Below are 144,179 nucleotides of genomic sequence, written 5' to 3' on the forward strand. Positions count from 1 at the left end.
GAGGAGGCCACATTGGATACAGTAGATTACCCCGACAGACTCGCGGGATTTCTTTGATACTAAGGAGTTTTGGAGCACCCCATCCAGACTGATAAAATAGGATCTCACACTGAATTAAACTTTTCCTTCCCTCACTCTACCTGTAGTCGTTAGCAAGTCCTTTGAAAGAGTTTTAAGATGTTGCATAGTCACAACAGAATTATACTTGGCAGACGAGATTCCAATGCAATGATATTTCAGCTGGGAAAATATAAGTTCCAAGACTTCCCGCCTCCCTTTGAATTATGGACTTCTTTTGCGATGGCTTGGGTTAGCAACACTATTGTTACTAATGTAACACCATTCCATAAACAACCTGTCTTTGAGGTGTTTCAATCAAGGGGCTAGGTCTGTCTGAATTTGGAACTAGTTTTATCGTTTTGTTTAGTTCAACTGCCTTTTACCATTTACAAATCCCTTGGGGATTAATCCAGACTCTGTGAACACTGGCTGTGAATTGCATATGGTTTTTACAGAGATCAAAAATTACCAGGAGTGATTCTAGAGGAAGGACAGTGTAGATCTTAGCAAATAAATATCAATTCTCTCTCTGTGTCTCTTCTCACAGTTAATACACACACACAACCCTTGTTTCCTGAGATATTACATTTTGTGTACCTACAATACAGTCACCTGGCTCCATGAATATTGGCACAACAACCTGCTGGAAGAACACACGAGTTACTGGAAGATCTCAACGGCAAACTGGAGAAAATCAGCAGATGCGAGTTTCAGGCCGAAACGTCGACTATGCTCTTTTCTATAGATGCTACCTGGCCTGCTGAGTTCCTCCAGCATGTTGTGTGCGTTGGAGGATCTCAACAGATCGGGCAGCATCTATGGAGGACAATGGACAACATTTTGGGTCAAGGCCCTTCGACTGACCCAGTACAGGAGATGAAGGATGCCAACTCGAAATGTAGACTCCCCATTTCCCTCCATAGATGTTGCCTGATGCGCAGAGCTCCTCCAGCTTCTTGAGTGTTGCTCCAGATTCCAGCATCTGCAGCCTCCTACGTATGACTCCAATCAGCTGGAAGAGCTCAGTGGGTTGAGCATCATCCGCGGGAGAAAAGGATACCGTCAATGTTTCGGGTCTAAACTCAGCAGGTGTTGGCACACTTGGCCAAAATTTTCTCTTAGATTGTTCAAGTTAAGATTTACTTATCACATATAAATGGAAACATAAAGTGAAATGCATAGTTTGTGTCAACAACCAACACAACTAGTTGGGATGTGCTGGGGGCACCCCATAATTGTTGCCACACATTCCGGCGGCAACATAGCATACCCATAATGCTCGGTTAACAACAACAGCCAAACAAGCCCCTTCCCTCCCTCCCTCCCACCCACCCTATGTCTCACTCGCCCACCCACACAGAGAGTCCTCCAACCCCAGCGCAGGCCTCCAGCGTCCAACCTCCAGGTTTCGGCCATCAGGGTTTGACTAATGGCCTTCCAATTGACCTTTGATCCCCGATATTTAGTATTGACCCCCAGTCTACCAATAGACCGGGCCCCAAATTTCAAACAAAGTTCAGGCACCCGACTGACTGGACCTCGTGCTTCCTGCTCACACGGGGTTTGAATACCAAAGTAACCCAATGCTACCTGGCTGTGAAATGCTTTGAGATAGCATCATGGGCACGAAAGCCACTATAGAATTACAAGTTAATTCCTAATGTTAACTTCACCACTTGTGTTGTAACGCACACATTTATTCTCTGTCCTTTGGACTGTTCTTCCCGACCAGCCCTCATCAATAAGCACAATGGAATAGTGGAGCCATTTTGAAGGATTAAATTTATGATCCTTTGTTCTAAGATGAAATGGAAAGGGCTGGGAATGTTCGGTGTCATGCTCAGAATCTGCCTTGTGACAAGAGAAACAAGGTGAAAAGTTAATAATATAGATTGAGTCATGAATCCACTCAGAATAAGTTATACGGGCAGTAAATAAGGCAGGCAACTCAGTAAGAGGCCATGGCTGGTTTACATAGAAACATAGAAATCCTACAGCACAATACAGGCCCTTCGGCCCACAAAGTTGTGCTGAACATGTGCCTACCTAGAAATTAGTAGGCTTACCTATAGCCATAAATGGCTAAAGGACCTCAGGTGTATGTGAACACAACCATCTGCAGGTGACTGGGTAGAAATTCTGGATCATACTACCCAGAGAGATCATGAACGACCTTCACCAGAAAGATTGCAAAGTTTCATTAAACTGACTCTCTACCACCTTCACAAAGGCAGTTAGGAATGCACAATAAATGCTGGTCTTGTTATAATGCCCGAATTCCAGAAATTAGGAATAAATAACAAGATTATATTAGAGACGAAGAGGTGGACAGAAGTATATGGATTACTTTCAGCTTGGTATGTCATAAATTATGGATATCAGACTCAATGTTGGGTCCTCAGCTTTTGAAATGTACTAATGACAAATATATTGTTACGCAGGTTTGCATGGTAATACAGGTAATCCCTACATTACAACAATTTGGGTAATGGTAATTCCCCTTTATGAAATTCACAAGTCACTATCAGAAGTCAGCTGCAGAATAAGAATTTGCTTTCATGTAATTTAAGTGAAAACAAATGGTTTTCCGGACACATGCAGATGATGTAACTATACATTACAAAAAGTCATGATGCTGATGTTCTCACAGGAATCGAGTCCCTTGTATTGCAAGGTTCTCCTCTACATAGTTTGGTGGCAAGAAATATCTGCATGGGAATAAAGGTAGGTTAAGAGCATAGGTAAAAAAAAATTGAAACCTAATTAAAGAAATGTGTGACTTTCTACTTTGGTTGAAAGAACAGAAATATACAATATCATTTAAATTTAAAACATGAGGGGTGAAGATTTGCCTCGAGCAAAGTCTGCAAGTTGATGAATACACTGGACAACAAAGATTTTGCTTCCTGAATACTTTTGGGTGTATCATAATGGATTTTGGGCCGATGATCATGAAAATTGCCATGAAATTTCCCTATCACTCACTATTTTTAAAAAAGTTGCCTCTATTTGTTAACAACAGGAATTTTGCAGATGCTGGAAATTCAAGCAACACACATCAAAGTTGCTGGTGAACGCAGCAGGCCAGGCAGCATCTCTAGGAAGAGGTACAGTCGACGTTTCAGGCCGAGACCCTTCGTCAGGACTAACTGAAGGAAGAGTGAGTAAGGGATTTGAAAGTTGGAGGGGGAGGGGGAGATCCAAAATGATAGGAGAAGACAGGAGGTGGAGGGATGGAGCCGAGAGCTGGACAGGTGATTGGCAAAAGGGGATACGAGAGGATCATGGGACAGGAGGTCCGGGGAGAAAGACAAGGGGTGGGGGGGACCCAGAGGATGGGCAAGAGGTATATTCAGAGGGACAGAGGGAGAAAAAGGAGAGTGAGAGAAAGAATGTGTGCATAAAAATAAGTAACAGATGGGGTACGAGGGGGAGGTGGGGCCTAGCGGAAGTTAGAGAAGTCGATGTTCATGCCATCAGGCTGGAGGCTACCCAGACGGAATATAAGGTGTTGTTCCTCCAATCTGAGTGTGGCTTCATCTTTACAGTAGAGGAGGCCGTGGATGAAGCCACACTCAGGTTGGAGGAACAACACCTTATATTCCGTCTGGGTAGCCTCCAACCTGATGGCATGAACATCGACTTCTCTAACTTCCGCTAGGCCCCACCTCCCCCTCGTACCCCATCTGTTACTTATTTTTATGCACACATTCTTTCTCTCACTCTCCTTTTTCTCCCTCTGTCCCTCTGAATATACCTCTTGTCCATCCTCTGGGTCCCCCCCCCCCTGTCTTTTTTCCCGGACCTCCTGTCCCATGATCCTCTCGTATCCCCTTTTGCCAATCACCTGTCCAGCTCTCGGCTCCATCCCTCCCCCTCCTGTCTTCTCCTTTCATTTTGGATCTCCCCCTCCCCCTCCAACTTTCAAATCCCTTACTCACTCTACCTTCAGTTAGTCCTGACGAAGGGTCTCGGCGTGAAACGTCGACTGTACCTCTTCCTAGAGATGCTACCTGGCCTGCTGCGTTCACCAGAAACTTTGATGTGTGTTGCCTCTATTTGTTATTTCAGTTTATAATTCAAGTCAATTAAAATGTTGCCCATAGCATAAGCTGAAACCATGAAGTTCTACATGTCACTAAAGATTCGCTTTCCACATTCTCATTTAGATTTCTTGCCTGTAGATCTTGGCACTGTCAGTAATGAGCATGGTGAAAGGTTTCACCAGGACATTTGTGGCAATGGAGAAACTGTAGCAGGGCAACTGGAACCTATCAATACTGGCTAGTTATTTTTGAATACTTAAGCACGAAGCCTCAAGCACTAAGTACAAATGAAAATCATCAACAAAACATTTTGGCTTAATTAAACCATTGCAAATTATCAGCACTGTTATGCAATTAAACGCATTATATTCAATAAAAGTTCATTTCTTTTTTTCTCCAAATTGCTACGTGATATATGTAGTCTAAAATTGTATTTATGTTCAGCTTCAAGCAGTCTATTACAACTAAAAAAAATTTTAAGGAAGCAAAACTTTCGAGAAAGATTTGTTGTCCAGTATATTGAGGTGGATTGTAAAGAATTAGGAAATTAAGAGTTTGGCCTGCAGCAAGGTAGGGTGATCAAATGAAGCGAAAGTAATTACGGAGAGTAGTCTACATCAAGTTTTGATTGGGCTAGCCCAAATATAGTGTGTATGGGTACCCAGAGGGGGGTAGAAACTCTGGTGAAGGGGCTTGTCATGTCCATTCTGGGACAGCTCACTCACCTTTGGTCCCCAGCAGACACTCAGCTCTCTCCTGTGACTCCCAATTAGCTGTTTGTATGTGACAGCAGCCAGACCCCAGTAGGCCGCTTCAAAGGTAGGCTAAGTAGGTGAGAGTAGGTGGCGGGCCTCGTATCCTGGTGAGATAGGGACACACCTGTCCTAGCATGTGACGGTCAGAGCGGACGAGATCAAGTGAGATCCGGTGGCCAGGAAGACATTTCATGGAGAGCGAAGGGCAAGACAAAGCACAAAAGGAGTCTTGGTCATCCACTGCAACAAAGGCAGACCCCACTTGTGACGACTACTCATACCACTGGACCCGGACTTCTGAGGCTGAGAGACTGGTACTGCCCAACTGCAGCAGCTTTTCCACTCTCAGAACTCCCCTGCACAGTTTTCAAAACTCTCATCACTGGATGTGACAGACAACTAATCAATCACTCCAGCAGCCTTGTTCTGGGTTGGACAGGACGGATGAAGAAATGCATAGCCAGCTGTGGTTGCACCAGTAATTAGGAAGGTGAGGGAATGCCCTGCGATATGGGAGGCCAGTTTATGTCAGGGTGCTGTCTGGTTCATTACCACAACTATCAATGATAGCAAAAGCCATGCTCAGCTGTTAACTAACCACCAGCAAACACCACTCTATTAACAGCTGGGAGGATGAGTGGAGTGGATTGGGTTGACTATGTACTCTGGGCCAGGAGACTGGAGGTGGGACACATATGGTTCACCTGCGAGGAGAATATGATAAGTGTCTTGGCTGGACCATTGCTTGGACCAAAGAAAGGCGTGGAGAGAACGACAGAGGTTCGGGAGAATATAATTGGATGTGTGGGGGTAAAAATGAAGAAACATGAGAGAGATGAGAAAATCCATGATGGTATAGTACAGGCAAATTAAAACAACAGCACAGAGTAACAGATCTTCGATCTGGAGCAGAGGACAGAATGCGTCTGAAAGTGCGCAGGAAAGTTTCAGGTTAATTTGGCATAGGACAGATTAGCATGAGAAGATCTTTGTTGTAATGCCAGAAAAAGATTAATCCAAAATTGAAATCTTAAATAAATACCTCTCAAGTAAATGAATATTTCTACATACCTCATTTTTATTTGTCATTAAACTTTCATTCAGTTTGCTGAAGTATATTGCCATCAAGTGGTGAAATCAGGCAACATTTTATCTGCCAGTTGAGCCAACTCCATTCATTCTAAGGAAATATTAAAATTTAAGTGACCTGCTCTATAACTTAATCAGATATGTCATCAGCAGTGCGTTCTTTGCATGCAGGATGGTTTATAACTATGTAAGGGCTAAACATTCAGCAGAAGCAAGATGAATTATGTGCTGTTTACAGTTTAAGTAAAACTCAACATTGAATATTGAACACACACAAAAGTTGCCGGTGAACGCAGCAGGCCAGGCAGCATCTCTAGGAAGAGGTACAGTCGACGATTCGGGCCGAGACCCTTCGTCAGGACTAACTGAAAGAAGAGCTAGTAAGAGATTTGAAAGTGGGAGGGGGAGGGGGAGATCTGAAATGATAGGAGAAGACAGGAGGGGGAGGGATGGAGCCGAGAGCTGGACAGTTGATTGGCAAAAGGGATATGAGAGGATCATGGGACAGGAGGCCTAGGGAGAAAGAAAAGGGGGGGCGGAATCCAGAAGATGGGCAAGGGGTATAGTGAGAGGGACAGAGGGAGAAAAAGGAGAGAGAGAAAAAGAATGTGTGTATATAAATAAATAACAGAATATTGAAAGCTGTTCTTTATTCAGCAAGTTTTGTTGGCAATATAACAAAGGACTTTCCATCATTCTCTTAAGGGTACAGATCTCACAATGAGAAGAAGGCAGTTTTAAGGTCAGTCAAAATAATTTGGAAATAAATCAAATCTGGTGGAAATGTCCGTATAGGTGTGTGATTTTCATTAAACGAGTAAACTGCCACAATTGCCCAGAGCATCCTCTTTGCTTCCAGTTCAAATCACACCTACCGAGTTATACCTTCATTATAGGTTAGACAGGGGAAGAAACGGGGGAATATGTGAAAGACAGCATGATTCCCAGATGGTATTTTGCCTCCCGGTTGCCAGGATCAGGGACATTTTGGATCAAGCTCACGGCCTTCTTAAGAGGAAGGATGAGCAACCAGGGATTATAAGACCATAAGACCACAAGACACAGGACCAGCATTAGGCCATTCGGCCCATCACATCTGCAGTTCCATTTCATCATGGCTGATCCATTTCCTTCTTCACCCCATACTCCTGCCTTCTCATAAACTTTCATGCCCTGACTAATCAAAGACCTATTTATCAATCTCTGCCTTAAATATAGCCAGTGACGCGGCCTTCACAATTGCCTGTAGTAACAAATTCCACAGATTTACCACCTTCTGCTCTTCATTCCCAGAATTATTCTTGAGAAGTACCTCTGAACCCTCTCCAATGTCAGCACACCTTTTCTTAAATAAGGGGCCCAAAACTTTTCACAATACTCCAAGTGAAACCTCACTACTGCCTTATATAACCTCTGCCTTACATCATTGCTTATATATTCTAGTCCACTTGAAACGAATGTTAACATTGCATTCACTTTCCTCACCACAGATTCAACCTGCAAATTACCCTCTGGGAATCCTGCACCAGGATTCCCAAATTCGTTTTTACCTCGGATTTTTGAATTTTTTTCCCATTTAGAAAATAGCCTATGGTTTTATTCCTTCTACCAAAATGCATGACCAGACATTTCCTAATACCGTATTCCATCCTCCTCAGATTATTCTCCTCATCCTACTCAGTCCTTCTGCAGCCTCTCTACTTTCTCAAAACTACCTGCCCCTCCACCTGTCTTCAGATCGTTGACATACAACTTAAAAAGAAATAGTCCCAACACAGACCATTGTGGAACACCACCTGTCACCTGCAGCCAATCCAGAAAGTTCCGTTTATTTCCACTCTTTGTCTCCTACCAGTCAGCAAACACTCTATCCGTGCTAGAATCTTTCCTGTAATTCCCTGGGCTCTTATCTGGTTTAGCTGCTTCATGTGCAGCATCTTGTCAAAGGCCTTCTGAAAATCCAGCTACACAACATCTACCGAGTCTCCCTTGTCTATCCTGCTTCTTGTTTCTTCAAAGCATTCCAACAGACTTGTCAGGCAGGATTTTCCTTTTCCTTGCTGACTTTGGTCTGTTTTGTCGCGTGCCTCAGAGTACCCTGAAACCAGGCCCTTAACAATTGACTCCAACATCTTCCCAACCACTAAGGTCAGGCTAACAGGCCTAGAATTTCCTTTCCTCTGCTTCCCTCACTTCTTAAAGAGTGGAGAGAGATTTTCAGTTTTCCAGTCCTCCGGAACCATGTTGGTACCAACGACATAGACAGAAAAGGAGACAAGGTCCTGCAAAGTGAGTTCAGGAAGACATTGACGTGCCAGGCGGCACCTAATTAATTAGCTTGTTATTTCAGCTTCTTTCTTAAAGAAGTGCTGGGTGCGTTCTGGCTACCGCTACTCCGCTGCTTTCTTCACGGCAATGTATCTGTCCGCAGCCCAGAGGTTGGGGACCACTGACATAAACCTCCCAACATTAATAGATTAAATACTTGATATGCTAAATGATATTATCCATTGGATCTGCAAGCTTCCTTGAACTAAGCAACTTCGAGTCAGCTTGTCTGTTTTGAAACAAGCCAATTTAAACAACCCATTGTCTTGTACACAACACCCTGACAAGAAATAAACCAGGTGCAGTGAACTGCATCTGTTGCTATAGAGAGTGTCTGCCAAATTGCTCTATGGACAATACCTTGTTTCATGATTACCAGTCTTGTTTTCTGAACACAGATACTGCCACTTGCAAGATCAAACAGATGTATGTAAACTTCCAACTAATATTTCTTTGTTTAGCTTCTGGTTGTAAATGGAAGTCATTCTTCTATTCTTAAAAATACATGACAAATAGTAATAGTTTGGAGTAAGAGGCCCAAGAAGTGAATATCCATCACACCCCCTCTTGCTAAGTGAAGATTTCTACACTGGCTTCTTCCTACACACATCAGCTTTGAGATCAGGACTCCTGCCAACTCCTCTATCAGGACTCCTCTATCTGTTCCAATGGGTTACCAGTGCTAGAAAGTCTCTGTTTGATCAGAAGCTCAAAGAACTCATTTACTCCCCAATGTAATGGTTTCTGTGTGATTTTCTCATTAAGAGCATGCACTTCCTCAATCTCAGCTGTACACATTGCCCAAACCTCAAAGGAAAGTCACCATTATCATTTTCCATAAACACACAACTATGCATCAATGTCCATATTTTATGTCCATCTTTAAAATCTTCTTTCCCTCAAACTGTTCTTGCCACTTCCTTAATGCAAATTCAAATCACTGTCTCTGTCCCCATTAGCTCATCAGGTCACATCTGGCAAATATCTTTCAAAAAGCTGAAAATTGTTCATCACCTTCACAGGGATGTCCACGTTGTCTCCAAAGGGATGCGTGACTTTGCTCAGGCTTCCTGAAAATGCATCTTGTAAGTAAGCTACTGATTGTGTATTGCTGTCTTTTTCTGCCTAGGGATTAGTAACCACACATTTTAGTTATAGAAAATTATATACATTAATTACATGAGTTCACAATATAATACTATACATAAAATGAAATATTTATGAAAGTAAGGAAGACTACAGTTCTCCTGCTGAGAATTCTGTCCATACTTTTAATTTTATGCTCCCAGAATAAAGGTGTCAAAACATAGGGAATGGTTATGTCTCTCCTGTGGGAGTGAACACCCATTGGTATGGTGTAACTTAACATTCTGCTACTAACCATACAATCTGCATATGTTTCTTTCTACTTCAGTGATTCTGGACACTGGGTGTAATTGTTCAGGGTTTCCCCCTTTACTTTGTTAAGGATTGGGCCTAACTGAAAAGAATTGACACATCTTCTCAACTTTTGAGTTTTCCTAGAAAACCTCAACTGAGTAAGGGCTGTACAGTCTGTTCTGTCAACCAAACATACAAACTATTCTAGTAACATTAAATATAACATGAATAGCAATATGAATAGGTCCTACTTATTGCTTTGTAGGGGTACCACAAACACAATATATGCTTATACAAATAGTAAGTAAAACACATTCAACGCCTTCTACCTTACGACAATTTAACACCTTGTATACCACAGAGGCCCTAAGATTACATCCCGGAGGGTGGTGGGAGTTTCTAAGGTGTGATAACAATAAAGGGGGCAGTGGCCGGTGCTCAGTGGGAAGGGAGGCAACTGAGGGCTTACAGGTTTAATTTAAGAAATGAGTCACTTATTATAATCATTTGATCCTCAGTGCCTCATAACTGATTGCAATGGTGACATAATCACCTCATTTCTTGCTAACCCACCGTTCTCTTACACTTTGCTCAGAAATGTGCCCTAGTTGTTGAAAAATGATGCGGCATTTCTGTATTTGGCATATCTTGAAAAATCTGGACAGTGTATAAGATAATGAGAGGCATTGATCGTGTGGATAGTCAGAGGATTTTTCCCAGGGCTGAAATGGCTAACACGAGAGGACACAGTTCTAAGGTGCTTGGAAGCAGGTACAGAGGAGATATCAGGGGCAAGTTTTTTACGCAGAGGGTGGTGAGGGCGTGGAATGGGCTGTCGGCGACGGTGGTGGAGGTAGATATGATAGGGTCTTTTAAGAGACTCCTGGATAAGTACATGGAACTTAGAAAAACAGAGGACCAGAACATGTACTCTAAAATAAGTACATGTTCAGCACAGCATCGTGGGCCAAAGGGCCTGTATTGTGCTGTAGGTTTTCTATGTTTCTATGAAGAAATCGTGTTATTTCCGGACCTGTCCCATGCATTATTGCTTTTTACTACTGTTGTACAGTGTTAGCTTGTATGATTCCCCTACTCTAACCATGAAGTGATGCAGTTCCTCTGAATTATGATATGGCATCCAGTAGGGTAAAGTTCAGAATCTGCCTTCTTGAATGGCCTTGACAGCATTTTTCTAACTCACAGCTCAACCAAGAAATCGCTGCCTCAGTTTGTGTACCTTCAGGCAGAAAGTCAGATTTTGCCTGAACTATTATAACATCATAATTTTCTCTTTTATCCTTCATTCAGTAATCAACTCAAGAATATTAGGCATGACATTGCTTATTTTTCAGAATTATTCACAAAGTTTAATTAACTCAACCTTCAATTGCAAGGAAATGATGTGAATCTTATCAAAGTCAAATCAGTCATCTCCTCATTTCCATCCAAGCTATCGAATTTTAAGTGCAACATTAGCTGTTGCAATCTTTTCCAATTTCTAAGCCTCTCTGAGTTGGAAGAGAAATAAAGAGTACTAAATGACGATCTTCAAGTATACTGTGCCCACTTGGGCGAACTGCATAGACGTATCAGAAAGATTTCATGATCTTCTCTCGATCCAAATTCCAGATTGGGCAACAAATCCATTCCAGAACGCTTGTAATGAGGAATTAACAGGAAGGGTGGAAGAAGAACTGATCTCACTACAAAATGACTTTGATCTGAGGCCGAGTTTCAAAACATCATACCAAGAGTTTTGGTTGCAGAAAGAAATTTCTGAACACTATCCTACACAGTGGCAAAAGGTCAAGATGTTCTTTATTGCTTTTCCAACATAATTTTAAGTGGAATGTACTTTAGTGCAGTTTCCCAACTTCTTTCAAAGCAATGAAACAGGCTCCAAGTTACTGAACATGGGGATCTGAGATTCCTTCTGAGTAACATTCAGCCTGATACCGAGAAGCTGATATCATTGCACTAAGCCCATTCGTCTGATTGAAAGGTGAAAAAGCAATGAAGCAGTGAATAGTTGGATTTCTAATGTATGTTCCAAGATTACTGATGAAAATTGTTTTTACTACAATTAAGTACAAAACGATTTGATTTGAATAATGTTTGCAATTATTTGTTACTGCTTTGAGTTTGCAGTTCCTATTTTCTTTCACTGTGAATCGAAAAGCAAAATTCTTCACATCTTCTTTGTAATGGCAGGAAAAGGAGAGGATTTGGTGGTCTGCTGGGGATTCAGTGCAAGAGCCAAGTGTACGGAAACCCAAAATCATTTGGGAACCAATGATTTAGAACATAATCCAGAAATGCAGAAAATTGTCATGGACATTTAACAATAGATCAGAATAGTGGCCATAATTGGAAAAAAGGAAACATCTAAAATCTTTGTGGTAAGCATGTTCATATACTTACTGGCTATAAAGGGAAAATGCAATATCTATCTAATGTAGAAGTCTTCATTTGAAAAATAGGGGTTTTCACAATGTTCTAGTCTCACGGTTTCAAAATCATGATTCCATGAATGGGACAATTCAATGACATTACAGTGTTTTCTTGAAGTGTAGAAGGATCCAAGTCAAGGGATTCCTCTATTAACTCACCTTCAATAGCGGTGCTGAAATCTGTCAGTTTTGATCAGGTGTTTTTCATCATTTCTGCAGGTGATTCTTTCTCTTCCCATACCTCTATGTTCATTTCACCTGCAATGCCGTCAGAGTGAATGTTTGAGTGGACAGGAACAATCACTTTGCCAGAGGCAAGCATTAAGGGTTCCGATGTTCTTGTCACATCTGAGCAAAAGGTAAGGGCCATTTAGTGATAATTAAAGTAGAACCAACAATGCTCACAGATTTGGCCCTTGTGGCTACAGGGGTCAGGGGGTATGGAGGGAAGGCTGGGGTGGAGTTCTGAGTTGGATGATCAGCCATGATCATAATAAATGGCGGTGCAGGCTCGAAGGGCCGAATGGCCTACTCCTGCACCTATTTTCTATGTTTCTACGTTTCTATCTCCTTAATCCGATATTCCCTGAGTCATTAAGTTTAAGGGCTGTCTGAGCCAGATGAGACAACTTCAGCAGTAAGTGCGAACTCGCCTGAGAAAAAAAGCAAATGGTAGGTAAGGAGCAGCACAGAATAATATCAAAAGTAAAATTCAGCAGCAAGAGACATTTCTGTTTAGAGTTTGAGTCTGGCTGACTCTGAAAACAGCAACACATTCGAGATGTATTAACTCTGGACAATGAGTCTATGAGATCTTCCTCAAGTGAACAGGAATGTTTTTGTTGTTCTTTCGATCTGAACATGTGTTTTATCATTTCATTACATCTTACTCCCCTTCCTGTCAGGGTGTATGGGTTGTAAGGTGGGCCCATGTCCTGGTTACAATCATTCTGGGGCAATAAAACCTGGTGGGGTAGGTTTGATGTTCTCTGTGAAGACAGTTTACTTATAGCCATGTATCCCCAAGGAGACTCAGTCCCCTTTTTGTGGTCCCCAAACTGTCTTGAAGGGTTCTTTTGCTTTCTCTTGAATTCCCATAAGCTCTCTCAGTTCTTTGAGAAAAGTTGTATTGGGTGAAGGCGATGCTTGGCTTGAGGTAGCAATCAGGCGTATATTTAAGTGAACATTGTACATGAAGAAATACGGTACAACATTCACATATGGTCCTATTTTCGCAATTGGCACCTTGTCTACAGGTAGTTGCACTTCAGGGACAAGGGGCACCAACTCTGCCTCCAGAGTAGACTAGTTTTGCCAGGCTTCCTTAATCTCAATAATTTCAATATCAGAGAATGTATACAGTATACAACCTGAAATTCTTGCTCTTCGCAGGTGTCCACAAAGACAGAAGAGTGCCCTAAAGAATGAGTGACAGTAAAAATGTTGGAACCTCAAAGCCCCCCTACTCGCTCCCTCCCATGCACAAACAGCAGCTAAGAAATGGCCGTCCCCACACCCACTTACTTCACCGAAAGAAAGCATCAGCAACCTCCACCCACCAAGCAAGCAACAGCAAAGCCCCCAAGAAAGACATGATCGGCAGTACAACAAAAACTAATCATTTACCTGACAACCTAACATACCACAGGCTCTCTTTCTCTCTCTCCCTAATAAAGGGACAGAGAGGTGTCACCCTTTCACAGCGAGAGGAGAGACATAAACAAAACAACTCACTGGTTTACTGTGTTAAAGTCTGATGTGTTACTTCTTTTCTGAGTTCTCCTACTTGAGAATCAGAAACAAACTCTCCCCAACCAAGAGAAAGAGAGAGAACAATCCGAGTACAGCGACCCTGTACCTGATTCGATGTTCTGTTTTCTCTCATGACACTTCAGTCAGTGGCACCAGCATAGATTTGGCTCATCCCCAGGGCCGTAAAGTCTTGGAACCTCGAAGTCGCGATTGTCTTTTATGCTACGTCCTTAGGATATCGAAAAATGGTCGCAAAGAACTGAAGTTTGAGTGTAGCTGTAGGTCATCGTCTTCAACAGAACCTCATCCACGTTGAAAATGAAAAAGAGAGACTTTAAAGGTTGAAGTTAAGCTGTTTCTGTAGATGAGCTCAAAGAGGTAGCTGTCGGGTGCCACCGTAGCTCCGCCCGCCATCTCAATTCCTTCACGCCACCATTTCACTCAATGGCGGCTGGAATGGAGAGATGTACTCCACTTATAGGTCTGTTTGTTCACTCATGGCTCGAAAGCATTTATCACTAAAGGACGGCACTCAGTCGCCATGCATGCAGGCAGAGGTACCGACATATGGAGTTTTGGAATGCTGTGGTGGTGTGCTCTTACTACAAGAATGCATGTATATCCCACACAAAGATCAATTATCACAAGAATAGTCTTATTAGGTTTCTGATAAGGTAGATTGCCTTGGGATGCCACAAATAGATCTATATAACCAATTTCCACACCTGCATCGGTGTAGTTGGTTTTGTTTGTCTAATATGAGGTGAGCTTGTGGCAGCTCCTTTACTATAGGTCAGATGTTCTTTACAATTTGCATTGAATCACTTACAGTCACTCAGCATGTAAGGTCGCCAGTATAACATAGTTAATTTCAAAAGAGAGGCTTGCCGCCCCCATAATTGGCCCGAACCCTTGGTGGGTTTCTTGAATCAGTGATGCTCACTGGTGGGCAGGAGGTATTTGCTTCTCCTCCTTTTTAGGGTGGCATACCCAAACCTCACCTTCACCAACAGCTTCATAGTTGTACCACGTTGGAAATTGTTTTAAATTGGCTTGGTAGTATCCAGGAGAATTCTTAAAACATTATCCTGGTTTTGTTTTTATTGGTTACATAGTTACTACCAAAGCCTTGGCCTCCCTTACTGTAGTAAGGTCCATTCTGACAGCTTGTTTTGCTAGTTCATTAATTAGTTTACTACCATAGCAGAGTGAAAGACCTGCGCTATATTCTGCATATGTGTGTAACACCTGTAATAATGGCCTAGTCAATACAAATTCATAAATATTCTCCACATGGACAAATAGGGAAACAGGTACTTCACCAGATGGGAAAAACCCTTTCTACCACATTCTTAACATAATTACAGTCAATAGGTCAATATGTTTCAATAGGTACGTTTAATGTCAGGGAAACGTATATAATATACATCCTGAAATTCTTTTTCTTCGTAAACACCCACAAAAATATAGGAGTGCCCCAAAGGATGAATGAACATTAGAACTTCAAAGGCCCCCCCCAACTCTCCCCTCCCATGCACAAGCAGCAGCAGGGCAAAGCAATGATCACCCCCACCCCAAGTATCAGCACCCTCAACCAAACACTCAAGCATGCAGCAAAGCATCAGTAAAGACACAGACTTGCAGTACCCCAAAATCTACTCGTTCACCCAGTAATTTCACATACCACAGGCTCTCTCTCTCTCTCTGCCTAATAAGGGAAAGAGAGCTGCCCCCATTTCACAGCGAGAGGGGAGACATGACAAACAACTTGTTGATTTACGATATTAAAAGTCTGTTGTGTCGCCTTTTCCGAGCTCTGCGCCCAAAGCATCAGCACCAATAAGGTACAGCTTTCTGGACACACAACCCCCGGCAGCTAACCTGCTCCTCTCAATATCTGTGTTCTCCCGCAACACTTCAGTCAGGGGCACTGGCCTAGAATCAACACATCTCCAGAGTCACAAAACCCTGAAGGCATGCTCGTCTTCCAGACTGCGTCCTTGAGCTATCAAAAGAGAGCAGGTCTCATTCCCGCAAAGCACCTATGTCAGAGTGTAACTCCAGGTCAGGATCTTCAAAAGAAACCCCAACACCCTGGAAAGGGAAAAAAAGAGATATCAAAGATAGAAATAGAGCTGTTTACGAAGATGCAAACAAAGGAGTTGCCGTTTAGCGCCATCTTGACTTTGCCCGCCTCAGTACACATCAAGACTTGTTCTGTTGTACTTACTTCTTTTAGACATAATTCCAGGATTTTACGCTATGCAAATTGAGCTGTGTGATTTCTTAAAGGATGTGCTTGCAAATCATGTGGTTCAAATTCAGTTTCCGATAAAAAAAAATTGCTTTTATAACCAATAGCAGGGATTATAATGGAGTGGGTCTATCTATCTGGATTTTCATTACTGATCCATCACAATACCATATTTGAGAAAAGTGCTCAAAAGGATGTTTTGCTATATTGTATTACGGGGAAGATGGTTCTGCATTTTGCATGATATGCAAGAATTGTAAATCACAGCTCTCAGGAATGTCCTTCCAAGTGAGGTGACACTTCACCTGTGAGTTGGCTGGGGTGACATACTGTGTCCGGTGCTCCTGATGTGGCCTTCTGTATATTGACGAGACCCGACGCAGACTGGGAGACCGCTTTGCTGAACACCTATGCTCTGTCTGCCAGAGAAAGCAGGATCTCCCAGTGGCCACACATTTTAATTCCACATCCCATTCCCATTCTGACATGTCTATCCACAGCCTTCTCTACTGTAAAGATGAAGCCATACTCAGGTTGGAAGAACAACACCTTATATTCCGTCTGGGTAGCCTCCAACCTGATGGCATGAACATTGACTTCTCTAACTTCCGTTAATGCCCCTCCTCCCATTCTTACCCCATCCGTTATTTATTTTTATACACACATTCTTTCTCTCACTCTCCTTTTTCTCCCTCTGTCCCTCTGACTATACCCCTTGCCCATCCTCTGGGATCCCCCCCCCACTTATCTTTCTCCCTGGGCCTCCTGTCCCATGATCCTCTCGTATCCCTTTTGCCAATCACCTGTCCAGCTCTTGGCTCCATCCCTCCCCCTCCTGTCTTCTCCTATCATTTCAGATCTCCCCCTCCCCCTCCCTCTTTCAAATCTCTTACTAGCTCTTCCTTCAGTTAGTCCTGATGAAGGGTCTCGGCCCGAAACGTCAACTGTACCTCATCCTCGAGATGCTGCCTGGCCTGCTGTGTTCACCAGCAACTTTGATGTGTGTTGCTTGAATTTCCAGCATCTGCAGAATTCTTGTTGTTTGTCTCAGGAATGTATCCCACTTTAAGGTGTTGTCTTGTAAAAATATTTCCCAATCCCTTTATCTAGTTATGGCAGCTCTCCATTCATTTGTTGGGAATTTGCAGTTATTTTTCAAAGCCACAAACTCTGATTATATAACTGCTTAGTCCCCTTGTAGTGGTTTTACCGCAAAAGGTGTTGGAATACCAAAGTAAGACATTGGTCTAAGGTCGTAAGTTTCTGTTCCATTGCAGTGAAATTATATGCGGCATAGTGTATGAGGACTTGAGATTCTTCTCCCTCATTATAGCAGATGGCTACAGTGATTTTTGGAGAAACACTAATTTTCAGAAAAAGAGATTTTGTTGAGTCTCTTGTCTAGAGGTCCACTGCTTACCGAACTGCATTCATCAATTTCTCTAGTGCCTAATAATCTTCTGGGATAAAAAGACAAGTCTCTGCAATTTTGCAGTTTATATCTATTGTATAATGGTTTTAACAGTTGATCATAGTCAAATATGAAAGCTTTAGCACAATTTTATGGCCAAAGGTTGATAGTGTGGAAATGTACTTTAATGGCATTTTTGTCTGCAACAAAATGGAACCCGAATTGTACCAGAATGCTTTGCTAATAGTGTTCATGGAACATTATGCCGATGAACCTCGAGCACATGAAAAACTGCACAAAGACAAGTGGATTTGGTTCCTGGAAGAATGCCAAGTACAGTAAATTAAGCAGGCTAACTAAATGCACCCTGTCCTTGAACTGGTGCGGGTAGATAAACCTTGTGTATAAAGGAGTGACTATGCTGACCTTTTTTTAAAACTATCAGCGGCTCTTGTGCAGTGATGGCCTTCCCTTGCAGCAAGAAAAATAAATGTGCCTATTATTGATCCACTCTGAGTTTATTGTTGTTTGTTATAAGGTGTAACAAAAAGGTGCTGGACGGAACTTGGAGGTTCTTACAAGATCGCTAGTTTAGGTGTGGGAGGGGACCAAGGGGGAAGGACTGACTTGAGAGAAGATCCTGGAGATGACTGGATAGAGTCAGTGCCGATTGGAGAGAGGTAAGGGCTTTCTTTTATCAGTCCCTAGTACACAAGGAGCAGAGGCGACCTTTGAACAGGAAGTTGTAGGAGGGTTGTTGTTCAGTGGAACCTTTACTTTCCGAGGCCTTACCGCAACTTTGGGCCCTCCGGCTAAATGACAGAGGCAAGATGCTCACAGTTGTCCATCAACCCAAACACTCCACTGTCCCGCAGGGCACAGTGTCCCCTTTCCCTGGAGGCTAAAGAGGAGATTTAAGGGATCATTGAATCCTTTCTGCAACAGGAGATTATTATACCCACCACCAGCCCTTGCAGCACCCATCTTCTACCAGTTAAGAAAGTGGGAAGGAACGCTTGGAGGTTTGTGCAAGACCTGAGAGCTGTCAACAGCACAGCTGTACCCATTTATCCTATTGCCCCGAATCCCGCTACCGTCTTGATAGCAAACCCTAGTGACTAAATTTTACACAGTAGTGGGCTTGAGTTTAGCCCTCTTTCTATCCTCATCCATCCTGACTCAGCACTTTCCGCCCCTACTTATTAAAGATGACGGTACACTTGGGCAAGGCTGCCTCAGGGCTACATCTTCTCCCAGTAACTGAACAGAGTCCTTGCTTAAAATTCCCAAAGGGTTCGAGCCTGATTCAGTAAGTTGATGACCTTTTGCTGGCTTCCCAGGAACAAGGTGACATGTGAACAGGACTCCCTTTATCTCCTCTGTGAGCCAGCCATAAAGGGACATCAGGTCTCCAACGGGAAACTGCAAGTGGTTCAGTCAGTCATTACATACCTTACCCTAGGACACTAGGCATCTTTTGTAAACTTGGGCAGAGCACCATGGCCCAAAACACACCTTGAAATGAAGCAATTTTTGGGTATGACGGGATATTGGAGACAGTGGATTTTAGATTATGCGTCCATTGTCCGGCTACTCCAGAACATTTCCCTGACAAAGCAGCCAGACCTATTGGTTTAACCTCTGAGGCTGAAAACACATTCAAACATATCAGGATTGCCGTGTTGTCTGCCCCTGAATTGGGGCCACAAGACTGTAACAAAGAATTCCACCTCTTCTTGCACCAGAGGGAGGGGTTTGCACAGGTAATCTTGACTCAGGATCATGGCAATAAGAAAAAGCCTGTCGTTTATTTTTGCACCCAGCTAGATCTGCCTGCCGTGGCAGCCACCTGTTATATTATACAACAGGCCCAGTCTATAACCCTAAAACATTTTTACACTTGTCCATTCACCCGGAGCAGTTGAAATATTGCTAACTCCCTGCGCTGCCCAACACCTCACTCCAGTAGACATACTCAATATGAGGTTGAACTACTGGCAAATCCTAACGTTGGGCTGTGACCAACATATTGACCTTTTGTATCATCCAGATGGAAACCCAGTTACCCCTGTGGAATTGTTACAATGGATTTTTGCTGTGCCCACAAGTTCACACGAGGGGATTAATAGACCGCATAAATCAAACATGGTATGCCCCGGCTTAATGCAAGCTGTAAATCTATTTTGTGAACAATGTATGATATGTATTTTACAAATTCCAGGGAAACTAGTGAAGTTAGGAAGATTTTATATACCACCCTGACTCCATCAAAGTGATTACCAACAGTCTTGGTAACCTGCCTACCCTTGTAAAACCCCAAGTCAAAAACCTTGGTGTGATATTTGATTCCGCCTTTAAGTTTGACAAGCAAGTTAATGCAGTAATAAAAGTCGTTTTTTTCCAGCTTTATACTATTGCCAAAATCAAGTCGTTTCTCTCTTTCAAATATCTCAAGAAAGTCATCCACGCCCTTATATCCTCCCACCTGGACTACTCCAACTCCCTGTATACTGGGACGCAACTGGTCCAGAACGCCGCAGCCAGGCTCCTGACAGGTGCACGGAAGAGGGACCATATTACTTCTACCCTGGCCTCTCTCCACTGACTACCAGTACGGTTTAGAATTGATTTGAAGGTTCTCCTGTTTGTTTATAAAGCCCTAAATAGTCTGGTCCCCTCCTATATCGCAGACCTTCTAACCCCTTATTCTACTTCTAGGTCCCTGAGGTCGGCTGACTTGGGGCCCCTGACTGTCCCATGATCTAAATTTAAGTTCCGGGATGACTGCGCCTTTGCTGTTGCAGCCCCTAGACTGTGGAACAGCATTCCCCTCCCTATCAGATCTGCCCCCTCCATTGACTCATTTAAGTCCAGGCTCAAAACTTACCTTTATTCACCTGCGTTTGAATCGTCCTGATGTGGTTGATTTTTTGGCTTGTGCCTAGACTCGTGTTGTTTATTTTGTGTCTATAAGCTGCGTGCCTTGTTTATATCTGTGTTTCTTGTATTTGTAATTTTAGCTATCTGTGATGGATTGTACAGCACCTTGGTTAGCATGGGTTGTTCTTAAAATGTGCTTTATAAATAAATTTGACTTGACTCCCTCTGATGGACAGTTCATGCATTTACAGATAAATTTTACAGAATTACCTCTGTGTGAAGGATATAAGCATGTATTGGTCATTATTTGTGTTTCTTTTTCCACAATGGGTTGAAGTACTTCTTTGTAGAAAGAATGATGCAGTTACAGTAACAAAAGGTTTATTGAAGGAAATCATCCTGAGGTTCTGGATCCCTTGGAAATTGTCTAGCAACAACGGTACCAGCTTTGCTGGGAAGGTAATGAAAGAAATACGTGAGGTATTACAGATTGACCAACATTTCCATTGTAGCCACCACCCTCAATTAGCAAGCTTCATGGAAAGGATGAATGGAATGATTAAAAAAGTTTAGCAAAATACATGAGCATTGAAAGTTAACAAGGTGAAATAAATCTTTTGCTAATTGAAATGCCAAACATCCCTGATGCAGCTGAACAATTTACCCATCACCATCCAAACTCAGACTTACAGGATTCCTGGAACTGCGACACCATCTGAACTCCCAGGAATTACAGAATAAACATGACAGACTCTACAGTGGCCCCTAGTGACTCATGTGGGAATGACAGTGATGAAACAAAAAGATCAACAGCTATGTCAAATGAAATTATTGCTAATTAATGTATTGACAAGCTAGTGGCAGATCAATTTTTGTCTGTAACAAAATGGAACCTGTACTGCACCAGAGTGCTTTGCTAATAGTGTTCAGGCAACATTACGCTATCAGACCCTGAGTATATGACAAACTGCAGAAAGTAAAGCAGATCTGGTTACTGGAAGAATCTGGTACACTAGTTAAGCAGACTAATATAATACACCCTGTACTTGAACTAGCACAGATAGATAACATTTGTGTATAAAGGAACAACTATACCATCTGTTTCTCGAAGCTATCACTGGTTCTTGTGCAGTGATAGCCTTCCCTTTCAGTAAGTAAAATAAATGTGCTTATAATTGATCCACCCTGAGTCAATTGTTTTAAAATTATAAGACATAGCAAAAGGTTTCTGCAACTTATTTTGATCTTGTGCAGTAGTCCGCCACCACCCACCCCCCACACCAAACGGTGATGCAGCCAGTCAGAATGTTCTCCATGCTACATTTATAGAAGTTTGAGTGTTTTAGTTGACAAACCAAATTTCCTCAAACTCCAAATGAAATGTAGCCACTGTCTTCCTCCTTTATAGCTGCATCACTATGTTGCGTCCAGGTTAGGTCCTCAGAGATATTGACACCCAGGAACTTAAAATTGCCCACTCTCTCCAGTGAGCTACGTCTGCTTTTACAGACATAGCATCTACAAAGATACTGATTGCTGTTTGCCATTTACACTTGAAGATCTGAAGGCTGACTCCCATTTACGACCAGAAGCTAAACAAAGAAATGTTAGTTGAAAGTTTATTACAGCTGATTGTGATCTTACAAGTGGCATCTGCTGTGTTTAGAAAGGGAAGTAAGCAAACATGAGCAAGAGGCCCAAGAAGTGAATAACCATCACATGCAACTTCGGATGTGCAACACACACAAAAAATGCTGGTGAATGCAGCAGGCCAGGCAGCATCATAGGAAGAGGTACAGTTGATGTTTTGGGCCGAGACCTTTCGTCAGGACTAACTGAAAGAAGAGATAGTAAGAGATTTGAAAGTGGGAAGGGGAGGGATGGAGCTAAAAGCTGGAAAGTTGATTGGCAAAAGGTGATACAAGGCTGGAGAAGGGAGAGGATCATGGGACAGGAAGCCTCGGGAGAAAGAAAGGGGGAGGGGAGCCCAGAAGATGGAGAGCAGGCAAGGAGTTTATAGTGAGAGGGACAGACGGAGAATAAAAGGGGGAAGGAATAAATAAATATGGGATGGGGTACGAAGGGGAGGAGGGGCATTACTGGAAGTTAGAAAAGTCAATGTTCATTCCATCAGGTTGGAGGCTACCCAGAGGGAATATAAGGTGTTGTTCCTCCAACCCAAGTGTGGCTTCATCTTGACAGTAGAGGAGGCCATGGATAGACATATCAGAATGGGAATGGGATGTGGAATTAAAACACTGGCAGGGTTTGCAAGACATTACTTCCTACAAAGCGAAACCCAATAGCATGAATGGCAGTGATGTTTCACTACCAGATGAACTCAATGCCTTTTTGCCCACTTTGAAAGGGAGATTATAACTACAGCTGTACAGATCCCTGCTGCACCTGATGACCTTGTGATCTGTCTTAGAGGCCGATGTTAGACTGTCTTTAAAGAGAGTGCACACTCGCAAGGCGGAAGGTCCTGATGGAGTACCTGGTAAGGCTGAAATCCTGTGCCAACCAACTAGCAGGAGTATTTAAGGATATTTTCGACCTCTCACTGCTACAGGCGCAAGTTCCCACTTGCTTCAAAAAAAAAGCAACAATTATCCAGTGCCTAAGAAGGGTAATGTGAGCTGCCTTGATGATCATCTCCCAGTAGCACTCACCTCTACAGTGATGAAATGCTTTGAGAGGTTGGTCATGACTAGACTGAACTCCTGCCTCAGCAAGGACCTGGACCTATTGCAATTTACCTATCGCCACAATAGGTCAACAGCAGATACAATCTTAATGGCTCTTCACATGGCTTTAGACTACCTCGACAACACAAACTCCTACGTCAGGATGCTGTTCATCAACTATAGCTCAGCATTTAATACCATCATTCCCACAATTCTGAATGAGAAGTTACAGAACCTGGGCCTCTGTACCTCTCTCTGCAATAGGATCCTTGACTTCCTAACCAGAAAACCACAATGTGTGGATTAGTGATAATATCTCCTTCTCGCTGATGATCAACACTTATGCACCTCAGGGGTGTGTGCTTATCCCACTGCTCTACTCTCTCCTTACTCATGATTGTGTGGCTAGGCATAGCTCAGATACCATCTATAAGTTTGCTGATGATAGAACCATTGTTGGTAGAATCTCAGATGGTGAGGAAAGGGTGTACAGGAGTGAGATATGCTAACTAATAGAGTGGTGTCACAGCAACAACCAGGCACTCAATGTCCGTAAGACAAAAGAGCTGATTGTGGACTTCAGGAAGGGTAAAACAAAGGAACACATACCAATGCTCAGAGGGATCAGAGAAGTGAAGACAGTGAGCAGTTTCAAGTTCCTGGGTATCAGGATCTCTGAGGATCTAATCTGGTCCCAACATATCAGTGCAGTCATAAAGAAGGCAAGACAGAGACGATACGTCATCAGGAGTTTGAAGAGATTTGGCATGTCAACAAATACACTCAAAAACTTCTATAGATGTACCATGGAGAGCATTCTGACAGGCTGCATCACTGTCTGGTATTGCGGGGGGGGGGGGGGGGAGGCTACTGCACAGGACCGAAAGCTGCAAAGGGTTGTAAATTTAGTCAGCTCCATCTTGGGCACTAGCCTAAGTACCCAGGACATCTTCAAGGAGCAGTGTCTCAGAAAGGCAGTGTCCATTAAGGACCTCCAGCACCCAGGGCATGCCCTTTTCTCACTGTTACCATCAGGTAGGAGGTACAGAAGCCTGAAGGCACAGACTCAGCGATTCAGAACAGCTTCTTCCCTTCTGCCATCCAATTCCTCAATGGACATTGAACCCTTGAACAGTACCTTATTTTAATATATATTATTTGTTTTTTGCACAATTTTTAATCTATTCAATATATATTATAATTTACTTATTTTTTTCTTCTATATTATGTATTGCATTGATCTGCTACTAAGTTAACGAATTTCACTGGCAGGGTGTTGCAGGGATGGCTTCAAAATTTTGGACTCTTTCTTCCAGGGAAGATGGGAACTGTACAAATGGGAAGGTTTGTACCGGAACTGGATGGGGACCTGTGTACTTGCAGGGAGAACAGAACCAACGTGCCAGGGAGCTAGTGGATTGGTTGTGGGTAAAGCAGATGTTAAACCTACAAAGACAGAAATCAAAAGGTTGAGAATGGTGAGCCTGTCTCCGTTCCTCCTGTAGCCCACAACCAGCTCCTTTGTTTTTGTGACATTGAGGGAGAGGTTGTTTCCTTGACACCACTGTGTCAGGGTGAGGACTTCTGTGTAGGTTGCCTCGTAATTATTTGAGATAAGGCCAATCAATACAGTATCATCTGCAAATTTAATTAGCAGTTTGAAGCTGTGGGTAGTGATACAGTCATGAGTGTACAGAGAATAAAGGAGGGGGCTTAGGACACAGCCCTGGGGGGATCCTGTGTTGAGGGTTAAAGGGGCAGAGGTGAGGGAGCATACTCTTAACACCTGCTGGCAATCTGACAGGAAGTCCAGGATCCAGCTGCACAAGGCAGGGTGAAGGATGAGGTCTCTGAGCTTCTTGTCAAGCCTGGAGGGAATTATGGTGTTGAATGAATTGAATTGAATTTGTAGACAACTCCAAGATTGGGAGCATAATGGAAAGCAAAAAAGAGAGCTTTTGCCACATTGGTCTTCGTAAATCAAAGTATCAGCCCAGGAGTTGGGATGTTATGTTGAAGTGGCATTAGATGTTGAGGACGACAAATTAGGAGTATTATGTCCATTTCTGGTCAATTATCCACAGGAAAAATATTCGTAAGATGAAATGTACAAAAAATTTACAAGGATTTTGCCAAGACTTAAGGACCTGAGTTACAGGGAAAGGTTGAATAGGTTAGAATTTATTCCCTGACACATTGCAGAATGAAAGGAAATTTGACAGAGGTATAGAAAGTTATGAGTAGAGATAGGGGAACCTGAGGAGACCATCCCATTGGGGATTTGGTCCAGGTCAATGTGACTAAGCAGAACAACAGTTTTGTGTGGACTAGATGGGCTGAAGACTGGCTTCTGTACTGTATGACTACAAGGACTGTGCAACACAATAACAACTTCATTTTGAAGGCAAGAAAGGATGCAAGAAAAACAAGAAAATTTGATGCAAGATTAAGGCAGAATTAAGCACTGCATGAAATTCAGTGACAAGAACAGCTTGCTTGTGCAGTTGTTAATTTGAATCAGCAATGAGCTATTCCCTCCAAGGGTAAAATCCATAATGTTTATTAATAAATGTTTATTCACTACAAACCATATGTCAAATTTCAAACAAGTCACATGAATATTTTGTCATCTTTGTTTTCACTTTCTCATCTTCATCACTTCATTGAGTTGATGCTACAAAGAAAAGAAAATAAATCAGAACGCTGTACTTTGTAACATTTATTGCTCAATTCTCACTGATTTTTCAACTCAACACAGTTGATTCTGGTTAATTATGCCCTTGGAAAGTACAGAAATTGCCAGGGCCTTAGCAGGGATTACTTAAATCATCCCTGGTGACAGGTGAGGCACCAGAGGATTGGAGGACAGCCAAGGTTGTTCTGCTGTTTAAGAAAAGGTCTAAAAATAAACTAGGAAATTATAGGCTGGTGAGCCTGACATTAGTAGTGGGAAAGTTACTGGAAGGTATTCTAAGGGACTGGATACCTAAGTATTTGAATAGACATGGACTGGTTAAAGATGGTCAGTCTGGCTTTGTGCATGGTAGGTCATGTCCAACCAATCTTAGTGTTTTGAGGAACTTAACAGGAAAGCTGATGAAGGCAAGGCAGTGGATATTGTCATTGTCGACTTTGGCAAAGGCGTTTTACAAGGTCCCACATGGGAGGTTGGTCAAGAAGATTCAGCCATTTGCTATCCAGGATGAGGTAGTAAATTTGATTAGACATTGACTTTATAGAAAAAAACTAGAGTAGTAGTAGATGGCTGCCTCTCTGGCTGGAGGCCCCTGATTAGTGGTATGCTGCAAGGATCAGTGCTGGGTCTATTGTTATTTGTCATCTACATAAACAATGTGGACGTTAGCGTGGGTAACTGAATCAGCAAATTTGCAGATTACATCAAGACTGGAGTGTAGTGGACAGCAAAGGCAGCTATCGTGGCTTGCAACTAGACCAGCGCTGGAAATGGGCTGAAAAAATGGCAGATGAAATTTAATGCAGACAAGTGTGAGGTCTTGCACTTCAGGACCAGCTGGGAATACAGGTCCATAATTCATTGAAAATGGTGTCACAGGTAGACAGCGTCATAAAGAAAGCTTTTGGCACATTGGCCTTCAAAAATCAAAGTACTGAGTACAGGAGACGGGATGCTATGTCGAAGTTATACAAGACATCGAAGAAGCCTAATTTGGAGTATTGTGTGCAGTTTTGGTCACCTACCTGCAGGAAAAATGTAAACAAGGTTGAAAGTGACTTTTGGATGTTTTTTTTTAATTATATTCATGGAGATCATAACTTAGACCAAATGAGAAAATGGGTTAGAGTCATTTAATTAATGACTTAATGGCTAAATGACAAAGTCAAAATGTAATATTTTATTGCTGATCATCTAAATTTGCATCTCAAAAAGTGGCTCACAATGATGCATTATTCTACACAACTAAACTGGAGACGAACAATTCACAATATGCTTTTCATAGCCAAGAAGAGATAAATATTTTCTAGTGCTAGGAAATTAACATTTTATTTCCAGCTTTTCTCAAGAAACAAGCATTTTTCCTTCAGTTTTTACACAATGTTTAAGCAAGATTACCATATTCTTTTCCTTTACCCATCTCTCACATTCTGCTATAAAAATTGATAACCAAGTTAATATTTGAATAAGATAACTAAAGGCACTTTCAATGTCACTAATATGGAAAATTACACTAGACATGCATAAAGGCTCAAGAACTTGGACAGCTAGCTTGACAGAGGATCACATTAGTAATTAATTGTAACTATATTATTGTTAATCAAGGCATTTGCAAATGCAATCAGTCAATACATTTAAAGATGAGATACTTACTGATAGTTGTTCAAAAGATTTAAGCGTGTGGTCATCCAGTTGACTTAAGTCTGTGCTGGTAATTTTACTGGCTATAAATTGCTTGCTCTGCGGTACAGCATACAAAATGAAACTTGTTAGAATCAAGTCAACTTTCTAACTGCCCAAAGAACAAGTAGAAGCTAGTAGGCACTTTAAAACAATGGAGACCAATTGCAGAATTTTATAATGAACCCTTGCCAGTTCAACTCACCTGTCCATCCCCAGTTGGCACACTGATGATCATTTCTGCGGAATCAGCAAGTGGGCTTCCTGTGAAACTAAATACACGCTCCCCTAATTTCCGCACACGAGTTGCTGTCTTTGGCAGTCTAGGTGAATCATAAAGGTGACATCAGCTACTAAATACAAAAATCCTTTAAAAACATAAATCCATATCGCCTCTGAAACCAAGTTTTTTTTTCCATCCCCATATAATCAGAAATGATCAAGATTCCTGTGTGGATTGGTTTACCAGCACCCCAGTTTTATTTTTCATACCAAGAAATGACAATCTCATGGAATAGAGAACAAAACCTCCAGTTTAGTTGCTTCACTCAATATTTGCTAAACTAACCGTGGATTAAACTTGGGTGTTATCAGTGGCGTGGGTCCCCAAATATCAGCAGTATTTGTAGAGCTGAGTCCTTTGGTCCGACTTGTCCTGTTTAATGAAAAGATTATTAGAAGTTAAGTTAACTGCAAAAGCTACTGCAGAAAAACAGCAAAGTGTTCCCCAACCATCTCAAATGCCTAATCAATTTTAGCACTTAGGATCTACGAGCAACAAAGGAATTTTGCTACTTTCATATTCTAAGCTAATCTTCAGAGAACAAGCTTTTCAGTTACCTCTTCTGTTTAGAGAAGAAAAAAAAAATCTGTGGAATAGAGCAGTTAACGTATAAAAAAATTCTAGTTCAGATGTCAATCTCATCGTTTCTTATCCTTGTACATCAGAACACAAGATAAAGAAAATATTGTACAGGTAACCATATCAAGCCAAGTACAAATCAGGTTGTGTTGGAGAGAACACTCACACTTGTGAATTGGATCAATGTTAGCCCATCATTGTCAAAAGGTTTTGATGTTAAACATACTCTTGCAAAGCTTTCAGTGTTGTACCAGCATATTATAGAATCACTAATAATTATTCTGTTTCAGTATCAATTACAAAGCAGGATATTAAAATTTAAACTCCTTATGCATCACACAAATAACGAAGCAATATTCATTGAGATTACTGTGCTTCAGGTTTTAGAAATGATAATCTGAAAAAGGATACAGTAGGAGGTCACAATGGTGAATCTCGAAGGAAAATGTTTAAATTTCAGTCAAGATGTATTTGATTATAAATTCAAGGGAATTATTCGAGATTAAAATCCTTATCCTAAAAAAAAATCAGACAATCTAGCCATCATTAAAAAATGATAAATGGCAACCAATCACAATTGGATTGATTGCCTTAAGGGCCTTTACTTAAAATTCTTGCTGAACAATTAGCAAATACAATTGTGATTAATGCCCAGAAGCATTTTATAACTGCCACCCCTGGTGTAACCAGAACATCACCATTTATTGATCGGTGCCAAGAGAAAGTAAACACCAAAAAAAAATGAAGCTGTCCTGATAAATGAAATACTCAACTTGATGAGGCAGCTTTGGTGATATCTTTAAATCAATTAGATAACTAGTCAGTTTTTGAAAACCACACGTTGAGAGAATAGTACAAAAAAAAAGTACACAAGTATAGTGGATTTCCGTTAATTGGGATTCATCCCGACCAGCACATTTTGGCCCAATTATGCAGCACCCCAGTTAGCCAATGTATCATCAAAATAGTTAAAAGGTATTTAAAAAAAAGACAAGCATCATGTATTGTTCAGATTAGAACACTACAAATACACAGTCCCATTAAACAGTATTAGTTCTTAATAGTAACCGACAGAGGAGTTTTTCCTATTCACGCTGTCATATTCTTTTGATTGACTAAATGAACAAAATTAGCAGACACCTAACGCAGATAGACGGTTGCCTTCACCGCCTCCCTGCATGAAACAGTGTCAAAGTAATAAAAAGAAATTAAAATTTACTGCTTTTTGAATAAGCATCCAGCAGCCTGGATAATAAAACACAAGCACACACGACTAACACCATTTAAAAACTTAGTTCTAAGCGCGGTGCAGTGTCTAACAGCCAAACAAGTGCATGCGACCAACACTAGTTAGATGCAGTTTGGGAACAGTTTCCTGTCCCGATTAAGCAGAACAGTATCCCAAATAAACAAAGGGAACCCTAACTATTTTCTCAATTTGTTTTTGTTCTTTAAAAATTGTCCCAAGTAAGTAGCTGCCACAATTAACCGGAATCCACTGAACTTAGTAAAATACTAAAGTGAGCTTTATAATCAACCTCTTTGGAAGATACACTTCAATAAAATGCAATAGAGGGAGTTATGGCTATATAAAAAATCTAATTTATTATGACCATGCCACAAACACGTCAATCCTGGACAATACATTAAAGGAATACAATGCAGATTTGGGAAAATGCAATGTAGAACTAGCACTGGAACGTCAAAGCTCAATTAAAAAAGATTATGCAATTAGTATTGAAATCAAGGATGGGGGGGGTGGATGGTTAATTGTCCTTAATATTAAGGGGCAAATGATTGGGTGGGCAGGGAATCCATGGAAAGCAACAGGCAGCAGTCCAAAAAATAACACTAGGGAAGATTTCTTTTATACACAAAAGATGTTACAAGTGTTGAATACTCATTTGTGTTCATTAGGTCTATTAGCTGACAGAATGGAATATTCTGCTGTATATTATTGCTTGAAATAAAAGAATATGAAGTAAATACTGGTACTGGCATTAGATCACAGAATAGTGGGTGGGCTCCATGATTAATTGGCTTATTTCTATTTTGAAGTTATTTACTATGGGAAATGCAAAGGGTGCATCAGTTGTAGAACATGCTCAGAGTAGACAAGAACTATATAGGCTGAAAACAATTGAAGACCCACATCCAGAAGTTATTTGAAACATTACTCAAAGTGGCAAAAATATTCCATCAATCAAAGCTACTGCTTGGTTGTAAATGTGAAAAGTTGAAGTAATTGTCAATTTGCAATCTCAAACTGGTAAGCTCATCAGGAGAGTGGAAGTGTGGTACCTTCTAGTCCGACCATTTGCCGTACACGGAGGTCTACTTTTAGCTGAGAAGGTAACGCCGTGCTTAGCCTACAGGAGAATAATTTTAAAATAACAGTTCAGCACATTAGACTTGGGAGAACTTGTATAATCAAAATATTACATACAAGAAAAACAATGAGATCAAACATCCTAAATTTCAGCAGAACCCTAATCCTGAGGACTACCATTGATCAAGTTCCATCAGTGTCCTTGACTATGGAATTTTGAACCCAAGTTGCTTAAGAACAGATTTTAATTTGTTAGACTGCACATCTGACCAATTTGTTAAACTACACTGGAATTGCTTGGGTAGAGAACAACCCTCCTATAGCCTTCTAATTTCATGTTACAATCACAGTAAATGCAATTTATGCAGATTTAAATTGTTAGTCAATTTGCAATAGGCAGATTTATTTACCTACTGATTATGCATATACAACTTAGTTACAGAAGGTGGCTACTCAGTCCCTTTAATCTGCTTTGTCATTTGATAAAAGAATGAATAACCTGAATGTACAATCAACTCTGCATTGCAATTTACCTCTTCACCCTCTTATCAAGTTTCAATCTACGTCCACCTTCATTCCAAAAGGCTCCATCTCTGTCACCCACTGAGGATGTGTGCTTCAAAAACTTTCAAGTATTCTTGTTACAATTCCTGTGTATTACAACAGCTCCATTACAAAGATACTCACTTTTCGTAACATTTTGGCTGCTGGAGAAACATTTTCACTCTCGTTTACAACTGTGTCATTGGCATGCTTTGCTTTTTGTTTACCTAGAGGGTAATGGTAAATAAATTAAAACATTTATAGACATGTATTATAGTCAGAAAAGGTAGAGAAAATGGTTAGACCTAATCAAATCACTAACCAACATAGTACTAAGAATAATCCTTAATAGATTTTGGCATTTAAAATCCAAGGTTCATTTAGAAGTCAGGAGCAAAGAACAAAATTTGCTGCTTCATGATAGTTTTATTTAGAAGTGATACCCAGAAGCAGGTAGCAGATTTACAGAAAAGAGACCAAGATTAAGACCAATATGGCACTGCTTTGTGTTCAGCTATTTTATACCCATTGAGATAATATTCCATTCTAATCTATAGATAAAAATTAACCAGTTAGAAAGTACTTAATTCAATACTGCAGTACCAAGTTAAACAATGAGAAAATACTTATTCACTTAATGCAGAACAAAGCTTTCAGAGCTTTCCAGAATTATATTTTGTATGGCCACTACAGGCACATTAAACTTATGCATATAAAGGTTACTTGAACATCAAAGAAAATAACAATTAAACAGTTGGATTCAATATCTATCCTAATTCGAATAAGACCGTAAGACATAGGAGCAGAATTAGGCCATCTGGCCCAGTCTGCTCCACCATCCCTCTCAACCCTGTTCTTCTGCTTTCCCCCAATACCTTTGACTCCTTTACCAAGCAAGAACCCATCAACCTCCGCTTTAAATATAGGCGATAACTTGGCCTCAATCTATGGCAATGAATTCCACATATGTACCACCCTCTGGATGAATAAATTCCTCCTCATCTGTTCTAAAGGGACATTCTTTTATTCTGAGGCTGTGCCCTGTTCCTAGAGTCTCCCACTATTGGAAACATCCTGCACGTCCACTCTATCTCAGCCTTTTAAACTTGGATAGGTTGCAATGAAATCTGCTTCATTCTTTTAAACTGCAGCTAGTACATTCCCAGAGCCATCAAATGCTCCTCATACATTAACCCCATTCATCCCCAGAATTACTTTCATAAGAGTCTCTGAACCCTTTCCAATGCAGACACATCCTTTGAGATATGGAGCTCAAAATTGCTCATAACACCTCCAAATGTAGTCTAACAATTCCTTTGCATTATACCCTTGCTTTCATATTCTAGTTCTCTTAAAATGAATGCTAACATTGCACTTGCCTTACTACTGACTCAACCTGCAAGTTAACCTTTAGCCAATTCTGCACTAGGACTCCCAAGTCTCTGTACCTCTGATTTCTGAATTTGCTCCCCATTCAGAAAATAGTCTACACCTTTATTCTTTCTACCAAAGTGCACGATCTTACACTTCCCTACATTGTATTCCATATGCTACTTACTTGCTCATTTGCTGAATCTGTCCAAATTCTTCTGCATACTCACTGCTTTCTCAACACCATCTGCCCCTCCACCTATCATCTGCAAATCGGCTACAAAGCCATCAATTCTGCCATCCAGTTTATTTATATATTAGCGGACCCAAATGCTGACTTCTGGACAGATGCACAAAAGTAAACACTGCAATAAGCCTTGGTTTATGCATCAACCAATTTGAATAGCTTTAGATTTCATTTTCTTTATTTGCCCTTGAATTTTCTCTGTATTTGATTACATGAACCAAGAGATGTATTCCTTGAGAATACAAAGTGAAATCTGAAATGGGAATAGGTTGTTAAAATTTCCACAATGTATACCTGCATGTGCAATGACAACAAGGTAGGGCACCATTCGTTCAGTGATACTGGGTTTGTACTTACCCGATTCCATGCTCCAAAAGGGCAGTTTTATTTTGCTGCCAATGAACCAAATCCCTTCTACACTACGCAAACACGAGAAAATCTGCACCCGAAACGTCGACTGTACTTCTTCCTGTAGATGCAGCCTGGCCTTCCGCATTCCACTAGCATTTTGTGTGTGTTGCCCTTCTACACTATTCCAATTTGATGCTCAACTAACTCAAAGCAAGTCGTCAAACTGCAGGACAGGAATAGGTTGTGAAGTAATGCTCCAGAGATTACAGAAATATGGCTAAAGGGTAGGAACTGCAGCTTAATATTCTTAGTTCAGCATGTCCAGATGAGGTAGAGAAGGAAAAGTAGGAAAATTGTTTCAATATGTTGTAGTAGAAGAAATAATATGCCAAGAGCAACAGAATAGCTACTACAGGTTGAACTAATAAAAAGGAGATCTTGTGCTTCTGAGAGTGTATTGTAAATCTCCTGTCAAAGGGAAACAAGTGTAAATATGGAAACACTGCAACAATCACTGTGAAGATTTCAACCAGCCTAATAGCAACTAGCATAAAACAACAGAAAATCAGAATCAGCTGTACTATCACTAATGCATGTCAGAAAATTTGCTTTATGGCAGCAGTACAGTGCTATACATAAAATATACTATAAATTCTAAGAAATATACACACATAAATATATAGTCACACACATACATATATAAAGATAAATAAGTAGAGCAAAAAGTGAGGTAGTGTTCAAATGTTCATTTGTTATTAAAGTACACAACTCTGAAATTCCTCTCCAAATAGCCATAAAAACAAGAATGACAACATGATCATCACCTCCAAATCCCCCCTCCCCACACAAAAACAGAACAGGCACCTTGACCTCCAAATCCCCCCTCCCCACACAAAAACTGAACAGGCACATTGACCCCCAAATCCACCTCCCCCGCACACAGAAAAAAGAAACTTTGGACAATAAACTATACAAAATAACTGTAAGACAGAAAAAAAAAAGCCTATAGTCCAAGTCTACATCCAAATCGCAGAAAACCCAGCTAACATTCTCCAGGCACAGTGGCAAGCCTTTCCCTCTCCAGCAGCGAAAGTTCCCAACAGCAATCAAAACACAGTCTCCCCTCTCCAGCAGCACAGCAATCCCATAGCAATAAAAAGGCAGGTAGCCAGTGCTCATCTTCTGCATTCGCCTTGATGCTTCAATCTCTCTCACTGCTTTATTTAGCAAAACAGTCAAATATCATCTCACACCCTGTGCCTCAGCCTGCTCACCACAAGGTTTCCGCACGCTGCCTCTGCCTCCCGGAATCCACTTGGAGGATGCAGAACACTGAAACACCCAAGCATATTACAGGCTCCAAGAGTTCCAGAATCATATTCAAGATGAAAAACAAACAGAAGAGACATAAAAGTGAAATGTATGATTTCATGACCTATCCAGAAGATGTCGAAGTTGTACTCTTTAGTGGAATATTCATGGGTTCATTGTCCATTCAGAAATCTGATGACGGAGCTTAAGAAATGTTTCTAAAATGTTATGCATCTTCAAGTTGGTGGTGATGGTCATAATGACAAGAAGTCCTGTCCTAGGTGAGTGAGAGTTTAATGATAGATGCCAACTTTTTGAGGTATCGCTTTTGTTTTTAAGATGTCTTTGATGTTCTTTACTCCTTGCAGAGCAGTGGCCCCTCCATACCAGACAGTGATTCAACCAATTAAAATGCACTCCATGGTACAGCTGTAGAAATTTGCTAGTCTTTGACGACTTACCAAATCTTTTCAAACTCCTGCTGTTGGCATGTCCTCTTCGTAATTGCAACAATATGGTGGGCCAGGATAGAACACAGATGTTGACACCCAGAAACTTGAAACTACTCACCGTTTCCACTGCTGACTTCTCAATAAGGACTGGTGTGTGTGCCCTCGACTTCCCTTTCCTGAAGCCCACATCAATTCCTTGGTCTTACTGACATTGAGTGGCAAAGTTGTTGTTGTTGCGACACCACTCAACTTGTCGATCTATCTCACTCCTGTATGCCCCCTTGTCACCAGCTGAGATTCAGCCAACAACAGACATGTCATTGGCGAATTTATAGATGGTGTTTGGGCTGTGCCCAGCCACACAGGCCATGAGTGTGAAGAGAGTACAGCAACAGCCTAATCACCCATTCTCAAGGAAAGCAGATTGATTGTCAGCAGGGAGGAGATATTATTTCTGCTCTGCCAGTGAGGAAGTCAATGATTCAGTTGCAGAGGAAAGTTCAGAAGCTCAGGTTTTGGAGCTTGTTGATTAGTATTGCGGGTTTGATGGTGAATACTGAGGTGTAACCAATAAACAGCAGCCTTTCGCAGGTGTCGGTATTATCCAGGTGGACCACCAGTGAGACTGCATCCACAGTAGGTCTATTATGGCAGTAAGCAAATTGTGTGTCCATGCTTAGACAGGAGTTAATTCTGGCCATGATCAACATCTCAAAGCACTTCATCACAGTAAATGTGAATGCAACTGGCGACAATTGTTGAAGCAGTTCCCACGACTTTTCTTGGCCACCAGCGTGATTGATGCCCTTTTAAAGCATATGGGAACCTCTAACTGCAGCAGTGAGATTTGAGTACTGTTTATCCTTAAATTCTCTAGCCAGTTGTTTGGCACAGATTTTCAGTGCCCTACCAGGTATACCATTGCAACCTGAAGCCTTGCAAGGGTTCACCCTCTTGAAAGATGTTCTAAGATGGGATCACAGAGTAACCAGGTTCTACAAGGATTTGCACAGGTGTAGTCTTATGTTCCCCATCAAAGCGTGCAGAAAAGCTGTTGAGCTCGTCTGGGAGTGAAGTATCACAGCCATTTATGATGTTAGGTTTCGCCTCGCAGGAAATGATACCCTACAAACCTTGCCAGAGCTGACATGTACCCAATTTCATCTTGAACGTCACTCAGAATCGTTTTTTTTCCACTCTTAAAATAGCCTTCTGTAAGTTGTACCTGGACTTCGAGAAGAGTTCTGGATCACTGATTGTGAATGCCACAGATCTAGCCATCAGTAGATTGCAAATCTCACGGTTCATTCATGGTTTCTGGTTTGGGTATGTCCAGTATGTCCTTGAAGTCACATACTCACCCACATAGGTCTTGATGAAATGGATGACAACTGGGGCATATTCATTAAGATCTGAAGATGAATCCTTGAATATTGTCAAATCCACTTATAAGCAGTCCTACAAGTGTTCCTCCACTTCCCTTGACCATACCTTTATGGTCCTCACCACTAGTACTACAGTCCTCAGTCAATGCCTGTAAGCCAGGAATAAGTACAGTACTGTGCAAAAGTCTTAAGCATATGTAAAAAACTGTTTACACAGTGAAGATGCTTTCAAAAATAATGAAAAGTTTATAAAAGGTCAAAAAAATTATAATAAAGAGCAAAAACAGTAAAAAGAAACTAAATCACATCAATATTTGATATGACCACACTTTGCCTTTAAAACTGCATCTTAGGTACCTACTGTCCTTAAGTTTTACAAGAAAATCAGCTGATAGGATCTTCCATCTTGGAGAACTTGGCTGTGACTCCAGGTAATCTCAGACAGCCTCAATGATGCTGAGATCAGGGCTCTGTGGATACTATATCATCTGAAACAAAAAATCTTAAGTGCCTAAATCTTTTGCATTGTATTGTATACCCAGGTGATTAGATTTGCTAAATCGCAGGCATGGGATGGCACGGTAGGGTTCTTGATAGTGGTGCAACAGTAGTCAAGTATGTTAGCTCCTCTGATTCTGCAGGCGACATGTTGGTGGTAATTGGCCAGAGACTTCCTCAAGCTGGCCTGTTTGAAGTCTCCTACAATGATAGGGATGTACTGCCTTGTGAATGGAAACGGTACAACAGGATGCCATTCAGCCAGCAGGTCCACTCAGCTCTATGCCCTGCAAAAGTCCTTCATTTGAAAGAAGGCTGGACAATTATCTGAAAGGAACTCCCTTCAACACTACAAGTCAGTGCTTTATAATGATTCATCATAATTTCCTTGCACTTGTACTCCCTGCATCTACTTATAAAGCCCAGGATTCCAAATGTTTTTCTTAAGGAACTTTTTCATGAACTATGCGCGCATATCGTCAAAAGTTTGTCATCAATTTTATCTTATCTCTTCTCATTCTCCATATCAATGTTCAACACTTTGCATTGCGCAGTACGAATTGTCAGCTACCTAACCAGTCATTCTACCCAAATAGTTCTATCTTTAAGCGTATTACTACCCTCCTAAGTCACTCAACCTCTAATTTTAATGTCATATCTAATTCTGCATTGTACAGCCAAGTCCCAATCATTGAAATATCCTAAGAGAAACAAGAGGTGATTTCCATCATTTCACTATTTGCTATTAACTAACCAGCTTTTTATCAACATTACGGGATGGCCAGATGCACAATCTGAAAATCTATTTTAAGTGATAACAAGGAGGGTAATGTACTACTATGACTTTTGTAGTGTACATTGTCCTTAACTAAGATTAGTCCTGCACTACAGCCTGATCAGGAAAGTAAAAGCTCATAGGAATTAAGGTAAGTGGCGACTGCAAGCAAAGGTTAATGAAGGCATGCATAGAATGGTGCATGAAGCAAGGAGCCACAAGGTTTGATTATATGAAAAAGTGGTTGTATATCTGATAGTGAGAAATTTAATGCAAGTTGCAGGAAGATAGTCAACAGGTGAGAAAAGAGATAAATGGCATTCAATCCAGAAATGTGAGGTAATACATGAGGAAATAAAACAAAGCAAAGGAAGTATTTCAACAAACAGCACTGAGGGACTGAGGTACCTTGGGGTGCACATCCAGACCCCCAAAATTACAAGGGGTATCTAGATACTTTGTCCAAGGCAGTATATGGGATTCTTTCTTTCATTGACCAAAATATCATATAAGAGCTGAGATGACATGACATGCTCAAAGATATACAATGGATCTTGGAAAACAGTGATAAGAGTCCTGGTCACTAAAGTGCAGGAAAGGTATAATAGCATTAGTGAACACAGAATTAATAGAATGTTGCCAGGGCTGTGATGTTTAATTATTAGCAAAGCTGGGGAGAGTTCCTTTGAAATGTGAGATTTAATTAAGATGTCTAAAATTCCAAATTCATTGATGGAAACGATCGATTCCTCTTGGGAGAGAACTCAATAACCAGGAGTCAAATCAAATATAGCTGGTGGAAAACAGAGGGGAATGGAAGGTTATTTTATCCCCATCAAGAGGGCATTGAAGCACTGAAAATGCAGTAGAAGCAAAAAACTTCAATACACTTAATGCACTGTAACCTGCAAGTCATTTACCAAGAGCTGGAAACAACAATTAAATTCAATAGTACACTAGTGCAAGTAATCTTCTGTCCTATAATTTTCTACAGTTGCACAATGACTTTTACGCAAATAAATTGGCACTGCCTGAGGCAAACCGGTTCCTAATTTGGTCGACAAGAGTCATTTGTAAGCAGTCAGCTTTTCACTTAAGCAGAAAACTAAATAACTGTCAAAACTATAACTATATTTGTAGCTTATTTCATTTAAACATTTAGTTTCCTGCTTCATCTAGAAAAGATTGACTCAGGATATTTTTGAAATTACTGTTAATAGCCTACGTTTTCTTGTAGTCTTCATTTGTGCAGCATCTTTCAAGATCTCCGATTCAATGGCTTCAACTTCTAAATAGGCAGCATTAATACGTTTCTGCGGTAAACAAAGGTAAAAATAAAATACATTTTCCAACCGTATAGCCCTTATTGCCCAGATAGCTAGAGATTCCATCTAAGGTTCCAAAAGCAGGTAAAATCATTGAACAATGAAATATTGTGTTTGCTAGTTTCAAATAGGGCAATAGCCAAGTAAATGGTTGAATAAAATGTTTTCTTTCATTGTTTTAAAATTACAGCTTGTGATTTTCTAGTAATAGTAGAATTTAACAAAAAACTACCAATAGTTTATCTACAAAAGGAAGTGAAAATTAAAATAGCTGAAGCACATTACACTGTGATTAGTGCATCCATGACTCACAGCCTTGTCCACATGCAGTCGATGAACCATAGTAGCCTATTCGGGCCCAAGTCAGTTCAGTCATAGGTAATCTGCACTGAGTCCTTTCACTAAGTTTTATTACAGTTTTAATAAAAATCAATCATGAACATTTCAATTATTCTAGGGTCAGCAATTATCTGAAGAGAAATTCTTGTTGCTGGTGTCTTATGAAAGAAATGCATTAAATTACAAGGCAGTGTTGCAACTCTTTAGTTTTATAGTTGTGCCTGTCATTCTGAATTTCTCCTTGGGAAAAATTTCCTCCATCTCAGTATTTTAAATACTTCAATTTAATAACAAAAATAAATACAAAGTTTCAACATAGAAAGTCACAACACAGGAAATCACTCAGCCAGTGTGCATGTATCAATTTAAACCTAATCCCACTCTCCAGCTCTTAGTTTATAGCCCTACAAATCATAGCACAAATGCTCATCCGGGTTCCCTTTAAATACAGTAAGCATATTTTTGCCATCACCACTCTTACAAGCAGTGACCTCTAGACACCTGACACTTGTGGAATGAAATAACATTTTTCAAAGCCCCTTCAGTCAACCTGACAATTAACCTAAGCCCTTTCTCCCTAGTTACTGACCTCCTTGCTTAGGAAATAGGCCCTTTACCATATGCTGTTTTTTCTTAATTTTACACTCTACATTTAAATTTGCACCTCACTTTCCTTTGATACAAAAAAAAGTATTAAATGCGCTTTATGCCACTAGCTTTAGGGCAGCATTGAAGGTTCGCCGGCTGTTTATCTGTCATGCGTCAACATTCTGACTCGTACAAGAGTGTGGACAGAACACACCTCTGGTACAGCTTCACCTTGGTGTGAATACCGTTGCACACAGATGTAGGATTCTTCATTGCTGTTTCTGTAACAATTATTTTTCTGATTAGTCAGGGTTGTTAGCCCTGATCTGAGCTCCTGAAGCATTTTAAATCACTTATATTTATACACTGTAGCACAAAAATGCCTATTCTCATGATTCAACCTCCTTAGACTTTGTGTACCTTTCCTTAAACTGATATTTAACCTTGTTATCCTGATGGGATCTGACAAAGCTCTGTATAACAATATTACAGTCTCCCTTTGAATTCACACGCATTGCAAGTTACCATTCAAAACCCAAAACAATGAGGAATTAACTGCATTAAAAAGCAATGAAATTCTTCACCCAGCTATCTGACAGGTGCAAGTGCATACAATTTGTTATTGCACTGGGTGCCATAAAGGAATTTGTACCGCAGAATCTCTGCTGTGACTGGATACTCCAAAGTGTTTTCAATAGGCCATTAGACAAGATCTTCTCTTGATTACATTTTCATAACCAACTCCAATTTTATTGTTGACTAGACAGTTCACATCCTAATGCTGCTATAAATCTGCAACAATGATCGGTTACACAAGTTAGCATCAAGTAATAAAGTCTTATTTTCTTAATAAGGGAAGCCTTGGCAATCTTACCTCTCCAGAGAGACATTCAAATCTTAATGCAGCAATACAATTTGCACTAGGCACACAAAAGTTACATGCAACATCAGGAAAAGTCTTACTTGTTCAGCTGCAGCCACTGCCTCTGCACTTCCACCCATAGCTTTAAGAAACAAAATCAGAATAGGCATTTAGTAATACACATACAAGTGGAGATTTTAAAAAATTACCAAAGTCACAAACTGCTTCACGAAACCACACTTACAATTACCAACATAGTGAAAATGATGCACTGTCCGTTAGCAACCCAAACACACAAGGAGAAAGTTTCAAATGAATACATTTATTTTAAACCTTTCTTTATAGCAATTATATAGCAGTATTCAAATGGCTGCATTCCTTAATCTGAGGACATTCATTCTTTGAGAGGCTGGATCTTAGGTCATTAACTAAACTGACAAGACTATTTTACAAACCTGATGAACAGGGGCAGGTGGAAGGAAATCAGAGCGCCTGGAGAAAGCCCACACATTCCACGGGGAGGGGAGGATGTACAGACAACGCCGGAATTGAACTCCGACGCCCCAAACTGTAATAGCGTCGTGCTAACTGCTACGCTACTGTGTCGCCCTTATTACAACACCCTTTAATGAGGTTGCATGAGAATGTGATAGTTGAGCAATTCACCGATCATGAAAGGTAGGGATTCTTATATGGTCTTATGACATCAGAACTGCTTAAAGAAGATACTGAAGGAATCATGTTAATTTCCAAGCCTAGAATGGATCTGTAAAGTGCAAACAAATTTTGATTGCACACACTTTAGTAAATCATTTAACATTTTGAAAACTGCAGTTGAAAATGTACTGGCAACCAGCTGGACTCCTGACAATGCAATTAGCAACCTGCTGGATCCTGTATCAGAAGGGACATTATGGTAACAAGACTCTTCACAGAACAATTAAATTATCAAGGGAACAGTGGGTGGTACGAGAAATATTATGCTAGAAAAGACCAAAAAGCTGCAAAGCTGATATCTGGGTGAGCTAAATTCCCTAGTTGTTTGTCAGACAATGCCATTGGTGCTCAAAAACTTGTGTCAATTTAGGAACTTAAACACACAACTTATCTAATACAAATCAGTCTTTCATGATCCTATCCGCCACTGAAGTGGACGTGCAGGTACTCCTTATACACATCTTCAGTCTGGTATGTACTTCCTACTTTGTGGCTGGAGATTTATCATAGTAGGACTTCCACTTTGAAAGAAACCAGCAAAGAGCTGCCCGACAAAACAATGGTGAATTGTTGGCTCTCTCGGTACTTGTGAAATCCCAAATTTGTCAGTTAAATGGGGAAATTCCAATATTTCCACCACCAGAGCAAATTGGGGATCCTGCTACACATTTCTAAACTCCAGAGGGGAGAGTCTAAAATGCATTTTGTTTCTTTTAAAAAAAAAAGAGATACTATAAACTTAAAATAATAAAGGCTCATGTTATTAATGGAACTATTCTAGAAAATGCATCACTGACATTTGTGGAGATATTCCCAAGCTCATTCAAGGTACACAGCAATTACCCGAGATGTAATAACTTACCGAGGTATTCCAAATAGTTCATTTGTCTCACAGACTGTGGAAGTTTCATAATTGCACGACTGTAATGTGCTTCTACTGTAATGAGCATATTGTTCAAAGCTTTCTCCATCTCTCTTTTCCGCCGTTCAACTGCAAATGAAACAAAATCTGAGGTGAGGCCAGCAGATATTAAGTACAATTACTGACTAATAAATTTATAACTGTTCGGCATCTTCGGAATTCAGTGCCATTATGAGCCTTTTCCCTAGTCACTGCAACATATTTACTAGAAACGTTCCCGCAATTTCACTGCACAAATTTCTTCTAAAAACATACAATGTGATTTCCCCCAAGAAATAATAGCCATATCCAAATTGATCTGTGGTCTTAACATATGGTATTAATTTCCTGTCCTAGTGTTTAATCAAGTTTTTTTTTAAAAACTGCAACTGTTGAAGGTTAGCACAGAGGTTAAGTGCAACATACTTTTGCCTCAAAACTCAGCAAAAACTGCAACTATACAGGTCCTCCCCACATTACAATTGCTTGACACGTCATGCCTGCAAATAGGTCAGGAGAATGGAGAGATTGAGCTACCATCTGTTGTCGGGCTGCAGACATCTTTTACCATGTGAAACTCTGTCTGAAGCAATATCATAGCCTGGTGCAAAGAAATCTGAATGCTTGAGTTAATTGATTAGAGGGTGGAAAACGTTACACCATTCAAGAAAGGGAGAAGGGGCAACCCTGGGAATTATAGTCTTACTTCAGTGGTAGGCAAATTATTGGAGAAGATTATTAGAGACAGGACTAACAAACATTTGAGAAGCATAGTCTGATTAGGGATAGTCAGCATATGTGTATGTTAAATAGCATTTGCAAGAATGCTGCTGGAGAATTGCAACTATGCCACAAGTTTCTTTAGATCAGGATTATTTTCTTTGTCCTCCTAAAGGACAACTTTGTCTTAGGGTTTGGAGACTTGTGTGCTTCAATGACTCAGAGAGCTATGTTGGCTGGAGTCAGAGCCTGTGCTTTCACTCTTGGTACAGTCACCCATGCTAAACAGGTCAAATGGTAGAGGCCAGGCTAAGAGTGGTCTACTAGTCCTCCAGCTTCGGGGCAGGTGATGCTTCTGAGACTGACTGAATTGCTTGAGGATATGACAAAACACAACGATGAAGGTAGAGAAATGGCTGAGGTGTATATGGATTTTAGGAAGGCATCCCCCTTGGTAGGCTCATTCAGAAAGTCAGTAGGCATGAGATTCATGAAAACTTGCCTGTGTGGACTCAGATTTTGTTTACCCATAGAAGGGCGGAGGGTGGTTATAAATGAAGCACATTCTGCCTGGTGGTCAGTGACTAGTGATGTTCTACAGGAATCTGTTCTGGGACCCCCTTCTCTTTGTGATTCTTATACCTGACTTGGATGAGGAAGTGGAAGGGGGAGTTATTAAGTTTGCAGATGACACAAAAGTTGGTGGTGTTGTGGATAGTATAGAAGGCTTTCAGAGGTTTCAACAGGACATTGACAGGATGCAGGGCTAGGTGGAGTTCAACCTGGAACACTGTGAAAGTAATTCATTTTGGAAGGTCAAATTTGAAGGCAGAGTATAAGGTTACTGGCAGGATTCTTAGTGTGGAGGAACAGAGCAATCTTGGGGTCCATGCCCATAGATTCCTCAAAGTTGTTGAGCAAGTTGTGAGGCTGTTAAAGAGTATGGAGTCTTGGTCTTCATTGGTTTGGGAATTGAGCTCAAGAACCGTGAGGTAATGTTACAACTCTATAAATGCCTGGATCGACCACATTTGGATATTGTGCTCAGTTCTGGTAGCCTCATAGGAAGCATGTAGAAGCTTTAGAAAGAGAGCACAGGAGATTTACCAGGATGCTGCCTGGATTGAGAGCATATCTTATGAAGATAGGCTGAGAGAGCTAGGGCTTTTCTGTTTGGAATGAAGGAGGACAAGAGGCGACTTGACAAGAGGGATATACGAGAGGCACAGATAGAGATGTACAAGATAACTGGCATAGATTGAGTAGACAGCTAGAGATTTTTCCCAGGGTGGAAATGGCTAATACAAGAGGGCGTGATTTTAAGGTGACTGGAGGAAAGTGTGGGGTGGGGAGTGTCAGAAGTATTAGATAGAGTGTGGTGGGTGTGTGGAATGCCCTTTCAGGGGTGGTGGTGGAGGCAGAAACATTAGTGATATTTAAAGAACTTAGATAAGCACATGGATGATTTAAAAATCAAGGGATATGTGGGGGGGGGGTGATAGGAGGGCAAGATTATTCTCAGAGTAGGTTAAAAGGTCAGGACAACACGTGTATCGAAGGGTCTATACAGTGTTGTAATGTTCTACATTTTGGAAACGCCCTGACTGGCCCATGTGTTCAGTTAGGTACTTTGCCGGGTGGCCACATTTCCACCTTGCAAGCAGTTCTCAGGAACAGAACACCAGCACAACCTGGAGAGAACATTACCAATAACTTCCCCCGGAAGGAAAAAGGTGGAATGGCAAAGAACAGAAAAAGACAGATTTTTTAAAAAATTGACATAAGTTTGACCTGAAATTATATAATATAGCTCAAGAATTATGTAATTAATGGAAAGAGTACAGATAAAGCCAAGGTATTGTGTAGTAGTTCAAATTCATGTAGGACCAGCAATAACAGAAAACACTAAATATGAACAGATCAGGATCATGTGTAGAAAAACATTACCAGTAGATAGATGATCTTGCATCAGAAGTTGATTGTTTGCTGAAAGTTATAATCTGTTTAATAAACCAGTAGAAAAAGTATTGACTGTAAAGTCAAACACAAACAGAAGGTATGAGTGACTGATGAACACAGAATTACATGGAGGTCACAGGATTAACTCGTTTAAACAAGAGAGCAGAGAACCAGGGTGAATTGAAATGTACTCCCTGTACAGATTTTAGAGATAGGACCAGTTAACTAGAATACCTTCAATGTCAAAATCCTTTAGAAAAGCCTGAAGTTTTTCATGCTTCTTTAAGTCCAGTGAATTATTTTTGCGACCAGTTGCTTTTCGTTTTGATGGCATTCTTTCCTGAAAGAGGAATTGAAAATAACCTCATACAGTAGTCGTGATAACCAATGTCATGATTTTATTCAAGGATTACAGCTTCCTAAGAATAAAAATTCTTATTTACTTCTACCAGCTTTAAAATTCAGATGTTAGAGCTTTGAGTCAGTACTTAATGCTAATGCCACATTTTGAAAGATTAACACCAGTGTGCTTACTTGACAAAGTCAATTCCCAGTTTATATAAATACGATTTAATTTCACCAGAAGTTTTTGAAACACTTCTTCTAACACCGTTAGAAACTTAGGACAAGAACATTTGTCAATTATACAAGTATCTCCATTTCACCAAGTCAGTAAACGCTACGATGAAGAGATTAAGATTCCAGAAGATCAAAGGGATCACAAGTAATTGATTCTTTCAATAAATTAAATAAATTAATTTGAGTATACATAAATATCACATTGTCAGCTTCAGCACAGGAAAGGATAGATCAAAGCTCTTTCTACATATTGAAAACCTAGAACCAGCAGACCCACGTGCGTGAATAATTAAAATATTGTAAGACAGCTGCAGAAAATAATCCAGTCGACTAATGGACAGTGAGTTATATATCAGCTATGATTCTGTGTTATGTCTTTCCCGATTTGGATTATTACCTTATCTTTAATTAGATTTCAGTAATTGTAAGTTCACTGCTGTTGTTGATAGCACATATCTTGTTGTTAAGCAATTAGCTTGTTATCAAGGTGGCCATTTATACAGTTTGTATGTTTCAGTCAGTGAGAAGCACTTTGTTAGTGTCAAAGGAATTTCAATTAATATTTGAATCTGCCTCTTGTGAGAACACCAAAAAGTAATATCTTTTATTACTGGCTCCTTGCATTCTGTAATGCACTGGTAAATAATAAAACTGCTTTCAACTACAGCTACGCTGGGACAGGAGTTATCCATCTGTCCAGCTTGAGAAAATGGGAAAAAACTCTTTACATTAGAAAGTTTTTGACAAGAACAGGCTATTTGGACCCACAAAGCTTGCCAAATTCCTATTCACATAGTGTTTTGAAATAACTATCAAGTTTAGATTCAAAAGTCTCTCAGGTACTACTCTCAACTACACAACTAAGTAGCTTGTTTCATGTGTCTACAACTTGCTGTGCAAAGAAATGCTTTCTGATGTTTGACTGAAATCTCCCTTTAACCAGTCTCCACCTATGGTCCCACGTCCTCCGTGATGGATTAATTTTGAAATAGCATCTGGCATCCACCTTACTTATACCCTTAATGATTTTGAACACTTTTATCATGTCTCCTCTCATTCTATGTCTACCTAGGGTAAAAAGATTTACCGGTAATTCTTTCAACCTTTCTTCATAGCTCATACCCTTCAGACCTGGAATGAGTCTCATCACCCTTTTCTGAACTTCCTCCAGTGGCTTCACATCCCTCACAAAATATGGAGACCAAAATTGTACACAGTACTCAAGGTGTGGCCTCACAAGTGCATTACACAGCTCAAGGTGAACAGCTCCAGACTTGAACTCTACTGTGTGCATCGTATAGTCCAATGTTCTATTAGCCTTCCTAATCGCTTCTGTGCATTGTCTAGATGTTGATAGTGATGAGTCTACCAGGACACCTAAATTGTTCTCATACAGTGCACTTTCTAACTCAAGACACCCGCATTGTATATTTATATCTAATATTTCTATTTCCTATGTGCAACATTTTACATTTACTTGCACTAAATTTCACCTATTTATCTGCCCACATTGAACTTTGTTTAGATCTAACTATTAATTCTGCTGCCCGAATGTTATAATGTTTCTGCCCCTTCATAAAATGCAGCATTAGTAAAACACAAATTCCCTTTTGAACTCATCTGGCTTTCTGCTAACATACCTGTTTTTATCAGCTGCTTTTCCATCTCATTCTTTATTAATGCTCCTATTCTTTCACCTACTTATCGGTCTATAGTTACCAGGGTCAGTGCAATCACCCTTCTTGTATAGCAGGACAATATTGGCCCATTTCCAGTCCTTAGGGACTTCACCAGTCTTCACTGACTTTTGAAAAAATTACATTAGGGTTTGTATATATAATCACAGACCTTCTTAAGTACCTTGGATATACATTGTCTGGCCCTGGAGATTTAAACTTCCAGCCTTCCCAGCTGAAGCAGGAACTCACTTTCTGAGATCTCCAAGTTACTGAAAACAATCATCTTTTTCTCTACACTAACTGGCATATTGCTAACATCTTCGCAAGTGAATCTTAAGCACAATACGAGTTTAAAGTATCTGCTACGTCCTTCTCTGCATAATTTATCACACCACTATTATTTCAAATATACTTAACTTCTGGTTCATTACATAACACCCAATCCAGTACAGCAAATCTCCTAATAGGCTCAACAACAAACCACTCTAAAAAGCCATCTCTTAGGCATTCAACAAACTCACTCTTGAGATCCATAATCAACCTAACTTTCCCCAATCGACCTGCATGTTAAAATCTCCAATGACGATCATAAGATTGCCCTTTTGACACACCTTTTCTATTTCCTGTTGTAATCTGTGGTCCACCTCCCAGCCATTGCTGGGAGGCCTGTATATAACTGCCATCAGGGTCCTTTTACCCTTGCAGTTTCTTAACTCAACCCACAAGGATTCAACATCTTCCAATCCTATGTCACATCTTTCTACTGATTTGATGCCATTCATTACCAGTAGAGCCACACCTCCCCCTCTGGCTGCCTTCCTAACCCTTTGATACAACGGAGATTCAGCTCCCAGCTACAACCATCCTTCAGCTACGATTCAGCGATGGCCACATCATACCTGGCAATCTGTAATAGTGCAACAAGATCATCCACTTTATTACTTATACTACGCACATTGAGATACAATACCCTGAGTACTGTATTTGCTACCCTTTCTGAATTTGCATCCCTGATGTACTGATGTTCTATATCCTCCTGAAGTTTCCTTATCTAGCCCCTTGCACAAATCCCTCTGCCACCCGATTTTGTAATAACAGTAAACATCCCTTCACCTAAATTAAACCAGTAAGTTGTCAGCAGTAGCAAGTCCACAGGGTCATCCTGCAGTCCCCCAATAGTCAGCCTCCCTACTGTCAATCTGTACCAATGTATTTTACCCTTATTCCCATGCTCTATAATCGGTTTTAGATTTACTCAGATGACACCTCAACCAACATCCAAAGAGACCAAATACATACCATTGACTGGTTTGCCTTTTAGCTATTCTGCTAGTTAATGAAAATGAATCATTAACCTTGCACTCAACATCAAGACCAAAAAGTTGATTAGGGACTTCAGTAAGGGTAAGACAAGGGAACATAAACCAATCCTTCAGAAATGGAAAATGTGAGAAATTTCAAGTTCCTGGGTATCAATATCTCGAGGACCTAACTTGGATGCAACATATCGATGCAGCTATTAAGAAGGCAAGCCAGCAGCTATATTTCATTGAGAGTTTGAGGGGATTTGGTTTGTCAACTAAAACACTCAAAAACCCCTACAAATGTACAGTGGAGTGCATTCTGACTGGGCACATCACCGACTGGTATGGGGGGGGGGGTGGGGGTATACAGCACAAGATCTAAATAATTTGCAGAAACTTGTTAAATTAGTCAGTTCCATCATGGGTACCAGCCTCCGTAATATCCAAAACATCCTCAAGGACCCATCATTAAGGATCTCCACCACCCAGGGCATGCCCTCTTCACACTGTTACTGTCAGGTAGGAGATACAGAAGCCTGAAGGCACACACTCAGTGATTCAGGAACAGCTTCTTCCCCTTTGCCATCTGGTTGCTAAATGAACATAGAACCCATGAACACTACCTCATTACTTTCTTTTTATTTCTGTTATTTTGCACTACTTTAACTATTTAATAGACATATATTTAATGTAACCCAGTTTTTTCTTTATAATTATAGAAACATAGAAAATAGGTGGAGTAGGCCATTCGGCCCTTCAAGCCTGCACCACCATTCAGTACGATCATGGCTGATCATCCAACTCAGAACCCTGTACCAGCCTTCCTTCCATACCCCCTGATCCACAAGGGCCATATCAAACTCCCTCTTAAATATAGCCAATGAACTGGCCTCAACTGTTTCCTGTGGCAGAGAATTCCACAGATTCACCACTCTCTGTGTGAAGAAGTTTTTCCTAATCTTGGTCCCAAAAGGCTTCCCCTTTATCCTCAAACTGTGACCCCTCATTCTGGACTTCCCCAACATCGGGAACAATCTTCCTGCATCTAGCCTGTCCAATCCCTTTAGGATTTTATACGTTTCAATCAGATCCCCCCTCAATCTTCTAAATTCCAATAAGTATAAGCCTAGTTCATCCAGTTTTTCATCATATGAAAGTCCTGCCATCCCAGGAATCAATCTGGTGAACCTTCTTTGTACTCCCTCTATGGCAAGGATGTCTTTCCTCAGATTAGGGGACCAAAATTGCACACAATACTCCAGGTGTGGTCTCACCAAGGCCTTGTACAACTGCAGTAGTACCTCCCTACTCCTGTACTCGAATCCTCTTGCTATAAATGCCAGCATACCATTCGCCTTTTTCACCAGCTGCTGTACCTGCATGCCCACTTTCAATGATTGGTGTATAATGACACCCAGGTCTCGAAGCACCTCCCCTTTTCCTAATTGGCCACCATTCAGATAATATCTGTTTTCCTGTTTTTGCCACCAAAGTGGATAACCTCACATTTATCCACATTAAATTGCATCTGCCATGAATTTGCCCACTCACCTAACCTATCCAAGTCACCCTGCATCCTCCTCACAGCTAACACTGCCGCCCAGCTTCTTGTCATCCGTAAACTTGGAGATGCTGCATTTAATTCCCTCATCCAAGTCATTAATATATACTGTAAACAACTGGGGTCCCAGCACTGAGCCTTGCGGTACCCCACTAGTCACTGCCTGCCATTCTGAAAAGGTCCTGTTTATTCCCACTCTTTGCTTCCTGTCTGCCAACCAATTCTCTATCCACATCAATACTTTACCCCCAATACCGTGTGCTTTAAGTTTGCGCACTAATCTCCTGTGTGGGACCTTGTCAAAAGCCTTTTGAAAATCCAAATATACCACATCCACTGGGTCTCCCCTATCCACTCTGCTAGTTACATCCTCAAAAAATTCTGTGAGATTCGTCAGACATGATTTTCCTTTCACAAATCCCTGCTGACTTTGTCCGATGATTTCACCGCTTTCCAAATGTCCTGTTATCACATCTTTGATAACTGACTCTAGCAGTTTCCCCACCACCAATGTTAGGCTAACTGGTCTATAATTCCCCAGTTTCTCTCTCCCTCCTTTTTTAAAAAGTGGGGTTACATTAGCCACCCTCCAAGCCTCAGGAACTAGTCCAGAATCTATAGAGTTTTGAAAAATTATCACTAACGCATCCAGTATTTCTTGGGCTACTTCCTTAAGCACTCTGGGATGCAGACCACCTGGCCCTGGGGATTTATCTGCCTTTAATCCCTTCAATTTACCTAACACCACTTCCCTACTAACATGTATTTCCCTCAGTTCCTCCATCTCACTGAACCCTCTGTCCCCTGCTATTTCCGGAAGATTATTTATGTCCTCCTTAGTGAAGACAGAACCAAAGTAATTATTCAATTGGTCTGCCATGTCCTTGCTCCTTGCTCCCCATAATCAATTCACCTGTTTCTGCCTGCAGGAGACCTACATTTGTCTTAACCAACCTTTTTCTTTTCACATATCTATAAAAGCTTTTACAGTCAGTTTTTATGTTCCCTGCCAGTTTTCTCTCATAATCTTTTTTCCCTTTCCTAATTAAGCCTTTGTCCTCCTCTGCTGGACTCTGAATTTCTCCCAGTCCTCAGGCGAGCCACTTTTTCTGGCTAATTTGTATGTTTCTTCTTTGGAATTGATACTATCCCTAATTTCCCTTGTCAGCCACGGGTGCACTACCTTCCTTGATTTATTCTTCTGCCAAACTGGGATGAACAATTGTTGTAGTTCATCCATGCGATCTTTAAATGCTTGCCATTGCATATCCACCGTCAATCCTTTAAGCGTCATTTGCCAGTCTATCTTAGCTAATTCACATCTCATACCTTCAAAGTTACCCTTCTTTAAGTTCAGAACCTTTGTTTCTGAATTAACTATGTCACTCACCATCTTAATGAAGAATTCCACCATATTATGGTCACTCTTACCCAAGGGGCCTCTCACGACAAGATTGCTAATTAACCCTTCCTCGTTGCTCAATACCCAGTCTAGAATGGCCTGCTCTCTAGTTGGTTCCTCGACATGTTGGTTCAAAAAACCATCCCGCATACATTCCAAGAAATCTTCTTCCTCAGCACCCTTACCAATTTGGTTCACCCAATCTATATGTAGATTGAAGTCACCCATTATAACTGCTGTTCCTTTATTGCACACATTTCTAATTTCCTGTTTAATACCATCCCCAACCTCACTACTACTGCTAGGTGGCCTGTACACAACTCCCACCAGCGTTTTCTGCCCCTTAGTGTTATGCAGCTCTACCCATATCGGTTCCACATCCTTCCGGCTACTGTCCTTCCTTTCTATTGTGTTAATCTCCTCTCTAACCAGCAATGCTACCCCACCTCCTTTTCTTTCATGTCTATCCCTCCTGAATATTGAATATCCCTGAATGTTGAGCTTCCATCCCTGGTCACGCTGGAGCCCATGTCTCTGTGATCCCAACTATATCATATTCATTAATAACAATCTGCACTTTTAATTCATCCACCTTGTTACGAATGCTCCTTGCATTGACACACAAAGCCTTCAGGCTCGCTTTTACAACATTTATACAATTATGTTGAAAAGTGGACCTTTTCGATTTTTGCCCTGGATTTGCCGGCCTGCCACTTTTACTTTTCACCTTACTACTTTTTGCTTCTACCCTCATTTTACACCCCTCCGTCTCTCTGCACTGGTTCCCATCCCCCTGTTGTGAACTAACCTCCTCTCTCCTAGTCTCTTTAATTTGATTCCCACCCCCCCAACCATTCTAGTTTAAAGTCACTTCAGTAGCCCTTGCAAATCTCCCTGCCAGGATATTGGTCCTCCTAGGATTCAAGCATAACCCGTCCTTTTTGTACAGGTCACGCCTGTGCCAAAAGAGGTCCCAATGATCCAAAAACTTGAATCCCTGCCCCCTGCTCCAATCCCTCAGCCACACATTTATCCTCCACCTCATTGCATTCCTACTCTCACTGTCACGTGGCACAGGCAGTAATCCCGAGATTACTACCTCTGCGGTCCTTTTTCTCAACTCCCTTCCTAACTCCCTATATTCTCCTTTCAGGACCTCTTCCCTTTTCCTACCTATGTCATTGGTACCTATATGTACCATGACCTCTGGCTCCTCACCCTCCCACTTCAGGACATCACGTATTTAATCATACTGCTGCTGTAAATTTAACATGTGCCAGTAATATTAAACCTGATTCATCTTACAAAAAATTGCTCTCAGATGTATGAAAGAAATTCTGATCATTCTGAAGATCCTGACATCCATTGGGCTTTAACTTTTTCTCCACTAATGCTGCCTGACCCAACATCCTTGTACCAGAGGCTGCCCACCAGGGTCCATTCATTTTGAGCTTAGAAGCATAACCTTTAGCCCACCACATCCATACCAATTTTTTGCTCATCTACATCTCTTCTTTCTTTAATTCCTGAGATATGGCTAGTGTGGGGGTAAATGCTTCAAGCATTAGACAGCACAGAACCAGCCCACCGTGTCAGTCCCAACCTTTGTAACATTGGCACTGAGCATTCTCTGACATGTCATTCCATGGTCTCCTTTACTACGGTGAGGGAGCCAGACTCAGGTTGGAGGAGCAACACCTTATATTCTGCCTGGGTAGCCACCAACCTGATGGCATGAGCATCAGTTTCTAGAACTTCTGATAATTGCACCCCTCCCATCCCACCTCAACTCCTTACCTGCTCATCACCTCCCTCTGGTGCTCCTCTCCCTTCCCTCCAGGGTCTTCTGTTCTCCCTCCCAACAGATTCCATCCCCCTTTCTCCAGCCCTTTCTTTCACCTGTCAACATGCCAGCTCTTTATTTCACCCCTCCCTCCTCCCAGTTTCACCTAACCTGCCATCTTCTTGCTCCAAGTTATACCCCCCCCCCCGCCCCAGTCCTGAGGGCGGGTCTCGGCCCAAAACGTCTTTTCCACAGATGCTGCCTGGCCTGCCGAGTTCCTCCAGCATTCTGTGTGCATTGCGGGCATTCTAACTGGTTGCATTACCGCCCAGGACGGAGGGGCCACGACACAGGCTCAGAAAACTCGAGGATATCTTTAAAAAGCAGAACGTATCTGAAAGTCACCGCTCCGGCGGACGGACTCCCCAGGGACGCCGTGCATTGGGCAGCCCGGCCCCTGTGGACAACCACCTCCTTCCCGACACCCCGCTCTCCCGTAAGCAGCCGCCTCCCCACCCTCCGCCCCTCTCCCGTGAGGAGCAGCAGCACCGCCGCCTCCTCTTCCACCCCCGGGACCCAACACCACCATACCCACAAGGTAGTCCGCCTTAGACCGACAGCAGGCTCCGCTCTCTTCCTTTTCTCCGCACAGCCGCGGCCCGCCTCACAGTTTGAATTTCAAACACAACGGACCCACACCAGAGCCTGCGACCGCCCTGCTCCCCGACCAATCATAACTCAGAGGCGCTTCCGGTACTGCCCAATCACAGCGTGGGTAATGACGTCAAATCACAGGAATGACCAATCAGTGGTGACGACTGTTTTACGGAAGCCCAATCACAGGCGGGCTAGTTCAGGAGTAGCCAACCGCAAACTTTACTGACTCAATGCTGATAGGTCACTGCTCGGCTGGCTTAGCGACGGCCAATCACAGAGCGGCGTGGAAGTCTGAAACACAGTTGAACTACGTAAAGTTTAGCAGCGTGGAGACTTAATGTGAGCGAACTACCTAGTCGGGTTTAGTAAAAGGAGATCTCCATATGATGCCTTTGTACTACTGGAAAATGATATCCGGAAAGTATCAGTGAAAGTATCAATAGTTTGCAGTGTTTTTGGACATTGAAAATCCAAGGGACACACACATACATCAACAATTGAGCACAGCTGCATGAAATGCTGTCGTAAGAAAGCAGCTTGGGTCATCAAAGATCTCCATCTCCGAGGACATGCTGTCTTCTCCCTGCTGCCGTCAGGTAGATGCCCCAGGACTCTCACCACCAGGTTCAAGAACCGATTCCCCTCAACCATCAGGCTCTCGAACAAAAAGGGGATAACGACACTCACTTGCCTCATCGTTGAGATATTTTCCACTTTAAGGACTCTTTGTCCTACATTTTCATGTTCTTGTAACTTATTGCTATTTATTTATATTTGCATTTGCACAGTTGCCTTCTGCACTGCACTTGATCTTTCATTGATCCCGTTATAGTTACAATTCTATAGATTTGCTGAGTATGCCCACAGGAGGATGAATCTCAAGGTTATATTGAATTAAATATAGGGTGACATATATTACTTTGATAATAACATTTACTTTCACTTTGACAGTTGTCATTTACTGCTGGAAGACCATCAACTCTGTGAAAGGTGCACTTTAGTCTCAGAATCCGATTTGATGTAACCATCTTTTACAAGGTGAAATTTATTATTATGCAACAGCAGTACGATGCCAAGCCATAAAGTTACAATAAAGTACAACGAGACTTACATGAAGATTTTGTTTTCTGCTTGGCATTGCTGCCTGCGGTACCTCCAACAGTGCCCTTAAGTCAGGTACAAAAAAGGTATAATGAAGTAGTGTATTTGGTGTTGGTTTATTATTGTCACATGTACCAAGATTCACTGAAAAGCTTTTCTTGCATACTACTCATACAGATCAAGTCATTACACAGTGCATTGAGTTAGAATAAGATAAAGTAATAACAATGCAGAATAAAATGTAAAAGCTACCAAAAGTGTACAATGTAGGCAAAGGATTAAATGCAAGATCATAACGAGGAAGATTGTGAGGCCAAGCATGCATGCAAGAGGTCTATTCAACAGTATGATTACTGCGAGTTAGAAGCTGACCTTGAGTCTGGTGGTAGGTACTTTCAGGCTTTGGGATCTTCTGTTCGATGGGAAAGGGGAGAACAAGGATACCTGGGGAGGGTGGGATCTTTGATTACGCTGGCTGCTTTACTGAGGCAGCAAAAAGTAGAGACAGAGTTCTTAGAAGGAAGGATGTGATGTAGTGAGCTGCGTCCGCATCTCTCTGCAGTGTCTTGTGGTGGTGTGCAGATCAGTTATTATACCGAGCTGTTACCCATCCAGACAGAATGCTGGATAAAAATCGATAAGAGTTGACAGGAACATGCTGAGTTTCTTTAGCCTCCTAAGGAAGAAAAAGGCATTGGTGGCCTTTATTGGCCATGATATCATTCTCTCCTCAAAAACAGGTACCAACTCAGAGAACAAACACTGTCTGAGTATTACTAGTGGCGTCTATGTAAGATTAAGGAAAGAGTCTTTGAAGACCGTGAACTACAGTCCAAACAAAAATTTTGTCTATCAGCAGTTGACCTTCTTACATTACTATATGGAGCTGAATCATAGACCATGTACAGTAGACACCTGAAAGCCCTGGAACAATACCACCAGAGTCTTTCAAAAGATTTTGAGGATCAGCTGGAAAGACAGACACACTTAACTCGAAGGAGTCAACATGAAGAGCATTTTCACCAGAATAAACCAACGCCAACTCCGATGGATAGATTATGTCACCTGGATGCTTAACTCACACCTCCCCAAACAGGTCCTTGACTCCTGGTTAGTGAGCCCCTGGTCAACAAAGGAAACACTTCAAAAGTAATCAAAATCAAGCTGAACAAATCGAACGTTACATCTAAAACCTGGGAAGACATTGCACTCAATAGATACACTTGCAGTGTAGCTGCAGATCAGTATTTTATACGGGATTAACATAAGCGTATATTTTTGAGATCTTTTGTTTCAAATTATGAATCTCAGATCTATGTGTGATTTCACTCAACCTGCCACAGCAAACAATCTGCTGGGAGAACTTAAAGAGTTAAGCAGCATCTGTGGGAGATAAGGAAATGTCAATGTTACAGGTGACAGGTGAGAAAGGAGTTCAAGGTGATTGGTGGGCTAAGGAGAGGTGTAAGATGACAGGCGGGTTATCCTGCGTAAGGGAGAGGAGCAGGGGTGGAGTGACAGATGAAGTGACAGTGACAGGTGAATGACAGATGAAGGCAGATGGAAAAAAGATTACAGTTTCTCCAGACTCTAGTGTCAACTTGACCCTTTGCTTTCAAGGCTTAATGCTCACTTACACCAAGGTCCCTCTTGTCATGCACATCCAGCACTGTACCTTTGACTCTTTCCTGTTTCTCACTCTCTTTTCTGCCACTTCACACTTCCCTGCACCGAATTTCACCTGCCATCTTGCAGCATGTTCTAAAGATCTTCAGACCAAGGATCTCTCTGGATGTTCTTGAGCTCAATGATAACTGGAGAAGGTAACACACCATGACTCAATTACAAGTGGATAGGTCTCATCCCAGGGTGAGCATACGTAACGAAAATACTGTGAAAATGTGTCCCTTGCTCTTTTCTGATTCAGCAGCATGAGAAATCCACAAAGGAGCCACTGCAACATCTAGTTAAGGTTATAAAAATTATTAAGGTAATATCAAGAATAAATAATGAAAGAAAAATAGTTAGTGAAGTTGTAAAAGAAACAAAGTAATATTTATCAACCAAACAGTAAGCCACACTACATAATATAATGCTGGAGGGAGCCGTAGGTGTCCAACAGCTTTTCCATTTTCTCTCTTCAAAGTCCTTGTTTCTATCTGCAAATCTTAACCCTAATCGTAACCCACCCTAAGAGAAGATTCCCATTCACATGAAGAAATTGCCCCTTTTTAATACCCTTCAAGATACCTTGCCCTAATATTTTCTTGTGGGACTGTACCAAGTGGTATCTGCATCTGCAGAATGATGGTCCCTTTTTCAGACAGCATGTTTTCTACCATTATGTACTTCCAGACCTGTACACTATTATTCACAAACAACAAACAACAAACTTTCTCCCCCTCCCCCTCCCACTTTCAAATCTCGTACTAACTCTTCCTTCAGTTAGTCCTGATGAAGGGCCTCGGCCTGAAACGTCGAGTGTACCTCTTCCTAGAGATGCTGCCTGGCCTGCTGCGTTCACCAGCAACTTTGATGTGTGTTACTATTATTCACACTAAGTTTTCAAAACATTGTTATGGACTGGTTCCCTTGTACTTTCTCAAAACATTCTCAGTTTCCAGGCTAACACCATTTAGACATACGAACTTCCGTTTTGTGTTACATAGTCTAGCATATACCAAAGAGGAATCAAATTTAATTCTTCCTTTGCAGCATTCACCCCATTTTCTCTCTGCACAGACTATCTCCACCCCACTGGTGAGGAGGGTGCATATCTCAGTAAGTGATCTCCCTGATTCACAAAACCTTGATATTAAAGACAATCGAGTGGATTGCCTTCTGAGTCATCAGTGTCTGTGTTATGTACTGGTGTTAAGTGTTGAGGTTCCTCTGCATGGAGGTTGGTCACCAGTGGTGTGCCTCAGGGATCTGTTCTGGGACCCTTCCACTTCGTGATTTTTATAAATGACTTGGATGAGGAAGTGGAGGGATGTGTTAGTAAGTTTGCAGATGACACAAAGGTTGGAGGTGTTGTGGATAGTGTGGAGGGCTGTCAGGGATTACAGCGGGACATTGATAGGATACAAAACTGGGCTGAGAAGTGGCAGATGGAGTTCAACCCAGATAAGTGTGAAGTGGTTCATTTTGGTAGGTCAAATATGATGGCAGAATATTGTATTAATGGTAAGACTCTTGGCAGTGTGGAGGATCAGAGGGATCTTGGGGTCCGAGTCCATAGGACGCTCAAAGCAGCTGTGCAGGTTGACTCTGTGGTTAAGAACGCGTATAGTGTATTGGCCTTCATCAATCATGGAATTGAATTTAGGAGCCGAGAGGTAATGTTGCAGCTATATAGGACCCTGGTCAGACCCCACTTGGAGTACTGTGCTCAGTTCTGGTCACCTCACCATAGGAAGGATGTGGAAACCATAGAAAGGGTGCAGAGGAGATTTACGAGGATGTTGTCTGGATTGGGGAGCATGCCTTATGAGAATAGGTTGAGTGAACTTGGCCTTTTCTCCTTGGAGCGACGGAGGATGAGAGGTGACCTGATAGAGCTGTATAAGATGATGAGAGGCATTGATCATGTGGATAGTCAGAGGCTTTTTCCCAGGGTTGAAATGGTTACCACAAGAGGGCACAGGTTTAAGGTGCTGGGGAGTAGGTACAGAGGAGATGTCAGGAGTAAGCTTTTTACTCAGAGAGTGGTGAGTGAGTGGAATGGGCTGCCGGCAACGGCGGTGAAGGTGGATACCATAGGGTCTTTTAAGAGACTTTTGGATAGGTACATGGAGCTTAGAAAAATAGAGGGCTGTGGGTAACCCTAGGTAATTTCTAAGGTAGGGACATGTTCAGCACAACTTTGTGGGCCGAAGGGTCTGTATTGTGCTGTAGGTTTTCTATGTTTCTATAATGTGCAGTTGGTCACGGTGAAAGGGGAATTATGTCTAGGGTTCAGACTTTGCAGGGTAGAGGTCTGTATGCTATAAAACACCAGCAGACCCCCTCCTAGTTAACAAATGTATTGCAATTATATGGAAGGTCTTAAAGCACTGTGGGTTGTTTTATTGGATCAGAGTCCTGATGTGTGATTGTCTCTCTCCACAGATCCTGCATAACCTGCTGAGTAACTCCAGCACTTTGTCTATTCTCTATTTGTCCTCCCTTTTCCAGTCCATTTCCACCTTCATTCAGGACATTTCTGATGCCAGAAGCCACCATGAAAGTCCAACACGTCTGCATCCCCATCTCACAAAAGCCCATCCTGAGAGCCCTTTGCTCCTTCTCTGAACAGCTCTGTCAAACCCCTTTTTCCATCACTACCCTCCTGGAGGGGCAACACCTCATATACCATCTGGGTAGTCTCCAGCCCCTTGGCATGAACATTGAATTCTCCAACTTCCAGTAATTCCCTTCCCCCATCCCAGTTTCACTCTGCCCCCTCCTCCAGTTGCCTATCATCTCCCTCCTGGTTCCGCCTCCTTCTGCTACCCATTGTGCTTTGCCCTGTTCCTTCTTCACCTTTCCTGCTTATCCTTTCCCTGCTTCCCCTCGCCCACCGCTTTAACTTCCCCCTTACTGGTTTTTCACCTGGAACCTACCAGCCTTCTCCTTCCCAACCTCCCCCCACCTTCTTTATAGGGCCTCTACCCCTTCCCTTCACAGTCCTGACAAAGGGTTCCGGCCCGAAACGTTGACTGTTCGTTTCCACGGATGCTGCCCGACTTGCTGAGTTCCTCCAGCGTGTTGCTACCCTTCTTCCTGTGGCTGAATGTATTTTCAGACAATACAAAAAACAATAATAAAATAATAATAATAAATAATTAAGTAAATCAATTACAAATCGTGCAAAAAAAAAGAAATAATGTATATTTAAAAAGTGAGGTAGTGTCCAAGGGTTCAATGTCCATTTAGGAATCGGATGACCGAGGGGAAGAAACTGTTCCTGAATCGCTGAGTGTGTGCCTTCAGGCTTCTGTACCTCCTACCTGATGGTAACAGTGGGAAAGAAGCATGCCCTGGGTGCTGGAGGTCCTTAATAATGGACGCTGCCTTTCTGAGACACCACTTCTTTAAGATGTCCTGGGTACTTAGTAGGCTAGTAACCAAGATGGAGCCGACTAGATTTACAACATTCTGCAGCTTCTTTTGGTCGTGTGCAGCAGTTCCACCACCCCCCCCCCCACCCCCATACCAGTCAGTGATGCAGCCTGTCAGAATGCTCTCCACGGTACATCTATAGAAGTTTTTGAGTATTCTGTACTACAAACAAAGATCCCAGGTACGAGGCTGTGTCTTTAAATACACATCATCTAATTTGCACATCATTACTTTCACCTGTTAGATATAAAGAGTTTACCTTTATTTGTCACTTGTACATCAAAACATACAGTGAAATGTTTTGTTCTGTGTCAACGACCAACAGGGTCCAAGGGTTGTGCTGGGGGCAACCTTGACAGTACGTCTTTGGAATGTGGGAGGAAACAAAGAGTACCTGGAGGAATCCTATGTGGTCATGGGATGAAAGTACAAACTCCTTACAGAGAGCAATGGGAATTGAACCTTGATACAGCTGGCACTGTAAAGCAATTGTGCTAACCACCGCACAACCATGCCACTCGATACACTACTACACTGACCACTATGCTATTGCACTGCCCATTCACCTGGTCTTCATCCCCCACTCAACCAAATCACATTGAACAGATCACAGTACTTCAGCCAGGCCCAATAACCTTCCACTACCAGACACACATTCAGAGGCCAGGTTATTAAGTGCACCTGGTCGATGATACAAATATCTAATTAGCCAATCACGTGGCAGCATCTCAGTGGATAAGAGCATGCAGACATGGTCACGAGGCTCAGTTGTTGTTCTGAGCAAACATCAGATTGGGGGGAAGAAATGTGATCGAAGTGACTTTGACCAGGAAGTGATTGTTGGTGCCAAATGGGGTGGGATCTCAGAAACTGCTGATCTCCTAGGATTTTGATGCACAACAGTCTCTAGTTTACAGAGAGAATGGTGTGAAAAACAAAAAAAATTCAGTGAGCAGCAGTTCTGTTGGTGAAAACACCTTGTTAACAAGAGAGGTCAGAGGTGAATGCCAGACATCCCACCTCTCCCAGAAGTTCCGGGAGTCTCCCGCATATTGATAGAGGCTCCCTGATGCCCGCAAATTATATACAATATCATGGAAATCAAGTTTTTTGAGAGCGAGCGAGCGAGAGAAAGCAAGAGAGAGCACAAGAGCGACCACGAGAGAGAGAGCACACATGAAAGAGAGCGAGAGCAAGCAAGCGAGAGCGCAGGAGAGTGCGCGAGTGACCACGAGAGAGAGAGAGAGAGAGAGCATGAGCGAGAGAGAGAGCAAGAGCGCGCCATGGCAGAGTTTTCCAAAAAAGGAAATTATAAAACGTACGTCACCCCAGACTACACTAAAGTGTACCCCTGCCTAGTAGGGGTCAAAATAATGACAGTGTTGCTGGCTGCACTATTTGCAACAGTGACTTTTCTATTGCCCATGGTGGGTTAAGACTGTAAAAGACATGTTGAGGTGAGTTTAACAGGTGTTATTTGTTCATCAGCATAGCTAACGTTATTTAAACTAGCTGGCTAGCTGCTAAGGAGCTACTCTATTGCAGACATCCCATCTCTCCCAGACGTTCCGGGAGTCTCCCGCAAATTGATGGTGCTACCTCCCTGAAATGAGTTTTTGCAGGGTGGGATGTCTGGAATGGGCGGACTGATTCAAGCTGACCGGAAGGTGACAATAACTCAAACATGCTACAACAGTGGTGTGCAGAAGAGCATCTCTGAATGCACAACACGTTGAGCCTTGAAGTGGATGGGCGACAGCAGCAGAAGAACTCAGTAGATTCCACTCCTGTGCCACTGAGTGCATTTTACACTCCCCTCCCTTTCAACATTTTGAAGGAACTCCTCCTCCTCCCCCTTGGAACTCCTTTCACCAAGGTCAAAATGTCTAATACTAGCTTGCATTCATTCAAAGTTCGAAGGGGTTTGCAAAGGAGATGTGTCGGACATCTTAGACATTGAATGGTGGGTGAGCAGAAAGGATTGGACAGGAGTGGTAATGGAGGAAAATACAATAGAAATGTTTAAGAAGCTTCTTGATTGGCACATGTATATCCAGAGAGCAGCCGGATGTGAACCTGTGTAGGCAGAAAGGATTAGTTTAATTACATGTTTAATGACTAGTTTAATTAGTTATTTATTATTGTGGGTTGAAAGGCCTGTTCCTGTGCTGTTCTGTTCTGTGCTCCTTGTCTCCTCTACCACCCCGGAGAAAAAAACTTTAACACGAGGAAATCTGCAGATGCCGGAATTTCGAGCAACGCACATCCAAGTTGCTGGTGAACGCAGCAGGCCAGGCAGCATCTCTAGGAAGAGGTACAGTCGACGTTTCGGGCCGAGACCCTTCGTCAGGACTTTGTTGTGTTTTCCCAAGCAAGTACAGGTGATTCAACGCCTGTCTCTCCAGGTAAAGTTGAGACTCATTTTTACTTCTTCCAGTCTAGTTTACCTCATCCAGAATTCACAATCTTGTCTAGTGAGGAAACCAAACACAGACTGGGTGACACAAGTGATGCAGACCGGATGATTGTCTTGTAGATCAACTACACTCACCATGAAGGGTGATATTGGGTTTCTAGGAACGCCGCTAGAGCAACACCTTATATCTTAGCTGGGTAGTTTACAACCCAATAGTATGAATATTGAGTATTTCAATTTTATTAAACACCTTTTTTTCCCCTTTACATCCTACTCTCCCTCTCCCTTCTATATACTCCCTTCCTCCGATTCCCACAGTCTTCCCATGTTTACCCCCTTCCCATCGGCATCTTCGCCCTTGTCTATTTACTTCTTCCGGCTTCGTCCACTTCTAACATAGGTAAGTCCCACCACCACCCACCCTTTTGGCTCCAGAGGCTATCCACCTCTCCCTTCCCTGTACTCGCTGGAGTTTAGAAGAATGAGAGTGGATCTCGTTGAAACCGATCGAACGTGTTAAGGCCCAGGTAGAGTGGGACGCGGAGAGAATGTTCCTGTATTGGAGAGCACAGACTAAGAATAGAAGGATGTCCCTTTAGAACAGAGGAGGAATTTCTTTTGCCAGAGGGTGGTGGACCTGTGGAATTCGTTGCCACAGATGGCTGTGGAGGCCAAATCAGTGGGTATATTTAGAGTGGAGGTTGATAGGTGGAAGGCAGGAGAATGGGGTTGACAAGGTTAATAAATCAGCCATGATGGAATGGCACAATAGACTCAATGGGCCGAATGGCCCATATTTGTGTTTATGTTTAATGGTCTCGTGGTATATTTTCACCCCCTTTACTTAGCCAAATCCAGCACTGTTAGCACATCAAGTTATTTCCCCGCTGCAGCTGTCTTCCATCTTCATACCCTCCTTCCCCCCATCTTGCTTCATCTGTTTCAGTACGTCTCCAACTGCCTCCACCTAGCGTTCAGCCACAGTCTTCCAACTCCACCCCAGCCCTCCACCTCAACCCGCCTGTCACCTTGCATCCCTCCTCAACCCACCGGCCGTTTCAAAACCCTGCCCGAGGTTTTGACCCAGAATGTTTACGTTTTCTTTCCTCTCCCAGATGCTGCTTGGCCCATGGAGTTCCTGCAGCAGCTCAAAGTTCAAAGCGGGTTTTTGAGGTATCACCGTATACTCTGAGATTCATTTGATTGCAGGCACTCACAGTAAAACAAAGAAGTACAATAAAACCAGTGAAAAACTACACACAAAGACTGACCGACAACCAATGTGTAAAAGAAGACAAACAGTGCAAATAAAAAAAATTCATAAATAACGCTGAGAACATGAGTAGTAGGGTCCTTGAAAGTGAGTCCATAGGTTTTACGATGGAGATGGAAGACATCATCGTGGCTGTTATTGTTGAGGTATATTTCCATAAGACCATAAGTTCGTGTGAATGGGTTTCTGATAGCTGCCACGTCTGAAGCTACCGTCCAGTTTCCATCATATCAGAATGTCGAGGGACAGGTGATAACCATTCTTCTCCTTCTCCATCTCCATCGTAAATTGAAGGCTTGCATGAATGCTGTAAGCATTTAACGGCCACGCTGTCTCCCTTTGTTGGGGGCTGTGAATCACATCACAAATTCGACCAGATTCATAAAAACGATAAGTGACATCCAGCTGACCCCGGAAGATGTAACGGTCAGTTTCGACATCGTGTCCCTGTTCATGAGCGTTCCCATGAAGGTCAGCTTGGTCCTCCTGCAGTCAAGGTTTGATGAGGGTACCATTGATCTTTTTGAACACGTTTATAATGGGAACCACTATGAACGAATGGGCGGAGTGGCCATGGGATTGCCCTTGTCACATGCTACTGCCAATTTCGACACAAAGAACCTTGAGGAGAGAGAGCACTGAGTTCATTGCCCTTACACCCAAATGCTACCTCAGATACATTGATGGCACCTTCGTAGTGTGGCCTCATGGACTCCAGGCACACCAGCAATTCCATGACCATCTGATCAGCATACATCCAAACACTCAAATTATGATGGAGATGGAGAAAAATGGTTGCCTCCCAGTTCTGGGTTTATCTGTCATATTGTGTACACTTTGTCTGCACGCCCTCCTCCGACCAGTTTATCTCAATTTATCTCCAGATCAACCCAGAGTTTGCATCATATTCCTCGTCCTGGCCACCTCTCCCAAAACTTTCAGTGTCACTTAACATTGCCCTTTTTTATCGAACATTACAGTAAATGCTCCCGTCTCCACATATACTGCCTGAACTGCCGAGTATTTACGGCATTTTCTGGTTTATATCGCCAGGGTGACTGAGAAATCTTTATATCTGTAACCACATTCGACTGGGATTAAGAGAGAAAGCACGGACCAATCCAGCGCCTGACCATAGTCCCTCTGACCAATAACGTACGGCATCGCGCTGTTCTGGTTACACAGTCAACAGATCAGCCAATCAGAATGCACAGGCGATTCACGGTCACTCAGAGCGCATCCCTCTCCAATCACAGTCGAACCTGGCGCCTTTTCCGCTCAAGGAGCCAATCACAGTGATTAACCTCTACAATATCCTGGAGCCAATGGGTTTACGAACGATGAAATATTTTTGAACCTCTATTATCAAAAATGAAATAAACTTTATTGAGCATGTATTTCTAATTATACTCTCAGGTTGAGTTACAATTTCGCTTTTTAACGAATAAATTCGCTTCTGTTTTAACCTGGCAAGGCACGATGGGATTTGTAGTCCATATGGGTGCTGCGCATGCGGTTTTGAATTGAGGGCAACATGACGCTGGCGGGATGTGGAGCAGGTATTTGTGTTGCGGGGTCGATGGTTCTGCCCAGGCACCATAAATCTGGACTTGACTATTGACTAAGGCACCGTTGTGGTTGTATCTTATTAGATATGTCAACATGTACAAACCCGAGATTCAGTTTCTGAGGTTTAAGAGTAGAATCATGGGAGGGGGTTGTGGGAATATAAAATATGGGATTCGTGCATATGAATTGGTCATTGGAGCGGACTTGATATTCTGTAGGGACTGTTTCCCCACTGTTAACTCAATAATGTGCACTGCGGGGCTGAATAGGTTTTGGTGCTCCGATAGGAAGTGGGCCAGAATCAGGTTTAATTTCACCGGCATATGTTGTGAAATTTTCATGTAGTCCTGCAGTTATTCCTCATCTCTAATTGTCCTACTACTTTAACCTTGGTGGTAACACCTACTGGCACTATTCGTAAAATGACGGAATTAGTGGTTATAATAATAACACGAGGTCATGGCAGCTAATAAGAGTTATAACTACTAGTTATAATAAAAAGAAGTGGGGAAGAGGAGCAGAATTTCACCTCTGTCAGATTTGGTAAAGTGAATATACAGATTGGTTGTAAATTACAGAAAGGGAAGGATAGAATAATGAGAATATCTGTGAGAGTGAGAGGTGTTTATCTATTGAGCAATTGAGCAATCTGAATTTAAAGGGTCTCAGCCCGAAATGTTGACTGTACTCTTTTCCATAGATGCTGCCTGGCCTGCGGAGTTCTCCCAGCATTTTGTGTGTGTGGCTTAAATTCAGCTTAAGTTTTGCTTCATGTCTGCAAGCTTTGTGGCAATTTGCCCTGCCATATGATTAACTGAGACTGAGGCTTTGAGTTACTCCGGCTGCTCAGAGATTCAGGTCTATGTTCTCATTTTGGTTCAGGATGTTGTTGTTTGCATGATTTGTGTTTTTCCCCACCTTTCCTTGCCCATTGGGTACTGGTCTTTTAAAAATTGGGTTCTTTTGAGTTTCTTGCTTGGTGGCTGCCTGTAAGCAAGGTTGCATAATTAGTGCACTCATTGATAATAAATGTACTTTGAATCCTTGATAGATTTAATGCGGCAGTTAGGTGGAGAGCATAGCCCTTTATTCATCAAAATTATGACAAGAGGACAGTTAGAAATATGTTGAAATACAGGAATCATCTCAGTATTCATCCTGGTTTACGTGGATTGTGGTGACCCTAGTTTTGGAGTGAACATAAAATAATTTGAAAAAAAAAGTACAAATCTGACATGAAAGCAAAATGCTGAAATCTCTATTTCTCCACTTTCTTATTTCTGACAAAGTATGTCTAACAGAAAGTTGATTATGTGGAACATACAATCTCTGCTTTGCATTACCATCCTATAACAATGAATCATTTTAATACTTCTATTAATGCAATATGTAGTGATTTCTATGTCTGTACCTCAAGATTCCTTGGCCCTTTAACTTTATGCAGTTATTATTTAATATATGCTGTTCTTAATACTTCTTTGAAAATTTGACCTCACACTTGACTCTTTTGAAATTCGTGTACCGATCAAATGTAGATTTTAAATTTCTGAATCAGAATCGGGTTTAATATCACTGGTAGATGTAACAAAATTCATTGTTATAGGGCAGCAGTAAATTGCAATATATAAAAACTAAATCATAGTAACGTGTGTGTGTGTGTGTATACACACACACACACACATATATATATAAAAAATTATATATATATATAAAATTAAGTAGATCATTTAGCTAGCCTCTTTCCCTTCCCCCACCTTTTTATTCCGGCATCTTCTTTCTCAGTCCTGAAGAAGGGTCTCAGCCCGAAATGCCAGCTATCTGTTCATTTCTATAGATGCTCCCTGATCTGCTGAGTCCTTCCTGCATTTTGTGTGTGTTGCTTTATATTTCATCATAAAGCATCTGAGACTTTCTTGTGTATAAAATTAAATAGGTAGTGCAAAGTGGAAAAAAAGGAGTGAGGTAGTGTTCATGGGTTCATTGTCCATTCAGAAATCTGATGGCAGAGGGGAAGAAGCTGTTCCTAAATCATTGAATGTGTGCCTTCAGACTCCTGTACCTCTTCCCTGATGGTAGGAATGAGAAGAGGACATGTTCTGCGTGATGGGGGTCCTTAATGATGGATGCTTCCTTTTTGAGACATTGCTCTTTGAAGATGCCTGGATGCCGGGGAGGCTAGTGCCCATGATGGAGCTGAAGTTGCTACAGCTGATTTTGATCTTGTGCAGCCCCCCCCCGCCCATACCAGATGGTGATGAAGTGTGTTAGAATGCTCTTTATGCAACAACTGTGGAAATCTGCAAGTGCCTTTGGTGACATAAACGAATCTCTTCAAACTTTTTTTTGTAATTTATTTTTTATTAAATTTCATCATCAAAGAAACATTTCCATAAGATGTATTTCAGATACTGTACATATAGATCATATAATCATATTTGTCACAAATCTCCACATAAGATTTATCTGAGCTATACTCTTATAGAAAGGAGAGGAAAAAAAGAACAATCGAAAGAAGAAAACTATGTACAGGTTTCCCCCGCTATTCGAAGGTGGAGTGTACCTATGAAACGGTTCGTAAGCGGGAATGTCGTAAAGTGAATAAGCAATTACCATTTATTAATTGGGAAAAATTTTTGAGTGTTCCCAGACCTAAAGAATAACCTACAAAATCATGCCAAATAACACAGAAAACCTAAAATAACAGTAACATATAGTAAAAGCAGGAATGATACGATAAATACACAGCATATATAAAGCAGAAATACTTTCCTGCAGCACTGTCTAGCGCAGCGAAAATCTAACGGAAGCGCTCTCGGCAGAAACACAGCGCAAGCGCTCTCAGCAGAAACATGCCCCAGTAACCTTCAAGCTATGAAGCTGCCAAATCATGCCAACTAGCACATAAAATTACACAGCCTATATAAAGTAGAAATTATGTATGTACAGTGTAGTTTCACTTATTGGAATCGGGAATACTCCAATAACTTGCAGTTTTGTCACAGTTAAACACTTGCTTATACGAATAACCACCTGATGCAATCGGCAATCACCTCTGATCTGGGCTGACATTTATGTGCCGGGTGGCACCTAATTAATTAGCATGTTATTTCAGCTTTTTTCTTAAAGATGTGCAGGGTGCGTTCTGACTCACGCTGCACCACTGCATTCTTCACGGCGATGTATTGGTCTGTGGCCCAGAGGTTGGGGACCACTGCTTAAACTATGAAGCTGCCCTCGCCTCAGAAACCGATCAAACCACCCATGACTACTTTTAAATCCCACTTTTGCAACACTTTCATCACCATCGTCCAGTGCTTTCTGTTTCAGCATATTAAAAAGATTGACTGATTTCTCCTTGAGTATAAGAAAACTTAACGGAACATCACGCTTTGTACACCCATCAATCCACTCAAGCAATAGACTTTCCATTTTATCCATTATTGGATGCTGACTAAGAGAAACCACTTTGCTATGAGCAGAACCAACAGTAACAACGGCAGCTTTCAAAATTCCTTCTCTCTGCGTATAAAAAGTGCGAATGGTGGACGTAGGCAAATTCAACGCGCGGACAATGTCCTTACTTCGTTCACCACGATCAAAACGCTTAACTATGTTTAGTTTTATGCTAAGTGTAACACCCTTAACGAGCTCTTTTAGGCTTTTCCGATACTTTAGAACTCATGTTGCTAACAGATGCACAAAATAAATCGAGGTAAAGCACTTGTTTAAGCAATGCCGCTAGAATGCAGTTCCGCGGGAGGAACTTGGCTGTTCGGGCGCTCGCTGCCTTTTTTCGTAACAGTGAAAACACCTGTTAGCGAAAACAGGTAACTAATGTAGGTCTTTCGTAACAGCGAGGTGTTGTAAAGCTAACGTTTGGAAAACGGGGGCCACCTGTACAGAGTAGGGAGTGATCTTTTTTTTTAACAACATATTCATTGACTTGTGAGAATAAAATCAGGCCTATGAGGTGTTATGTAGTTAAACCATTTTTTCCAGTATGAATCAAATTGTTCCAACTTATGATTAACAGATGCTGTTATCTTCTCCATTTTGTAAATGTCCATTGTAACTTCCATCCATACATTTAAAGTTGGGCTCTTCTGTGATAACCATTTCCTGGTAAGGGTCTTTTTACCAGCCACCAGCAGTACATTCATTAAATATTTATCTCTTTTCAACCATTCTTGAGGTATATAACCAAAATATATGGTCTTACTCTCTAAGAGTATTTCACATTTAAAGATGTCTTGTAGGGCATTATGTATCCCACTCCAATAGTCTTTGATAACGGGGCATTCCCAAAAAATATGATAATAGTTTGCATTTTGATTTCTACAATTTCTCTAGCAAGCGGGGGGGCGGGGGTGGTTACTATCATAATGGGATTTCTGAGAGTGTGTAATAAAATATCTTATCAAGTTTTTCCACCCGAACTCCCTCCATTTCTGTGAACTGGTACACTTCCATTGATACCTCCATATTATTGTCCAGTCTTCCTCAGATATTATCCCTCCTTCCTTCACCCATTTTGTTTTAATATATGAAGTCAAATGTGTTTTAAGATTTGACAAACACTTATACACGCTTGAAATTATTCTACTACAGTTGTATGAATTATATGCTTTTCTAAATAGCTCTATCAGACATGCACTTGCCTTGGTTACATTTTTAACTGTCCTATTAACATACTGTCACATTTGTAAATACCAGTAAAAGTCTTGTTTTTCTAATAAGTGTTTCTCTTTGAGCATTTCAAAACTGAACAGTGTTCCTTCTTTCATTATATTGTATATAGCTGTTATTCCTTTAGCTGTCCAGTCCTTAAATCTAGCATCTAGTTTATTCGGCGTAAAATCCGAGTCATATGCACACTATTTAAGAATTGCAAAATCTCCCTCTAGTTTATATTCTTTTATAATAGTTTTCCGTATTTTAAGAGTCCATTTCACCCACGGGTTGTCAATATTATTTATGTAACTTTGTAGGTTGTTATCAGTCAAAATTGCTTGTATGTGGATGGAGAGTATCCTGTCCTAAATGTTTTTCCATTGAGCGTCACATGATGGGTTGCACCAGCATATCACAGCTCTCAACTGTGCTGAAAAATAATAATCTCTGAGGAGCTAGGCCCCATCCCCCCTTTTCCTTGGCTAATTGCAATGATTTGAGAGGAACCCTAGGCTTTTTACCTTGCCATATATATCTTGACAACATCTTGTTCCATTCATTGAATTGATTTTGGTTAATCTCTATTGGTAGGGTCTGAAAGAGATATAGTAGTCTGGGCAGTATATTCATTTTAATAGATTCAATCCTTGAACTGAGACCAAGAAAAGGAATTAGGTTCCATCTTGTTATATCTTCCTTAATTTTTTTTTATATATAGGCTGATAATTACATTCTGATAATTTTGCCAAATCTTTTGGCATAATGATATCCAAATATTTGACGGACTCTGTTTGCCATGCCCAAGGATATCTACTTTCAATTTCTCTTGGTGGGCTCTAGTTATATGAAAGTAGTTGGGTTTTATCTATGCAACATACATCAAAGTTGCTGGTGAACGCAGCAGGCCAGGCAGCATCTATAGGAAGAGGCGCAGTCGACGTTTCAGGTCGAGACCCTTCGTCAGGACTAACTGAAGGAAGAGTGAGTAAGGGATTTGAAAGCTGGAGGGGGAGGGGGAGATGCAAAATGATAGGAGAAGACAGGAGGGGGAGGGATAGAGCCGAGAGCTGGACAGGTGATAGGCAGAAGGGGATATGAGAGGATCATGGGACAGGAGGTCCGGGAAGAAAGACGGGGGGGGGTGACCCAGAGGATGGGCAAGAGGTATATTCAGAGGGACAGAGGGAGAAAAAGGAGAGTGAGAGAAAGAATGTGTGCATTAAAAAGAGTAACAGATGGGGTACGAGGGGGAGGTGGGGCCTAGCGGAAGTTAGAGAAATCAATGTTCATGCCATCAGGTTGGAGGCTACCCATACGGAATATAAGGTGTTGTTCTTCTAATCATTTGGCCATGATGAAGGTAAATATTGTGTAATCTACATTAAGAACAGATATTGGTCTAAATGACCCACATTCCATTTTATCCTTGCCGCCTTTCGGTATAGCTGAGATTATCGCCTCCTTCCAGCTGGGTGGCATTTGTGTCTTTCTTAGAGCCCAGTTCAGTGTCGGGAGTAAAGTAGGAATTAACTCACTTCTAAACTCTTTATACCACTCTGCCATATATCCATTTGATCCTGGTGACTTGCTTAATTTAAGCCTTCTAATTGCAGTTTTTAGTTCAGCTCCAGTTATGTCAGCAGTGATCGTTCTATTTTGTTCTTTGCTTAAAGTGGGTAACTCTAAAGAATTCAGGAAGGTGTCAATTTGGGTTATGCTTCCCCCTGGAACTTTGGAATATAGAGTTTTGTAAAACACTTCAAAAGCTTCTTGAATTTCACTTAGCTTATTTTTTATCACTTTTGTTCTTGGATCCCTAATTCTATGAATTTTATTTTCTGCTATTTTTTCAGTTTCCACGCCAGTATTTTCATAGATTTAGATCCACTTTCGTAGTGTCTCTGTTTCAGAAACATTAAATTTTTTCTAACTTCTTGTGTAGCCATACTATTAATTTCATTCCTAATTTTAATTTCCTCTAGTGTGCCAAACTCAATTTGTGTTTTTTTTCTAGTCCTTCAGCTTATTTTGTAATTCCTCTAATGTTTTTTTCCTTATTTTTTTCTTAAATGAAGATATTGCTATAATTTTCCCTCTTAAGACAGCCTTCAGAGTATCCCATAGAATGGGAGGTGAAACCTCTCCATTATCATTGAATTCTAAGTTAAGACCAATTTCTTTTTTCATTTGTTCCTTAAAGTAGGGATTATTGAGTAGACTTGAATTTAGTTTCCAAATAGTATTCTTTGGTTGCAGGTCAAAATCAACAGATTAAATATACAGGTGCATGGTTACTTACATCTATTGTCCCAATTCCACAGGTGATTATTTTATCTCTATCTTTTCTAAATGTTATAAAATAGTCTATTCTTGTATATACAGAATGGGCAGAATAATGAGTGTAATCCCTTCTGTCAGGGAAAAGGTCCCTCCATGTATCAATTAGACCAACATCCTCAAAAAGAGTGTTAACTTTCTTATGTAAGGACTTGTTTCATAAGTTTTTCCATTGGAAAAGTCTAACTTTGTCTGTAATTGTAAATTTAAGTCTCCCCCACATATCAAGAGACCTTCTGTTTCCATTACCATAATATTAGTAATTTTCTGGAAGAAACTAATATCACTTCCTGGGGGTGCGTATATATTCAATAAAGTAACTGGATTTCCATCTATATTCCACCTTACCAGAATATATCTGCCCTCTTATTTCCCATTTCGAATACTTTTTTCAAAATTTAGCTTGCTTGAGATGAGAATAGCAACTCCTCTTCTATGTCCTGATTTATATGAGGAGAAAAACAAATTAGTGAAGCCCATTCTCTTTAATTTTCCATGCTCATTATCACTTAAGTGAGTTTCCTGTAAATATACTACATGGGCTTGTTCTTTTTTCATTTTTGATAGAATTTTACTGCGCTTGACTGGATTGAACAGCCCATTGACATTAAAAGAAATGAATTTTACTTTGTCCTTAGCCATGTGTATTTATCTGTTAGTATATCATTGAAATTTGCAGAATATAACTTAATCGATCTACTCCCTGAACAAATAAGAGCCGAGAAATGTGAATAATAAAAAAAGAGGTAATGAAGGTGTGATTCCAAGGCTGGGGTCTCTAGATGACCCTGGGTTGAGCTAGAAGAAACATCTAGCCGTGGGGGATAGCCCCCCACCTACCTGTGAGTTGAGGGCCCCCGTTTGCAGTACCTATAAAAGTAAGTAAAAAAAAAACTATGTCCATTACACAGAAATGATTTCCCTGTGTATTCCTCCCATGTATATATTCTCATTTAGGTGGGGAAAAAGGAATGAATAAATGAATTTTTAAAAAATGAGTAATATAAAATCCACATTATAATTAATATGTATTTCTCGAAATAGGTATATCACGGTCTATTTTTGCTTCCGTTTAGCTTATCAGCACTTTTAAAGTTAGCCAAACCTTATGGCTCTTCTGGAGGAGGTCAGGGCTGCCCTCGGAGAACTCAGTCTTTTCCTAATATTCTTCTCTCATCCTGCTCCCATCCCCTGCCTTCTAGGTTCTCTTACTATTTCCCCAGCAGATCGGGATAACTGCTCAGCCAGACTTTCCCTTGGTTTGACCACGTTAATGGGCAGTCCTCTTCTTCATGTCTGTAGTCGCCTCTTCCACCATCTGATATAGTCGTATCCCTTGGTAAAATACCCTCAGTTTAGCAGGGTTTGGAGTTTAATCTTTTCTTGCTTTAATATTCGTTTCACTTCGGAATATTCCTTCCGTTTCTGTAGGACCGCCGGGGGGTAATCATGATTGAAGTATATTAACTTCCCGTTCCAAAACACCCTCTTCTTACCCCAGGCCCTTCGTAGAATCTCCACGTTGCTCTTGAATCGAAGGAATTTAAGTACTATTGAGCGCGGTTTACTTTCTTTGTCTCTGGAGGGCTGCGGGACGAGCACACGATGTGTCCTCTCAATTTTAATCTCCATAGTCGGGGGAATCTCCAGCGCTTCCCATAGCAGCTTGTCTACAAAGTCATCGACAGTCCCTTCGCTCCTTCGGGAACATTATAAATCCTGATATCTTTCTGTCGCAATCTTCCCTCCTGGTCAAGCAATTTACTTTCCTGTTGATTTAATATTTTTATCGTCTTACCTAGTATCTGTTCCACGTTTTGCATGCGATCTTCCACCTTCTCAATTCGCGTCTCTGCCACCACTATTTTCTGATTGACGTTGGCGAGCTCTGACTTGATATCATTGAGTTGCTGTTTTATATCTTTTTAGACTTCCCTTATCTCTTCCAAGAGCCTTATCATATTTGCCGCTTCGCCTGCACAAGGTCCCGCGTCAGCCTCGCCGCCACGCGCACGTGTAGGAGAGCCGTGCATTGTACCTCTCTCTTCCATAGGCTCCGCAGTGGTGCTTTTTTTAATCTCCATTCTTTTTCCCCATTCTTGCCCCCCTTATCAATTCAGATATTTTCGAAAGATCGTATATTTGATGGATTAACGGGGCAAAATATGCGTTTTTCCGGAGGAGCTGCTGATTTAAGCTGCCATTCTGAACGATGACGTCACCGGAACTCGTCTCTTCAAACTCTTAATGAAATATTGCTGCTGTTGATGCCGCCTTTGTAACTGCATCAATACATCGGGCCCAGGATAGATTCTCAGAGATATTGACACCCAGGAACTTGAAATTGTTCTCCTTTTTGTCTGTGATTGCCTCATTGTTTGACGTTGTCACTCCAATTCTCAATCCAAATTGTTTATTATTGTGAAGGTTGTTTCTTGTTGAACGTGACTTCCCTCTGGATAGTCACTGTAACTGCACTATTAGCGTTTTCTGTTCTATAGTTAATGTGCTACACTGATCCACTGATTTGGCCACAAATTAACTAACCAACAAATTGTTGCAATTTATTTTGAAAAGGTGCAATAAATTGTAGCTAATCTTTCATCCAAGTCCCCAGCACTTTTTGATATTTTTACTAATTCCTCCAGTAATTCTTTATTGCAGTTTTAATACATGTGAATAAAATCCATTTGTTGCATGACCTTTATTGTACCACTTCAATGTATTTTTTATTTCAGTTTTCTATCTTGACTGCAGTTGTATCTTATTAATCTCTTCTAATTCCATCCACCTTGTTCTGTGTTAGACACTGAACCAGTTTGATTAATCAGAATTTCAGTGGTTTTGTTCTTGGTTACTTTCAAGCATTCATCAAGTATTAGAGATCTATGCTATTAACATTTTTGTTTATCTAATAATTTTCCTTTTGTATTGTTAAGGTTTTCATTGACATTAAGCCAAGTATTCAATCAATCGTCTCTTAGATATCTTTCTCTACCTTTTTGACTAAAGGAATAATGTAATTTCTACACATGCCCCTTGGCTTCTTTTTCTTTTAAACTTCTATGTTTCTTTAAGAGTCTGTCTTCTTGCTCTCTCTCCTGTAACCTTTGGTATCCAAATGCATTTAGACTAGTGATTTTTTTTTTGCTTTAAATTGAATAAATTTGAACATTCATTTCACCCTTCCTATTTGAGTAACCTTACTTTGTTGATCTGTTCATACGCTTCTTGTCTCACAAGTAGGTATCAAGCCACACTATTCAGGCTGTTACTATCCATTTGCCTTGTGCTTTTCTTACTATTTGCAGCCAGTTGTCATTAATCTTTGGGTATATGAAGTACTGTAAAAGGGTGAGCATTTGCATGTATGGTTCATTATTTTGAGAACTTACTCATAGAGATGAAACAGGATGAAAAAATATCCATATTTTACATGGTGTAATACAGATGTGATTAATATTTGATCTAGAACATAAAACAGTATAGGCCTTACAGCCCACAATGTTGTGCAGACCTTTTAACTTATTCTAAAATCAATCTAACCCTTTGCCCCCATATAGCCCTCTATTTTTCTTTCATGCATGTGCTTTTCTTAATGTCTCTTAAATCTCTCTAATGTGTCTAACTCTACCACCACCCCTGGCTGCACCCACCTCTCTCTATTTAACTAAAAAAAAGCTACCTCTGACATCTACCTTGTACTTTCCTTCAATCACCATAAAATTATGCCCTCTTTTCCCCTTCTAGATATCCCACGTCCCTTGTTAGGTTCCTTCCTGGCTATGCTGATGAGCTTTGTCTGATTCTTGCTTCCTAACCTAAAGTAAGCTTCCTTCTTCCTGTTGACTAGATGTTCCACATCACTTGTCAATCATGGATCCTTCACTCTGCCGTCCTTTGCCTGCCTGAATGGGACAGACTTATCCGTGCAAGTGCTCCCTAAACATCTCCACATTTCTGTTTTGAATTTCCCCGAGAACATTTGTACCCAATTTACGCTACCAAGTTTCGGGCTAATAGCATCATAATTCACCTTATCAGTTTTCCAAACTTTTCAAACAGTCTTCTCCTATCCCTGACCAAGGCTCTGGTAAAGATTAGGAAGTTGTGGTCACTGTCTCTGAAATGCTCTCATACTGGGAGTTCTGCTGAGTGTCAGATCATCATCTTCTCCTTAGTGTCTTGTTTCTTTTGGGGTCTAGAGTACCCCAATTCGCGTGATTGCTCCCTTCCTGTTTCTGACTTCCAACCACACTGACTCAGTTGACAATCCCTCTACAGCGTCCACCCTTTCTGCAGCTGTGATACTGTCCCTGATTAGCAATGCCTCTCCCCCACCCCCTTTACCTCCCTCCTTGTCCCTTTTGAAACGTCTAAACCACAGACCATCCAGCAGCCATTTCTGTACTGTGACAGCCAAGTCTCTGTCGTGGTCACAACGTTATAGTTCCATGTACTGATCATTGTTCCCGGTATTTCTCACATTCAAGTAGACAGATTTCAACTGACTGCTTATGTGCCCATCCTTCCTCATAGTCTCTTTTATACATTGCATTTACCTTTACACCAGCTGTTCCATCCTCTCTTGTCACTGTTTCCTATCCCCTGCTGACCTAGCTTACATCCTCACCAACAGCTCTAGTAAATCTGTTCTCAAGAATATTGGTGTCTCTTAAGTTCAGTATTAACCCTCTTATACAGGTCATGCCTTCCCCAGAAGAGATCCCAATGATCCACACATCTGAAACCTTCCCCCACTGCACCATTTCCTCAGCCATATGGTAAAGAAATCAAATTATTGCCAGTGTACTACATCATAGATCAAAGTTCAAAGTACATTTCATATCAAAATATGTACACTGTATGAAGCCTTGAGATTCGTCTCCTTACAGGTAATCACAACACATAGAAATCCAATAGAATCCATTTTAAAAGAAGACCGTCAAACGCTGATGTGCAGGGTGAAAATAAACAAATCAGGCAAGCAATGAAAGTAAGCAGATACTATTCAGAACTGAAGTTTACAAAGTGAGTCCTCAGCCATGAAGCCAGTCATCATTGCAACTGATTCAGGAGCCCATTAATTGCAGGCCGCGGCCTCCGTTTAGCGCTGAGACGAGCAAACTTTGTCCCTCACCTTTGGCCACGATGCCCTGAACCATTCAATCTGGTCCGGCCAAACTTGGGTCATTCCTCACTCTCAGAGCCAGGCCCTGGTGCCTTGATACGCTTTTGGGCCCAGGCCCCACTGCCTAGACTTGGCCTGTATGCATTGTGGTTAACACAATGCTTGACAGCATCAGCAACCCGGATATACCTGTTGGTAGTTTAATTGGTCATTGTGGATTGTCCTAAGGTTAGGTTGGGAGATTGCTGGAAGAGTTTACTCTCTGCTGTATGTCAATAAATTTAATTAATTAATTTAATTATGAGGAATACAGGTTTCCCCCGCCATCCGAAGGTAGAGCGTTCCTGTGAAACGGTTCATAAGCCGGAATGTTGTAAAGTGAAGAAGCAATTACCATTTATTTATATGGGAAAATTTTGTGAGTGTTCACAGACCCAAAAATAACCTACCAGATCATGCCAAATAACACATAAAACCTAAAATAACAGTAACATATAGTAAAAGCAGGAATGATATGATGAATACACAGCTTATATAAAGTAGAAATACTTTTCCACAATCATTGCCTGAACTGTTCTCTGTAGCGAAAATCTCATGCAAGCGCTGTCCAGTAATCTTTAAGCTATGAAGCTGCCAAATCATACCAAATAACACGTAAAAATACACAGCCGATATAAAGTAGAAATAATGTATGTACAGTGTAGTATCACTTACTGGAATCGGGAAGACAGCGCAGAGCACACTGATGATGGTGCAGGTTGGGGTGGTGCAGTAGCCCCCACCCTCCAGGCAGCGAACTGATACCGATCCGCGAAGCATGCAGGGGTACAGCGGTAGCCGGGACGCATCTAGCACATCTTTAAGAAAAATACCGAAACAAACAAGCTAATTAATTACGTGCCGCCTGGCACGTAAATGTCGGCCCAGATCAGAGACGACGCGATCGGCAATCACCTCTGATCTGGGCTGACAATTACGTGCTGGGCGGCACCTAATTAATTAGCATGTTTATTTCAGCTTTTTTCTTAAAGATGTGCTGTGTGTCTCCCAGCTACTGCTGCATTCTCTGCGAATCGGAATCTGTCCGTGGCCCGGGGGCTGGGGTGGTGGAACACTGGGGTGTCATCTCATCATCGATCAGGGCAGGCAGGTCATCTCCTATCCCTGCCTGCCTCGATGTCGAAGGTCGGGGTTCGTCGTCTGCTGTGGCTGATGTGGAAGGCTTTCTTGACTGCTCAACCTCGCGCATTTTTCTATCATGCAGTTCTTTGTAAGGGCTCAAACTATCTTGCAAATATGCCCAAACCAACGTACCCTTTCAAAATTAAAGTCGTACTTTATCATTACTCATTCGGTTTCGATTGTTATCCTTTCCTCTCCCAATTGCATCGGATCTTCATCTATCAGTTCTTGGTCATGGGATGCCAAAACCTCTTCAACATCATCTTCGTCAACTTCCACAAGCCAAACTCACTTTGTCCTTACTTCGTTCACCACGATCAAAACGCTTAATTATGTCTAGTTTTACGCTAAGTGTAACACCCTTACGAGCTCTTTTAGGCTTTTCCGATACTTTAGAACTCATCTTGCAAATGGCTGCTCACAGGCCTATGTTAAAGCAATGCCAGCTAGAATGCAGTTCCGAATCCGGGGGAGAGCGGCTGCTCGTGACGTGCGCTGCCTTTTTTTTATCGTGCACTGCCTTTTTTTATCGCACGCTGATTTTCTTTGTAACAGTGAAAACACCTTCTGTTAGCGAAAACAGGTAACTAATGTAGGTCTTTCGTAACAGTGAGTTTCGTAAAGCGAACGTTCGAAAAGCGGGGGACGCCTGTAGCAGAAATGGGAGTGCACCAACATGTTGATTTGAATATCAAATCACTATCGGGTAGCTTTGCATTGAACTAATGCCCAGTATTTATTGTACAATTGACGTAGAGCACTTGAAATAATTTTGACTTTCAAATTTTGTAAATTAAATGGAATCTGCTGTTTTAGATCATTTGACATCCTATTAATAAGTCAAAAGAAAGTTTACATTAAGTAGCAACTTCATGACCTTAGTCCCAATCAAGTACTATTACTAATAATGTAGGTACTGCTGTGGTGTGGTTTGGAGTATAGAATTTTATACTAAATTTGCATTAATCACTTAATGGAGTGTGAATTTAATTATTTCATTTAATTAAGACTTCATATGATTTAATTGGTAATAGGTAGCTAAATAGCACCAAAAGAACTGGATATGGAAACATTGGTTGGTCAGATAGTATCGGATGAGTGATGTGAGGGACTAACATTTATAGTGTTCGTCCTTTCAATTCATGTATGATCTTTTACACAAATGAAAGAAAAACAGCTTTCTGTTTAACTATTTCCTATTTCTTTTTTAAACATGGAACAATCTACTGTAGTCCGCCCAATTGATGCATTAGACAAGTATTTTTAATTTTGGTCTACCTGAACGTCCTCTTTACAGCCTACGATATTTGTGCTTTTCTAAGTTGGATTATTTACTGTGCAATTCTCTGTTTTTTAGGTTCCTGTAAATGAAACTAATGGCTCAGAAACCAGCATTGCTGGCTGTTCATCAGGCCTTGGAGAAATGCTTCCAGGTCATTGAGAAGCAACAAAGTTTGTGGGACAGTACACTGGTGGAATGCACTCCACTCCTAAGCTCGTTGAGTAACCTGGCCGAGCAACTCCAGGCATGCAACAAGGTTGACTTTAGGAATACTCCCTTTCGAGAATTTCCTGATCTGAAACACCGGCTGAAATACAAACTTACCCAAGCAGTGGAAATCAACTTGGAAAAACTTGGAGAGAAAATGTATGCTGAGCTATTGATAACGAAGCAGTGTTGGAGTGTTTATTTGTGCAATTATTCTGTTGTGTTGATCTTGAAATTAGACTACTAAGCAAAGTAATCAGTTTGATGAGGAACACTGATGTACATGATCATTGAGTTGGAGAGAGTTACTGGCCTCCAATGTTTGGAGAAGCTGATCAAAAACAGCAGTTGGAGGAGTCTCACTGGGAAAAGTTACATTTATTAGAGTCTGTGCAAGAGCCTCCAAGGTAGTAATCCCATTTTAATTTAAATAAACGAAGGCCTGTTTGATGATACTAAAGAAAGCTTCAATCACAAGGCATTATTTCCCCTGGAGAAATCTTCTCAAATTAATTTTCTTTATTTTATTGCTGTATTTCTCTTCAAAAGGTTAATCTTGTTTTTGATTTTTTTTTCTGAAAATTTGGTAGTATTTTACTACCCCAGATGTTGTTGATTAATAGTCTAAGCTGCTCTTAAAAGCCCAGGTTGGCCTATGTACTCTGGTTGAAATTTCGTAATTACTGCAAACTTGCATCTGGTTTTCGGGATCCTAAATGTGACACAGATATCTTTGGTTCCATTTTGGAATAAGTTATCTCTAGTTCAGAGGAATAGTATGTAGAGACAAAAGAGAAAGCACTGCAAATAGCAATTTATCTGTCAACTGGTAATCTGTTTTTGGTAGTTGAAAGAGATTTATTGACATGAATACTGAACAAGTTCCTTCATAGTTAGATAAACATTTGACCTAAGACACACAAAATATGGTATTACCCTGGAGTTCTGATGGAACTCTGCACAGGTACTGAGTGAGGTTTCAAAATATATAAGCTGACACTACTTGGAATTGCTAGATTAAACTTTCACAATGCATGAAAACATTAAGTTAAAATGTAAATATTTGATTTTGAGTAACTTATGGACATTGTAATGAATTTCTGGTGGTACAGAATAAACTTATTCCTAATGAATGGAAGGTGGGGAAGGAATATTTTTAAAAACTGTATTGTCCAGAAGGCTCTAATTGGGATAGTAATTAATCAACTAGTCGTGCTTTTCTTGTCTTTTAAGGAATGTTCTGCAAAGAGTGTGTGACACAACGAGTAACCACGTATCGACATGCTTCCAAATGTACGAGCTACATGCTGACACCATTGGTTTGGCTGCAGTCCTTGAGCGATCAAGTCTTGATCCTTCTGTGGCGGATATGCTGGAATGGCTTCAAGATATTGAGCGGTTTTACAAAAATCAGTATCCTTTTGCACGGCCACTTTGTTGCAAGGGCTTTCTGCATGGCTTGTTGCTGCTTTGTACGACCTAATTTCTGTGGTGTTTATGGGACCAGTTGTCTGTTAACTCCAGGCTATTGCTTGAAGTGGAAGGTCTGGAAAGCTTCATGGTAGTGTAGCTGTTAGAGCAATGCTTTACAACACCAGCCGTAAGATCAGGGTTCAATTCCTCCTGCGAGTTTGTACGTTCACCCCATGACTGTGTGGGTTTTCTTGGAGTGCTCTAGTTTCCTCCAACATCCCAGAGACGTACAGGTTGCGGTTAGCGGTTGTGGTGTTGGTGCCACAAGCCTGGTAACGCTAGCAGGCTGCCCAGCACAATCCTCGCTGATATAATTCGATTTGACCCGAACAATGCATTTCACTGTGCTTTGATGCATGTGTGACAAATAACATTAATCTTTCTGAGGAACCTTACTGATGAGATCATTGGAATGAGGGCTATGAGCATATTTAGTACGGAAAGAAGAATGGGTTCAAGCCAATTGCTCCTCTCCCAATATAGAAATTGGGTGAAGGAAGTTACTTCTGGAGTCAAATTATCTTTAAGCTGGGTAGCTGGCTGCAGCATGTGAGTAATTTTCTATTCTAGGAGATTCCCGAATAATACAAGAGAAATTGTTTGATCCTAACACAATATCTGCCTCTGTCTATAACTTCCTACCATTGCTTAGGTTGTTCTTTGAAGACTGTTTTGCATATTTTTCCCATCTTTCTGTTAACTGGAGTTTTCAGTTGTGGTTTTATCACACTCAACCTCCTGTAGAGTTTTCTTTGCAAGCCTGTCGTTGATCACATCACTGCTGATACTGTCAGTGAACACAGTTGAGAAGAGTGACTTGTGTATTTTCGGGATGGCTCTCACCCTCAACCCCCCATGGAGTCTTTAGGCAAGCCCACCGTAAACCATGGGAATATACTGGTAATGGTGGTAACGGGGATAGTCTCTGCCCCATTTTCAGGCATTTTTATCAGACAGCAGACCCTCAGATTCACCCCCTTTGCTTGTTTGTGTTCCTGTGCAGTATCTTCCCGCTCCCAACCAGGTACTTTGTTAACCAAAGCAGAAAATGCTGGAAGCATTCAGCAGGTGGGCAGCATCTTTTCACGGAGTCATTCCAGCATTTTCTGCTTTATTTCAGATTTCTCGCGTCTACAGCTTTTTAGCCAGACTTTCATCAGTAAGTGTAAGTTGTTGGCGATGGAAGACGAAAGGAGTGATAGCGTAACAACAGGAACAGATATTTTCTATCGCACTATCTTCATTAACAATCATACAAGGCTTCTTGCCAAGAAAATTTTACTTCAGAATATTAACTATGATAAACTACCAAATATTCAGGCTCTCCCGCAATCCTGGAACAAAACAGAAGAACAGATGGATCAAGATTTGGTGCGAGGTAATTTGGACTCTGTCCTTCATTCTGTGTTCATACAGCAGATGAAAGGTGTGGCAAGTTGGATGGGTTACTGCCCTTGAAGCTGGGGAATATTTTCTAGTAAGATAGTTTAAATAGCATTTGGAACAAAATTTGGAGGACAGAATGGAGAAAGGTAAGAGGTTAAATCTGAAGTCTAGTAGCAGTACCATGGAGTTATACAGCTTAAAAAGGGCTCAGAGTTCAAAGTGAAGTAAATTTATTATCAAAGTACATGTATGTCACCGTATACAACCCTCAGATAAGATTTCTTGCGGGAATACGCAGTAAATCCAAGAAACAGAATTGAATCGATGAAAGATGGCACCCAACAGATCAGACAAGCAGCTTATGTGCTAAAGACAACAAACTCCAAATACTAAAGAAAAAATGAATGATAAAAAATAAATGAGCAATAAATACTGAGAACATGAGATGAAGAGGCCTTGAAAGTGAGTCCATAGGTTGTGGAAACAGTTCAGGGATTGGGTGAGTGAAATTGAATGAGGTTATTTATCCCCTCTGGTTCAAGACCCTAATGGTTGAGGGCTAATAAGGTGCTTCAGCAATTTGGTTTAAATACTGTTGAGGCTTGATTTTTTTCCCTGGCAATTTCAGAAGTGATGTTTGTTCTGTTTGCTTCCCCACTACCCTCAGCCCATCTCAGTCACACCTCCTCCCTTCTGCGACACCACCAATATATTGACATACTATTACTGTGTACAAGGTCTTTTCACATTAGTAGTCTTGCTGCTGTCTCCTAATACAGGAGCCTGTACCAACCTCATTTGGGCCTTGCCCCAGATTTGGGGAGGGGGCTAGGACATCTTTGCCAAGGATTTGGAAATGAAAAAAAAAAGCTGGTAACAATTACAACAACTGAGATTGTTGGATTTTTGTTAAAAATTATAATTGCTGGGGTAGGAAATCTATTGGCCTTGTCCTCTATAGTCCTGTATGTGACTCCTTTCCCACATCAGAGTGGTTAACTAATAACCTTCAAGTGATGCTTCACAGGAATGGACTGTAAGTGTAAACTTGACAGCAGTCCTCACGCTCTTAAGCTTGTGGGAGGTGGGATGGGTGGAGTAAGGGGAGACACTTGAATCTTTTAAGTAAAATCAGATTGCTGAAGCGTCTTTAAATGGGTAGAAATAAGAAAATTGCTTGGCTTCGTTTTGTGATGAGAAACTGACATTGCCCTTTTATTTGATGCAGATACTCTACTGAAGGTGGCATTCTTCATGGAATCTCGGCAAGGGTCCTAATCGATCTAAGGTTGTTCACTGGAACTCATGGATTTTGTTTTTTTTTTAATTTCCTTGTGGCAATATGTTCTGAAAGAGAAGCTCCTCATCACGTACTGATGCCAAATGTGGCTTGGGAATGATCTTACTTCCTCCCTCTTGTCCTTGTTTAATTAAGCCCCAAGTCCCAGCATAGTTTGTACTTTACCTCATTTTTAGAATATGTTTGTCATGTCCCTGCCTTATTAAATATACAGGTACCATTATATTCTGATCGAGCTGGGGTGCTAGTACAATGAAGCAAGGTTGTGCCCATGATATCACATGCAGAAAAGTATTTATATTTCACCCACAGTCCTTTTTGAAGCACATTGTATGCTTCAGTATGTAAGGGAACAGTGAAGTGGGAAGATTCCTCTGTATTAAAGCTCCATATCTTGAGAGGTGGTGAAATTAGATTGAATGATATGAAGCAAAAGTTCATGGAAGTACTGATGGGGGCAGTTTGGGATATTCATGTTTCATTCAGAACCTGTGTCACTGTTTGTGGTACACTGCAGTGCTCTCTAGAGTGCAGAGGTTAGCTGTGTGCTGCAGCATGAGAAACCCTTTAAGGTTTAGTATCTTTATGCTGCTAGTTTTCACAATGCAGCGTATTAGTCCCATCAAAATAGTCCTATAGAATGGTTTTGTACAGTACAGGGCCTTCGGCCAACCTGTGTAAACCTACTCCATGATCCGTCCAACTTCTCCCTGTAGAAACAGCTTATAAATCTCCATTTCCTTCCAACTATGTACAGTGGGCCTTCATTGCACATAGATGTAAGAGTCATAAAGATATAAGAGTCCCTGTATGTCCCTATTGTATCAGACTCTATCACCATCCTTGGCCGTGTTTTCCAGGCACCTACCACTCTGTGTAAACCATCTTCTGTACCTCTGATATCTCTGAACTTTCCTTCACTCACCAGTTCCTCTGATATTGGCTATTGCTGCCCTGGGCAAAGGACGCTAGCTGTTCATTCTCTCTATGCCTCTCATAATCTTATACACCTTTATTAAGTTGCCTCTCATCCTCCTTCACTCCAAAGAGAAATGACTTGGTTTGCTCAGCCTTTCTTCATAACGTATGTTCTCTAATCCAGGCAGCAACCTGGCAAATCTCTTCTGCACCCTTTAAAATTTCCACATCCTTCCTATCATCATGGGGAGAAGGCTGGAGAATGGGGTTGAAGAGCGGAAAAAAGGATCAGCCATGATTAAATGGCAGAGCGGACTTGTTGGGCCACTTGGCCTAATTCTGCTCCTATGTCTTATTGTCCTATAATGAGGTGACCAGTACTGATGAGCACAATACTCTCTGTGGTCTAACCAGAGTTTTAGACCTGTAACATTACCTTGCAGCTCTTGAACTCAGTTCACTAAGTAATGAAGACCTACGCACCATATGTCTTAGCCATGTGGCAACTTTGAGGGATCCATGGACTTGGAGATCAAGATCCTTCTGTAGTTTGCATCCCTTTGGAGTTTAACAGCTGTTTGAAATGTTAAATTACTCCACCTCTCTGCTTCCTCAGAAATACTCCCATGTCAGCTCCAAAGTTAAAGAGGCATTTTTGTTTGCAACAGACCTAAAAGCCTGATTAAGAAAGTGTGCAGTGCTGTTCTTCAGTCACGTTAGATTGTGATGCAACCTGCACATTGTGGCTAGACAGCAGCCCTGGGAGAGGCAGGATTGATAGTGTGGTCATAGGAGGAAAGATATGTGGATTCAGTTCTTGATCCTAACACATTCCTTTGTGCTGCCATTGAAGAGACTTTTCAGCCAGGTGTTTTGCCATGGTAGATAAAGTAGAGGAAGAGTTATGTGAATGGTGCCATAAAAGCTGCATGGTGCAATGTATGTTTACAAAGGCACAAATTTAGGAAATTAATACATTTGTAACTAAATAAACTGAAGCATTTTAATCGTTCTTTTTTTATTAATTGCAATCGTGAACAATAGCCAGATCAGAAATGCTGATCAAGTCAACTAGTTCCCAAGGAGAACTCTGATAGGCCAATCAGATGGTTCACTGCTGCTCAGCGATAGAACACAAAAAAAAAATCATATGTACAATTAAGAAACATTAAAAAGTAGTAGAAATACTGGAGTCACGATGATCATGATGAAGTCTGCTGGAGCGAGACGTTTATACACGTGCTGTTCTCCATAATTCAAAGAGATTGAAGGATAAGGTTGCAGGGTGATAAACCGTGGCAGGAACACTTGGAACTAAAAACTAATCCCTACCAGGAGAAAACAGCATCTGTTCTTTCCACACTGTTCTCCAGCAGTTTAAGGACTAAGTCCAGCTGGAACGTAACTCGCAAGTGCTCTTGAAAGTCAGGTATTAACCCTACCTACCAACAACCAAGCATTGCCATCCTGATCCCCTTCAGGATGTCTTATGAAGAAGTGTGTGACTTCCCTCCCAGAGATGATAGGTGTTTGTGCACTCGACTCTTGAAGGCTTGGACCCCATCATTGCAGATGTTTCCAACCACAGCATCTGGAAGGCACTTCCAAATTCAGGCATAGAAACAGCATCAGCTGGCATGGATAAACTTGATCGTGTGGTGCGCCGTCTCTCATAAGATGAAAGCATCAATTTAATAAATACATCCTTATTACTAACAATAGACTTAAGTTACATTTCAACTTGTGTCTCTTTACCGGTTTACGTGTGTGTGTGTGTGTGTGTGTGCATGTGTGGGTGTGTGCGTGCGTGTGTACGTGCACGCGTGTGTGTGTGTGTTTATAGAGAGATGGCATTGTGGAAATCACTTTCTTGTTGCAACAACCATTCTGGCTGGAACACGCAGTCATTAGCAAATTGTAAAAACATTTAGTCAGGAAAGCAACTTTAATATGCTGATATGATTAGAAACAAAGCTGAAACCATAAGAACATATTGAGTTTGGATGATGAAAATATTTTTCCTGTAAATGGATTTCGGTCTAGTACATTACTGATCTTGAATTGGTCACTATATGTTCATGATACAGATACCATACAGTGGTGTTTTGAAGAGAGTTGGTAGAGACATAGTGTGTTGCTACCACACCATCAGGAAGCAGAGTTAAATTGCTATGAGAAAAAAAGAACAGGGATAATGATTCTTGGAAATAGTGATATAGGAGCACAAAGTTTGGTAGCAACCAATATCAAAACAAATAGAATAGTGTGAAATCATACTTGAACCATGCAATGCTCTGGTCAGAATTGGCATGTTTCGCTGCCCCATCTCAACAATACTACCCAGAAAATATAAACCTTGTCACCAAGGCTGAACCTTGTCGACAAACTTGTCAAAACAGCCAGAGCACTGGAACTCTGGCCCTTGTTTGCTCTGCTGCATAGTAGTTCCCTTCTACTAGTCCTGCGGTCACCATGAAGGTAATAGGTGTACACTTACGTGCAGCCATATGGGTGGTGGTATTTAACATTGCATATGCTATGATTCAAATGTCTCCCTGAAGATGGGAAAAGGCTAACTTTACTTCACATGAACTTGGCAAAAGCCCATTTAATCAAACTGGCCACTCTGGGGATCAACAACCACTCTCTGTGCTATGTGTACAAACTCACTATCTGAGAGACTTGTCCAATGTTGGTAAGAAATCCCTCATCACTGACTTGCTCATAGCAGGTTCCTGGCTTTGACTGAACCCAAACGTGATGGACAGCAAGCTATGGTTCAGGTCCTCCACCCAGTAAAATGTGTTTTGGGATGTAATTTCTCCACTGGGGAGTAATCTTTCAGTCTAATTACAAGGACTATTTTTGCCTGGTAAGCACTCCACAACTTCTGTAACAAGAGAACTCAGAACATAAACCGACTTTACAGAAATTAATTGTGTTTACGGCATCTGGTTGGACAACAATCCACTCCTTTGTAATCCTAAGAACTAGTCTGGACATTTTGGGCCAAATGGCCTTCTGCTGTGTGGACTATGAATATGTAGCTACTTGCTATCTCAGGATTGACAGACTTGGTATTCATTGAGGCTTGCCGTACACAAAAGAAGGATAGAGTTTGGGTACGCTTACCAGCTGAGCTGGTAGCACTATTACCTCTGAATTAGACGGCTGCAAGAAATGCAGACATCTGACCCTGCAAAAACTCATTTCAGGGAGGTAGACACGAGGAAATCTGCAGATGCTGGAAATTCAAGCAACACACATAAAAGTTGCTGGTGAACGCAGCAGGCCAGGCAGCATCTCTAGGAAAAGGTACAGTCGACGTTTTGGGCTGAGACCCTTAGTCAGGACTAACTGAAAGAAGAGCTAGTAAGAGATTGGAAAGTGGGAGGGGGAGGGGGAGATCCAAAATGATAGGAGAAGACAGGAGGGGGAGGGATGGAGCCAAGAGCTGGACAGTTGATTGGCAAAAAGGATATGATTCCCCCCCTCCGCCTTCTATCATTTCGGGTTAAAATATGTGGCCAGTGGGAGATCCTGTCCCAGAGACGCTCTGTCTGCCAGAGAAAGCAGGTTCTCCCAGTGGCCACACATTTTAATTCCACATCCCATTCCCATTCTGATATATCTATCCACGGCCTCCTCTACTGTAAAGATGAAGCCACACTCAGGTTGGAGGAACAACACCTTATATTCCGTCTGGGTAACCTCCAACCTGATGGCATGAACATCGACTTCTCAAACTTACGCTAATGCCCCACTTCCCCCTTGTACCCCATCCATTATTTATTTTTATACACACATTCTTTTTCTCCCTCTGTCCCTCTGAATATACCCCTTGCCCATCCTCTGGTTCTCCCCACCCCCTTGTCTTTCTCCCTGGACCTCCTGTCCCAGGATCCTCTCATATCCCTTTTGCCAATCACCTGTCCGGCTCTCGGCTCCATCCCTCCCCCTCCTGTCTTCTCCTATCATTTTGGATCTCCCCCTCCCCCTCCCACTTTCAAATCTCTTACTATCTCTTCTTTCAGTTAGTCCTGACGAAGGGTCTGGGCCTGAAACGTTGACTGTACCTCTTCCTACAGATGCTGCCTGGCGGGCTGCATTCACCAGCAACTTTTATGTGCGTTTCGGGGAGGTAGCACCACCACCCCCGCCCCCCTCCCCGGTCGACCTCCAAGGGTGTACGTATACAGGATATTTGATTATGAAAGACCACAACAATTTATTTGATCACATATTTATTTGATCACATATCGAAACTATACACACACACACACACACACATATATATCTATATGTGTGTCGTTCTTTTATTCCAGGGGTCCCCAAACTATTTCGCACTGCGGACCGGTTTCATACTGACAATATTCTTGCGGACCGGCCGACTGGGGGGGGGGGGGCGGGGGGTGGTGGTACGGTTGCCAACGGGCGAGAGTAGCAGTCCAATACGCTGGGTTTACTCCAAGATAGACTACAATGACCATGAAGCCTTCTGCGGGCACCAGCGCGCATGCGTCTACGATTCCCCCCCCCCTCCCCACACACACACACAAATCGTTTTTGGCGATTCTGTTCGGGGGGTAATCTCGACCGGAATATCAGTGATAAGTAGCTAATACACTCATTTCGTTTCTAAAAGGGGTTATCTAACGAATTTAATATTAAACACACAGCGCATGTTTTCCTCGCATGAATATAGTGATAAGTCAATTATCAGGGGAGCTTGAAGTAAGTATTGAACGAACTTCCAGTAGAAATGGTAGAGGCAGGTTCGATATTATCATTTAAAGAAAAATTGGATTGGTATATGGACAGGAAGGAAATGAAGGGTTAAGGGCTGAGTGCAGGTCGGTGGGACTAGGTGAGAGTAGCGTTCGGTACGGACTAGAAGGGCAGAGATGGCCTGTTTCCATGCTGTAATTGTTATATGGTTATATAAGTCAATAGCATCGTAACATTTTAAGTAACGTTTGGATATTAAACACGCAGCACATATTTTCCCCGTATGAACATATAAAATTATTGCAACACACCAATATTGCTGAATCAGTGGGAGCCCTGGGCTTGTTTCCCTGCAACAAGACGGTCCTATCGAGGAGTGATGGGAGACAGCGATACTCGAAGGGGGTTTCTTATGTCCAGTCTATTCCGCAATTTAGTTTTCGTTGCATTCATTGCAGAGATATGTTGGAAATGGAAGCAACGTTTTCAGTGCTTTTGTGGCTATCTCAGGAATTTTAGCCTTGACTTTGATCCAGAATGCCGGCAGAGATGTTATGTCAAACAGACTTTTCAGCCCGCCGTCATTTGCAAGCTCGAGGAGTGGATCTCCTTCCCGCGCTGACATGGATGACACGCGGGTAATGACTTCCCGTGCGTTCAAGCTCAACAGTGGCCGTAACAGGGAATGAGGGAAGATGCAGCTGACTCATATTGCCAAATCATATCGCTTCCTCGCGGCCCGGTGGTTGGGGACCGCTGTTTTATTCTATTACAACTTTAAGCAAGTCTACAGGGAGTTTGGCCTCATCACGTCGGATATCAATAGAGTAGCTCCTCAGCAGCTAGCCAGCTAGTTTAAATAACGTTAGCTATGCTAATGAACGAATGACACCTGTTAAACTCACCTTATCATGTCTTTTACAGTCATTTAACAGAAAAGTCACTGTTGCAAACAGTGCAGCGAGCAACATTGTCACTATTTTTGACCCCTATTAGGCAGAGGTACACTTTAATGTAGTCTGGGGTGAAGTACGTTTTATATTGTTTTTTTTTTGGAACCACTATCAATATGCGGGAAACTCCTGGAACTTCCGGGAGAGGTGGGATGTCTGGAAATGCGAACTAAGGGAATACTACAATTAGGCAATGTCCTTTATAAGACACATTGTCATTGTCCCATGGCACATTCCTGATTTTGTCTTGGCCAATACAGTGGTTGGACTGAGTTGTCCTCTGGTCAGGCTGAAGCACAAAAGGTCTCTTGAAAGCGGTGGAAAGAACACTGGGCCATATGTCCCACATGAAGACCTTTGTCTTAACTGGTCCATTAAGGCACTTGATCTGACCTATCAAAGTTTTCCTTTGTATTGCATGAAACTAGTTAATAAAAAAAACACATTTGCTCTATTGAACCCACAGAAATCCATGAATCTCATTCCAGTGCAGCAATTAAGTAACACAGTTTGCTTGCCTAAATTATTAGTGTGCAATGTCGACAAGATTTTCAAAATCAAATTTTCCTCTGCATTGGCAATTGCTCCAACTGCTCTGCATTGAATGTCAGTAAAAAGAATTAAAGAAAGCCATGAGAAATTTGTTCCTGGTCATTTTGGATATATTTATGTATAATAAATTCTGAATGCAGGCTACTGTAAAATAATAACAGTATCTATTCAGCAGTTTAACCATCATTAATGCCCTATTTGATTGATGTCAATGCAATTTCAAATGCAGCCGTAGTAATGCATTTGTATTCTATCATTATATCATCATTAGCTTTTCATTTGAGTTTCTTTTTGAAATAGTGTAGCATTCTGACAAGGAGTAGTTACCTTAGATTCTATTATTTATTTTTGAAGTCCTGAGAGCGGTGTCTTACAAGAAATTGAGTTCACACATTTATCGTACTGAAGTCACCGTTAGAAAGATAAGAGAAATACTGTGCTGCTGTAAGAGAATCTGATGAATTCAGGAGATGGAAAGGCATTCACACCTCAGTGTGCTGTGATGCGCATTCCTGCAAAGTGTGACTAGTTACCAAAAGGATTAGTTAAAATTAACTATAGTGGTGTACTTTAAGATAAAAATTATAAGGAAAAGAATGTAAGGATATGTAGGCAGGGATAGATATGAGGGAGGAGTCTTGGGGAACACAATCACCAGCACGAACCTGTTGGATAAAATAGTGTATTCCTATACTATGAAGTTCTTTAGCCTGTAATATAGGGAAAACTCCCAGCAAATCTGTGTGCTGTGTGATCTTACAAATGACATTGAGATATCTGGCCAGGTCATCTTCTTCATCTTTTGTTTAAAAGATTAATTTATCGCAGACACTTCTTAAAAAAACAGCTCTTGCTGTTGGAGTACCATGTGTTCTGCTTGCCACATTACAGGAAGGATAAGGTAACATTAGAAAGAGTGCAGAAGAGAGTCACCAGGATGTTGCCTGGAATAGAGGGCTTTACTTGTAAGGATAGACTGGGTTTAGTCACACTGGAATGTAGACAGGTGATGGGTGACCTTAAACCAACATAAAATTATGAGGAGCATAACTAGGATAGATAGTCAAAGTCATTTTCCTAAATGTCCATTATTTGGGAAGTGATCATGTTCTCTCTCCACTTCTTTTTGCTTTGTTTAGTGTCTTGCATCTTAAGTGCGACTTGCATGATATAAAAGTTGATTTCCTAGGTCGTCTAAACTAAACTCTAACATAATCACAACAGCTTGTGCGCTCTGTGTACTGCTAATCTGGAACAGGAGAGTGAGAAACATATAATCAGGGGGAAGACCTGCAATGCCCTAAGCTTAATATAGCAATCAATTAGGGTGTGGCTATCCTGTCTCTTAACTCCAGTCAGTCCATATATCTTAATACCATATCATTCTTAGTACTGAATAAACGCAAGGGATTTTGCAGATGCTGGAAATCCAGACCAACACACACAAAATGCTGGAGGAACTCAGTAGGTCAGGAAATGATCTATGAAACAGTTTCAGACTGAGACCTTTCATCAGGATTGGAAAGAAGGTGGGGAGTAGAGATTGAGTGCAAGCTGGTAGATGATAGGTGAAGCCAAATGGGGGGGGTAGATGCGAGGGTGGGGGAAGAGGGGATGAAGTGAGAAGCTGGGAGGTGATAGGTGGAAGAGGTAAAGGGTTGAAGAAGAAGGAATCTGAGAGGAACCAGCAGTGGACCATGGAAGAAGGGAAAGGAGGAAATGGGACCAGAAGGAGGTGGTGGCAGGTGAGAGGAGAAGGGGTGAGAAGGGAAGCAGAATGGGGAATGGAAAAAGAGAGAAGAAAGAAGTAGGGGTGGAGAAATAACTGGAAGTTAAAGAAATTGATAATCATGCCAACAGATTGGAGGCTACCGAAACATAGTATGAGGTGTTGCTCCTCCAACCAGAGAATTATGGCAGTGTCAGAATGGGAAATGGAGGCAGAGTTAAAATAGGTGGTCATGTGGAGGACAGAGTGACAGTGGTTCTAAGTACTGAACTGCTTCTCAGGGCAATTTGATCTTTCTCTTGAGATTTAAGTACTCGCTTGTTGTGTTTTACCACAAGGAAATTGTTTATATTCACACTTCTCTTGAATAAATCATGTTAGAGGTTTTTACATATTTCCTTAGTCCTGTGCTTTAGCATCGAAAAGCAGCAGATGGTGCTATTGTAGTATAATAGTGACACAGTACATTAGTTACAAACCCTCCAGATCTTTACTACTGTATGCATTTCCACAGTGCTTCTCAGTATTTCGAGACTTACTGTAGCAAATCAAACCAAAAACAAAAACGTCTTGAAATGTAGTCACTCTTGTAATGAATTAATACTGCAGGTAATTTGTAAATGCTAAGATCCTACAAACAACAGTGTTTGACAGCTAGCAACTCAGGTGATGTTGGCTGAGGAATTAATATTTGCCAGTGCCAGAGAGAATACCTCATGTTCTTAAGAGCAGTGCCATGTGATTTTTGTTTTGCTTGGGAAGCCTAACATCAAAATGACAACTCCTTAGTGCAATACTGAAGTCTTCAGCCTAGAAAATGATCCCAAGGTGGACATCCACAACCTTCTGATTGGTATATGAGTGTGTCAACATGCACCAATGATGAAATATGAAGACAACATCACAGAATAAAATGCAGTTTCTCAAATCAAAAATATATTTTGTTTTATTAATTATGTATGGAGACGGACGTATTTGCTCCTCCCTCCATTATAGTCAGTCAGTAGCAAGTACATCCGGCTGAGGTTAGACTGAAACTGAAGCGTGTCTTACTTTGCCACAACTACATGACCTGATATTCATTCTTAGAGCAGTAAACCTGCTTCTCCATTTCCTGAATTATTACTGACAGCTTTGCCTAGAGACTGTCAATTAGAGATGTGTTATTAACAGTTCCGAAGCACTGAGTATCCAGTGGGATTTTTGACCCATGGATTGGATACATTTTTAAAGAGAAAAGACAAAATATAGCCCCTATCAGAAATAATTGTAAAACTCAGCCATTTGAATCATTCATTGCATTTTCACAGGTATTCATTACGTTAGACACCAAGGGATAGATGGCATGATTGCAAGATTCAGAGTTCTGCATCATTTGGATGCATTGCATTTGGAGGGAGCAATAAATTATTTGTTGCTATAGTGAGTTGATATTTCACAGTAGGGAAAACCGATAACAAATAGTTTGAGGTGCCATAAATCAGGACTGATTCTCAGTCAGGACTTCCCATAAGCTAAGTTTATGCCCACAAATATGAGGAGGATGTTTCAAATAGTGGGGGACTCGGACTAGAGGGAGCAGCCTCAGAATGCAAGGATGTCCCTGAAGAGCGAAGATAAGGAGGAATTTCTTTAGCCAGAGGGTGGTGAATCTGTGGAATTTATTGCCACAGACTGCTGTGGAGGCCAAGATATTGGGCATATTTAAATGCGAGGTTGATAGGTTCTTGATTAACAAGGCTGTCAAAGGTTATAGGGGGAGACAGGAGAATGAGGTTGAGGGGGAGAATAACCCGATAGAATGGAGGAGCAGACTCATTGGGCCAAATTCTGCTCCCTTGTCTTATAGTCTTAAATATACAGTAATGAGACCTGTAAATGGAATAGATACAATTAATTTCTCACTGCAAAGTATTATGCCAAGTATCGTAAAGATGGCTTCTGGAAATTAACACCAAATAACATATTAGATGTTTTCTGAAAGTACATACTGTATGTTCATAGAGGCTTGGACGGCTATTAATTTCTTTTCAAATCTTTCAAACTACCAGTTGATGCCCAATACGCTTGATGAACAGTTAATTAATTACCAGTCAGAGCATCTGCATGCAGAGTAAGACTGAGACATTGGCGTTCTGCTTTTCTGAAATTCTTACTTCTCTGAGATTCTGATTCTGTGAGGTTCTTCTTCTCCCTACTACTGCATGGGAAGTCCTTTGATTTTGGAAAAGCTTTATCAACATACAAATGCCTGTCATTTGAATTCTTTCATAACATAAGAAAATATGATTTCAAGTCAGAATGTCAATTGTACTGATGTGATGACAGAAACATTCATTCGTTTCCAAGTTGCAAAGTTATAAAAAAAATTTCTAAAGTACAGCACAAACTCATTCTCACTGCATGATGCTAAAAACATGGCCAAGTGGTTAAGGCATTGGACTAGCTACCTGAAGGTCGTGAGTTCGAGCCCCAGCCAAGGGAACATGTTGTGTCCTTGAGCAAGGCACTTAATCACACATTGCTCTGCGACGACATTGGTGCCAAGCTGTATGGGTCCTAATGCCCTTCCCTTGGACAACATTGATGTCATGGAGAGGGGAGACTTGCAGCATGGGCAACTGCTGGTCTTCCATACAACCTTGCCCAGGCCTGTGCCCTGAAGAGTGAAGACTTTTCAGGCGCAGATCCATGGTCTCGCAAGACTAATGGATGCCTTTATGCTAAAAACAATAATTCAAACATATGTATTTTACAAACCAGCAACAACTTTCAGCATCCTTGGCTGATCTTAAAGATGACAGTAAAATTTCAGCGCATGAACACTTAAAACATAATACATCTTTATTTCAGAAATTGGGAGTAAGATTTAAATAATTGTATTTTAAAATAAAAATTAGTATCTAAAGTAGCAAAACAAAATGGGTCCAATCCCTTCGATTTTAACCTAACTCTTCTTGTCTTAAGAACTGAAGATTCCCTCTGTTTCTTTGACATTTTCTTAACTTTAATTTCTGGAAGCAAGGTTCAGCCTTGAGCCAAACTGGTAAGGAGTACATGACACAGATCTGCATGCAATAAGTCCATTCTTTCAGAAAAATCAAGACAAGAGTACATACATAGAGTACAGGATTTGCACCTTCTTCCTGTGATCATATGGATGCTCCTGTTTCCTCCCACATGGAAGGTCGAATTTGAAAGCAGAATACAGGGTTAATGGCAGGATTCTTAGCTAGGAACAGAGGGACATTGGGGTTCATGTTCGTAGCTCCTTTAAAGTTGCCCTGGAAATTAATAGTGATGTTTATTGGCCTTCATTTGTTGGGGGATTGAGTTCAAGCATTCCAAGATAATTTTGCAACTCTACAAAGCCAAGGTTAGACAGCATTTCGAATATTGTGTTCAGTTCTAGTTGCTTCATTATAGGAAGGATGTGGAAGCTTTAGAAAGGGTGCAGAGAAGATTTACTCGGATGCTGCTTGGATTGGAGAGCAGTCCTTTGAGGATAGGTTGAGCAAGCTAAGGCTTTTCACTTTGGAGCGAAGGAAAATGAAAGGTAACTTGATAGACTTGTACAAGATGATAAGAGGAAAAGATCGAGTGAACAGCCACATACTTTTCCCAGGATGGAAATGGCTAATGTAATATTTGGATCTATTTCTTTTAGGTCAATGACACTCTCCCACCCCCATTCTTAGCACGATGTATTGATCTGTTGTCTGCGCATGCACATTGTTCTCTCTCTCTCTCTCTCTTTCTTGCTGCAATGTGAATACACCAGTTAAAGTCATCTCCCACGTGCATGCTTTTATTTAATATATATATGTAGTTTTGCACAGACACAATAAATTGGCAATGAGTATGAACCTGAATGCCAGAAAAGATCACAATCTGCATTGACAGTTAGGGGACAAAATAGCAGGAGTTGAACAGCACAAGGAAGCCGAGGGATCCGTGAGCAACAGTGAAAGATGCATTAAATTTAAAGAGGTGATAACGTGGCGATGGCTGCAGTCGGGAAAGTTGCCAAATTTGATAGTTGTGAGTCATACATCAAGAGGGTTGAACTGCATTGTAATGTGAATAACGTGGAGGAGCAAAAGAAAGCCCCTATGCTTCTTAGCTTAATGGGGGCAAGGATGTACAGTCTCTTATGCAACCTAGTAACCCCTGCAAAGCAAGAAAACAAGATGCTTGATGAAGTTGTTACAATTTTTGCATAATCACTTGAGCTCTCAGACACTGGTAATAGCCGAGAGATTTTGTTTTTACAAAAAGAACCAGTCAAACGATGAAAGCATTTCTGAATACATTGCAGAACTGTGCAAACTTTCCCAGTACTGTGAATTTAGAGATGGACTTTCTGATGCATTAAGGAACAGGCTTGTCTGTAGCATGCATAGTTAAAGCACACAAAAGAAGCTACTATCTGAAAGAGACCTAACCTTAGGGCAGGCATTGACCATTGCAATATCAGAGACTACTTCAAAGGATGCAGCAAAATGACAGAAAAGGAGTTTAGAATGTGATGTGCACAAAATTTCCCTGAATGGTGCAAAAACACCAATGTTATCAATATGGAAAATCCTCCCATGATACAAAAGACTGTTGGTTCAAAGAAAAAGCCTGCAGAGTCACAGCCAAGGTCACATGGAGACAATGTGCAAAGCAGACAAAAAGCACAACTGAGTGGAAAGTCTCAAACACAAAACTCAGTAAATGCATTAAGTTACCGAATGTAAAACAGAATCAGACAACACAGAGTGTGACAAAGGTGAACTGTCATGCCTAGAACTGCATAGAATAACTGAAGCAGATCACAAAACCGTCTGGATCACAATAGATTTGTCTGGTGTAAAACTGAAAATGGAGCTGAATGCAGTGTCAGCTTTGTCCATAATTCCAGAGGCTGACAACAACAGACCGTTTCCCTTATTTTTTGTTTTCAACTGTTTATATTGTGAAGCAACATCAGCTTAACCACAACCGATAATGTCCTAAAGTTTGAAGCTTCTTTTTTCTTTTCTTTCTTATAACAACGTAATGAAAGTCAAATGAATGTATGCATAGTGAACAAGCAAAAAGCAAAGGAAACCCTACCACCCTGTCTCCTTTCCCCTTCCCAGCCCTACCCTCCCCTCACCCCTCCCATATATGCTGTTTAGGTCCTACCGCCCCCCACACTTAGTTCAGCTGTCGGTCTCTTCTAAATGCAACAGTAATGGTTGCCAGATTTTTTTCAAATTCTTTGAGTCTGCCCTTGATAACGGATCTTATCCTCTCCGGATGCAGAGTATCCATTAATGCAGCCAGCCATTGTCTGAGTGATGGAGTTTCCTCCTTTCTCCAGAACTTCAGTATGAGTTTCTTTCCATTAAGTATTCCATAGGTCAGGAGTTGTGGCTGGGTAGCCTGGAATTTATTTGTACAACAGACTGTTTCCTAACATTCCTTTGGAGAAGATCTCAGTGATGCTGAAGACGTGCACAGGCAAAAGAGTATCTCTCAAAGGCAAACTGAAAGTAAATGTGATGCATGGAGGCCAAAAACAATAGCCAGCGCTTTTCAGATGTGAATGGTTGAGGAAGATCCAACTAGACTGGCTGTCAATCAAAGCTCTCGGTGTGGCATCAACAGGCAACTGCAGCCCAAATGGTAGTACTAACCAAAGGGTGTCACTGCCACTTAATGCTAATCAGAAGGTGTTTGAGAAGGGATTAGATAAGCAGATCGAAGACTTGGCCAAAAGCTGTTTAGGATGCAAAAAAATTCAAAATACACCCACACAGGTACTGTTACATCCATAGGAGTGGCCATCTTCTCCGTGGCAATGAGTACATATTGACTTTGCTGTGCCATTCACAGACTCCATGTCTCTGATTGTTGTGGATGCTCATTCGAAGTGGTCGGACATTAGACCAATGAAGTCAACCACCTCAGCAAAGATTGTCGCCATTCTGAGGGCTATCTTTACCAGTAATGGCTTACCAGAACAAATTGTGAGTGACATCGGATCATAATGCTGGTCAGAAGAGTGCTGACTGTTCATTAAAAAGATAGCATCAAACATTTCAAGTCAGCTCCTCACCACCCAGCAATGAATGGGATAGCTGAAAGGTTTATTTGGAATATGGGTTTATGAGAGGAAAATTGGATGTTTTGTACATATAGAGCTTTATGGTGCATTAATATAAAGAGGGAGTAACTGCAATGTATGGAACTGCTTCTCTTAGAGCAATGAACCCCGCCTTCCCTTTAGCATTACGTATTGATCTGTTTTCTGTAAATGCACATTGATCTGCTGTTGTCTACACATGCGTATTGTTCTCTCACTCTCTCGCTGCAATGTGGAGATGGGTATGTCCCTATATAACACTAGGCGATGGTACCAGTGGGGTGGATCTGTTGCTGTATAACAGTGGTGTATCGTACCAGTGGGGATGGGTCTGTCACTGTATTAGACCAGGGACTACCAGTGGAGACAGGTCTGTCACTGTATAACACTGGAGTACAGTACTGGTGGGATAGTCTGTCTTCAATGTATAATAGCCAGAATAAATAACAGTGGGAACAGGTCTGTCGCTGTATAACACAGGGGTACATTACTGGGGGCACAGGTCTGTCACTGTATAACACTGGGATACAGTACTGGGGGAACAGGTCTGTCGCTGTATAACACTGGGGTACAGTACTGGGAGAACAGGTCTGTCACTGTATAACACAGGGGTACAGTACTGGGGGAACAGGTCTATCACTGTATAACACCGGGGTACAGTACTGGGAGAACTGGTCTGTCACTGTATAATACAGGGGTACAGTACCAGGGGAGTAGGTCTGTCACTGTATAACAATGGGGTACAGTACTGGGGGAACAGGTCTGTCACTGTATAACAATGGGGTACAGTACTGGGGGAACAGGTCTGTCACTGTATAACACTGGGGTACAGTACTGGGGGAACAGGTCTGTCGCTGTATAACACTGGGGTACAGTACCGGGGGAACAGGTCTGTCACTGTATAACACCAGGGTACAGTACTTGGAGAACTGGTCTGTCACTGTATAATACAGGGGTACAGTACCAGGGGAGTAGGTCTGTCACTGTATAACAATGGGGTACAGTACTGGGGCACAGGTCTGTCACTGTATAACACCGGGATACAGTACCGGGGGGACAGACCTGTCACTATATAACAATGGGGTACAGTACTTGGGGAACAGGTCTATCACTGTATAACACTGGGGTATAGTACCAGGGGAACAGGTCTGTCACTGTATAACACTGGGGTACAGTACTGGGGGAATGGGTCTGTCACTGGATAACACTGGTGTACAGTACTGGGGGCACAGGTCTGTCACTGTATAACACTGGGATACAGTACCGGGGGAACAGATCTGTCACTGTATAACACTGGGATACAGTACTGGGTAACAGGTCTGTCACTGTATAACACCGAGGTACAGTACTGGGGGAACAGGTCTGTCACTGTATAACACCGAGGTACAGTACTGGGGGAACAGGTCTGTCGCTGTATAACACTGGGGTACAGTACTGGGGGAACAGGTCTGTCACTGTATAACACAGGGGTACAGTACTGGGGGAACAGGTCTATCACTGTATAACACCGGGGTACAGTATTGGGAGAACTGGTCTGTCACTGTATAACACCGGAATACAGTACCGGGGGGACAGACCTGTCACTGTATAACAATGGGGTACAGTACTTGGGGAACAGGTCTATCACTGTATAACACTGGGGTATAGTACCAGGGGAACAGGTCTGTCACTGTATAACACTGGGGTACAGTACCGGGGGCATCAGGTCTGTCGCTGTATAACACTGGGGAACAGTACTGGGGGAATGGGTCTGTCACTGGATAACACTGGTGTACAGTACTGGGGGCACAGGTCTGTCACTGTATAACACTGGGATACAGTACCGGGGGAACAGATCTGTCACTGTATAACACTGGGATACAGTACTGGGTAACAGGTCTGTCACTGTATAACACCGAGGTACAGTACTGGGGGAACAGGTCTGTCACTGTATAACACTGGTGTACAGTACTGGGGGAACAGGTCTGTCACTGTATAACACTGGGGTACAGTACTGGGGGAACAGGTCTGTCACTGTATAACACTGGGGTACAGTACCGGGGGAGTAGGTCTGTCACTGTATAACACTGGGGTACAGTACCGGGGGAACAGTTTTGTCACTGTATAACTCTGTACTAAAATTCCTACTCCATTAGTATGGGATGTTCCACAAGAATAAATTAGTGTTTTATTTCTATTCTGATATGTTCCAGCACGTATCCAACGAACTTCACTAATTCCCATGATGTTAGTCTTTAGTCTTTCCATTTCATTTATCACATTGTCCAATCTTCCTGCTTGATATAGGGTTCTTACATTTCAAGTGGCAATAATTCTCTTTTGTGTTACTTGAATTTTATGAGCAGTAGCTCGATGACGGTCAGGGATCCCCTGCTGACCAGAATCAACCCTACTGAGCGAAGCATCTTCAGAATTGTCTTGAAGATCCTCTTCACACTGTTGTTCTGCTTTAGGACATTGGGCAATATCAGAAAGAGTGCTCCTTGTTAGATTCAGAGGACAACCATTTGATTTAGCAATTATACAGGTATATGCACCGGCAGCAGATGAAACAAATGAAGACATAGATAAATTCTATGAAGAGCTTGAACAAGCAAAGAATGGATGCAAATCTCAAGATATTGTTATTGCCCTGGGAGATCTAAATGCTAAAATAGGACAAGGTGCTGATGGAAATACCATAGGAAAATTTGGACTAGGGGGAAGAAATGAAAGAGGTGAGAAATGGGTAGAAAGGTGCAAGATGAATAATCGGGTCATTATGAAGACCTACTTTAAAAACCATCCAAGATGTTTGTGGACCTGGAAAAGTCCAGGTGATAACACTAGAAATCTAATTGACTTTATTACTGTAAACCAAAGATTTAGAAAATCAGTGACTCAATGCAAAACATATCCAGGTGCAGACTGTAATAGTGACCATAACCCAGTAGTATGTCATGTAAAAGTAAAACTTAAAAAACTAAAGAATCAAAAACCTGAACAATCCCTTGACTACTTGCAATTAATTAAAGAAGGAAACTTAAGACGAAAATTTACAATTGAAGTAAGGAATAGATTTCAAAATCTGGAAATAGAATCTGTTGAAGATGATAGCAATCATGTAGAAATGAAATTTAACTCTCCAAAGAATGCCTTGGTAGAATCAGCAAAGTCAGTGATTCCTAAAAAAGAAAAAAGCACAAAGAATAAATGGATGACAGATGAAATCAAAAATCTAATGGAAGAAAGGAGATGGAGGAAAGCATATCCTGTAGAATTTAAGTCCTTAGATAAAAAAGTTAAAAGCTTATGTCAAAAAGCCAAAGAAGAATGGTTAAACCAGGAATGTGAGCAAATAGAAAGAATCCCTATTACTGATCCAAAAAGGTTACATCAACAAATCAAGAATATCACTGGTAACAAGCTCCTCTGTTCTTCAGGTGGATGTTTGAAAGCAAAGGACAGTACCATTATCATGGAAAAAGATGAGATTATGAACAGATGGACTGAGTACGTTCAAGAATTGTTTAAAGATGATCGAGGCGAAAAACCAGAAATTATGAAAAACATTGAAGATCCAAGTATTTTAAAATCTGAAGTTCGTAATGCAATAAATAAGATGAAGAAAGGAAAGGCAGCAGGTCTTGATGAATTAGTAATAGAACAAATTATCGCCCTTGAAGATTATGGAATTGAAAAATTTACTGATTTAATCAATGACATTTATGAGACTGGAATAATAACAGAAGAGATGAAAAAATCGGTATATAATCACTCCTCCTAAGAAACCTGGAGCAATAGAATGTGAACTACATAGGACCATAAGTTTAATGAGTCATATCACCAAGATATTTCTAAGAATTTTGATAACAAGAGCTAAAAGTAAGATATAAGCTGGGATAGGTAAAGAACAACGTGGTTTTGTGAAAGACAAAGGTACAAGAAACGCAATATTGATGTTAAGGATACTATCAGAAGGAGCTATTCAAGTGCAAAAAGATTTGTTTGTTTGTTTTATCGACTACATAAAAGCATTTGATAAAGTGAAGCACAATAAGTTATTTGGAATATTAAAAAAAACTCCAGATCGAGATTCAAAAGACCTCCGCCTAATCAGAAATCTGTACTGGAAACAAACTGCTGCTATAAGAATAGATGGAGAAGTGAGTCAGTTTACGAAAATCAAGAGAGGCGTTAGACAAGGGTATGTTTTCTCCTCTGATTTATTTAATGTGCCCAGTGAAACGATATTACAAAAAATAAGAGACATCTTGGGAATCAAAGTTGGCGGTGAAAACATCAATAATTTCAGATATGCAGATGACACTGTGTTAATTGCAAGTACGGAGGAAGAACTACATAACTTAATTGATATAGTTGTTGAAGAAAGTGCAAAAATGGGTCTATCTATCAATTGCAAAAAGACAGAATGTATGGTGATATCCAAAAAGGAGAATCCTATCTGCAGGCTGAGAATAAATGGGGAAGACATAAAACAAGTACAGAATTTTTGCTACTTAGGAAGCTGGGTGACATCAGATGGCAGGTGCGACATGGACATCTAAAGAAGAATAGGGATGGCAAAATACACCTTTACGAGAATGAAGAGTATACTGACCAACATTAAACTAGGCATGACAACCCGCCTCAGAGTACTGAAATGTTACGTTTATCCAGTTATGTTATATGGCTCAGAATGTTGGACAATATCTAGTAACATAAGGAAACAAATTGTAGCAGCAGAGATGTGGATTTTGAAGAGGATGCAAAGAATATCATGGATGAAACAAATATCTAATGAGGATGTCATGAACAGAGCCAACACAAAAAGAGAAATAATGTATGAGATCATGAAAAGGCAACGTAACTTCATTGGGCATGTGATTAGGAAAGAGGAATTAGAATGCACAGTAATTGTGGGAAAGATTGAAGGGAAGAAAGCAAGAGGAAGACAAAGACAAATGATGATGGAGACAGCGGCCAGAGAACTGGAAATGAATACCAATGAATTGATCCACTTGACCCGAAACTGGAGTGTGTGGGCCATGGCAGTCAAAGCTCAAACTGGGCATTGCACCTGATTATGATGATGATGACAGTACTGGGGAAACAGGTCTGTCACTGTATAACACTGGGGTACAGTACTGGGGGATCAGATCTGTCACTGTATAACACCAGGGTACAGTACTGGTGGAACTGGTGTGTCACTGTATAACACCAGGGTACAGTACTGGGGGAACAGGTCTGTCACTGTATAACACCAGGGTACAGTACTGGGGGAACAGGTCTGTCACTGTATAACACCAGGGTACAGTACTGGGGGAACAGGTCTGTCACTGTATAACACCAGGGTACAGTACTGGGGGAACAGGTCTGTCACTGTATAACACCAGGGTACAGTACTGGGGGAACAGGTCTGTCACTGTATAACACTGGGATACAGTACTGGGGAGAACTGGTCTGTCATTGTAGAACACTGGGGTACAGTACCAGGGGACCAGGTCTGTCACTGTATAATACCCGGGTACAGTACACTACCAGTGGTGATGTGTCGGTTGCTGTATACACTGGAGGACAGTACCGGGGGAACAGGTCTGTCACTGTATAACACCAGGGTACAGTACTGGGGGAACAGGTCTGTCACTGTATAACACCAGGTACAGTACTGGGGGAACAGGTCTGTCACTGTATAACACCAGGTACAGTACTGGGGGAACAGGTCTGTCACTGTATAACACTGGGATATAGTACTGGGGAGAACTGGTCTGTCATTGTAGAACACTGGGGTACAGTACCAGGGGACCAGGTCTGTCACTGTATAATACCCGGGTACAGTACACTACCAGTGGTGATGTGTCGGTTGCTGTATACACTGGGGGACAGTACCGGGGGAACAGGTCTGTTACTGTATAACACCGGGGTACAGTACACTACCAGTGGTGATGTGTCGGTTGCAGTATACACTGGGGTACAGTACTGGGGGAACAGGTCTGTCACTGTATAACACCAGGGTACAGTACACTACCAGTGGTGATGTGTCAGTTGCTGTATACACTGGGGGCCAGTACCGGGGAAACAGGTCTGTCACTGTATAACACCAGGGTACAGTACTGGGGGAACAGGTCTGTCACTGTATAACACCAGGTAAAGTACTGGGGGAACAGGTCTGTCACTGTATAACACTGGGATACAGTACTGGGGAGAACTGGTCTGTCATTGTAGAACACTGGGGTACAGTACCAGGGGACCAGGTCTGTCACTGTATAATACCCGGGTACAGTACACTACCAGTGGGGGATATGTCTGTCACTGTATAACACTGGGGTACAGTACTGGGGGAACAGGTCTGTCACTGTATAACACCGGGGTACAGTACACTACCAGTGATGATGTGTCAGTTGCTGTATACACTGGGGGACAGTATCGGGGGAACAGGTCTGTCACCGTATAACACCTGGGTACAGTACACTACCAGTGGTGATGTGTCTGTCACTGTATAACACTGGGGTGCAGTACTGGGGGAACAGGTCTGTCATTGTATAACACCGAGATACAGTACACTACCAGTGGTGGTGTGTCGGTTGCTGTATACACTGGGGTATGCAGCACAAAACAATTGTGCTTTACCACATCACCCTCCTCCTTATTTTCTTGGATGATTTACAGATGGGAATGATGGGAATACTGCTGTTTAATGGACAACCAAGAATCCTCTTTGAGGTGTGCAGGAGTGCTCTTTCTCCAATTGGTTCCAAAGCTAGCCGTGCCATGGAGACAGATATCTCTGGTGTCCACTGATAGGAACATGGGGAGGAGGATGATGGGAGACTCCAGCTCATTCTGTTAAACCACCGGAAATAAAATTAACAGAGGAGACAGCTTGGGGGAAGAAGGAAAATGTTCTTGATTTGATCTAGGCTTGGTGCAGACACAGGTTAAACAATGCAGGGTGCACCCAAGCTTCCAGTTTCTAACATTTCAAACTTGAAAATCATAAATTGTGTATACGAGTCACTAAATAATTTAAACTGCCCGACTTATGCAATTCATGGATCTAATTGAGTAAATTCAGTTCTGTTTCAATAAAATATGGATGTGCTCTGTAAGTATCTCATGAATACAGTAATCCCAACTCAGTTATGACTTCTGACATAAATAAGGTTTAAATGAAAACCCCTGGGCCACACACAGTTGAAGTTTTGTGGTTTTGAAGTGACGCACCCAGGATATCGGCACTTTTCACAAGCCAGATTTGTGCTCAGAAGGCAGAGAACAGGTGAACATTTCTGCAGGTAGGTCAGTCAAAATACTCTGCTCACAATAAGCAATAACACAGATGGTGATTGTTCACTGCTATGTAGTGGTATTATGAAAGTGTATAAGGAAAAATGATTATCCCTGGTCACTTTTTCTGCTGTCGAAATGCAATGACCATGAAATTCAAACCTGTAACTACAGTTCCATATGCATCTTATATAAAGCAAATAATTTATGGGCATTGTACCAGGTTGTAACATCTTCTGATCCAATTGTAAGTGAGAGATTAAAAAAAAGAGACCAAATTTACTGTTTAAGGGAAATGAATTAGAGCTTCAAACTAATGTTACAAATCTATAAGACTCTGGTTAGACCACATTTGGAGTGTTGTATTCAGTTCTGGTCGCCTCATTTTAGGAAGGATGTGGAAGCTTTAAAGAGGGTGCGGAGGAGACTTACCAGGATTCTGTCTGGATTAGAGAACATGTCTTTTGAGGATAGGTTGAGCTACTAGGGCTTTTCTCTGAGGAAAGGTTGAGAAAGTTATGCCTTATCTCTTTGGAGAGAAGGAGCATGAAGGACAATTAATTATAAGAAGCATAGATAGAGTGGAGAGCCAGGGCTGCGATGGCCAATGCCAGAGGACATCTGTTCAAGGTGAGTGGGAGAAAGTTTAGGGAAGATGTCATAGAGTCCTATAGCCATAGTCATAGAAAAGTCCAGCACAAAAATAGGCCCTATGCCCCATCTAGTCCATCCCGAAGTATTTAAACTGCCTACTCCAGTTGGCCTCCCATTGGACCATAGCTTTTCATACCCCTACCATCCACGTATCTATCCAGACTTCTCTTAAATGTTGAAGTCAAGCTGGCATACTCCGCTTGTACCGGCAGCTCATACCACACTCCCATGACTCACCGAGTGAAGATGATTCCCCTCATGTTCCTGTTAAACTTTTCACCTTTCACTGTTACTCCATGACCTCTAGTTGTAGCCCCACCCAAGTGCAATGGAAAAAGCCTGCTTGCATTTACCCTATCAATACCACTCATAACGTTGTATACCTCTGTCAAATCTCCTCTCAATCTTCTATGCTCCAGGAAATAATCTCCTAACCTATTCAATCTTTCCCTATAACTCAGATCCTCCAGAACTGGCACCATCCTTGTAAATTTTCCCAATATTCTTTCAACTTTATTTACAACTTTCCTGTAGGCAGGTGACCAAAACTGCACACGATGCCCCAATTTAGGCCTCACCAATGTCTTATACAACTTCTATTTAACATCCAATCTCCTGTACTCAGTACTTCATCTTTATGAAGGCCAATGTTTCAGAATTTTTCTCTACAACCATTGATACCACTTTCAATGAACTATGACCTGTATTCCCACAGGTTGGTTAGTTTCTTTATAAGCAGAAAATGGCAGGAGCCTGGAACACGTTGCCAGGGGTAGTGGTGGGGACTGCTACTGGAGTGACTGTTTTGTTGAACACCTACGCTCTGTCTGCCAGAGAAAGCAGGATCCCCCAGTGGCCACACCTTTTAATTCCACATCCCATTCCCATTCTGACATGTCTATCCACACCCTCTTCTACTGTAAAGATGAAGCCACACTCAGGTTGGACTCCTCTACTGTAAAGATGAAGCCACACTCAGGTTGGAGGAACAACACCTTATATTCCGTCTGGGTAGCCTCCAACCTGATGGCATGAACATCGACTTCTCTAACTTCCGCTAATGCCCCACCTCCCCCTCGTACCCCATCCGTTATTTATTTTTATAGGCACATTCTTTCTCTCACTCTCCTTTTTTTCCCTCGGTCCCTCTGACCATCCTCTGGTTCCTCCCCCCCGCCCGTCTTTCTCCCTGGGCCTCTTGTCCCATGATCCTCTCATATCCCTTTTGCCTATCACCTGTCCAGCTCTTGGCTCCATCCCTCCCCCTCCTGTCTTCTCCTATCATTTTGGATCTCCCCCTCCCCCTCCCACTTTCAAATCTCTTACTAACTCTTCCTTCAGTTAGTCCTGATGAAGGGTCTCGGCCTGAAACGTCGACTGTACTTTTTCCTAGAGATGCTGCCAGGCCTGCTGCATTCACCAGCAACTTTGATGTGTGTTGCACCTTAAAATTCCTTGGTTTTATCATATCAGAGGATCTGTCCTGGGACCAATATGTAAATGCCACCCCAAAGGAGGCATGACAATGGCTCTAGTTCCTTTGAAGTTTGTGTAGATTTGGCATGTGCCAGCTAAAATGTTTACAAACTTCTACAGACACAGTGGAGCGTATCCTACCAGGCTGTGTCATGGCCAGGTATGGAAACACCAATTCCCAGGAACAGAAGAGTCTACAGAAGGTGGTCACAGATAAAGCCCTCCCCACTACAAAGTATATTTATATGGAGTGCTGCCAGAAGAAAGCAGAATCCATCATCAAGGACTTTCACCGTCCAGACCATGCCCTCTTCTTGCTCTTATTGTCGAGCAGGAGGTAAAGAAGCCTTGGGTCCTGAACCATTAGGTCAAGTAAAACTTAACACCCTACAAGCATCCGGCTCTGAACCAGCATGGATAACTTCACCCACCACAGCTCTGAGCAGAGTTTAGAAGATACGGACTCTCTTTCAAGGATCTTACAACTCATGTTCTCAGTACTTTTTATTATTTGCACCTTGTCTCATGGTTGTTTGTCAGCCCTTTGATGTATAGTTTTTCAGACATACTATTGCATTTATCTTTTTCTTTAAATGCCTGCAGGAAAATGAATCTCGAGGTAGTATATGGTAACATACAGGACAAAGCAACACAAAGTACTGGAGGAACTCAGCAGGTCAGGCAGCATCTATGGAAATGAATAAATAGTCCATGTTTCAGGCCGAGACCCTTCATCAGGACTGGGGAAAAAAGGGGGAAGATGCCAGAATAAAGGAGTGGGGGGAAGGAGAAGGAGGGTAGCTAGAAGGTGATAGGTGAAGCCAGGTGGGAAGGAAAGTTAAAGGGCTTGAGGGGAAGGAATCTGATAGGAGAGGAGAGTGAACCATAGGTGAAAGGGAAGGAGAAGAGACAGCAGGGGGAATAGAAGAAGAGGGGAGGGGGAGGGAATTTTTTTTTTAACCAGAAGGAGAAATTGATATTCATACCATCAGGTTGGAGGCTACCCAGATGGAACATAAGGAATTGTTTCCACCCTGAGAGTGGCCTCCGCATGGCTCAAGAGGAGTGTCATGTCCTAACAGGAATGGGGATCGGAATTAAAATGCTGGGGCACCGGGAAGTTCCGCTTTTGGCAGATGGAACAGAGGTGCTCGGTGAAACGATCCCCCAATTTACAATGGGTCTCACCAATATAGGGAAGGGTGCATTGAGAGCACTGGATGCAATAGACGACCCCAGCGTATTTGCAACTGAAGTGTTGCCTCACCTGAAAGGACGTTTGGGGTCCTGAATGGAGCTGAGGGGGGAGGTAGACAGATACATGTAGCACATTGGCTGCTTGCAGGGATAAATGCCAGGGGGGGAGATTAGTGGGGAGGTATGAATGGTCAAGGGAAACATGGAGGGAGCGATCCCTGTCAAGAGTGGAGATGGGGGAGGTAAAAATATGTTTGGTGCTAGAATCCCTTTGGAGATAGCAGAAGTTGCAGAGAGTGAAGTGTTTGGTGCAGAGACTCATGTGGTGGTAGGTAAGGACAAAAGGAACTGTTAATATTGCAGGAAGATTGGGTGAGCACCGATGTCTGGGAAGTGGAGGAGATGCGGGTGAGGGCAGCATCAATGGTGGAGGAAGGGAAACCCCGCTCTTTGAAAAAAGATGATGTCGCTGATGTGCTGACAAGGAAAGCTGCATCCTGGAAATAGGTGCAGTGCAGATAAAGGAACTGAGAAAAGGGAATAGTCTTTTTACAGGAGACAGAGTGGGAAGAGGCATATTCAAGATATCTGTGAGAATCAGTAGGTTTATATAAGATGTCAGTCGACAGTTTGTCTCCAGAGATGGAGACAGGGAAACAGGGAGATTGAGAAAGGGGTGGGAGGTGTCAGAAATGGACCAAGTGAATTTAAGGGCTGGGAAGAAGTTAGAGGTGAGGTTGATAAAAGTGATGAGCTCAGCATGCGTGCATAAGGTAGTACCAATGGTGTCCTCAATGTAGACTGTTTTAAGTAGCCAACAAAAAGGTAGGCAAAGCAGGGGCCCATGCAGTTGTGCATGACTACCCCTCAAGTCTGGAGAAGGTAGGAGGAATTGAAAGAAAATTTGTTGAGGCTGAGGATCAATTCTGCCAGGAGAATAGTGGTGGAGGGGAAATGATTGGTTCTATTATTGAGAAAGAAGTGGAGGGCTTTAAGACCTTGTTGATGGGGAAGTGACGTGTACAATGACTGGATATCCATGGTGAAAATGAAGTGGTCAGGGCCAGTTAATTGAAAGTTCATGAGGAGATTGAAAACATGAGAAGTGTTGCTGATGTAGGTGGGAATGGACTGGACCAAGGGGAATAGAATGGAGTAGAGTTATGAGGACACAGGATCAGTGGAGCAGGAGCAGGCAGAGACAATGGGCCTACCCAGAAAATCAGGTTTGTGGAACTCGGCATTGGAGGTAGAAGTGAGCAGCATGGGTAAGAGAACTATGAGTTTGGTGACAATGGATTGGAGTTCTCCAGAGTTGGTGAGGTCAGTGGCAGTTTTCTGATGGTCTGAAGTGGAGTCCTCTTCAAAAGCTAGGTATGAGGAGGTCTCTGAGAGATGCCGTATTGTTTATGTACTTTGATAATAAATTTACTTTGACTTTGACTTCATTGAAGTGTTCAATATTCTTGTTGGGCTCAACAGGGTATATGAAAGGAAGATATTCTTCTTGTCTGAAGAGCTTAGAACCAGGGTATGGCAGACTCAAAACAGTGTATGAGCCATGCAACACACATAAAAGTTGCTGGTGAATGCAGCAGGCCAGGCAGCATCTGTAGGAAGAGGTACAGTCGACGTTTCAGGCCGAGACCCTTCGTCAGGACTAACTGAAGGAAGAGTGAGTAAGGGATTTGAAAGTTGGAGGGGGAGATCCAAAATGATAGGAGAAGACAGGAGGGGGAGGGATGGAGCCAAGAGCTGGACAGGTGATTGGCAAAGGGGATATGACAGGATCATGGGACAGGAGGTCCGGGGAGAAAGACGGGGGGGGGGAGGTTGACCCAGAGGATGGGCAAGGGGTATATTCAGAGGGACAGAGGGAGAAAAAGGAGAGTGAGAGAAAAAAATGTGTGTATAAAAATAAGTAACAGATGGGGTACGAGGGGGAGGTGGGGCATTAGCAGAAATTAGAGAAGTCGATGTTCATGCCATCAGGTTGGAGGCTACCCAGACGGAATATAAGGTGTTGTTCCTCCAACCTGAGTGTGGCTTCATCTTTACAGTAGAGGAGGCCGTGGATAGACATGTCAGAATGGGAATGGTATGTGGAATTAAAATGTGTGGCCACTGGGAGATCCTGCTTTCTCTGGCGGACAGAGCGTAGGTGTTCAGCAAAGCGGTCTCCCAGTCTGCGTCGGGTCTCGCCAATATATAAAAGGCCACATCGGGAGCACCAGACGCAGTATATCACCCCAGCCGACTCACAGGTGAAGTGTTGCCTCACCTGGAAGGACTGTTTGGGGCCCTGAATGGTGGTAAGGGAGGAAGTGTAAGGGCATGTGTAGCACTTGTTCCGCTTACACGGATAAGTGCCAGGAGGGAGATCAGTGGGGAGGGATGGGGGGGACGAATGGACAAGGGAGTTGCCCCTGAATGGTGGTAAGGGAGGAAGTGTAAGGGAAACCGCTTGACTGGGAGACCGCTTTGCTGAACACCTACGCTCTGTCCGCCAGAGAAAGCAGGATCTCCCAGTGGCCACACATTTTAATTCCACATCCCATTCCCATTCTGACATGTCTATCCACATGTGGGCCACTTATTTCCCCACATCTTCTCTGCCTTTCATTAAGACCATGATTGGACTTCTAACTGGATACCACCTTGCTGCACTAACTCAATATCCTAACTTAATAATTCAATATCCAACTTAATTGGTATTGGTATTGGTTTATTATTGTCACTGTACTGAGTTACAGTCAAAGGCTTGCCTTGTATGTTGTTTATACAGATGAAATCATTGCACAGTGCATTGAACTGAAATAAGATAAAGCAAAAATAATGTAGAATAAAATGTCAGAGCTAGCAAAAGCGTGAAGTGCAGGTTAATGATAAAGTGCAAGATAATAATTTTCAAAGCATTATCAATAATTCAGCTAACCAGAACCAAGGAACTGTTTTCCCAGCTAATGAGACTGGCTATTTTACATCTAGGGGGCCAGCTATTCTGGATTGGGTGTTGTGCAATGAGCCAGAATTGATTAGAGAGCTTAAGGTAAAGGAACCCTTAGGGGAGGTGATCATAATATGATCGAATTCACCCTGAAATGTGAGGAGAAGCTAAAGTGTAAGGTATCAGTATTACAATGGAGTAAAGGAAATTACAGAAACATGGGAGAGGAGTTGACTTGAATCGATTGGAAAAGCAGGGATAATGGCAGAGCAGCAATGGCTGGTGTCTCTGGAAGAATTTCGGAAGGCACAGGATATATACATTCCAAAGAGGAAGAGTATTCTAAAGGCAAGATGACACAACCATGGCTAAAAAGGGAAGTCAAAGCCAACATAAAGACCAAAAAGAGGGCATATAATAGAGCAAAAATTAGTGGGAAGTTAAAGGATTGGGAAGCTTTCAAATACCAACAGAAGGCAACTAAAAAAGTCATTAAGAAAGTAAAGATGGAATATGAAAGTAAGCTAGCTATTAATATTAAAAATAATACCAAAAGTTTCTTCAGATACATAAAGCGTAAAAGAGAGGCAAGAGTAGATATCAGACCACTGGAAAACGATGCTGGAGATGTAGTAATGGGGAACAATGAAATGCTGGCTGAACTGAATAAGTATTTCGCATCAGGCTTCACTATCAAAGACACAAGCAGTATGGTGCAAGTTCCAGGTGTTGGGGGTCATGAAGTGTGTGAAGTTGCCATTACTATGGAGAAGGTTCTTGGGAAGCTGAAAGGTCTGAAGGTAGATAAGTCACTTTGACCAGATGGTGTCCACCCCAGGCGTCTGAAAGAGGTGGCTGAAGAGATTGTGGAGGCATTAAGAATGATTTTTCAAGACTCATTAGATTCTGGAATGATTCTGGAACACTGGAAAATTACAAGTGCCACTTCACTCTTCAAGAAGGAAGAGAGACAGAAGTAGGAAATTATAGACCAGTAAGTCTGACCTCAGTGGTTGGGAAGATGTTGGAGTCGACTGTTAAGGATGTGGTTTTGGGGGATTTGAAGGCATATGATAAAATAAGCCAAGGGTAGCATAGTTTTCTCAAGGGAAAATCTTACCTGACAAATCTGTTGGAATTCTTTGAAGAAATAACAAGCAGGATAGACAAAAGAGAATTGTTTGATGTTTGCACTTGGATTCTCAGAATGCCTTTGACAAGGTGCCAGACATGAGGCTGCTTAACAAGCTATGAGCCCATGGTATTACAAGAAAAACTATAGCATGGATAAAGCAGCAGCTGATTGGCAGGAGGTAGAGTGGGAATAAAGAGAGCCTTTTATGGTTGGCTGCCGGTGGCTAGTGGTGTTCCACAGGGGTCTGTGTTGGGACCAATACTTTTTATGTTATATGTCAATGATTTGGATGATGGAATTGATGGCCTTATTGCAAAGTTTGCAGACAATACGAAGATAGGTGGAGCAGCTGGTAGTTTTGAGGAAATAGGGAGGCTACAGGAGGACTTAGACAGATTACAAGAATGGGCAAAGAAGTGATAGATGTCTTGGGAAGTGTATGGTTATGCATTTTGTAGAAGAAAATAAAAGGGAAGACTATTTTGTAAATGGAGAGAAAATACAAAAATCTGAGGTGCAAAGGGGGTTGGGAGTCATTGTGCAGGATTCCCTAAAGTTTAATTTGTAGGCTGTCTGTGGTGAGGAACACAAATGTGATGTTAGCATTCATCTCAGGAGGACTAGAATATAAAAGCAAAGGTGCAATGTTGAGACTTTACAAAGCACTGGTAAGATCTCACCTGGAGTATTGTGACCAGTTTTGGTCTCCTTATCTCAGAAAAGTTGTGCTGAAACTGGAAAGCATTCAAAGGAGGTTTACAAAAGTGAGTCCAGAATTAACCAGTTTGTCGTATGAAGAGCATTTGATGGTTCTGGGCCTGTATTCACCGGAATACAGAAGAATGAGGGTGAACTAATTGAAATCTATCAAATGGTAAAAGAACTTGATAGAGTGTATGTGGAGGGCATGTTTCCTATGGTGGGAGTGTCTATGACCAGAGGACATAGCCTCAGAATAGAGGGGCATCCTTTTAGAATGGAGATGAGGAGGAATTTCTTTATGAGGGAGTTGTGAATCTGTGGAATTCGTTGCAACTGGCAGCTGTGCAGGCAAAGTCCTTATGTACATTTAACGCAGAGGTTGATAAGTTCTTGAATGGTCACGGCATGAAGGGAAAAGGTTGGGGGTAAGGTAGATGATTGGGTTTGAGAGGAAAGATGGTTCAGTCGTGATGAAATGGTGGAGCAGACTTGATGGGCCAAATGGCCTAATTTTGTTCCTATTTCTTATGGTCTTATGGTATGAACTTTCAATCCACAACCTGAAGCCAGAACAAGCTTTTGCTTATGAATTCAGGATTTTCTATTTAATTGTAAAACAGTTCAATCTCCTGAGGTGTTCCTCATGATAATATGCTAATGCTAATGTTATTGCTCTGTGAGAAATACCTTCCCAATACTAAAACAAAGCCCTTGAATAATTACACCTATATCTATTTCTTAACATTTATTCAGGCAGCAATCAGAATTATATCTTACATCCTATGGACTAACACTAAAAATATCAGAAAAGTTCCTTTATCTTGCATCATTCATGATCTGAAAATAATTATTGTACATTCAGTGAGGGGTATATTAAAGTTCAAAGTTCATATGTCACCAGGTACAAACCTGAGATCCATTTTCCTGTAGGCATTCATAGTGAATATAAAGAAACACAAAATAGCAAACGAAATAAGAATATTGAATAAATGCACAATAAATATCGAGAACATGAGATGAAGAATCCTTGAAAGTGAGTCCACAGGTTGTGGGAAGAGTTCGGTGTTGGAGTGAGTAAAGTTGAGTGAACTCATTCCCTTTGGTTCAAGAGCCTGATAGTTGTAATAACTGTTTGTGAACCTGGTGGCATGGGCTCTGAGGCTCCCAGACCTCCTTCGTAATGGGGCAGCGTGAAGAGAGCATGACCTGGAGAGTGGGCATCCTTGATTAGAGATGCTGCTTTCCTCCAACAGTGCTCCATGCAGAAGAGCTAATGGTGGGGAAGACTTTACCCATGATGGACTGGTCTGTATCCATTACATTTTGTAGGCTTTTCTGCTCAAGGGCATTGGCATTTCCATACCAGGCCATGATGCAATCAGCCTATATACTCTCCACCGAACATCTATAGAAGTTTGATAAGGTTTTAGATGACATGCCAAATTTTTGAAAACTCCTTAGAAAGTAGAGGCACTGCCATGCTTTCTTTGTAATGACACTTACATGCCGGTCCCAGGACAGATCCTCTGAAATGATAGCACTGAGGAATTTAAATATGCTGGCCCTTGCCATCTCTGATTCCCCAGTGAAGACTGGCTCATGGACCTCTGGTTTCCTCCTCCTGTTGTCAATAATAAGCTCTTTGGTCTTGCTGACATTGAGTGAGATGTTGTTGTGGCACCACTCGGCCAGATTTTCAATCTCCCTCCTATATGCTGATTTGTCACCAGCTTCGATTTGGCCAATGACAGTGGTGTTGTCAACAAACTTAAGTATATCATTAGGGCCTCACAGTCATAAGTATAAAACAAGTAGGGCAGGGTGCTAAGCATGCAGTCTCGGTTTAAGCCTGTGGTGATGGTGATTGTGGCAGACATGCTGTTGCCAATCCTAACTGACTGAGGTCTGCAAGTGAGGAAATCGAGGATCCAGTTGGACAAGGAGGAATTCAAGCTTATCGATTAGCCTAGAGGTGTGATAATACTCTATGCCGAGCTATAGTCAATCAAGAGTATCCTGATGTATGCATCTTCACTGTCCAGGTGTTCCATGGTTGAGTGAAGAGACAATGAAATGGTGTCAAGAATGCTTACAATGCCATCCCACACCAGCACTTTAGAAAGTCCGATCACCTGGCTGTACTTCTACTCCTAGTGTATAGGCAGAGACTAAAGACCACAGCACCAGTGGTGAGGACTGAGAAGGTATGGTCAAGGAAGATGAGAGAGAGCTTACAGCACTGCTTTGAATCAGTGGACCGGACAATATTCAGGGACTCATCTTTGAATCTGAATGAATATGCCATAGGTGTCACCGACTTCATCAAGATCAGTGTGGATGAGCGTGTGCCTTCTGAACATACCAGACATACACAAAACAAAAAGTTATGGATGAACCAGGTGATCTGTAGACTGCTGAAGATTTGATCTCTGACATTCAAAGTCAATAATCCAGAACCACACAAGAAGTCCAGCTACGTTCTGCAGAAGGTTACTTTAAGGTCAAGAAAACAATTCCACTTGGCCTGGGATCACATGACCAATAGCAATACCTGCCTCAGCCTGATGTTTATTGATTATGCCTCAGGATTCAACATAATCATACTCTCAGTTCTAATCAATAAGCTCCAAACCCTGGGCCCCTGTACCTCCTTCTGCACCTGGACCCTTAACTTCCTCAAAAGGAGACCATAGTCAGTGCAGATCAGAACTAACATCTCCCCCTCACTGACAATCAACACTGGCATCACCAAGGACGTGAGCTTGGTCCACTGCTCCACTCTCTGTACACCCGCAACTGTGTGGCTAGCAACAGGTCAAATTCCATCTATAAATTTGATGATGACACAACTATTGTTGGTAGAATTACAGATGGTGACAAGGAGGCGTACAGGAGTGAGGTAGATCAGCTGGTTGAGTGGTGGTGCAACAAAAACCTTGCCCTTAACATCAGTAAGACCAAGGAATTGGACTTCAGGAAGAGGAAGTTGAGAGAACACACCCTAGTCCTCATTGAGTGATCAGCAGTGGAAAGGGCGAGCAATTTCAGGTTCCTGAGACCTATCCCAGGTCCAGCATATTGATGTAACTACAAAGAAGGTACAACAGCATCTACCGTTCATTTGGAGTTTGAGGAGACTTGGAATGTCACCAAGGACTCTTGCAAATTTCTACAGATGTAACCTAGAGGGCATTCTAACTGATTGTATTACCTCAGGTATGGAGGGGTGATTGCACAGGATCAGAAAAAGCTGCAGAAAATTGTAAACCCAGCCACCTCCATCATCAGCACTCGCCTCCCCAGCAGCGAGGACATCTTCAAAAGGCGATGCCTCTAGAAGGCAGAATCCATCCTAAAGACCCCCATCACACAGGACATGCCCTCTTCTCATTACGACCATCAAGGAGGAGGTACAGAAGGCTGAAGACACATATTGAATATTTCAGGAACAGTTTCTTCCCCTCTGCCACCAAGATCACTGAATGGACGTTGAACCCATGAACACTACCACACTACGTTTTTTACTTTCTTTTTGCATCACTTTAATTGTCGGAGGCAAAGAGTGTGAATTAAGGGAGCCTTTTCTGGTTGTCTGCCAGTGACTAATGGTGTTCCACAGGGGCCTGTGTTGTGACTGCTTCTTTTTATCTCATATGTCAATGATTTGGATGATGGAATTGGTAGGTTTGTTGCAAAGTCTGTGGATGATGGAATTGGTAGGTTTGTTGCAAAGTCTGTGGATGATACAAAGATAAATGGAGGAGCAGGTAGTTTTGAGGAGGTAGTGAGGCTCAGATGGACTTGGACAGAATAGGAGAATGGGCAAAGAAGTGGCAGGCGTGTCCGGAAGTGTATGGTCATGCACTTTGGTGGAAGAAATAAAAGGGTTGACTATTTTCTAAATGGAGAGGAAATTCAAAACTCTGAGGTGCAAGGGGACTTGGGAGTCCTTGTGCAGAATTCCCTAAAGGTTAATTTGCAGGTTGAGTCTGTGGTGAGGAAAGCAAATGCAATGTTAGTGTTAGCATTCATTTCAAGAGTATTAGAATATAAAAGCAAAGATGTAATGTTGAGGTTTTATAAAGCACTGGTGAGGCCTCGCTTGGAATACTGTGAGCAGTTTTGGGCCCCTCAACTTAGAAAGGATGTGCTGAAACTGGAGAGGGTTTAAAGGAGGTTCATGGAAATGATTCCAGGATTGAATGGCTTGTCATATGAAGAGCATTTGATGGCTCTGGGCCTGTATTCACTGGAATTCAGAAGTATGATAGGTGACCCCCCCCCACCCCCCATTGAACCCTATTGGATGGTGAAAGGCCTTGATAGAGTGGATCTGGAGAGGATGTTTTCTATGGAGGGGGAGTCTAGGACCAGAGGACATAGCCTCAGAATAGAGGGGTGTCCTTTTAGAATGGAGGTGAGGAGGAATTTTATTTAGTCAAAGAGTGGTGAATGTGTGGAATTCACTGCCACAGGCAGCTGTGGAGGCCAAGTCTTTATGGCAGAGATTGACAGATTCTTAGTTGGTCAGGGCATGCAGAGACATGGGGAGAAGGCAGGAGATTGGGTCTGAGAAGGAAAATGGTTCAGTCATGATGAAATGGCGGAACAGACTTGATGGACAAAATGTTGAATAAACCTTCTCAGGCTTCAGGCTGGGTAGAGATGTATTTAGGTACAATGTCGGTTATAATTGATACTTAGACCCGGCTGGAAGCCCGAGAAGAGTTTATTCTACATATACGCTGGGAAAGCACTAGATCCTTTTTCTGCTCCTGTACCTTAGGTCTTAAGGTCTAATTTAATTGTTTAATACACATTTCTTGATGTTATTTATAGTTTTAAAAAATATTGCGCATTGGAATGTGCTGCTGCCACAAAACAACAAATTTCATGACATACATCAGTGATATTAAACCTTATTCTAATTCTGATTCTGACTCATCTGCAGTTGAACTTTGTGTCAGATCTTGAATATGCTCCTCTGACAGGTGTTAGACGATAGACAATAGACAATAGGTGCAGGAGTAGGCCATTCGGCCCTTCGAGCCAGCACCGCCATTCACTGTGATCATGGCTGATCATCCACAATCAGTACCCCGTTCCTGCCTTCTCCCCATATCCCTTGACTCCGCTATCATTAGGAGCTCTATCTAACTCTTTCTGGAAAACATCAGAGAATTGGCCTCCACTGCCTTCTGAGGCAGAGCATTCCACAGATCCACAACCCTCTGTGTGAAGAAGTTTTTCCTCAACTCCGTTCTAAATAGCCTACCCCTTATTCTCAAACTGTGGCCTCTGGTTCTGGACTCACCCATCAGCGGGAACATGTTTCCTGCCTCCAGCGTGTCCAATCCCTTAATAATCTTATGGGTTTCAATCAGATCCCCTCTCATCCTTCTAAATTCCCGTGTATACAAGCCCAGTCGCTCCAATCTTTCAACATATGACTGTCCCGCCATCCTGGGGATTGTTATGTTTTATCACCAACTTTGCGACGTACTTCATCACAGTGGATATTTTATTGGACGATAGTCATTGAGGCAAATTACTACGTTTTTTTCTTACGCATTCAGGTCTGGCGCCTGCTTGAAGCAGGTGGGTACATCAGACAGACGGTTCAAGATACCGGTGAGTACTCCAGCCAGATGACAGGCACAGGTCTTTAGTACTCTGCACATCTGGGTCGGATGCTTCCTGTAGATTCACCCGCTTAAAAGCTGCCCTCACTTAAGTCTCAGAGACTGAAATCACAGGGTCGTCAGAGGTTGTGGAAGTCCATGAAGTCGCCTCCATGTTTTGACAGTCAAAGCAAAATCACCTGTGTTGCTTGGCTTCACTTTGTAGAAGGTGATGCACTTAAGCCCTGCCATAACTGTCGAGCATCCTTCAGTGATTCGAGTCTGGTCTGGAATTGCCACCTCACACATGAGTTGTCTTTCTGGACGTCATTCCTGGACCTCTTGTGACTTAATTTGATCGCCAGACCTGAACCCTCTAATTCTGAACTACCTGGCCCTCAGCAGGTTGTGGATTTCTTGGTTCATCGAGGGCTTTTTGTTGGGGAAGGCTGAATAATTTTGTGGGGACACATTTGTCTATGACTGTTCTCTGTTAGATGTTCAATCACTGTTATAATGCAGGAAATGTTAACATAAGGCAAGCTCCCATAAACAGGAACAATATAACAGCCAGATCATTTGTTTTCAAATGGCCAGGGAAAAAATAATGGTAAGAACATAGAGGAGAATTCTCTGAATAGTCCCGTTGGATCTTTTACTGCCCCTAAAATAGCACTCTCTTTCTCATCTAACTGTGCAGCATTTCTTCAGTATTTCATTGTTACAACCTCAGGGTTATATTTAAACTTCAAGAGCAGAGTTCGAATCACACGCTTTAACACTGAGACAAGAAGAATATTTCAACTGAGCTACAGGGAGCACAGTGGGTGAGGACAGAATTTGATCTGTTTATTACCTCTTCTCTTCTTTGTTAATCATATTTTACATTCATTTTTATTAACATATCTTGTCCTAACTTGCCTCCCCTTGTCTCAGTTTCACTAACATCCTTCCATCTCGTTTTCAAGCAGAGGTCACTGCAGCTACACCCCAGATCCCTCTGAGCTGACGCTTGGTTGAAAATTAGAGTCAACGGTTATGTTCCCTGCTGAGTGGGGCGGACCGACCTCTATTCCATACATTTCCGATGTGAGTAGGAAGATTTTTTTTTATCAATTTATTTATTTTTCTGTGTCCAAGCATGACTGCCCTTGAGAAGATGAGAAGCCACTTTCTGCAACTGTTCCAGCTGGTGGTGCCCTGACTTTGGGCCATTGCCCCTCCCTGGTGCATCTCTTCACGATGTACTTGTAGTTAAAATTGGGCTTGAATCTTTCACAAAATAAAATTCTGAAAGATTGTGAAGACTGCTGGAAAAGGTAAAATGAGGAAAAGCATATCACTCTGAGTCCAGTAGGCTCTTCCTAGTGTAAGTTAGTTGTCTGTCAAAGCAGGAAATATACAAAACCAATTCAAGAGAGCAAGGTTTTACTCTGTAATTGTCATGATTGTGACATTTGTAAAAATAACGCTATTACAGAAACTGACAACAAATGCACAAGCGGTTTATTTTGTGAGAGGTTATATTGACTGGGGGAGCCTTGTGTCTGATAAGATATGTCAGATAATGTCTCCCTTCTCCCCTTCCATTAAGCATTCTATATCAGGTTTTCCATCCAATGACTTTCACAATTGCCTTAACCCTCAATTTCTGAATTATACTTTACGGCACTGAAGTGTGATGTTGAAGTCTTGTACAATTCTTGCTCATTCTGCGAGTGCCTTTCCAATTGACAATTGATGCTAAGTGATGATGGATGGTTTATGCAGACTTGTTTCACTGGAAAACTGGGCGAGGGTATAAGCTCTATTCAGATAGCAACCATCACAGAGGCTTGGAAGTTCCAAATCCATTACGTTTGTGCTGACCATGATGCCAATCCAACCAATCCCAGCGACCTGATCCTTTATTCTCTGCCTGTTATATATCTGTCTAAACTCCTCCGAAAATTGCTATTGTATCTATTACTATCACCAGCCTTCCAGCCACCAGCAGAGTTGTCCATGCACCCACTACTCTGTGTAAAAATGCTTGCCTCTAGATTTCCTTTAAACCTTTCCTCCTGTCACTTTAAACCATGCCCTCTAATATTTGATATTTTTACCTCAGGAGAGGGACTCTACCTACCCTATCCCTGCCTCTCATAATTTGATGTACTTCTCTCCTCAGCGTTTGAGCTCGAGAGAGAGAGAGCGACCTAAATTTGTCCAATGTCTCCTTATGGTTAATGCTCACCAAACCTGGCGTCATTCTGGTGAGCCTCCTCCACATCCTTCTTGTAGTGTGGCAGCTGGAACTCACACAATACTCCACAGGTGGCCTGGCTAAACCTCTATAAAGCTACAACATGACTTCCCAGCTTTTATACCCAACACCCCAACCGAAGAAAACAACACTTGCTTCTTTATAACCCTATCTACTTAAGGTGCCATTTTCATGGGATTTGCACCCCATTATCCCCCTGTATATCAATGCTGGTAAGACTCTTGCCATTTACTGTATAAACCCGACATCATATACTTTATGGTAGTGTAATCCTTTGAATCTGATGTATTGCCATTGGCAAAATTGTTACAATACCACTTAGAGCATTATTGTACAACAGAGAATAGAAAGTAGTGAGAGGTTACCTGCTCAGTGCAAGCAGTCTATCTGAAGCAGGTGGCATTCAATTTTAGCCTACTGTTTTCCATGAATCCCGTTTTCCTGTGACTAAGTGTTATGGTACGTACCTGGCCACTCCAGCCTCTGGGGGTTTAGGTGCTCTGATTCTCCTGAGTATGGAATACTGGTGCAGCCCCCTTAGAGATTCTGGCCTGCTCCACTAATTGGCGGCCATGTTTTGGCACCAAGAGTTTGGATATTTAAAGAGCACCTGAAGTCAGGTTTGGTGCTCAATTATCAGCTGAACTTTGGTTCGGTCTGTGATTGCATTTAGGATTTCTGTCTCGTTTGCATTCTCATCCAGTCTCATCAGCTTCTTGTCTAGCATTTAGTCCAGAACCCTGTTCTCATCTCAGTCTCGAAATTGTGTCTCGATTCTAGTCTCGCACTTGGGTCCTTGCCATCCTCGCCCAGGCCTCTGATCATACTAAGCAGGATTCTCGGTCTAAAAGCGACACGGTACTGTGGACTTGTTCTGCTGTCGCACAGCTCCACAGACCCAGGATTAGCTCTGACCTCTGGTGTTGTCCAAGCTAGCACATTCTCACTGAGCCTGCATGGGGTTACCTTCAGGAGCTCTGCTTTCATCCCCCATCCCAAATGGGTACTTGCTCCTGTAGGTCACTCCTCATGTGGGGAAGTGGCAGAGTGATCAACAGGTTGTCGATGGACAGGTGAAAGAGTTCAAGTTGGAGGAGTACAGAGCATTAAAGGGAGGGAGGAATGGATTGCTCTATTATGTGCTGGGATGCCCTTAATAGCTCTCCATGCCTTGAACAAGTAATTGTTTATATCTCTTGTTCTGATAAGAAAATGGGCTGGCGTGTGGCCAAGTGGTTAAGGTGTTCGTCTAGTGATCTGAAGGTCGCTAGTTCGATCCTTGGCTGAGGCAGCGTGTAGTGTCCTTGAGCAAGGCACTTAACCACACATTGCTCTGCGACAACACTGGTGCCAAGCTGTGTAGGTCCTAATGCCCTTCCCTTGGACAACATCGGTGGCGTGGAGAGGGGAGACTTGCAGCATGGGCAACTGCTGGTCTTCCATACAACCTTGCTCAGGTCTGCGCCCTGGAAACATTCCAAGGCGCAAATCCATGGTCTCATGAGACTAATAGATGCCTAATAGAAAAATAGATAAGCAGATAAATACAGATTATGGTGAATCTATGACACATTAACATGGAGTCATAGAGCTACAGCACTGAAGCAGGCCCATTATTCCACCCTGGCTGCAATGACTATTGGCTACCTTTTACATTACATCGACAATCAGTCAGTCAGTCAGTGATGTCGTCCCGAATCCGGGGTTGGCGGCTATGTACCTCCATCTTCTTCGATCTTGCGACAGCACCGAGTACAGCCTCTCCTCCTGTTTGATCTCGCTGGCGGCCTTGGCACCGCCTGCCACTGCCCCCGCCAAACTCGAGCCCGAGGCCGTGTCGGCTTCCAGCCGTGGCTGCTTCTTCGAGCTCGGCCCCTCCTTAGGCGGAGGCCTTGGGCAGGTCCAGGCACACGGTGCAGCACCCAAGTTCATCATGTCTCTTCGATTCGTAGATACGTGGTGAGGCTTTAATCTCTTCCACGGAAGATGGCCGTTGGCTCACAAGGAGCTCATCTGCCCTTTGTTAGGTCTTGTTTTTTCAGTCCTGCTGAGTGTCCTCACACACTCCTCACCAGACTAAGACCAGTGGGAGAGCCGGCCAAGTCACCGACCACTCGACCATGGCCCCCGGTGTATTCCTACAGTACACCAATTTTTAATTCAGAATCAGAGTCAGGTTTAATTTCACCAGGATATATCATGAAATTTGTACAATGCAATATGTGATAATGTGGAAAATAACTGTGAATTACAGTAAGTAAATAGTTAAATTAAATAAATAGTGCAAAAGCAGAAATTAAAAAAAGGTAGTCAGATAGTGCTCACGGGTTCAATGTCCATCCAGAAGTTGATGGCAGAGGGTAAGATGCTGTTCCTGAATCGCTGAGTGTGTGTCTCCTTCCTGATGGTAACAATGAGAAGAGGGCATGTCCTGGGTGGAGGCAGTTCTTAATAATGGATGCTGCCTTTTTGATGCACTGGTCCTTGAAGATGTCCTGGGTACTACAGAGGCTAGTGCTCACGATAGAGCTGACTAATTTTACAACTCTGCAGCTTACTTCAATCCTGTGCCATGTTTCCTCTAAGGTGTGTGCGTGCACACATCTTTTGCTACTAGTACACATAGGAATTTAAACTATGCACAAAAGATTTCCACCCTCTACCTTGTTGGCATGTTAAATATATTTCATGATCGTACAATCATGCTTCCTTTTCGGGTTTCTAATGGGGATGACATTGACAACATAGAGTTTGTGATGATTTGTCTGCAGAATTTAGAACTGGCTTATTTATACTGTTTTTATTTAAGAAATTATTGATTCACTATGTCGAATTCCAAAGAAGCAAAGGGCATGAAGTGCAAAAGAACTGTTAGTTCATTTAAAGTGGAATGGCTTAATGAAACAGTAGAAACTGCTACATCTAAAGCTCATGAGGTCAGGAACATGCAGCGACAAGAAATATTTATGTACAATACAGAAACTGGTGTTAACTGCGTGCAATTCCACAATACAAAAGTTGCTGGAGATTTTGCAAGTGGGAAGAAATGAAGTGATATTTGGAAACGTGACTTTTTAAAGCATCATTTAGCAAGCAAATCATATATGAATGGTGTGCGGAAACTCAGGTGGGAAAATCCTTCATTACCCCCTACAGGCCTGCTTCATATGTTTTGTAAGAGTGCAGATGAGCGAGAGTGAAAATGATCAAACCCAGAGGAGATCAAAATTCTTATTGACAGTGTTTTGCTAACTGTTAAAATGAATGCTTCTATATATAAAAATCAGTGCGCATATGTTGTCACTGGGCAGAAAATTGCACATCATAAGATTTTTGTGTACACTGGTCATTACAAATTAGAGGGAACTTTGATTTGTGCAGTAGCCACCCTGCCCTCCCCATGCCAAATGGTGACATAGCCAGTCAGAAGGCTCTCCACGGCACATCTGCTGAAATTTGCAAGTGTCTTTGGTGGCTTACTAAATCTCCTCAAGCTCCTAATGAACTATGGCTGCTGTCTTGCCTTCTTTATAGCCGCATCAATATGTTGGAACTAGGTTATGACTTCAGAGATGTTCATACCCAGGAACTTGAAATTGCTTACTCTCTGTACTTCTGATCCCTCTATGAGGATTGGTGTGTCTTCCCTTATCTCCATGCATTCTCCTCTTAGACCATCCCACCAACCGAGGGTCAATTATGGTGGCCAATTAAGCAACGATCTTGCACATTTTTGACTTATGACAGGAACCTGATGCACCTATACCATCAAAGGGAGAAGGTCAGACTCCACACAAAAAAAACCCACTGGGATCAGGATTGAGCAACACACACAGAAAAATGCTGGTAAATGCAGCAGGCCAGGCAGCATCTATAGGAAGAGGTACAGTCGACGCCTCGGCCCGAAACGTTGACTGTACCTCTTCCTATAGATGCTGCCTGGCCTGCTGTGTTCACCAGCATTTTTTGTGTGTGTCACTTGAATTTCCAGCATCTGCAGATTCCCTCATGTCTGTGGGATCAGGATTGAAACTGGAACCCTGAGGCAGCAGGTTTAACATTTAACTTTTGGGGAATTAGGTATCAGTGAGAGGGGGCACCTCCAAGATGACCATAGACTTGTCATAGGGTTTGGAGGCTTGCGGGCCTAATTGACATAGAGAGCTTTGTTGGCCTTGTGCTTTGGTAGGGTCACTCATGCCAAGCAGGTCAAAGGGTAGAAGCCAGTTTAAGAGTGGTCCAATAGTCCTCTGGGTTCAGGGGTTCAGCTCAGGGCTAACAACCCTGACTGGTCAAAAAACAATTGTTACAGAAGCAGCAACAAGAATTGATCTCTCCAGGCAGAGACCTTCATTGTTGCCTGAAACACCAGTGTTGTGACAGACACCTGTGGAGAGAGGGTAGAGATAGAAGGAGATGCTGATTGTATTGGGTAAACGGAGTGAGTGGAAGTAAGGGTGAAGTTCTATTATACAAAGCTGAGGTTGATATGGGAGCACAGGCCAAATCAGAGCTGATCACTGAGTTTATTGAATGGCTGAGCAGTCTTTAGTGGCCTTATGACTTCAGAATCAGAATCAGGTTTATTCTCACCGGCATGTGACGTGAAATGTGCTAACTTAGCAACAGCAGTTCAGTGCAATACATAATCTAGCAGAGAGAGAGAGAGAGAAAAATAACAAATAAAATAAAGCATAATAATAAATAAAGAAGTAAATCAATTATGTACATTGAATAGATTATTAAAAATGTGCAAAAACAGAAATAATGTATATTAAAAAAAAGTGAGGTAGTGTCAAAGCTTCAAAGTCCATTTAGAAATCAGATGGCAGAGGGGAAGAAGCTGTTCCTGAATCGCTGAGTGTGTGCCTTCAGGCTTCTGTATCTCCTACCTGATGATAACAGTGAGAAAATGGCATGCCCTGGGTGCTGGAGGTCTTTAATAATGGATGCTGCCTTTCTGAGACACCGCTCCCTAAAGATGTCCTGGGTACTTTGTAGGCTAGTGTCCAAGATGGAGATGACTAGATTTACAACCCTCTGCAGCTTCTTTCAGTCCTGTGCAGTAGCCCCTCCGTACCAGACAGTGATGCAGCCTGCCAGAATGCTCTCCAGGGTGCAACTATAGAAGTTTTTGAGCATATTTGTTGACATGCCAAATTGCTTCAAACTCCTAATAAAGTACAGTCGCTATCTTGCCTTCCTTATGAATACATCAATATGTTGGGACCAGGTTAGATCCTCAGAGATCTTGACACCCAGGAACTTGAAGCTGCTCACTATCTCCACTTCTGATCCCTCTATGAGGATTGGTATGTGTTCCTTTGACTTACCTTTCCTGAAGTCCACAATTAGCTCTTTCGTCTTACTGACGTTGAGTGCCAGGTTGTTGCTGCAGCACCATTCCACTAGTTGGCATATCTCACTCGTGTATGTCTTCTCGTCACCACCTGAGATTCCACCAACAATGGTTGTATCGTCAGCAAATTTGTAGATGGTATTTGAGCTCTGCCTAGCCACACAGTCATGTGTATACAGAGAGTAGAGCAGTGGGCTAAGCACACACACACTTGAGGTGCGCCAGTGTTGATCGTCAGTGAAGAGGAGATGTTATCACCAATCCACACAGACTGTGGTCTTCCGGTTAGGAAGTCGAGGATCCAATTACAGTGGGAGACACAGAGGTCCAGATTCTGCAACTTCCCAATCAGGACTGTGGGAACGATGGTATTAAATGCTGAGCTATTGTTGATGAACAGCATCCTGATGTAGGTGTTTGCATTGTCTAGGTGGTCTTCCTGCTGCTCCCAATGTTCTTATGCGCAGGGGCACCGTCCGTTGATCAGCCTGTTGCGAGTGGCCTAACCCTCTTCTACAAATTCTAGATAACCTCATGCCTTCTGTTGCTGGACCTCACTCTGTGTGAAAATGGATGCCACATTTACCCATGAAACAAGGGTCACTCTTCGACAAGTCATTAGCTTTGAAGTAGTTTGGGGCAAGAAAGGGCCATCCATCACCTTGGTCTTTCTCTGCTATTTAATTCAATCAGAGCTGATCTGCATTATCTCTCCACGTTCCTTGAAGCCTAACAGAAATAACCTGCCTTGGATGCTAAGTTCTTATTGCTCGAACACCAAGAATTTTCAGAGGGAGGAGATTTTGACATTTCCATGTGACGATTACTTCCTACTTTTCTCTCTGGCTTTTATTTAAAGATAATGTCTCTTTGTGCTCAAGGATACAAGAGGTGCCAATAAAGGCAAGTTCATATTTCTCATGGTCTCAGAAACAGTTAAGCACAAAAGAGAATGGCATCGTGTTTCCCTTTACTTGAATTGTTTTGAGAATTAAATTTAATTCATTTTCACTCATATAGTTACAATAATTATTTCAGGTTTGCCATTCTAGCAAGTGTGCACTATGCACAAGGCCAATAATAATTTTACTGTTTCTACATTTTTATTACAGAAATTGATTTAATAAACTCATAAGGAAATATGACTTCTGGGAGGTTAATTTATCCCTGTGTCATTGTCCCTGCACCAATGCTGATAGAAATTCTGTAAGATGGGAATAACAAAACAGTAGTTGGTAACAAATTCACTTAAAATATGATATTACCAGCAATATGACTCACTATTTTAATGTATGTTATATATATTTCTGGTACTAATCTTCCATTATTTGTGTAACTCATGTAAATTAAAACAGTTTAATATTTTAACCATTTTAACTATTCTAATATGGACAAAATTGTTACAAATATCCTTTGTAGAATTGGGGAAAAACTGTTTCTTATTTATAGAGCATGGTTGGGATGTTTAAATGTTTAAATTTTTTTTGTACAGTGCAGTGATTTTCAGCAAAAATATAAACCTAATGAAGTTCCCAAATTCATGAGCTTTCTAATGAGAGAGAAAAACATACAGGAATTGCACCAGCCTTAAGTTACATCTCATCCTGACTTGCAAATATAGTATATTTCCATACTTTCATTGTCTCAAAATCAGAATCAGGTTTAATATCACTGGCATATTGGGTGAAATTATTTGTCTTTGCAGCAGCAGTACAATGGAACACACAGTAATAGAAAAAATGTGAATTACAGTAAGTACATATATTAAATAGTTAATTAAATAAGTAGAGCAAAATTAAAAATAAATAAAGTATTGAGGTAGTGCTCATGGATTCAATGTTCATTCAGAAATCAAATAGCAGAGGGAAAGGAGCTGTTCCTGAATCATTAAGTGTGTGCCTTCTGTACCTTCTTCCTGATAGTAGCAATGAGAAAAGGCATGACCTGGGTGATGGAGATCCTTAATGATGGATGTTGCCACTTTGAAGATTCCTGGATACTATGGAGGCTGATGGGGCTGACTACTTCCCGATCCCGGAACTCAATACCAACAGCTCTATGGGAATACCTTCTCCAGACGGACCTGAACTGTTCAATGAAGAGGTTCATTATGACATACTCTAAAGCAATTAGTAATGGCCATTAAATAGCATTTATATTCATATCCTGCCAATCATTTATTTAAAAAATTAGTGACTAAATTTTCTCAGTCATTTTGAATCTCAGCCCAATGTAGCTTATATCATAATTACTCTGGCTATAGATGCCAAAGTATTTCTCTATCAAAAAGAGTATTCACTGATGTTTTGGGTGTTGTATGTGGGCAAGGCTTCTGTCTGTTCAGGAAAGTAGTTAAATTGGAGATCATTGCCAAAACTAAAATTTACCTTGAAGTGACAGCTCAAGGTGATTTGTAAGGATGCAGAACCAGGGTAGTTTTAAGCAACCTCAAAGGAGAAGAAAAGGGAGAGAGACTAAAGGTTTAGAAGGGAAACCTCTGTGTTTAGGGTCTTGGGGAAGAACTGAAGTTCCCTTGGGACAGTATTGGAAAAGAGCAGTAGCCAGATGTGCTCTGACTTTGGAGAGTTGGAAGATTGGGCGTGAGAAAGACAAGGAGAGGTAAGGCAGCAGAGGGATTATAAACACAAGGATTTTAGTTTTAAAAGGAAGCCACCGCTATTTGGCTGGACACAAAGCAGAGAAACAAGCTCAGAAGTGAAAGACAAGCTTCAAGAACCTATTTAGAAAATGTGCCTATGGTAGGGACATGAGACAAGGAAATATTCTAATCCTGCAACAATTTATGGTTATATTGTACCTGTCAGAATAATTGGCAGGTCCACTGTATTTCCATTCCAGATCTGGTCGCCATGGTGATCACAGCGGGTAATGCAATGAAGGCAGATTTTTAGCTGAACAGTTTTGTGTGGTAGACTTGCATGGAATACTCTGTCACTCACAGCTCATTGAGCTCTACAAGTATAAAAAGCCCCTAGTTCAACTCTTGTTCTTGTGTCCTTTGATGCTCGGCTTTCAGTACTGATGGTTAAATGTGGCAACACTAGCTAGGAACTATGGAGAGAAGAGCTATCTATTGACCTGCCTTCAGATGATCAACTGTATATAAGCAAGCTGCTGTTGCTGTGGGAGTTGATGTTGAACTGCAAAATTGCTCAGAAGTGATTGCACATGTGGAGTGCACAGAAATGCTGACTCACGGCTGCAGTTCGATCCTGACCTCTGGGGCTGCTGGGAGGCATATGTACACTCTCCCTGTGACGGCATGATTTCCCCGGACGTGCCCACTTCTTCACACGTCCCAAAGGTATACAGATTGGTAGACAGATTGGCTATTGCAAATTCTACAGGTGAGCAGTAGGAATATCAGATAGATGAGAAGGAGTGTCTGGGGAGGAAAGGTTGGTAGGAAATAAGTTTAGGAATAGGACTGATGATGCTCTAAGAACGACAATAGACTCAGTATGAGCTCATTGAGGGCGTAGGTACATCCATGGATGATATTATTGTGTGGGGATCGACTAAACAAGAGCATGACGCCAGGCTCAGGCAAGTCTTTGAGGCAACACGCAAGGCGAACCTGAAATTGAGTAAAGACAAATGTCAGCTAGGGGTGACTGAACTTACATTTGTGGGTGATATCCTCAGCAAAGAGGGCACGCGTCCTGATCCATTGAAGGTTGCAGCTATTGAGAACGTGCCACGACAATGTTCAGAGGTTTATGGGAATGGTTAACTACATGGGAAAATTTATACCCGATCTCCCGGAACAGCTTGCCCCATTGAGACAGCTAACAGAAAAGAGAAACGAATGGAGCTGGAACCATGAACGGGAAAAGGCATGGCAAAATCTCAAAAAAGTACTCACAAAAGAGCCTGTGATGCTGAGAGACCCATCAACATCTCATGTGATGCATCTCAAGCAGGTTTTGGGGCAGTATTGCTCCAGAAACATGATAAGGAGTGGCTACCAGTGGCGTATGCATCTCGTTCTTTAGTTGATCCAGAAACAAGGTATGCCCAAATTGGAAAAGAATTGCTCAGCATTGTGTTTGCTTGTGAGAGATTTCATCAGTTTGTGTCAGGGCAATCTATTGATGTTGAGACTGATCACAAGTCTCTGATTGCATTGTTTCACAAACCTTTGAGCGACTGTCCTTTGAGAATTCAACGAATGATGATTAAATTGCAAAGGTATGCATTGGATGTGTCATACACACCTGGAAAATTCATGAACACGGCGGACACACTTTCCAGAGCTGTGGGTCCAACAACAGAAGACAGTCACAGGGACGCTGTTGATGTTCAGGCATTTGTGGACATGATCACAGAGACTGTACCTGTTTTTGCTGAAAAATTTAAACTGCTGCGTCTTGAGACAGAGAAGGACAAAATTCTCAGTCAGGTTATGCAAGAAGTGATGGATGGTTGGCCAAATAATAAACATGACTGTACCTCAGAAGTACAAGAATATTGGAACCACAGATCAGAACTTTCTGTTGTGGATGGGATACTGTACAAAGGTAACAGAATTATTATTCCTAAAAGTCTCCGTAAAGAAATGCTTGATAAAATTCATGAAGGCCACCTTGGTATTGAAAAATGTAAGAGAAGGGCACAGGAAGTGTTGTTTTAGCCCAGGATGAATCAAGAAATTGCAGAGTTGGTGTCGTCTTGACAAATATGCTTTAAGTACCAACCTAGCAACCCCAAGGAACCACTACATCCACATCCAAATCCTCAGAGACCTTATGAGAAGGTAGGCGTTGATCTTTTTGTAACTGACAACAAAAACTATCTATTGATAACAGATTACTACTCATTGTATCCTGAAGTGTGTGCTCTGGGCAGAACAACTGCAGAAAACGTAATTACATTAATGAAATCAATTCTCTCAAGACATGGTGTACCTGATGAAGTTTTCACAGACAATGGTCCAGAATTCAGTGGTGAATGCATGAAACGTCTTGGTTGTGAATGGGGCTTTGTTCATACAACATCTAGTCCATTTTTCCCTCAGTCTAATGGATTAGTTGAGAAATTGGTAGGAATTGTCAAGAAACTGATGCACAAAGCAAAAGATAGTGGAAGTGATTTCTATAAAGCCTTGTTAGCCTATTGCAGTACTCCACTTGAATGTGGGCTTTCACCTGCTCATCTCTTGATGGGACGACGTTTGAGATTTAATCTGCCAATGGATGAGAGCCTTCTGAGAACAGAGGAAGGTGAACAAGTGAAAAGATGGAAAGATGAACACAAAGCAAAGCAGAAAATATACTTTGACAGATGTTCTCGTCCATATTACTGCATCAAGGAGATGAAGTAAGAATAGAAGACAAAGGAACTTATGGACACAGAAAGCTACAGTACTTGAAGAAGTCCAACCCAGATCATACCTGGTCCAAACAGAGGAGGGAGCAGTGTTGAGAAGAAATCGCAAAGACCTCAAAAAAGAGCCAACTTCAGAGATTCAGTTAACTGATACAGATGAGACAAAACATGTAAATAATAACAAAGAAACGCAAGAACCGTGTGAACCATTTAGAAGGTCTACTCATGTTCGTAAACCCCCAGACTGATAGAGACTTGTTGAATTATGTATTTGCTTTAGTAAGGGGTTTCTTTTTTTTATGCCACTGCGTAGTCTAATTAAAATGGCTTCTTTGTTATGTTATAATTGAAAGGGCTTCTTTGTTATGTTAACTGCTGAGAAAGTCCTCCCACTGGCAGTTTGTTTGGATCACATTACTGATAAGAAGCTGTTACGAACCAATAGGGATAGTTGTTATGCTTTTGGAGTGTCTGTAAGATACTATATGCACGGGGTTTTGTGGCAGAAGGTGGGAGAGAGAGACAGAGGATGGACCAGGTGCTGTGAGTCTGCTAATGGGGTCGGACCCCGAGCAGGAGTCCGAGGTCCAGGGTGAGGAGAGGAGACGGAGACGGACTCGTGTGCAGCGTCTGGTCAACTACCGTTGTTGGTCCCAGGCGGTCGGTCGAGGTGGTCTGAGGGGTCGCAGGGGGAAGAAGAAGGGTCCTGAGCTCCAACTGTTTGTGCACGAAGAGATTGAACTTTGATAAGTGTGGCACCTTTTATTTTCCTTTTATATTTTTTTCTCTATTAATTATATAGTTCCAGTAATATCTATAAACTGTAAATCATTTAATCGTATCTGGTAATTGCCTGTTATTTGGGCGGGGTGGGGTACATCACATAGCATCCACACAGACTAATTACCCAGTTTGGCGGGGCCGAGGGCTGTTACCCTAGACGACAGTGAGCTGAGCGACCCTAAGGTTGGCTAGGGGGGCTACACTTTGATTAATGTTGTGAATTGTTTTTCTTTTTAAGGAAAGGAAGATGTGGTGATATCACCTGATTGTACCAGTACATGATTGGACAGTGCATTGTGTGTGCGCAGGATTGTTATAATGTCGCAGTATGTTCCAGCACATGGCGTGATTAAGACGTGTTTGTTTATAGCTGTAAATAAAAGTTCTCTAATTCTTCCAGAATATGATTCTTTACTGTTAAACAATGGTACATTCAAATAGAAGAAATATAACAAATTTGTCTCCTCTGTCATAAGGAATTATGAACAACATGGGCATCAGTTCCCCACCTCTGTGGATTCAACAGATCTTCTGGTATTTCTCCTACCAATTGTCCTAGTATTGGTCTTTCTTAGATGACAGGTTCTATTCTTTTCCCTAAAGGACTACAGATAAAATAGCCTTTATCTGTCATCCTTCAGGACCCAAGATATCACAATACTTGCACAGCTAATGAGTTGCTTGCAAAATTTAATGAAGGAGATAAATTGAGCATAACACAATTCTGGCAACAGAAAAATGCTTAAATTTCCTTCAGGTGTTAATTAGAAATAGACATGTTTCAGATTACTGGGGAGAACCCTTCTGTTGTTTCTCAAATATAATTTTCTTTCTTATCATCTTTGAAGTTAAGTAATACTGTGATTCAACGTCCAATCCCTGAGGTGGAATGTATAACAATGTGGAGTTCTTGCATTGCCCCATTGGCTATCAGCCTGGATTTTGCACCATAGATTAGGTCTTGAGAAAGAGTCTTGGCCTGAATTGTTGACTGTTTATTCATTTCCATAGATGCTGCCTGACCTGCTGAGTTCCTCCAGCATTTTGTGTGTGATCAGGAATAACTGCTGGGATTTACTATGGTTTCCATTCTGTAAAAAGAAATAACAGAAGACTAGTTCAGAGTGTCTCCAGCAGATACTTTGGCTAATGGGGAAGGATATTCCAGTGTACTGTGCTGAGTCTAATACATTTCTGCTCATCCAACTTGCTGTACCAGACAGTGATGCAACCAGTCAGAATACTTCCATGCACAAAGCATGAAACACAAAGTACAAAGCAGGCATGGAGACCTTTCACATATGGCCACAAGGACCAGGTAGGCCAAGGAGTCGAACTGTGCAACTCAGGTCAGCTGACTCATAGTTTGACAATAAGTCATATGGCTGTAAAAGATCGCGGAGCTAAGGACAGGTATCCAACTGGTCAAAAAAACCCACTTGTGTTCTGGAGTGCAAATCTGCATCTGAAATATTCTGATTTACTGGCTGTTCGCTGTTGGTTTCGGGTTGAACCCCCTCACCCACCTAAACACCTTCCTCCTGTTGTGTATTTAATATTTAAGTAATATTTGAGTAATCTTGAATATATTTATTGTTTGATTAAGCATTCTTATTTGCTTAAAGTTCACTATGGGTTATATCTAAAAATATGTTAATTGCATACATCATCACACTACCATGTGATACACGCCTTGTTTAAAATAAAGACAAATTTACACCTGTATTCCCAGACTCCCCACATCTTCCTTCGAATTAATTTCATGTTTTAAAGTTATAAAAGATATCATTGATGAAGAAATATTTAAAATAACGATCACAACACGGCACCTGCTGTAGAGAGACATTTGAAAGGGAATAAAACACAGAGACAGCAATATCGAAGTAGTATGGGTTCTTTGGAAGGGAAGACATGATGAAATTTTTAAAAAAGACTGTAAATGGAAGAATTCAGGGTTCATAAAGAGTGAGTACCAAGTGATAATAATCATTAAAAATATCAGAAATGGCTGGCTGCATCAGAAAGAATGATGAATTTGATTATACAACAGGTAATTGGCACATGTGCACTGGGCTATTGGAACCGTATCTTGGAACAAATGTATTAAGAAATGAGAAGTGGTTGTCAAATTTGCTAAGTGTATTAGGTTTAAAGGGATATAGTTTATTTTGAAGTTTGAGTGCTCCAACCAAACCTGCAGAAATGAGCTCTCCTGATATTGTCAAAGTAATGCAGAAACACCTAGGACCTATTAACACCTGTTGTTAATTGCAGAACACTTTAGGTTTCACAAGCAAAATCAAAAGGACGGGAGTCCATTTCAGTGTAGGTGGCTTAAAGTTAAGAGATTGTCTGAGCATTGTAAGTTTGGTAATGGTCTTAATGATGCACTGAGAGATCACATAGTTTCTGGAATCTTATAAGAAAGCATTCAGAAACAGCTCCTAAGTGAAATGCAGCTTACGTTCAAATGAGCAGTGGAAATTGCTGTTTCAATGAAAACCGCAGACAGAGATGCAATTCACTTGCAGTCAGGAAGGAAATGTGAGTGTGAACAAAATTGCATCGTCTAAACAGAAATCGGCCGGGCCGAACAAATTGTGTTACCATTGTGGCAGGGGCTCACATATACCAAACAAATGCAGGTTCAAAGGCACAGCTTGCAGAAAATGCATTGGCTATGTCCAGGAAGATCACATAGACGTTTCTTTTGTCCTTCCTAGCTTCCTGGATCTGGTACCATATCATGCGTGTATGTTCCAAACACCTGGAGAACCCTGGAATTCCTGCTTTCTGTACAGATGTATCAACGTACTTGTTTCTCTCCAGGTAGCTGGCCGGCCTCTGTGCTATTACAGAGAAGAAGATTTTCCCCTCAACGTTCAGAAGGCACATTGGACGAAACGGACTGATGTTTTCTACATTGCTTTCTTTTGGAATCAGGACACCACCAGCCCTTCGCCATGCTTTGGGTATTATTTGCCTCTGCCACACCACCCTCATGAGCCTCCAGAGAAACAGCAAGACATCAGGTGCGATTTTATAAAGCCTACATGGTACTCCATTGGGCCTGGGAGCAGATGCCGCTCTTTGGCCGTTGGACTGCCTTCTCCACTTCTCTCCATTTTGGAAGGTCAAAATCCAGGTGGTAGGTGGGGGGCTGAATTGCTGGGATGGCGGATGGAATGATCATGTGTTCCTGCCTTTTCATGTCGGTGTGAATCTTTCCCAGGTGCTCTTCCAGTTCCTGCTTTGATGTTTTCAAAGTTCCACTTTTTTTCCGGTGTGAAAAGACCCTTAATGAACTTAAAAGGGTCCTTGTAGACCTGTGTTTTTGTTTGTTCTTTCTTTCTGTGCAGCTTCCTTAGATTCTCAGCTCTCCGCAACTTTGTCAGCCGGTTCTTATGTCCACTTGAAGTTCATTGAGGCCTTCCCTCTCTTTATCTGGGGCTTTCCTCCTCTGTTTCCTCAGCTGTCTCCTTTCTTGAACTAATCGCTCTATCTCCAGCTGCCTCCTGGACTTTATCGGCAGTGAAGATGCTTTTCCACTCTTTCTTGCACTGACTCCAAACCTCTCTTTCCCTGTAGCAGTAAACGATGTCTCCTATTGCATCCAACTTCTTTTCTGCTGTTCTTTTTAATTGCTCCAAAATTTTCATCAAGTCGTTGTTGATGGTTGCCCACTCTTTCTCATCAGCAGTGTTGGGCCACTTCACGAGTGATCTCTGCCCTTTGATCTTTCTCTCCTTAGGAGGTGTTGGTAGTTGGGTGGGTTCCTCAGCTGGGATTTGATTCTGATAATGATGAGAGTGACACAGGATTGTGTAGTCTTATGGTAAACAGTGTGAAAATTACCGAGAGACAAGCAATATGGCTTACGCCAGAAGTGAATGACAGATTAATTAAAATGAAATTGGACACTGGCTTGGTTGTTTCAGTCATTCCACAAAATGAATTTGAATAGCATTTCAAAGATACTAAACTGAAGCCTATAGATATCTAACTAACAACTTATAATGGAGAAAAACTATATCCTGTGGGGATGACATTTATAACAGTGAAACTTGTGTTGTGTTGTATGTGGTAGAAACAGAAGCACTGTGGGGGCCTGAATTCTACACCTCCTCCCTCACCTCCATTCAGGTTCCTAAACCTTTCAAGTGAGGCAACACTTCACTTGCTAACCTGTTGGTTGTCTATTATGTCCGGTGTTCTTAATGTGGCCTCCTCTACATTAATGAGACCTGTCGTAAATTGAGGGACAGCTTTGTCAAGCACCTCCACTCCATCTGCGAAAAGTGGAACTTCCCTGTGGCCAAACATTTTAATTCTGATTCCCATTCCCATTCCCATTCCAATGTGTCAAGATGAGGCCACTCTCATGGTGGAGGATCATACCTTATATTCTGTCTGGGTAGCCTCCAACCTGATAGGATGAATATTGATTTTTCCTTCCGGTAATTTTTTTCCCTCCCTCTCCCCTCTTCTTCTATTCCCCACTCTGGCCTGTTACCTTTTCTTAGCTGCCAACCATTTCCCCCGGGTCCCATCTTCCTTCCCATTCTCCCATGGTCCACTCTCCTCTCCTATCAGATTCCTCCTTCTCCAGCCCTTTACTTTTCCCACCCACCTGCTTTACCTATCTCCTAGCTATCTCCTTCTAGCTATCCACCTTTTTATTCTGATATTTTCCTCCTTCCTTCCCAGTTCTGAAGAAGGGTCTCAGCCCAAATACATCGACCGTTTATTCATTTCCATAGATGCTGCCTGACCTGCTGAGCTCCTCCAGCACCTTGGGTCTGTTGCTTTGGATTTCCAGCATCTGCATATTTCCTCGTGTTTATGATTTGATGCCCCTAATGAATCTGCTTCTACCATGACCCCTGGCAGGGCATAACATACACTCACTACAATCTGTGTAAAAAAACTTACCTCCAACATCCTCCCTATACTTTCCTCCAATCACCTTAAAATGATGGCCCCTCACATTAGCCATGGAAACACCTTTTTATTGTGTGTCTCTAGAAACAGCTCATTAGCTCCTCGCTAACAACCACTGCACTCCGCAGTGAGGAAACCCACCTTTCTCAGGCTTTGTACATCTGGGGCCTATACAATCTTGGTCCTTCCAGATCCGTGAGACTGGGATGTCTCTCTCGCCCAGCCAAACCCCGGTTTGTGTGAATGCTGTGTGATTTACTGCTCCCTGCAGTCACCTGTTGGAACGAAATAACAGATTGCGCACCGCATACAATTACAAAGAAAGTACATTTATGAATGTTAACTTAACCAGAGTTAGTAAAGAAAAGAAAGAAAAAAACAAAAAAGGGCCCATTATAATTAAACAGTCAAATGTGCACAGTTTGGAACTCAAATCTTCCAAAAGCCACTTTCACAAATCCTCGGAAAACCTCCATGCCTTGGGTTCCATTGAGTCACATTTCCTAGCGGAACGAATCCTACAGCCGATTCTCTCCAACGCCTTCTCTCCTCATCTCCCTATGACCAAAGACCTTGACCCTCCCGCTCAGTGTTTGTCACAAAACAACTCCCTCAGCATTCTCTGGAACATTCTCCCAGTTCTACTCTCCTGACTGGCTGACACAATTTCCTAAGCATCCCTTATCTTTAACAGTAGCCCAAACACTGCCAGCAGAAAGATCCTTACATGAAATACCCTACAACCTTAGCAGTAAAACCTTTAGCAGGGCGTTACAGGAGTTATACCCTTGGAAAAAGTTCCTGACTATCGACTTGATCTGTATCTTTTTTTCATCCTGTATATTTCTTTCAAACACTTCTTATCCTCCTTCACTCCAAGGAGAAAAGCCCTAGCTCACTCAATGTTTTGGGTCGACTGTACTTCTTCCTATTGATCCTGCCTAGCCTGCTGCGTTCCACCGGTATTTTGTGTGTGTTGCTTGAATTTTCAGCATGTGCAGATTTTCTTGTGTTTACATTTTTAAGCTCACTCAACCTATTCTCATAAGACATGCTCTCTAATCCAGGCAGCATCCTGGTAAATCTTCTTTGCACCTTCTCTAAAACGTTCACAATCTTCCTAAAAATGAGGTGACCAGAACTGAACAGAATATTCCAAGTCTGGTTGAATCAGGGTTTACAGATTATCAAAATTACCTTGCAGTCCTTGAACTCAATTCCCTAACTAATGAAGGCCAACATATCAGATGCCTTCTTAACAATCCTATTATTCTTGACTTCTGAAGAAGCTTCTGGACAATCATCTCCAGATCCAACAGCACCATCAAATGAAACAAGGCGGGCACTGTAGGGATAAGAGAATAGCAACATACAATTTATCTGCCATGATATGAAAATTAGGATGGGAGGAGGCATTGGACGTACAATAAAATACATTTGTATCAAATAGGCTGAAAGAACTGTGTGTGTGCGTGTGTGTGTGCGTGTGTGAGTGTGTGTGTGTGTGTGTGTGTGTGTGTGTGTGTGTGTGTGTGAGTGTGTGTGTGTGTGTGTGTGTGTATGTGTGTGTGTGTGTCTGTGTGTGTCTGTGTGTGTGTGTGTGTCTGTGTGTGCCTGAAGTACACAATCATTATTCACTGTGAGATTGTCACATGGTATTTTTTAATGAGCCCCTTAAACAGAATATAATGTTCTGTCTGGTACAGATATATAATTTCAGAACAATTTATCACATTTTTGTTTGGCTTTATAAAGTAACTAGAATGTGTGATGAATTGGAAAGAATGGAATTAACCCAATCAAGGATGAATGGAACAAGCTTATAACAACCTGGTTTGGGATATGAATGGTGAAGGGTGGAGAAAGGGTAAAGGATAGTGGGATCATATTGAGATTTTCTATTTAATCTCACTTGTTTCTGCTTTTGGTTAGCAGTGAAGTGAGGAATAAACCATATTTGAGAAAGGGGTGCTATTATCTAGAGGGTCCTTGCTGCAGTGTGTGATTATCCTTTTTTATTTTCACTTTATGCACAGTTCTCCCTACACTTTACAATGAACCTGAGCAAGGTCTCCAAGGCAAGGAAACAGATTTTACAGTTACTATTTGGCCAATACCCATGGAATTGAATGCACAAGTGAGTGTTATAATGTTATCAGAAACATTGAAGATTTATCTATAATACGTGGAATATGTTACTTGGGAAAATATTTCTCATATACTCTGACAACATATAAGACCATTCAGCCCATCAAGTCGACGTTGGCTTTGCGGTATTATGATCAGCCCCCTTACCCACCTACACAAGGAGTAAGTTGTAGTCACTATTAAGCAGATGAACATGTCTTTGGGATTGTCAGATCTCTTTTTAATTTCTGATTCTTACGGTTCTTCTGGGAGGCAAAAATGGTGAGCAGGGGTGCAGTGCTAGCCGGAGCGCACCAGAGCGCGTCCAGCACACCTTTAAGAAAAAAGCCGAAATAAGTAAGCTAATCAATTAGGTGCCACCCAGGGTGATTTGAGTATCTCAGAAACTGTTGATTTCCTGGGATTTTTATGCGCAACAGACTCCAGAGTTTACAAAGAATGGTGCCAAAAACAAAAAAAATCCAGCGAGTGGCTGTTCTGTGAGCGGAAACATCTTGTTAAATCCACACGTGGGATTTTTTTTTTTGTTTTTAGCACCATTCTTTGTAAACTCCAGAGTCTTCTGTGCATAAAAATCCCAGGAGATCAGCAGTTTCTGAGATACTCAAATCACTCTGGGTGGTACCTAATTAATTAGCTTGTTTATTTTGTTTTTTTTCTTAAAGATGTGCCGGACGCACTCCAATGCGCTCCGGCTAGCACTGCACCCCTGATGGTGAGCATCCTTAATTCCAAGATTTTAGTTTATTTTAGAATACAAACATACAAATGCTAAGCAAACTAAATAAGGAGCTGAGAAATGATACCAAGAGGGTAATTAATGCCAAGGGGTGTAAGACAAAAGAATAAGGATGGTGCTTCTGAAAAATCTATCACTTTTATAGAGAAGATAAAATAAGTTCCTTAGACAGTGATAAATCGGTTACTAGGCTACTTAATTAAAATAATTACATCACCTGAGTAATGTACTCATACTGAACCAGTGAAAATGATAAAGGTATTAAACCGTTAGTTTAGCTGCTATGCCACTTTCTGCCAGAGAGGCTGAAAAATGCACGGGTTTCTTAAAAAGTACAAATCTTATTAAAAAAAAGTGTTGTTTAATGAAACAGTGGTTTTGAACAGGAGGTAGGAAGGAACCACGGCAGCTGGGGCTGTCCATATGGTCACAGGGAAGATGTACAAACTCCACATGGACAGCACCCAAGGCCCGGGGTTTAAACCAGTCATGGTCATTGCTGCACCACATTTAAAATGAATAGCCATTGGTAATTGGTGACTGGGTTATTCTAGTCAAATGTACTGAAGTACAATGGAAAGCTTTGGCTTACATATTATCCAGGCATAATACTGCATATATACATGCATCTAGGTAGTACAAAATGGGGGAGAAATGCAGAATATATCACTACAGTTACAGAGAACGTGCAATGCAGGTGGACAGAGAGGGTGCAAGAGGCTATGATGAGGTAGATGGAGAGATCAACGGTTCATCTCTTTCATACACGAAGTCCATTAAAGGGCTCTTATAAGAGTGGGATAGAAATGATCCTCGAGTCTGACGGTATGTGTTTTCAGTCTTTTGTCTCTTCTGCCCAAGGAGAGAAGAAAGAGCAACTGGGGTGGGGGTAGTCCTTGGCAGCTTTCCCAACCAAAATTGTTTTGACTTCCATTCTTTGAAAAGGGCAGTCTGATATCCCTCGAGAAAGTAAAGTTGAAAGGATACTGAGAGAGGGCAAGCTCTTCATTTCTGTGGGGTTAGGATGCCGTTGACAGGGTTAGTATTTGTTACCTATTGCTAATTGCCCTTGACTAGGTGGTCTGAAGCCAATTGCCTGACATGCTGCAGTAATATGTGGTTATCATGGCTCTTTAGCCTCTTTATGGAGGCAGCTAAGAGTCAGTTGAGAGTCTACCAGACTGATGTTGCTTTGGAATCACAGAGACCAAACCAGCTAAGGAGGTACCCAGCTGCTTCAATGTCTAAGAAGAACATGGTAGCAATAACCTCTCATTCATTGTTAACAGGACCAAAGAGCTCATTACTGACTTAAGGAAGAGGAAATTGGTGGTCCATAAGCCAGTTTTCATCCAGGGATCAGAGATGGAGAGAGTCAGCAACTTTAAATTCCTCGATGTTTTAGTTTCAGGGGATCTGTCCTAGGTTCAGCAGGTAAAGGAGGGGGAGGAGATGACGGTGGGGTGGCGCGACGCAGCGCGTGCGGCCGCTCCTAAATGATATCGTATTTATAAGTAGGTACCATGCACAATCCTGATTTGATGGAGACAGACATGAGAAGCACGGAGGAACATCTGGAGAAACTTCTGAAATGCCTGCTTCGCTGCCGCTGCTACTGTGCGATCGAGAATCTCTGGAGGGGAAGGCCCCAAATCCTTGGCTTTGCCTATTGCCTGTTGCTGGGTCCGGGGTCGAAGCGCTCGGCAGAGATGGTTCTCGGTGCTCGGTGTCAGAGGGCTGGTCAGAGGCTCGAAGTTTTCGGATGGACTCAAGAGTCGGCTGTGGTCGGGGGCTTCCAGGGTGCTGCGTCGGCAAGTTTGCAGTGCTGAAGATTCATGGCAGGGAGAGTTTTTCTTCCTTCTCCATCTGTGTGAGATGATGGGACTTTCGAGAGACTTTGAGACTTTTTTTGCCGTGCCCATGGTCTGTTCTTTATCAAATTACGGTATTGCTTTGCACTTTTGTAACTACATGTTATAATTATGTGGTTTTTATCAGTTTTTCAGTCTTGGTTTGTCTTGTTTTCTGTGATATCATTCTGGAGGAACATTGTATCATTTCTTAATGCATGCATTACTAAATGACAATAAAAGTGGACTGCGTGTCCTCATAATCTAATCTAATCTAATCTAAATGCCATTATGACGAAAGCGCTATTGGGACAATGTATATCTTGTTCATGTTTCGTAGTCCTTCAGTT

At 41.8% G+C, this 144,179-nt stretch overlaps 2 protein-coding genes across 5 annotated transcripts; one reads left to right on the forward strand and one right to left on the reverse strand.

Annotated features, from left to right (window-relative positions):
• Nucleotides 1-25,614: 25,614 nt before the first annotated feature.
• Nucleotides 25,615-54,037, reverse strand: cdca8 (cell division cycle associated 8). Of its 4 annotated transcripts, none has more exons than XM_063033671.1 (11): nucleotides 53,909-54,037; nucleotides 45,240-45,345; nucleotides 42,288-42,416; nucleotides 40,810-40,850; nucleotides 38,820-38,907; nucleotides 31,349-31,431; nucleotides 30,634-30,701; nucleotides 28,039-28,125; nucleotides 27,676-27,793; nucleotides 27,444-27,530; nucleotides 25,615-25,769 (listed from the first exon to the last, which is right to left on the reverse strand). In XM_063033671.1, the coding sequence occupies exons 2-11, from the start codon at nucleotides 45,337-45,339 to the stop codon at nucleotides 25,734-25,736; spliced, it is 837 nt and encodes a 278-aa protein (XP_062889741.1). In that variant the 5' UTR covers nucleotides 45,340-45,345; nucleotides 53,909-54,037; the 3' UTR covers nucleotides 25,615-25,733. The 4 variants fall into 4 exon arrangements, with proteins under 4 accessions (XP_062889741.1, XP_062889740.1, XP_062889742.1 ...); XM_063033670.1 differs by having other exon boundaries at nucleotides 53,905-54,032; XM_063033672.1 differs by lacking the exon at nucleotides 53,909-54,037 and adding an exon at nucleotides 45,775-45,876.
• Nucleotides 54,038-65,375: 11,338 nt separating this feature from the next.
• On the forward strand, nucleotides 65,376-87,024 carry airim (AFG2 interacting ribosome maturation factor). Its single transcript, XM_063033966.1, has 5 exons — nucleotides 65,376-65,422; nucleotides 80,111-80,401; nucleotides 81,476-81,655; nucleotides 82,975-83,093; nucleotides 84,330-87,024. Exons 2-5 carry the CDS (start codon nucleotides 80,121-80,123, stop codon nucleotides 84,377-84,379), a joined length of 630 nt encoding a protein of 209 aa, XP_062890036.1. The 5' UTR covers nucleotides 65,376-65,422; nucleotides 80,111-80,120; the 3' UTR covers nucleotides 84,380-87,024.
• The last annotated feature ends 57,155 nt before the right edge of the window (nucleotides 87,025-144,179 follow it).

This window comes from Mobula hypostoma, chromosome 26 (genome assembly GCF_963921235.1).
Source record: "Mobula hypostoma chromosome 26, sMobHyp1.1, whole genome shotgun sequence".
Lineage (NCBI taxonomy): Eukaryota > Metazoa > Chordata > Chondrichthyes > Myliobatiformes > Myliobatidae > Mobula > Mobula hypostoma.

What these genes read in the sequence shown, in the direction of transcription:
- cdca8 (XM_063033671.1), bottom strand. Translation starts at nt 45,339, where the DNA reads ATGCCATCAAAACGAAAAGCAACTGGTCGCAAAAATAATTCACTGGAC. An exon ending in GAACTATTTGGAATACCTCG is followed by an intron (nt 40,851 to 42,287) that starts GTAAGTTATTAC and finishes TGTTTCTTAAAG; the next exon opens with CTATGGGTGGAAGTGCAGAG. An exon ending in CAGCCAAAATGTTACGAAAA is followed by an intron (nt 30,702 to 31,348) that starts GTGAGTATCTTT and finishes ATTCTCCTGTAG; the next exon opens with GCTAAGCACGGCGTTACCTT.
- airim (XM_063033966.1), top strand. Translation starts at nt 80,121, where the DNA reads ATGAAACTAATGGCTCAGAAACCAGCATTGCTGGCTGTTCATCAGGCC. An exon ending in GAAAAACTTGGAGAGAAAAT is followed by an intron (nt 80,402 to 81,475) that starts GTATGCTGAGCT and finishes TTGTCTTTTAAG; the next exon opens with GAATGTTCTGCAAAGAGTGT. An exon ending in GAGCGGTTTTACAAAAATCA is followed by an intron (nt 81,656 to 82,974) that starts GTATCCTTTTGC and finishes CAATCATACAAG; the next exon opens with GCTTCTTGCCAAGAAAATTT.